At 38.8% G+C, this 144,179-nt stretch overlaps 4 protein-coding genes and 1 long non-coding RNA gene across 9 annotated transcripts in view; 2 read left to right on the forward strand and 3 right to left on the reverse strand.

Annotated features, from left to right (window-relative positions):
- LOC138891963 (uncharacterized) overlaps positions 1-7,414 on the reverse strand; it is a 7,758-nt gene extending 344 nt beyond the window's left edge. The window contains exon 1 of the mRNA XM_070175652.1: positions 7,048-7,414. Coding sequence (XP_070031753.1) covers positions 7,048-7,414 — 367 coding nt within the window. The remainder of the gene's footprint in view (positions 1-7,047) is intronic.
- A 17,447-nt stretch (positions 7,415-24,861) lies between these two features.
- On the forward strand, positions 24,862-29,050 carry LOC117273599 (uncharacterized). The gene is made up of 3 exons (XR_011408081.1): positions 24,862-25,003; positions 26,868-26,969; positions 28,978-29,050. It is a non-coding gene; the product is annotated as an uncharacterized lncRNA (long non-coding RNA).
- Positions 29,051-47,457: 18,407 nt separating this feature from the next.
- On the reverse strand, positions 47,458-47,943 carry LOC138891964 (uncharacterized). Its single transcript, XM_070175653.1, has one exon. The coding sequence runs from the start codon at positions 47,941-47,943 to the stop codon at positions 47,458-47,460; it is 486 nt and encodes a 161-aa protein (XP_070031754.1).
- Positions 47,944-71,705: 23,762 nt separating this feature from the next.
- Positions 71,706-72,191, reverse strand: LOC138891965 (uncharacterized). The gene has a single exon (XM_070175655.1). It carries the CDS (start codon positions 72,189-72,191, stop codon positions 71,706-71,708), a length of 486 nt encoding a protein of 161 aa, XP_070031756.1.
- Positions 72,192-78,471: 6,280 nt separating this feature from the next.
- LOC104117218 (dihydrofolate reductase-like) lies at positions 78,472-105,647 on the forward strand. Of its 5 annotated transcripts, none has more exons than XM_070202018.1 (5): positions 78,472-78,852; positions 79,464-79,562; positions 92,048-92,234; positions 104,860-104,961; positions 105,374-105,647. In XM_070202018.1, exons 1-5 carry the CDS (start codon positions 78,634-78,636, stop codon positions 105,457-105,459), a joined length of 693 nt encoding a protein of 230 aa, XP_070058119.1. In that variant the 5' UTR covers positions 78,472-78,633; the 3' UTR covers positions 105,460-105,647. The 5 variants fall into 5 exon arrangements, with proteins under 5 accessions (XP_070058119.1, XP_009626524.1, XP_009626526.1 ...); XM_009628229.4 differs by lacking the exons at positions 92,048-92,234; positions 104,860-104,961; positions 105,374-105,647 and adding exons at positions 79,638-79,824; positions 80,811-80,912; positions 82,536-82,792; XM_070202019.1 differs by lacking the exons at positions 78,472-78,852; positions 79,464-79,562 and adding exons at positions 91,193-91,476; positions 91,847-91,949 and having other exon boundaries at positions 92,052-92,234.
- Positions 105,648-144,179: the final 38,532 nt, after the last annotated feature.

Raw genomic sequence — 144,179 nt, forward strand, 5'->3', positions numbered from 1 at the left:
TCACCAAATAGACTAAAGCGTCCTGAAGCACTTAGCTATGAATCCTTCCGGGACCTGAACTGGTCCAACAGGTACAGTCTAAGTTGGAACCTCTGTTTCCAAATCCACTCAAGGTTCTACAATAGGTGCTGCTGCTCGAGTTCTAGACCGAGCTCTACCTCTGCCTCTACCTCGGCCTCGGCCTCTAACCCTGGTCATAGGTTCCACTGGGGGCTCTGGCTCCTGTCCGGAGGTAGATATAATGTGTGTTCTCGCCATTTGTGAGAGAACAAGAATAGAATGGTTCAATCATCGATGATAGAATAAAATCACACGACAAAATAAGAAAGAAGTGATATTGTTCCTAAACTTTATAGCCTCTGGAAGATAAGTACAGGCGTCTCTGTACCAATCCTTCAGACTCTACTAAGCTTGCTCGTGACGCGTACTCGTGAGACCTAAGTAACCTAGTGCTCTGATACCAACTTGTCATGATCCGAAATTCCCACATTCGGACCCGTGATGGCGCCTAACATTTCACTTGCGAGGCAAGCCAATGTTAGAATAATTTAAACCATTTTTAACAATCCATTTTAATTAATAGTAAAGAAACCAACAACCAGAATAATATCTAAATTTTTAAATAAACAAACCAAAATAATAACGATGTCTAAATAGCATTCCAGAACTGGAGTCACAAGTGCACGAGCTTCTAGAATAATACAAACAAGGGTCTGAATAAAAATAAAGTTGTCTGAAAGAAAGCACACGGCTAAAATAAAGTAGAAGGAGACTTTAGGGCTGCGAATGCCTTGCAACTATACCTCAAGTCTCCACTGATAGCTGAATCCGAGCAAAATCTACAGTACACCACTGGGACCAACTCTGGAATATGCACAAGAAGTGTAGAGTGTAGTATGAGTACAACCGACCTAATGTACTCTGTAAGTGCCGAGCCTAACCTCGACGAAGTAGTGGCGAGGCTAAGGAAGGTCACTTACATTAACTTGTATGCAATAATATTAATAATAATAATAATAATAACATGAATAGAAGTAAGACGGGTAAATCATATCAGTAATTGAAATTATTTCAACAGTCGCAACCAATTATTTCTTTTCTCATTCTGTTGCGGCGTGCAACTCGTTTTCCCAATATAATCCTTCAATTAATTCCGTTGCGGCGTGCAACCCGCTCCAATAATATAAACTTAAAATATAATCCGTTGCGGCATACAACCCGATCCCCCAATTTATTTATTTTCATATCCGTTGCGGCGTGCAACCCGTTCCAACAATATAATTTAACAACTCTTAAATATAATAAAAATACTCCAATAAATACCACATTCAATAAGAAACTATTAGGCAACAAAGCATACAATATTTATAAATTATTTAGGAAACAAGTAATGACAAGTAGCAATTAATTATGGAAATCAGGGAGAAAATAGGCAATTTAATATCTAATATAGTAAATGTCAAGTAGCAATTAAGTCACATAAGTCAAGTAAGCATGTAGCAATTATAACATGAATTTAGGACTTAATATTTGGTGAAGAATATGAGAGAAACAATTAATATAATAATTAACTCATGATAAAGAAAATAATTTACGATTTCCAGATAAATATGCAAACAATCAATTTGACGACGTATAGGCACTCGTCAACTTGCCTATACATCGTTACACATGAAATTCACGTAACAAATAATTCATGGGTTCTATTCCCTCAAGTCAAGGTTAACCACGACACTTACCTTGTTCCGCAATTTCAAATGATCACTCGATAACAACTTTTCCTTTGGAATTATTCTCCAAACCAATCAAACCTAGCATATTATTTACCAACAATTCAATTTGAGCTTTAGAAATTATTAACAATTCGAAAGAGACTTAATTTAAGTCATTTTCAGAAAAGTCAACCAAAGGTCAATGTGGGGCCCACTTTTTGGAACCCAACAAAAATTTATGAAATCCGTACACCCATTCCGATACGAGTTCAACCATATAAAAATTATCGAATTCTGACGTCGGATTGCCCTTCAAATCCTAAAATTATAGTTTATGAAGTTTCTATCATTTTTTCCAAATTTCCATCTCAAAATGCTAATTGAATGATGAAAACAATGATATATTCGTGTATATTAACCAAATCCAAGTAAGAATCACTTACCCCGATGAATTTCTTGAAAAAACCCATAAAATATCGCCACAAACCGAGCTCTCTAGGTCCAAAAATAAAAAATGAGATGAAACCCCCGTTTATATGGTACCGCATCCGATCTCCCAATGTGCTGTCCGCACATCTCGCGTTCTGCGGCCGCAATCCAAATTGTGCGAACGCACTTCAGCAGCTCTGCACTACCAGGTTTCAGTAAATTGACCATAACTTTCTCTACAAATGTCCAAATGATTAATGGTATACCTTTCTGAAAAACTAGACTCAAAGAGATACAACTTTCCATTTTTGAATCATCTCCTAATTCCTTATAAAGTAAAAGATAGAAGCTTCCGAATTTGGACCATCGAACCTGCAGAATCTCCTTTCTGTGGCCGCGAGAGCAATTCTGCAGACCACACAATTTCAACTGTGGTCCGCACAATTACCACTGCCTTCGCACTTTTGCGGCCGCACATCCGCACTCCAAAATGTGCCCTCCGCACTTCAACTATTCGAGAACATCATCAGATTGCCCGAAATACCCAGACTCGTTCAAAACTCACCCAGAAAGTCACCCAAGCCACTCGGGACCCCTTTCAAATATATCAACAAGTCCCGTAACATAAAGCGGACCTACTCGAGGTCTCAAATCAGGTCAAACAATATCAAAACTACAATTTTGTCACGACCCGGAATTCCCACCGTCGGGACCGTGTTGGCGCCTAACATTTCACTTGCTAAGCAAGCCAACATTAGAGAATCATTAAACCAAATCCTTATTTCCATTCAGTAAATAACAATAATTAGCTAAGATAAAATATGATAAGTGCGGAATAATATAAACACTGCCTTAATTACTACCACCCGGATCTGGAGTCACAATTCACGAGCTTTCTAGAATTCATTACAAGTAATAGTCTGAAAGAAATACAACTGTTTGGATGAAAGAAATAGTAAAACTGAAAAGATAGACGGGGACTTCAAGGTCTGTGAACGCCGACAGATCTACCTTGAGTCTCCGGATAGCGAGCCAACAGCTAAAATCTCGATCAACCCGAGCCGGTACCAAAATCTGCACGGAAAGTGCAGAGTGCAGTATCAGTACAACGACCCCATGTACTAGTAAGTGTCGAGCCTAACCTTGACAAAGTAGTGACGAGGCTAAGGCAAGGCACCTACAAATCAACTTGTGCATTTTGACAATGTATATACAAATAACAGTAATGAAGAATTAGACAGGCAATATCGGGAGGGGGAAACATGTTGGGGGAAATACGAGATAAAGAACTACAGGAGAATGATAACTGGAACAACCAATATATTATGAATCAACAGGAACACGAATACAGTAAAGGAAAAATGCTCGGCATCACCCTTCATGCTTTTACTCTCAATCTTACCATAAAATCAATCGAAACGGCACGACATCACCCTTCGTGCATTAACTCTCATATCATGGCACGGCATCACCCTTCATGTATTAACACTCACAATATGGCATGACATCACCCTTCGTTCTTTTACACTCACAATATGGCACGACATCACCCTTCGTGCATTAACACTCACAATATGGCACGACATCACCCTTCGTGCATTAACACTCACAATATGGTACGGCATCACCCTTCGTGCATTAACACGCTCCCTTACCATAATGCAATGAACAATTAACAACAAGGAGATAGAATAACACGTACACGCCTTACTTTAACATTTGGTTCCACAATATCAATCTTAACTTTGAAATAAATACTCAATTATCACCAGAAGATCCATAAACATGATAAGAATGATCAATTTGACAACACTAGTCTAAACACGTAATAATTAGGCATAGGAAATAGACAATATAAGAAAAACGGGAGGAAAACAGGGAAAACCGGTAAGTTGGCGGCTCATAAGTACTCGTCACCTCACATATACGCCGCTCACATGAATTTCACATAACAAATAGTCTGGGGTTCCTAATTCCCTCAAGTCAAAGTTAGACACAACACTTACCTTGCTCTGAAGGCCACTTAATTCTCAATCACAGCTTTTCCTCTAGAAATCACCTCCAAACCATTCGTATCTATTCAAAAATGACTCAATAATATCAAATATTGCTAAAGGAATCAATTATATTGCATAAATTAAATTTCCCAAATTTTTCTCCAAAAAGTCGAAAATGGACCCGTTTGGTCAAAACCCGAGGTTCGGACCAAAATCCATTTACCCATTCACCCCCGATCTCGGATATATAATTTGTTTTGGAATCCGACCTCAAATCGAGGTCTAAATCCCCAAATTTCCGAAATCCCTAGTTTCTACCCAAATTTTCTAATTCTACCATGAAAATTCTACATTTTAGGTTGAAAATTCATGAAATGTAATGGGTAATTGAAAGAAAATAGTTTAGAATCACTTACCAACACTTTGGGGAAGAAATTAACTCTTGAAAATTGCCTCTAGCCCGTTTGTTTTTATGAAATTCGGAAAAATGGCTTATTCCCGTTCTTGATTCTGTTTTATGCACTAGGCGACAGTGTGCATCACATTCGCGAAGAGTATCGGCTGCCAAGCCTTTGCGTTCGCGATACCTTGCTCGTGTTCGTGATGGTTACTACCCCCTGGCCTTCGCGTTCGCGAGACATGGCTCGCGTTCACGATGAAGGAATGACGACGATCGACTCTTCCCCAGGTGTGCCTAACACTACGCGTTCGCGAGGAGCTGGTCGCGTTCGCGAAGGGTAACACCCCCATCGCTTCGCGTTCGCGACAAAGACTTCGCGTTCGTGAAGAAGAAAACTTTAGCTGCCCAGTTTACTCTTAGCGTTCGTGAGAGTACCTTCGCGAACGCGAAGAAGGACATGCCAGAACACCAGAATATGCAGAAAACCAGATTTTCCCAAGTCCAAAACATCTCGTGGCCTATCCGAATATCACCCGAGCCCTCGGGGCTCCAAACCAAACATGCACATAAGTCTAAAAATATCATACAAACTTTCTCGCGTGATCCAATCGACAAAATAACACCTAGAACTACGAATTTAGCACCAAGTCTAATGAAATTCTCAAGAACACTTTAAATTTTCAATTTTCTCAACTGTACGTCCGAATCACGTCAAACTAACTCAGTTTCTCACAAATTTTATAAATAAGTCATAAATATTATATTGGACCTATACCGGGCTCCGGAACTAAAATACGGACCCGATATCAACAAGGCCAAACATCAACCAATTCTTAAAAATAATTAAATTTTTAAACTTTTAATTTTCATCAAAATTTTATAACTCCAGCTAGGGACCTCCGAATTCGATTTCGGCCATACGCCCAGGTCCCATAATTCGATACGGACCCACCGGGATCGCCAAAATATGGATCCGGGTCGTTTACTAAAAATGTTGACTGAAGACAACTAAAATAAACTTTTAAGGAAAGAATTCTTATTTTCATCAATTTTCAACATAAAAGCTTTCTGGAAACATGCCTGGATTGCGCACGCAAATCTAGGAGGGTAAAAATGAGATTTTAAAGGCTTAAGAGCGCAAAATCGAGTTCTAAAACATAAGATGACTTTTTGGATCATTACATTCTCCACCTCTAAAACAACCATTTGTCCTCGAACGGACATAGAAAAGTACCTGGGATGGTGAAAAGGTGGGGAAATCTACTCCGCATATCGGACTCGGACTCCCAAGTAGCTGCCTCAACAGGCTGACCTCTCTACTGCACTCGAACTGAAGGGTAACTCTCTGATCTCAACTGGCGAACTTGCCGATCCAGAATAGCTACCGGCTCCTCCTCATAAGTCAAATCTTTGTCCAATTGAACTGAGCTGAAATCTAACACATGGGATGGATCACCATGATATTTCCGAACCATGGATACATGAAACACCAGATGAACCGCTGATAAACTAGGTGGTAATGCAAACCTGTAGGCTACTTCCCCCACCCTGTCAAGAATTTCAAAGGGTCCTATATACCTAGGGCTCAACTTGCCCTTCTTTCCGTACCTCATTACACCTTTCATAGGTGAAACCCGAAGCAATACTATTTCTCCAACCATGAATGCAATACCACGAACTTTATGGTCGGCATAACGCTTTTGCCTAGACTGAGCTGTGCGAAGTCGATCTTGAATAACCTTGACCTTATCCAAGGCATTCTGTACCAAATCATTACCTAACAACCAAGCCTCTCCCGGTTCAAACCATCCAACTGGCGAATGGCATCGCCTTCCGTATAATGCCTCATATGGAGCCATCTGAATGATCGACTGGTACCTATTATTATAAGCAACCTCCGTAAGTGGCAAGAATTGATCCCAAGAACCTCCAAAGTCTGTAACACAAGCGCGTAGCATATCTTCCAATATCCGAATAGTGCGTTCTGACTGTCCATCTGTCTGTGGATGAAATGTTGTACTCAACTCAACCCGCGTGTCCAACTCACGTTGTACAACCCTCCAGAAGTGTGAAGTGAACTGTGTACCTCAATTAGAAATGATAGACATGGGCACACCGTGAAGGCGGACAATCTCACGAATCTAAATTTTAGCTAACCGCTCTGAAGAATAGGTAACTGCCACTGGAATGAAATGTGTTGACTTGGTCAACCTGCCCACAGTGACCCAAATTGCGTCAAATTTTCTCTGAGTCTGTGGGAGCCCAACAACAAAATCCGTAGTGATACGCTCCCACTTTCATTCAGGAATTTCTATTTTCTGAAGCAAACCATCAGGTCTCTGATGCTCGAACTTAACTTGCTGACAATTCAGGCACCGAGCTATATATGCAACTATATCCTTCTTTATTCTCCACGACCAATAATGTTGCCACAAATCTTGATAGATTTTGGCGGCACCTGGATGAATAGAATACTTGAAACTGTGTGCCTCTTCCAGAATTAATTCACGAAGCTCATCCACATTAGGCACACATATATGACCCTGCATTCGCAGAACTCCATCCTCCCCCACAGAAACCTGTTTGGCATCACTGTGCCGCACTGTGTCCTTAAGGACAAGTAAATGAGGATCATCATACTGTCGCTCTCTGATGCGCTCATATAAAGAAGACCGAGCGACTATGCAAGCTAAAACCCGACTGGGTCCTGAAACATCTAAACTCACAAATTGATTAGCCAAAGTCTGAACCTCTGCAGCTAACGTCCTCTCACCAATTGGATTATATGCAAGGCTGCCCATACTCACAATCTTTCTACTGAAAGCATCGGCCACCACATTGGCCTTTCCGGGGTGATACAAAAATGGTGGTATCATAGTCTTTCATCAACTCCAATCATATTCTCCGCCTCAAATTGAGATCTTTTGTTTGAACAGATACTGTAGGCTATGATGATCAATGAATACCTCACATGGCACGCCGTAAAGATAGTGCCTCCAAATCTTCAGCGCGTGAACAATGGCTGCCAGCTCTAGATCATGAACAGGGTATTTCTTCTCATGAACCTTCAGCTGCCGCGAAACATATGCAATAACCTTGAGACCCTGCATTAATACCTCACCCAAACCAATATGAGATGCGTCACAATATACTGTATAAGATCCTGAACCTGTGGGTACACCAATACCGGCGTCGTAGTCAAAGTTGTCTTAAGCCTCTGAAAGCTCGCCTCACACTCGTCTGACCACATGAACGGGACACCTTTCTGGGTCAGTCTGTTCAATGGGCTTGCTATAGATGAAAACCCTTCTACGAACCGACGATAATAACCTACTAAATCCAGGAAACTCCGGATCTCTGTAACTGAAGTAGGTCTATGACAATTCTGAACAGCCTCAATCTTCTTAGGATCCACCTTTATGCCTTCTGCCGATACAACATGCCCCAAAAAGGCAACTGAGTCTAACCAAAACTCACATTTTGAAAATTTGGCATATAACTGATTATTCTTCAAAGTCTGAAGCACACTTTGAAGATGCTGCCCATGCTCCACTCGGTTGCTGGAGTAAATCAAGATATCATCAATGAATATAACCACAAAAGAACTCAAATAGGGCTTGAACCCCCGATTCATCGAATCCATAAGTGTAGTTGGGGCGTTGGTAAGCCCAAATGATATTACTAGGGATTTGTAATGCCCATACCTAGTCCGAAAAGCTGTCTTAGGGACATCAGATGCACTAATCTTCAATTGATGGTAACCAGACCTCATAATTATTTACCCGAATTAACGAGTCACATTTAACACCACCTGGGCGGGCACCTATCTCGTAGGTTAAAATTCAATAATTACAACACGAATTTGGCAAGTATGCACAGAGAATTTCATACAAGAATTTTCAATTAGGCCTAAAAAGCATGACTCCCTATTATTGCTATAGTACAACTTTAATTTCACAAGGGAGAACTTAAACACAAGAATTTTGCTCACAAGGATCTCATCCTTATATAATTTTCACTGCAGCTCGTAGCCCAGTTTAAACATATCAATTTATATTAAAGTATGAGGATCTCGTCCTCAGTTCCGAATCACAAGTAATATGCACATCGTGCCAATCAAATATTTCCATTTTCTTCTTTAAAAAAATTTCGGTTACACCAAATCACAACGCATAATGAACCCCATACCGGTAGGGCATATAATTCACAATTTATAATTAATTATCCGGAAATTATATCAAAACTTACCGAAATGGGTAACAAAAAGCCACATTTAGCCTCACAGCTCTTATTAGTGACCAACATGGAATGATAGGCGTAGTTATATCCATAGAACCTCTCAACAGGAGTAAACACATAAGTAGATTATAGAATCACGAAGCTCACTCATAAGTGGAGCACAATAGGAGGACTCGTTTCGATACTCAGAACCGAATCAAGTTAAGGAAATTATTCCTTTATATTAAATCGAAGTCGTACCTGTAATGACACCATCTGATGTAGCGACCTCTACCATACCATAAAACAAATATAGCAACGGCTGGGTCTCCACCTGTAAGACGCCTTCTACCCGCCTATCCTCTACCCTTAACTGATCGTGTGGGTGGTGTAGTAACTGCAATGGGGCACGTAGCCTGAGTGCTTTGATGAAATATATCTCTCCCAAGTTTGGGACAATTTTCTCATGATGTGCCTGGTATCGCGGTATTCATAACAACCCCTTTGCAGTTTTGGCTGCTCATATTGAGTCTGTGCCAGATAACTATAATAACCATTTGTAGGAACTCATGTCGGTGGTGCATTAAAAGAACTTACTGGAGCACCCCGGGTAATCTATGTGCAAACTGGGCTGGCCGACTGCCCGAGCCCCTGCCATAATGATTTTTACCTGCAGAGTAGAATCCACTGAATCCCCCAGAACTTCGAGACATCTTGGTCTCCTTATCTTAGCAATTTTTACCACTAGCGGAAATGAAGTATTAGCCTGTAGCTCCCGAGTTGTACAAAATTTTATGATTATAATTGGGTCCTTCAATGAGTCTGTGGACTCGCTCTCTGGCTGTAGGAAGCAAAGTAGGAATATGACGGGCTAACTCATTGAACCTAATGGCATATTATGACACCGTCATGGTGACCTGACGCAACAGTTCAAACACTATACGCCACGCATTACAGAGAGTCCGAGAACAAACTTTTTTAAAAGCGTTTCTGAGAACTGAGCCAAGTGGGCGGTGTTGTATTGGCTGGTCTGCCCTCTTCATAGGCTTGCCACGGATACTTGTGCAGAATTATCTCTCCCAAGGCCAATTTCTTCTTTTGTTATGCTAACTTAATACTATTGAGCTGACCCATTTCCTAACATACTCTTTGATTCTTCTCAGAGGTAACCCTTACCCCTATTTATACACAACGATTACAAAAGTAGAGCTCCATACAGACAAATCTTGGCACGGACCACATAGTCCAGAATCTCTTCAACCACTGTACTTCCTCCGAAGCACCCCAAAATATGCAACCATGGAGTCCACACTGAGTAGACCTTCTGTAAATTTAAAGTTGTTTCTCTAACTCCTTGGGTACTGAAGTATAGAATTATTAAGTAGGCGGACATACCGCAAGTCCCAACCTTATCCTCTATAAAATCTCTGGCCTTAAACATGTGTAAATTTGTTTTGGGGGAACCTTTCAGTACCACATATATGCATTTCAGGCCACAATTGATATAACACATGACCCCGCAATCCATCCATAGATAGTGGACTCCCCCACTCGACGCGAAATCATAGTTTACCATGCCCGATGATCCATAATCTTCACAGCTCGTATAAATCAACCAGATGCCAAGGTCCGTTGTACCCCCACATGATTCACAGGGTGGTCTCTCAATGCGCCCGCATCTTCAGTTGGAACCATATGTTGAGACAATGTTTGAGCATCTATGGCTTTCTCGTAGTCTATCTGCGGCATCACGAACCGTTGACGCACCACTGATACCGAGTGCGCAATGTCATACACGAGTGGATACAAAGAAATACGAGATATATGTTTCAAGCTAAATCAATGTCGCACGATAAGGAATGAAAGAAATGATATTGTTCCTAAACTTCATAGCCTCTGAGAGATAAGTACAGGCGTCTCTGTACCGATCCTTCAGACTCTACTAAGCTTGCTCGTGACTCGTGAGACCTAGGCAACCTAGTGCTCTGATACCAACTTGTCACGACCCAGAATTCCCACCGTCGGGACCATGATGGTGCCTGACATTTCACTTGCTAGGCAAGCCAACATTAGAGAATCATAAAACCAAATCCTTATTTCTATTCAGCAAAGAACAATAATTAGCTAAGATAAAATATGATAAGTGCGGAATAATATAAAATTTTCCTTAATTACTACCACCCGGATCTGGAGTCACAATTCACGAGCTTTCTAGAATTCATTACAAGTAATAGTCTGAAAGAAATACAATGGTGTGGATGAAAGAAACAGTAAAACTGAAAAGATAGACGGGGACTTCAAGGTCTGTGAACGCCGACAGATCTACCTTGAGTCTCTGGATATTGGGTCCAACAACTAAAATCTCGATCAACCCGAGCCGGTACCAAAATTTACACGAAAAGTGTAGAGTACAGTATCAGTACAACCGACCCCATGTACTAGTAAGTGTCGAGCCTAACCTCGACGAAGTAGTGACGAGGCTCAGGCAAGGCACCTACAAATCAACCTATGCAATTTAACAATGTATATACAAATAACAGTAATGAAGAATTAGACAGGCGATATCGGGAAGGGGAAACATGCTGGGAGAAATATGAGATAAAGAACTACAGGAGAATGATAACTGGAACAACCAATATATTATGAATCAACAGGAACACGAATACAGTAAAGGAAAAATATACGGCATCATCCTTCGTGCTTTTACTCTCAATCTCACTATAAAATAAATAGAAACGGCACGGCATCACCCTTTGTGCATTAACTCTCATATCATGGCATAGCATCACCCTTCGTGCATTAACACTCACAATATGGCACGGCATCACCCTTCGTGCTTTTACACTCACAATATGTCACAACATCACCCTTCGTGTATTAACACTCACAATATGGCACGACATCACTCTTCATGCATTAACACTCACAATATGGCACGACATCACCCTTCGTGCATTAACACTCACAATAAGGCACGACATCACCCTTCGTGCATTAACACTCACAATATGGCACGACATCACCCTTCGTGCATTAACACTCACAATAAGGCACGACATCACCCTTCGTGCATTAACACTCTCCCTTACCATAATGCAATGAACAATTAACAACGGGGAGATAGAATAACATGTACAAGCCTTACTTTAATATTTGGTTCCACAATATCAATCTCAACTTTGAAATAAATACTCAATTATCACTAGAAGATCCATAAATATGATAAGAACGATCAATTTGACAACACTAGTCTAAACACGTAACAATTATGCATAGGAAAGAGACAATATAAGATAAATGGGAGGAAAACAGGGAAAATCGGTAAGTTTGTGGCGCATAAGTACTCGTCACCTCACATATACGCCACTCACATGAATTTCACATAACAAATAGTCTGGGGTTCCTAATTCCCTTAAGTCAAAGTTAGACACAACACTTACCTTGCTTCGAAGGCCACTTAATTCTCAATCACAGCTTTTCCTTTAGAATTCACCTCCAAACCACTCGTATATATTCAAAAATGACTCAATAATATCAAATATTGCTAAAGGAATCAATTATATTGCATAAAATAAATTTCCCAAATTTTCCTCCAAAAAGTCGAAAATCGACCCCGGGCCCGTTTGGTCAAAACCCGAGGTTCGACCAAAATCCATTTACCCATTCACCTCCGATCCCGGATATATAATTCGTTTTGGAATCCGACCTCAAATCGAGGTCTAAATCCCCAAATTTCTGAAATCCCTAGTTTCTACCCAAACCTCTAATTCTATTATGAAAATTCTAGATTTTAGGTTGAAAATTCATGAAATGTAATGGGTAATAGAAAGAAAATGGTTTAGAATCACTTACCAACACTTTGGGGAAGCAATTAACTCTTGAAAATCGCCTCTAGCCCGTTTGTTTTTATGAAAGCTGGAAAAATGGCTTATTCCTGTTCTTGATTCTGTTTTATGCACTGGGCCACAGTGTGCATCGCATTCGCGATGAGTATCGGCTGTCAAGCCTTCGTGTTCGCGATACCTTGCTCGTGTTCGCAATGGTTACTACCCCCTAGCCTTCGCGTTCGCGAGACATGGCTCGCATTCAGGATGAAGGAACAACCAACCCCCCCTCCCCAGGTGTGCCTAACACTATGCGTTCGTGAAGGGTAACGCCCTCATCGCTTCGCGTTTGTGACAAAGACTTCGCGTTCGTGAAGTAGAAAACTTCAGCTGCCCAGTTTACTCTTCGCGTTCGCGAGAGTACCGTCGTGAACGCAAAGAAGGACATGCCAGAACACCAGAATCTATAGAAAACCAGATTTTCCCAAGTCCAAAACATCTCGTGGCCTATCCGAAACTCACCCGCGCCCTCGGGGCTCGAAACCAAACATGCACAGCAACTGATAGTACAAATCATGAGCTTCTAAGAATAGAGTATACCACGCGAAAATGAAATAAATACATAGTCGATTTGAATAATACATAAACAGAGCTTTTATAAATCTAAGGCTACCATGAATAAGAAACAGCTACAATAGGAACGCAGGTACATCTTCAAATCCCGCAACCATCGAGCACAGCAACAACAACAACCAACATATGCACGCAATGTGTAGAAGTGTAGTATCGGTACAACTGACCCCATGTACTGAGTAAGTAACAAACCTAGCCTTAGGTTGAAAGTAGTGACGAGCTTCTACCAAGGTCGGGTCCAAAACCACTAGTCCACAACAGTCCATAACAATATAAAGCAAATAATACCAGAAGTAACTCAGAGATAAAATGCTCAGCCAAATCATGATTTAAAAAAAAATATTCTTCCTTTCAAGTACATCAGTGAAAAACCCAAATCGTTTACCGAAATTTCCAAAAATATGAATAAGTTTGAAAGCAATAATTTTCCCAAAATCCGTTCAATAATAAATGATATGTTTCATTTTCTTTCTAGATAACCCGTGTAAAACAAATTCATCACTATGCCAATCTGTCAACATGTGTGAGAAATCATGAATAATGTGATACCGTACATCGTGAGAAAAACACATCTCTATGCATATATGTCATGTGTGCATGTCAATGCAATGTATCTCAGAGATTGTACTCATGTACTCATACTCTTAGAGTACTAAATCTCACTGTCTCGCATTCTCTCTCACTATGCTCAGCACACTCAATCACTCAGCGCTAAACAATATCTGCTGCGGCGTGCAGCCCGATCCTTGTTTATAGTCGACTGTGCTCACTGGGGGTGTATACAGACTCATGAGGGGCTCCTACAGCCCAAGCGCTATAAGCACGGACAACTCATATGCTGCACGGACAACTCACGTCCAATAATATCATATCTGGATCCGCACGGACAACTCACGTACTGCACGGACAACTCACGTGCTATAATAATATCTGGATCCGCACGGCCAACTCACGTGCAATAGTATAATATATGTATCCACACGGCCAACTCACGTGCAATAGTATAATATATATATAAAGCCAACATGGCCTACTGCGGGCGGGCAGCCCCGATCCACATAAACATTCTCACAATCAGGCCCTCGGCCTCATTCAGTCATCAATCTCTCTAGTCTCTCTCTCATGGGCTCACAATATCATGAAAATAGCCCAAAAATGATGATATGATGTATCAATAAATAATAACAGAGACTCAGATATGATATGTAATGACATGAATATTACTGAGTATAATTTTCAATTTAAAACAGATAATTCACAGCAATATGACCTTTATGGGTCCCAATAATACTGGCACATAGCCTCTACATGATTTTTAATATGCTTTTCAGCTCAATTTCTTTAACACATAAAACCGTATGGAAAATGCCAAGATTATTTAACTACAAAATTCAACAGAAATAATTATGTCACAATTTTTATAGTGCACGCCCACACGCCCGTCACCTCCCAACAATTCACATAATACATATATTCAGGGTCCATACCCTCAACTCCAAGATTAGAATAGTTACTTACCTCAAAACATGAAATAATTTACTCTGCTATGCCTTTGCCTCGCAAATCGGCCTCCGAATGCCTCGAATCTAGTCACAAATAATTCGTTTCAGTCAATGAAAATTATTGGAATTAATTCCATAAGAAAATACTAATTTTCCATAAAAATCCGAAATTTAACTCAAAAATAGCCCGTGGGACCCACATCTCGGAACCCGACAAAAGTTACAAAATTCGGAAGCCCATTCAACCACGAGTCTAACCATACCAATTTTACCAAAATCCAACCTTAACTCAACCCTCAAATCTACAAATCTTATTTCCAAATTTCTAAGTTCTAATCTCCGATTTACACCTCAAAATCATGTAATCTAGTCGGATTATTCAATGATAATTAAATATTATGGAGTAGAAATGATCACAAGGGACTTACCTCAAGTTTTCCTTGAAAATCTATCAAAAATCGCCTCTCCTCAAGCTCCAATTTGTCAAAAATGGCGAATGGGATGAAGTCCCTGCTTTATAATTCTGCCTAGACTGCCTCGATCTTGGCCTTCGATCGAGGTCCTCATTCCTAGGTCTCGGTCCTGGGCCTCGCCCTCGACCCTAGCCTTCAATCATGTCTTCAACCCTGCCTTCGATCGTGGCCCTCAACCCTGGGCTCGATCGTGGCTTTGATCCTGATCCTTGACCCTGCCTTTGATCGTGATCCTCGAATCTGCCTTCGATCATGGCCCTCGACCCTGGGCTCGATCGTGGCCCTCGACTCTGGGCTCGATTTATTTGGGCTCGATTCAGGGTTCGATTTTTCGGGCTCGATTCTCGCCGAAGAAATTTCCAACATAAGGAAATTGCAGCAGCTGTTGTAGTTTAATTTTTGATCTGTTAACCATCCGAAACTCATCCGAGGCCCTCGTGACCTCAACCAAATATACCAACAAGTCCTAAGACATCATACGAACTTAGTCGAATCCTCAAATTACCTCAAACAACGCTAAAACCATGAATTACGCCCCTTGAACTTTGAAACTTTCCATTTCTACAAACAATGTCGAAACCTATCAAATCACGTCCGATTGACCTCAAATTTTGCACACAAGTCATAAATGATATAACAGACCTATTAAAATTTCAGAATCGGATTTCGACCCCGATATCAAAAAGTCAACCCCCGGTCAAACTTCCCAAAATTCAATTTTTGACATTTCAAGCCTAATTCCACTACGGACCTCCAAATAATTTTCCGTACACGCTCCTAAGTCCAAAATCACCATACCAATCTATTGGAATTATCAGAATTAAATTCTGAGGTCGTTTACATATAAGTCAATATCCGGTCAACTATTTCAACTCAAGCTTCCAACATGAAAATTCATTCTTCCAAGCTAACTCCGAAATACCTTAACCGACAATTCACACAAGTCATAATACCTCGTAGGAAGTTATTCAAGATTTCAAATAATTGAAAGGAACGTAATTTCTCAAAATGACCGGTCGGGTCGTTACAATCTCCCCCACTTAAACATACGTTCATCCTCGAACGTGCCAAGAGTTATTCTTAACCTTCAAATCTTTATTCCACCTTACCACGCACATACCCGGGGGTGATCTCATGTCACCCTATTTTATATAGGAGTGACCACACAACATAACTGAATATCATTCATTTAACATTAGCCCAAAAACCTTGGAGCCAAATTTCTAACATCTAGAATTCTTTTCAAGACCCGAATCTCACATCTACACATTGTATAAGCCTGAACAAGTTGTATCAAGCCATAGCCATAACCCCAGATATAATCACATTGAATACTACACAACACACATGCTCGCAGCACCATTCCCGATCATAATAATTATTCCAAACCAACCAAGTGCAAGTATTAAACCTCATATCAAGCCAAACCTCGTTCCAAAACCTTCGTACACTGCTGATAATAAAAGAAACATGCAAAAATCTCATGACCCCTTATCAGAGCAACAAGTCATGGAGCTCTCTCGCCCCAACTAGAACCATAATCACTTTTTCAACTGACTTTCAATATTATCCTCCCGAATATACCGTAATCAAACCTGATAGTAGCCATTCTAGGTCCAATGACCTTATATAATTAAATACAACTATCCCACAGACACGCCACATCAATATAACTCAAGCCACAACTGCGCAATCCGTGTACCCAAATATGGGAGACGTCTCAAGGAAGAGAATCATATTGCAAATTCAACAAGCACCACCACAATTGCAATGTTACACCCAACTCCTCAAACTTCGTGAAGCTGTAGGTGTATGTGCACAATTGTAGAGGAAGAAAATTAATGAATCAGATAAAGTATCATAGAAATAAAATTTCCACACACGGCATGGACGACTCACGTGCCAATAATATGAATCGCCGGGCATGGTCACGGGCCTCCAGTCCCAGCATATCATACATGAGCAATTAAACAAGTACACTTGTATATGATAATGAAATAAGATTCTCATGCTCCTGGACTAGTATAAATAACACGCCATAGTGTAAGCATGTGCAAAGTCTACTATCACACTTCAAATCGGCAATTTAACGCAGAAATAGTAACTACCCCGTTTATTCAAGGAAATTAGCTTCTTTGTAACCTCAAATGTAGCCCAGATAGTTTTCAACAAAGGTATGAACATGAGAAACATTATAACTTTATGCTTGACAGTCAACTCTAGGCATATCATAGCCTAAGCATTCTTTCGAGTATGAATACATGCCCTGATGCTCGCAGATTGGCTCAAACCTCACATATATGCACACTTATAGCGCGTAGCTATCACAAATAATTAACGCAACTAGTGCCTCCACTGAGTTTAAAGAAAATACTCATCTCAAACAGGCCGCAACCCGATAGAATATACTTCTGAGAACTCCTAATCTCCAAATTCATCAAATACATGAATCACCGTAACTGATCTCAACTCCAGCACTAGAATGACTAACACATCTTCCATTCACGATCTTCCCATAAGGAATACTTTCATAATTCTTTCGTGCCACATAGCAATAATTTGAATATCAATAGTCTATCAACCAGGTGAGTACTACAATACCAATAAACATCCGTAAGTCAAAACACAATGCACCTTTTGAAATGCGCACCCTTCTCGGGGATTACCGAATAATTATAATATTCATCTAATTATCTTAAATTGACCATTCTGTCCAAAATTCGCGATCTTCCTTTCAAGAATGAATTGCCACCTTATACATGTAAATCTTAATCCCGCGCCACATACCACATCTATCATGTCATCATGTGACAAGCACGAGAATCTCATTATCAACTTTGGGTAACCAGTAAATTACATACCCGGTCATTCAGTAACCTTCATCTTGCTTCCTTCCAGATGGAATTCATAATACACAACACATTCCCTACACCGGTAGAATATATCCGATTCAACCCATGGTAGAAACCATTAAGAACACTTTGAAATCTATTTGCACATAACCAAGCTATCAGAACTAAATCCCTATAACTCCACCAAGCAACACAAGTTGCTAAATCCGAGAGTATTGCCACAAAACACCCGTAAAGCATCACCTCATCATAAGAACTAAAAGAACCGAGCATACCATTACCATACTGATCCAGCATGTTACCCATTTGTCCTATTTTCTCCGAGTTTCTTCTGGATTATCCTCAAGTTGCCATTTCTTCTTGTCAGAACACCACTACTTTACCCAGAGCTCACTACAAGACATCCTAACATAAAACTACACCGCCTTAAGGCCCATAAGCCATTGTATTCTTCTTAAGCACCTCCATAAATACCACAACTGTAACACTCACTCTGAAAATACCTTATGCGAATTTAAAATTGTTCCTCTTTCCTTTCTTATACTGAAATGTAGAATTCATAGTCAAACAGAATTACCGCACGCCCCGATACCATCCAATGTAAGTAACCGATTCTAGTGATATACAAATTCAAAAAAAATTCAATTTTCACATATACATTTTGAATCCATTAAAACCCTCTCGAGAGTCATCCACTCTACTCAAACCTAATTTACTCCGCCCCAAACGGGTCGAAAGATATGTGCTCCTTTAGCATGATCAACACTCAAAGAAGTAACCCTGCCTTAACACGACCGATCAAATTCATACTTCGTGCGCACTACATCCTTCAAATTAACAACTTAATCATTCCACAATTTTCATATTTTCATAAAGTTCAATGCAACCCGTGTCCAGGTATTTACTTACCCAAGTCATCCTCGATCTCTACCTCTGTAAGTCATAACTAACCCACAAGTATGCCTCAAACCAAAACTAAAATTTAACATATATCCATGAAATTGAATTGTCAATAGCAAACTCCCCTACTTGGCTCAAAGCCATAGAACAAAACACTCGATAACTCATAATACCCATACTTCATTACTGCCATAATACTGCAGTTAGTTCAACGAAAATGCTTCTAAATCTTATGCAACACCCACCATAAAATACCTCAATCATCCGCTAAGTTAGCATTTATTCTCGCGACAATCAAGTCAAATTTTCTCAACCCGATTCAAATTCAAATCTCAACACATACGCCCCGTTGGTAGAAAAGAAACTCTCTATTTACATCATAAGGAACACACCTACATAGATTACTGTGCATGAGATAACCCACCTGCTTAGTCTCAAATTGGCATCTTGTTATACCCTTTCGCAGCCACAATTACTATGAAATCACTTAATCTTTCTGAGTCCAAACTCATTAACCAGATACGAGAATTTAATTTTTCCCAAAATTTAACAATCACGAAAGATCATTCAAAACATTCACACTCGAGACTGTACGTCACATCAAAACGAAAATCAACCACCCAATGGCCTTTTTTTACATTTCAAGGAAACACTTTTTGTCACATTCAAATCGTCTCAACACATCCCGCAGTTACATCAAACTCATCATAAAGCCATTTCACCGCTCATCGAGCCACAAATTCCACTGTAGGGTCATTACCGGACATATAAGTCCAATTGTATAGGTTACAACTGAAGCTACCGAGCTCAAGCTACGGTCTAACCATGGCCTCAAGTCCTCCAGACTGGCCCATCACCAAAACATAGAATACTCACCTCGAACCTCGTTCATAGAATCACAAGCCGGTGATGCACAGCTGATACCGAGCGCTCATGTGCGCATACGCATATGTGGAAGGAATTCAAAGAGTTATGTTCCAAGCTGAATCAATTCCGCACGATAAGGAAAGAAAGATGGGAAGTATATATCCTAAATGCCCTGTAGGCTCTCGAAGATAAGTATGGACATCATCATACCGATCCGCAAGACTCTACTAAATACTTGCTCATGACTTGTAGAACCTATGAACCTAGGGCTCTGATACCACCTTGTCACGACCCAAAATCCAACTAGTCGTGATGGCACCTAACCCAACCCGCTAGGTAAGCCAACTTTCAATTATCCAATTTCAAATAAAAATTATTAAAGTAATTTAAATGAATAAAGATCTTAATCTTATACACCCCCAAGAACTGGTAGTACAAATCATGAGCTTCTAAGAATAGAGTATACCGAGCGAAAATAAAATAAATACATAGTCTGTTTAAATAATACATAAACAGAGCTTTTATAAATCTAAGGCTACCATGAACAAGAGGCAGCTACAACAGGAACGCATGTACATCTTCAAATCCTGCAACCATCAAGCACAGCAACAACAACAACCAACATCTGCACGCAATGTGTAGAAGTGTAGTATCGGTACAACTGACCCCATGTACTGAGTAAGTAACAAACCTAGCCTTAGGTTGAAAGTAGTGACAAGCTTCTACCAAGGTCGGGTCCAAAACCACTAGTCCACAACAGTCCATAACAACATAAAGCAAATAATACCAGAAGTAACTCAGAGATAAAATGCTCAGTCAAATCATGATTTCAAAAATAATAGTTCTTTCTTTCAAGTACATCAGTGAAAAACCTAAATCGTTTACCGAAATTTTCAAAAATATGAATAAGTTTGAAAGTAATAATATTCCCAAAATCCGTTCAATAATAAATGATATGTTTTATTTTCTTTTCAGAAAATCCATGTAAAATAAATGCATCACTATGCCCGTCTGTCAATATATGTCAGAAATCATGAATAATGTGATACCGTATAGCATGAGAAAAACACATCTCTATGCATATATGTAATGTGTGCATGTCAATGCAATGTATCTCAGAGATTGTACTCATATACTCACACTCTCAGAGTACTCAATCTCACTGTCTCGCATTCTTTGTCACTATGCTCAGCACACTCAATCACTCAGCGCTATACAATACCTATTGCGGCATGCAACCCCATCCCTGTTTATAGTCGACTGTGCTCACTGGGGGTGTGTACAGACTCATGAGGGGCTCCTACAGCCCAAGCGCTATAAGCACGGATAACTCACGTGCTGCACGGACAACTCACGTGCTATAATATCATATCTGGATCCGCACGAATAACTCACGTGTTGCAAGGACAACTCACGTCCTATAATAATATCTGGATCCGCACGACCAACCCACGTGATGCACAGCCAACTCACGTGCAATAGTATAATATATGTATCCGCACGGCCAACTCACGTGCAATAGTATAATATATATAAAGCCAACATGACCTGCTGCGGGCGGGTAACCCCGATCCACATAATAATCCTCACAATCAGGCCCTCGGCCTCATTCAGTCATCAATCTCTCTAGTCTCTCTCTCATGGGCTCACAGTGTCATGAAAATAGCCCAAAATAATGATATGATGTATCAATAAATAATAACATAGACTCAGATATGATATGTAATGACATAAATATGACTGAGTATAATTTTCAATTTAAAATAAATAATTCACAGCAATATGACCTCTGTGGGTCCCAATAATACTGGCACATAGCCTCTACATGATTTTTAATATGCTTTTCAGTTCAATTTCTTTAACACATAAAACCGCATGAAAAATGCCAAGATTATTTAACTACAAAATTCTACAGAAACAATTATGTAATAATTTCTATAGTGCACGCCCACACGCCCGTCACCTAGCATGTGCGTCACCTCCCAACAATTAACATAATACATATATTCAGGGTTCATACCCTCAACTCCAAGATTAGAATAGGTACTTACCTCAAAACGTGAAATGCTTTACTCTGCTATGCCTTTTCCTCGCAAATCGGCCTCCTAATACCTCGAATCTAGTCATAAATAATTCGTTTCAGTCAAAAATAATTATTGGAATTAATTTCATAAGAAAATACTAATTTTCCATTAAAATCCAAAATTTAGCTCAAATATTGCCCGTGGGACCCACGTCTTGGAACCCGACAAAAGTTACAAAATCCGGAAGCCCATTCAACCACGAGTCTAACCATACCAAGTTTACCAAAATCTAACCTCAACTCAACCCTCAAATCTACAAATCTTATTTCCAAATTTCTAAGTTCCAGTCTTCGATTTACACCTCAAAATCATGTAATCTAGTCGGATTATTCAATGATAATTCAATATTATGGAGTAGAAATGATCACAAGGGACTTATCTTAAGTTTTTCTTGAAAATCTATCAAAAATCGCCTCTCTTCAAGCTCCAATTTGTCAAAAATGGCGAATGGGACGAAGTCCCTCCTTAATAATTCTGCCCAGACTGCCTCGGTTTTGCCTCGATCTTGGCCTTCGATTTTGGCCTTCGATCGAGGTCCTCGATCCTGGGTCTCGGTCCTGGCCTCGATCCTGGGCCTCGATCATGGTCCTCGACCCTGGCCTTCGATCATGTCTTCGACCCTGCCTTCGATCGTGGCCCTCGACCCTGGGCTCGATCGTGGCTTCAATCCTGATCCTCGACCCTGCCTTCGATCCTGATCCTCGACTCTGCCTTCGATCTTGATCCTCGACCCTGCCTTCGATCGTGGCCCTCAACCCTGGGTTCGATCCTGGCCCTCGGCTCTGGGCTCGATTTATTTGGGCTTGATTCTGTGGGCTCGATTCTCGTAGAAGAAATTTCCAACATAAGGAAATTGCAGCAGTTGTTGTAGTTCAATTTTTGATCCGTTAACCATCCGAAACTCACCCCAGGCCCTCGGGACCTCAATCAAATATACCAACAAGTCCTAAAATATCATACGAACTTAGTCGAATCTTCAAATCACCTCAAACAACGCTAAAACCATGAATTACGCCCCAATTCAAGTCTATTGAACTTTGAAACTTTCCATTTCTACAAACAACGCCGAAACCTATAAAATCACGTCTGATTGACCTCAAATTTTGCACACAAGTCATAAATGATATAACAGACCTATTAAAATTTTCAAAATCGGATTTCGACCCCGATATCAAAAAGTCTACCCCCGGTCAAGCTCCCCAAAATTTAATTTTCGGCATTTCAAGCCTAATTCCACTACGGACCTCCAAATAATTTTCTGGACACGCTCCTAAGTCCAAAATCACCATACGGAGCTATTAGGATCATCAAAATTAAATTCTGAGGTCGTTTACATATAAGTCAATATCCGGTCAACTATTTCAACTCAAGCTTCCAAGATGAAAATTCATTCTTCCAAGCTAACTCCGAAATACCTTAAAACCAAAACCGACAATTCACACAAGTCATAATACCTCGTAGGAAGTTATTCAAGACTTCAAATAGTTGAAAGAAACGTAATTGCTCAAAACGACCCGTCGGGTCGTTACATTCTCCTAGATGTGCTTAACACTACGCGTTCGCGAGGAGCTGGTCGCGTTCGCGAAGGGTAACGCCCCCATCGCGTTCGCGACAAAGCCTTCGCGTTCGCGAAGAAGAAAACTTCAGCTGCCCAGTTTACTCTTCGCGTTCGCGAGAGTACCTTCGCGAACGCGAAGAAGGACATGCCAGAACACCAGAATCTGCAGAAAACTAGATTTTTCCAAGTCCAAAACATCTCGTGGCCTATCCGAAACTCACCTGAGCCATCGGGGCTCCAAACCAAACATGCACACAAGTCTAAAACCATCATACGAATTTGCTCGCACGATCCAATCGCCAAAATAACACTTAGAACTACGAATTTAGCACCAAATCTAATAAAATTCTCAAGAACACTTTAAAATTTCTATTTTCTCAACTGTACGTCCGAATCACGTCAAACCAACTCCGTTTCTCACCAAATTTCACAGAAAAGTCATAAATATTATGTTGGACCTATACTGGGCTCCGGAACCAAAATACGGACCTAGTATCAATAAGGCCAAACATCAACCAATTCTTAAAAATAATTAAATTTTTAGACTTTTAATTTTCATCAAAAATTCATAACTCGAGGTAGGGACCTTCGAATTCGATTCCGGGCATATGCCTAGGTCCCATAATTCGATACGGACCCACTGGGATCGTCAAAATATGGATTCAGGCCCGTTTACCAAAAATATTGACCGAAATCAACTAAAATCAACTTTTAAGGTAAATATTCTTATTTTTATCAATTTTCAACATAAAAGCTTTTCAAAAATATGCCCGGACTGTGCACGCAAATCTAGAAGGGTAAAAATAAAAAATTTAAGGCTTAAGAGCGCAGAATCGAGTTCTAAAACATAAGTTGACCTTTTGGGTCATCACAAATTCGCACATCGATTCAGACTTATAAGTTTATGAAATTTTCAATTCTATAACTCACACCAAAACATGTCAATTCAATCCGGAATAATGTCAAATTTTGTAGGTAAGTCCCAAATGATATAACAATGCTATTTCAACTCTCGGAATCTCAATCCGAGTCGATATCGATAAAGTCAAATTCACGGTCAAACTTTGGAAATCTTTAGCCTTTAGATTTCTAGTTTCCGTTAAATGGCGATAATTTGAGCTAGGGACCTCCGAATTCGATTCCGGGCGAACGCCTAAATCTCAAATCATGATACGGACTTACCGAAACTGTCAAAATACAGATCCGGGCCCGTTTGCTCAAAACGTTGACTGAAGTCAACTCAGTTGAGTTTAAAGCTCTATTTCACATTTTAATCAATTTTTCACATAAAAACTTTGCGGAAAATTTGCAAACTGCGCACGCAAGTCGAAGAATACTGAAAGGTGCTATTTGAGATTTTAGAACATAGAAATATTTATAAATTTAAAGATGACCTATCGGGTAATCAAAGAGTGGCTCTGACCAAAGTACCAAATATAAAATTTGTGATCATAATATCAGGGGCCAAATTTGGAGGGCGTGAACTTGGGTTGCCCAAGCTTGCTACTAATGCATTTTCATCTCCAATCGAGTGCCCATCTCTGCACTTCATAGGTACTAAAATTGTTTTGCTCTTTTTTTTTTTTTTTTTTTTACTCTGCAGGCCTCTGTTGTTTGGTTCTGTTACTACTTTTGTTACACCAAAAAATAGAAAAGAACTTAGATGTGTCTGGTATTTGGACCAGACATATAAATACAAATAACTTAATCATGGTATATTTAGTTTAGTTTGCGATTGTTAAGATTAAGAAGATTAGTCTGATGCAAGCACTTGGTGTGGATGAGTATTTACCACAAAACAATGTTATCATGACATATTTCAATTTATTTTTCTTGATTAACTTGAATTGTTCTAAATTGCTACTGTGACAGTTTAATTAAAGTATTATCATTTGGTATGCGGGATAAGTTGGGATAAAGTAAGAGATTAAATTTATACCATGTATCGTCAACCAAACATGGTATAAATTCAAACCCAGATTTAATACTGGATATCCTACCTTATCCCATCAAATTTGGGATTATTTTATCCCACCTCCCAGGTGGGATAAATTAGTCCAGGGATTATAATCTTGAGATTATAATCTCGGGATAATTTAGTGCGCATACTAAATGACTAGACTCCATCTATCCCGCTAGATTCCACCTAGTTACTTGTGACAATTTGATGGAGGGCGGCTGATTAGGCTGGGTTAAGGTGAAAGACTAACAGATTTTTAGTTGCAAGCTTTTGAAGAAAGAATGCATATAACACCTTAGGCAAATCTTATATCGGAAGAGAGAAAAAAATAAAGCGCTATGTAAGATAGAGTACGAGTTCATATCATACATGTGTTCAATAGTGACATAGTCTAAGAGACATATCTGTGAGGCCTACAGGGCCTAGTCGGACAATACATCTCGTGGCCTTAGGTTGTGACAAAAATAGTACCAGAACTAGACTCCCACATTATGATGGTAGGGCAAATCTCAATGATGACGCTAAATCTCTAAATGAGTCTATATGTGACACCTTGAGGACGAGCTAATGAGGATGTGTCAGTACGAAGGACTAGCAGGCTTCTAGGCTTCCAAGCTTACTAAGAAAATGTGCATATGACACCTTAGGCACATCTCACATTGGAAAGGAGAGAAACATGAAGTGCTACATAAAATAGAGCACAGGCTCACATGGTACACACGCTCGATGATGACGTAGTCTAAGGGATAAATTTGTGAGGTTTGTCGAGCCAAAGTGAACAGTACGTATTATGAGTATGGGCTGCAGTGAAAAGTATGATATGAGATCCAGACTCCAACAATACGATGTTAGGACAAACATCAACAAAAACATTAAATTCGTAAGGGGGCATATGTGACGCCCTTGATGAAGAACGAGTTGATAGCTAGGTTAAAGGAATTGTACAGAGATTAAAACAAAGGAGCTAAGAGTAAATATCATAACTAGGGAAGTTAGTGTTCCGAAGCCAAACCTAAAGAAAGGTTTATGAATATTTTTCTATTTTATTTGTTAATTATTTACTACTTACTCTAAGATAATGTAAGAACAACCATATGATATGTAATTTTCCGTAAAGGACAAAGATTGTTTGATTGCTTAATGAATATTTCAAAAATTGTTGCAAACAAGAGTATGTTTAGGGTTTTTTTTCCTTTTTCAAAAACATAATATAGATACAGATGGGACAAGTTGATCTATTTATGTTGAAGAAAAGGTAGCTGAATAAAGAAAAGGTAGCTGCTCAAAATTGAAACAACTAGAACAAATTAAAAATAGTGTACACCACTTGGAGTAAAGAATTATGTAAATTCACGTTATCTTTTATTTTCAAAAATTTCTACTACGCAATCACTTGATTATATTCTTTCTAATTAATTTGAAGTATATATGTCCTTTATTGTGATATGTGTTGTATAGGTGAGAAGGAAACCAAAAAGCCAAACGAAGAAGAACTTGTGAAGTGCTTCGTTAATCCTGTTGTGATTCATCACCCAGAGGGGCACAAAGTACCAAATTTAGGTAATTGATAAAATTCCCAGCAACAAGAAAATATAATTTATGGATTTTATATTTTTTATGAATTTTATGCTAAGTATTGTTGGAATAGAATTACGGGTTGTCGGTCGCTCAATGTGGGCTGACCTACCCGGTTAAGAAAAATAAGGTTAAAAAGTTAAAACATACAGAATAGTTACCATATGTTTTTAACCTCTACGGTTACTAACGTGATACACTCTGTAATTGTCTTCAGGTATAAAAATGAGAAAATCGTCAAAAACCGTTTCCGAGAAAATATTAGTTTAATTAAGAGTGTTATTCAGAGGCGGATCCAGGATTCGAAGGTTGCGGGTGCCACCATATTATGCATACAATATACATGTCAGTAACTACAAACACAGATTAGGAACAATGAGTCGGTTCGGTTAGTTTTTGGTTAATTTGAATAGGTCTTTCATTAACAAAGCAAATAAGTTCGATTTTAGTTCAAATTTTTAACGCTTAATTTATACACATTCTAAATAAAAATACAAAAGAAAAATAACATTTCATGAAAGAGCGCCTCCAATATAAATATTTGCATAAAGAGTACCTTAACTACACTATATATTCTTTGTTTGACTAGATCAATTTACTTATATCGTTCTTTGTTTATTTTTCCATCTTAATTGTTGACTTATATGACAATTATTTTCAAAGAAAACCTTCAACATTCAACTTATGATATTCAACTCAAAACGACTATCAATCAAGCCATTTAATTATTTTTCAAAACCCAATAGAAGATATTGCTCAAATTATATTTCACTATATAAATTAATATCGTTTCATTAAAATAAAGAAATTATATGCTAATTAAAATCAATTCAAATTACCTATAGAAAATAATTGTTCATAAAGTAAGGAATAATGATAGAAACAAAATGAGAATTGAAAGTTTAAAAAATGAAGAAGAGAGACTTAGCAAGTAATAAAAGGAGGGAAAGAACCGAAAAAGAAGGAAAGAAGGTGAAGCCCTAGGGCTCAACTGAAAATAAAGGAAATCTTAATAAGTAGAAAAAAGGAAAAACCAAAGGAGCTGCTCCAACAGGGACCAAAGAAACTTTCAAAGAGATGGCTGAACCAATGGCACCCGCTTTCACTTTGAGACTTTTGGGTGCCACTCTATCCATTTATATATTTCTTCACAGACATATTATGTACATAGTAAGAATTTTAGCGAAGCGAGCGGGTGCCGTGGTATCCCTACCTCAGAGGGTAGATCCGCCCCTTGTGTTATTCCCTGTAAAGTTTATCTCTGTAAATATATTCTCTCCGTTCCGTTTTATTACGAAAGTTACTTTGAAACACTGATTAAGAGTATTATTGAGTATTGACTATGTTAACCTTTATCTTTTCTTAACTCATAATAGGAAGTTCAAAGTTGTAAAGATTTTTTAGAAAGTTATTTAGATCATTTATTAACTAGGGTAAATTTGAAAAGAAAAAACTAATACTTTCTTGGTTTTTGAAAAATTAATTATTTTAACAAATAAAAACTGCTTAAAAATCAAATTAAATCAAATAAAACGGAGGGAGTATCATAAGTATTGCTTTCCGACTTTTAACAACAATTTTGTTTACAAAATCATTCACTTTCTTTACGACTATTATTAATTGAAGAAAGAACCAAATTCCAAAGTTCTTGTTTCATTAACTATATTATGTTTCCTTTATATAATTACTTGTTGCGCAAAATTCGGTAATAAAATCATACAAATAAATTTTATTTGTATGAATGATTTGAACATTTGAACAGAAGTTAGAAGTCTACTAAGGAACTGCATCTCCTGGAAATGCCGGAGATGCATCTTTTGTATGCTTCTTTATGTTTTTAACTACAATATAGAGAATTTTTGCAGTATCAGTGTATTTTAATCGCCTACGGCAGTTTAATTAACAATTTACTACTATTCTTATATTACCAATTTTGATTGTAATAATTTTTAAGTAATCAGATTCTGATCCTTTTTCTGTGTTTATCAATTAGATGCTGAAAGCGTGGAAACTGTGATAGCATTCATTAACAAGGTCAAGAAAATCAAGATGCCATTGCAGGGTTCAAAGATGTAACTTTCTCGATAGAGAAAATGTACTTGTAAAATATATCACTACACTAATTTATTTAGCTTGAAGACAGTAATAAATTCCAATTTTTAATTGGTCCGTCCCTTAATTTTGATTGTAATAACTCCGTGAGACTCTAATTTTGGCTGTATTAATGTGTTCTGTAACTATGGTATATATTTCATCGGTTTATTTTTTACTTGTCCGTTATACTAAAAATATATTTTTATTTTTACTTGTTAATTTTAGCAAATCAAGAAAAAAATAAATATTTTACATGTTTTACCCTAATCATTAACTACTCATTCTCGAAATTATTTCTCAAATTCTTTTAAAATATTATCATTATTATAGGTATTATGGTAAATTATAAATATACTTCAATTATTATTTTCTAAAGAATATGCAAAGTCAATTACGAAAAACTAGAAGTGAACGAAAGGAATATTAAATTTGGGAATAGACTTAGGTTCATGACCATTTGTTTTTGAAGCATCAAGAAAGAGCAATATATTTGGATTCGGCTCCTCTCCATTCTATCCATTTCCCTTAGTTGGATATTGATTTTTTTTGCATGCGACATGTTTAAATATTAAACGGACCAGATTTGTTTTTATTTGGTAAAATAAATTCACTTAATATAGCTAAGACTCAACTCTCATCAAAATCCTAAGTTGTTCCCGAATAATTCAGCTTGAAGCAGGGCAATTTGTAAACTTGATTACACTGTGAGGAGTTTTAATTAAGCACATTCTTGGACTAGAGGCGGATCCAATGTATCTGCACCGGATTCAAGTGAACCCCGTACTTTTGACAAGAAACATAAATTTATGTGTAAACATTCACTAATATTGTAATATGTAACTATATGAACCCATTACTTTAAAAATACAATGGATTCAATGCTAAAAACCTTAAAGATTGAACTAATAAAACTTAAATCATAGATCCGCCTCTGCCTAGGACAGCAACCTTAAAGTTGGTAATGTGAAGCTAGTTTTATTATGTCACGACCCAAAATTCACCTAGTCGTGATGGCACCTAACCTAACCCGTCAGGTAAGCCCATTAATAACTATCCAATTTAAATGAGATTTATTAAGAAAAGAAATGAAAATACAACTACTTTTATACAAGAATTTTCCAAGGACTGGTAGTACAAATCATGAGTTTCTAAGATTAGAATTTACAAAGCTGGTATGAAATAATTATATCATCTGTTCGAAATGTACATAAACAGATTTTTATAAATCTAAAGCTACCATGAACAAGAGGCAGCTACAACCGGAAAGCAGGTACATCTTCAAATCTAGCTTTCATCGATCACAGCAATATCATCATCCAACATCTGCACGCAAGGTGCAAAAGTGTAGTATGAGTACAACTGACCCCATGTATGTCACGACCCAAAATACAACTAGCCGTAATGGCATCTAACCCAATCCGTTAGGTAAGTCAATTTATAATTATCCGATTCAATTAATATTTAACTAACTCTAATACACTCCCCAAGGACAAGTAGTACAAATCATGAGTTTCTAAGATTAGAATTTACAAAACTGGTGTGAAATAAAAATACGTCATCTGTTTGAAATATACATGAACAGATTAAAAATTCTAAAGCTAACATGAACAAGAGGCAGCAATGACTGCAACGCATGTACATCTTCAGTTCTAGCTCCCGTCTATCACAGTAACATCAACATCCAACATCTGCACGCAAGGTGCAGAAGTGTAGTATGAGTACAACCGACCCCATGTACTCAATAAGTAACAAACTTAACCTTAGGTTGAAAGTAATGACGAGCTGGAACACAGGTCGGGGTGCAATACCAATAGCCAACAACTAATCAAAACAATATAATGGAATTAATAAAAGAAGTATCTCAGAGATAAAATGCTCAGCTCGTTCACAGTTCCAGAAAAATATGCATGCTTTTCAAGTATATCAGTGAAAACCCAAATCCTTTACCGAAATCACCAAATTTATGAGTAAGTTGGAAAACTGTGATTTTTTCTAAAATTATTTCAACAACAGATAAGACGTTTCATTATCAAATGGCATGAGAAAAATACATCTATATGCCAACATATTAATATGGTGCACATTTTAACCACCGAAAAAAATGTCTCATGAAAATCAACACCTTCTACTTGTGTATCACCCCTTACAACTAACCTTGCTTTGTACCTCTCCACACTACTATCAGCCTTATACTTAATCTTATAGACCCATTTACACCCTATAGCTTTCTTCCCTTGAGGTAACTCAACTATTGTCCAAGTGCCATTAGCTTCTAGAGCCTGAAACTCCTTCCTCATGGCTTCCTCCTAAGCAGGACTGGAAGCATCCTGAATATAAAAATGAGGCTTAGAAGAAACTGTGTGGGCAGCATAAAGGGATGTAGTAGTGGAGCTAGAGAGGGAATAAGGAAGCTGAACAGCAAAACCATTTAAGTGTGAGGGAAAAGTGTAATTCCTAGTGCTTCTCCTAAGTTGAGAAGAATGAATTGGATCAGCATAAGGGGCAGTAGCTATAGGGTCAGGAATAGGTGATGAAACAGTATAGGATTCAGGAGGAATAGGTAGAACATTATCAGGAACAGAGGAATCAGTGATAATGGAAGTAGGTAGAGAAGAGGACAAGGTAGGAGAAAGGGCAGGAGAAGGAGAAGGAGAGGTATCATCAGAAATAAAAACCGGAAAATGACTAGGAGAAGATGATGGAAGGGAGTAAGGGAATACAGATTCATGGAAGATGATATCTCTCGAAATCAACACAGATTGTACAGCTTGTATCCTTTCTTACCAAATGGGTAACCAAGAAAAACACAAGGAACAACTCTTGGGTCAAATGTATCCCTATTACATTTAAGGACAGTGGCATAACAGAGGCAACCAAAAGGTTTAATTGGGAATAAGAGGGAGCCTTCCCATATAAGATTTCAAAAGGGGTTTTATTATGCAAAATAGTGGAAAGGAATCTATTTATTAGACGGAAAACGGTCAAAAATATCCCTTTACTATTGAAAATTATTTAAAATTATCTTCCATTATACTATTCGATAAAAAATAACCTTGTTGTCTAACTATTAAACAGATATGCACTTACTTTAATGGAAGAGCCATGTGGAGGGCTTCTAAGCCTTTTTAATCCCCAACCCAAATTAATTGAATTCGACCTATTACTCAACACCCAAAACCCGTAACCCGTAAAACTTAAGGCCCCTTGAGTTAAAAATCAGAGACCCACCCAAATATTTCAGTTCTTCATCAGTCAAGAAATGTTTTGTAGATTTTGAGGAGAGATTGTTGAAATAACAGCAGAAAGAGGGGGAAAAGGGAATGTATATGCCGGAAAAAGAAGAAAGAGAAGAAGGTTTGTTGTTGTGAAGCTTACTTTTGGATGATAGATTTGGTAAACTTGGGACTGATTTGGTTGACTTTGGTAGGGATACTATGAGACAGACTTCGGTCATACACTTGACTTTCTATCCCTTCCCTTTTCTCTCTATCCATCAGTGTTTTCTCTAACAAATTTACTTTGATGGTTACTTCGGTATTTGTATTTATACCCAGAAAGAGAAGGCTACAGAGGAGGAACCTGAAATAGACCCTGATATTACAACTATGATGGGATTTGGTGATTTCGAAACTTCAAAGAAAAGTGATCACTTGTCATGACCCGAAATTTCCCACCGACGGGACCGTGATGGCGCCTAACATTTCACTTGTTAGGCAAGCCAACGTTAGAAAAATTATTAAACCAATTCCTTATTTCCATTCAGTAAATAACAATAATTAACTAAGATGAAATATAATAAGTGCAGAATATCATAAAACTGTATAATTACTACCACCCAGATCTAGAGTCACAATTCATGAGCATTCTAGAATTTACTACAAATATTAGTCTGAAAGAAATACAACTGTCTGAATGGAAGAAAATAGTAGGACATAAAAGATAAACGGGGACTTCAAGGTCTGTGAACGCCGACAGATCTACCTTGAGTCTCCGGACAGCGGACCAGTAGCAAATCTCGATCAACCTGAACATGTATCAAAATCTGCACAGAAAGTGCAGAGTGCAGCATCAGTACAACCGACCTCATGTACTGGTAAGTGTCGAGTCTAACCTCGGCGAAGTAGTGACGAGGCTAGGACAAGACACCCACATATAACCTGAACAGTATAATCATGCTAGTGGCAACAACAGTAAATAAAATAACACAGAAATAATAGGAGGGGAACATACAGTGGGGGAATACAACATAAAGAGTGAGAATAATGAAAAGACAGAATTAAACCGAAAATCCTTAAACGAATTGAGCAATTAAGACAGCAAGAAAAACTGCACGGCATCACCCTTCGTGCTTTTACTCTCAACCTCCCCAAATAACAAATAAGACTGCACGGCATCACCCTTCGTGCTTTTACTCTCTTTCTCACAATATAAATATTTCATGCACGGCATCACCCTTCGTTCTTTACACTCTTCCTCACAATATAAATAAATCATGCACGGCATCACCCTTCGTGCTTTACACTTTTCCTCACAATATAAATAAATTATGCACGGCATCACCCTTAGTGCTTTACACTCTTCCTCACAATATAAATAATCATGCACGGCATCACCATTCGTGCCTTACACTCTTCCTCATAATTCACAGAATCAATAACAACGGATAGAGAGAAGTTTCACAAGAAATCAATATTTCATCAATGATTACTTTCACAATTTTACATCTCAACCTCGAACCAATATTCACAATTTTATCGACCTTGGTGAAACAGGATACAAGTCTCCAAACATTTCAACAACAACAATAAGCATAGATAACAAGGTTTAAGACTACAAATTTGCAAGAAATGGAATTTCACTCGCATGCTATGACTCGACCACAATGTATAGATGCTCGTCACCTCAACTATATATCGTATTCAACAACAAAACACGTAGCAAATACTCATATAATACATATTCCCTCAAGCCAAAGTTAGACACAACACTTACCTTGCTCCGAAGGCCACTTAATTCTCAATCACAGTTTTTCCTTTGGAATTCAGCTCCAAACCACTCGTATCTATTAAAAAATAACTCAATAATATCAAATATTTCTAAAGGAATCAATTATATTTCATAAATTAAATTTCCCAAATTTTCCTCCAAAAAGTCAAAAAATCGACCCCAGGCCCGCTTGGTCAAAACCCGAATTTCGGACCAAAATATTTTTACCCATTCATCCCCGAGCCCGAATATATAATTGGTATTGGAATCCGACCCCAAATTGAGGTCGAAATCTCCAAATTCCCGAAATCCCTAGTTTCTACCCTAATCCCTAATAATACCATGAAAACTCTAGATTTTTGGTTGAAAATTCAAGAAATGTAATGGGTAATTGAAAGAAAATAGTTTAGAATCACTTATCAACAATTTGGGGAAGAAATGACTCTTGAAAAATCGCCTCTCACCGTTTGATTTTTGAGAAAAAAATGAGTTTTTGGCTAAAATCCCGTTTTTGGAATCTGTTAAGTGTCGGGCGACAGTGTTCATCGCGTTCGCGAGAGTACTGTCGCGTTCGCGATGATTACACCCCCTGGCCTTCGCGTTCGCGATGAAGCAACGACCACCCCCCCTCCCAGGTCCCCACATGCTTCGCGTTCGCATTGAGCCAGTCACGTTCGCGAAGAAGAAAACTTTAGCTGCCTAGTTTACTCTTCGCGTTCGCGAGAGTACCTTCGCGAACGCGAAAAAAGAAATGCCAGAACACAGACTCTGCAGAAAAACCAGATTTTTAAAGTCCAAAACATCGCGTGGCCTATCCGAAACTCACCCGAGCCCTGGGGGATCCAAATCAAACATGCACATAGGTCTAAAAACATCATACAAACTTGCTAGCTCGATCAAATTACCAAAATAACACCTAGAACTATGAATTTAGCACCAAATCGAATGAAATCCTCAAGAAAACTTAAAAATTACTATTTTCTCAACCGAAGGTCCGAGTCACGTCAAATCAACTCCGTTTCTCACCAAATTTCTCAGACAGGTCTTAAATATCATAATGAACTTGTACCGGGCTACGGAACCAAAATACGGACCCGATACTAACAATGCCCAACATCAATCAATTCTTAAAAATAATTAATTTTCAAACTTTTAATTTTCATCAAAATTCATAATTTGAGCTAGGGACCTCCGAATTCGATTTCGGGTATACGCCCAGATCCTATAATTCGATACGAATCCACCGGGACCGTCAAAATATAGATCCAGGCCCGTTTACCAAAAATGTTGATCGAAGTCAACTAAAATCAACTTTTAAGGTAAAAAAATCTAATTTTTATTAGTTTTTAACATAAAACTTTCCGGAAACCTGTCCGGGCTATGCACGCAAATCGAGAAGGGTAAAATGAGATTTTTAAGGCCTAAGAGCGCAGATTCGAGTTCTAAAACATAAGATGATCTTTTGGGTAATCACATTCTCCACCTGTAAAACAACCATTCGTCCTCGAACGAACATAGAAAAGTACCTGGGCTGGTGAAAAGGTGGGGATATCTACTCCGCATATCGGACTAGGACTCTCAAGTAGCTGCCTCAATAGGCTGTCCTCTTCACTACACTCAAACTGAAGGGTAGCTCTTTGATCTCAACTGGCAAACTTGTCGGGCTAGAATTGCCGCCGGCTCCTCTTCGTAAGTCAAATCCTTGTCCAACTGGACAAAGCTGATTCTAACACATGGGACGGATCACCGTGATACTTTCGAAGCATGGACACATGGAATACCGGATGAACAGCTGATAAACTAGGTGGCAACGCAAGCTTGTAAGCCACCTCTCCCACTCTCTCCAGATTCTCAAAAGGTCTGATATACCTAGGGCTCAACTTGCCCTTCTTTCCGAACCTCATTACACCCTTCATGGGTGATACCCGAAGTAACACTCTCTCTCCGGCCATGAATGCAACATCACGAACTCTACGGTCGGCATAACTTTTCTACCTGGACTAAGCTGTACGAAGTCGATTCTGAATAATCTTGACCTTATCCAAGGCATCCTGTACTAAGTCTATGCCCAACAACCGAGCCTCTCCCGGCTCGAACCACCCAACTAGCGACCGACACCGCCTAGCATATAATGCCTCATAGGGAGCCATTTGAATGCTCGACTGCTAGTTGTTGTTGTAGACGAACTCTGCAAGGGGCAAGAACTGATCCCACGATCCTCCGAAGTCTATAACACAAGCGCGGAGCATATCCTCCAAGATTTGAATAGTACCCTCGGACTGCCCGTCCGTCTGAGGATGAAATGTTGTGCTCAACTCAACCCGTATACCCAACTCACGCTGAACTGCCCTCCAAAAGTGTGAGGTAAACTGCGTACCTCGATCGGAAATGATAGACACGGGCACACCGTGAAGACGGACGATCTCCCGAATATAAATCTCTGCTAATCGCTCCGAGGAATAGGTAACTGCCACAGGAATGAAATGCGCTGACTTAGTCAGCCTGTCCACATTAACCCAAACTGCATCGAACTTCCTATGAGTCTGTGGGAGTCCAACAACAAAATCCATAGTGATACGCTCCCACTTCCACTCAGGAATATCTAACATCTGAAGTAAACCACCAGGTCTCTGATGCTCACACTTTACCTGCTGGCAATTTAGGCACCGAGCTACATAGGCAACTATGTCCTTCTTCATTCGCCTCCACCAATAATGATGCCTCAAGTCCTGATACATCTTGGCGGTTCCCGAATGAATAGAATACCGGGAACTGTGGGACTCCTCAAGGATCAACTCACGAAGTCCATCCACATTAGGCATACAGAGATGACCCTGCATCCTCAAAACTCCTTCATCTCCAACAGTAACCTGCTTGGCACCACCGTACCGCATTGTATCTCTAAGAATAAGTAAATGAGGATCGTCATCCTGCCGATCTCTAATACGCTCAAACAAAGAAGACCGAGCAACTGTACAAGCTAGAACACGGCTGGGCTCAGAAACATCCAACCTCACGAACTGATTGGCCAAGGCCTGAACATCCAATGCAAGCGGTCTCTCACCCATTGGAATATATGCAAGGCTACCCATACTAGATGATTTTCTACTCAAAGCATCAGCCACCACATTGGCCTTCCCGGGATGATACAATATGGTGATATCATAGTCTTTCAATAGCTCCAACCACCTTCTCTGCCTCAAATTGAGTTCCTTCTGCTTGAACAAATACTGCAAGATTCGATGGTCAGTGAATACCTCACATGGCACGCCATAAAGATAGTGCCTCCAAATCTTCAGCGCGTGAACAATGGCTGCCAGTTTTAATCATGAACATGGTAATTCTTCTTGTGAACCTTCAGCTGCCGTGAAGCATATGAAATAACCTTGCCACCCTGCATCAATACCGCTCCCAGACCAATACGAGATACGTCATAGTATACTGTATAAGATCCTGAACCGGTGGGTAACATTAATACCGGTGCCGTAGTTAAAGCAGTCTTGAGCTTCTGAAAGCTCGCTTCACACTCGTCTGACCAACTGAACGGGGCACCCTTCTGGGTCAATCTGGTCAACGGGGCTGCTATGGACGAAAACCCCTCCCCAAATCGACGGTAATAGCCCGCCAAACCCAGGAAACTACGGATCTCTGTAGCTGATGCGGGTCTAGGCCAGTTCTGGACTGCCTCAATCTTCTTAGGATCCACCTGAATACCCTCTGCTGATACAACGTGACCCAAGAAAGCTACTAAACTCAACCAAAACTTGCATTTTGAGAACTTAACATATAATTGTCCTTTAGAGTCTGAAGAACGATCCGAAGGTGCGGCTCATGCTTCTCTCGACTGTGGGAGTAGATCAAGATATCATCAATAAACACAACCACAAAGGAATCCAAGTAGGGTTTGAACACTCGATTCATCAAATCTATGAATGCTGCTGGGGTATTTGTCAGCCCAAATGACATCACTAGAAACTTATAATGCCCATACCGAGTCCGAAAAGCTGTCTTAGGAACATCGGATGCCCTAATCCTCAACTGATGGTAGCCAAATCTCAAATCAATCTTTGAAAACACCTTGGCACCCTGAAGCTGATCAAATAAATCATGAATCCTCGGCAATGGATATTTGTTCTTGATGGTGACTTTGTTCAACTACCGATAATCTATATACATCCTCATCGATCCATCTTTCTTCTTCACAAATAACACAGGTGCACCCCAGGGCGAGACACTAGGTCTAATGAAGCCCTTATCAAGCAAATCTTGCAACTGCTCCTTCAATTCTTTCAACTCTGGCGGGGCCATGCGATATGGCGGAATGGAAATAGGCTGAGTGCCCAGAGCCAAATCAATGCAGAAATCAATATTCCTGTAGGGTGGCATCCCCGGCAGGTCTGCAGGAAACACCTCTGGAAACTCACGAACAACCGGCACCGAATCTATAGAAGGAACCTCCGCACTAGAATCGCGGACATAAGCCAAATAAGCTAGACACCCCTTCTCGACCATATGCCGAGCCTTCATATAAGAGATAACCCTGTTGGCAGAATGGCCAAGATTTCCTCTCCACTCTAATCGAGGCAACCCCTGCAAGGCTAAGGTCACTGTCTTGGCATGAAAATCTAATATAGCATGATAAGGTGATAGCCAATCCATACCCAGTATGACATCAAAGTCAACCATGTCGAGAAGTAGAAGATCTACACGAGTCTCAAGACTCCCAATAGTGACCACACACGAACGATAAATACGATCTACAACAACAGCATCTCCCACTGGTGTGGAAACATACCCAGGATCACTCAAAGAATCACAGGGCACAACCAAATAGGAAGCAAAATAGGATGACACATAGGAGTAAGTACATCCCGGATAAAATAGAACTGAAGCATCTCTACTGCAAACTGAAACAGCACCTGTGATAACAGCGTCAGATGTCTCAGCCTCAGGCCTGGCTGGGAAAGCATAACACTAGGGCTGGGCCCCACCACCCTGAACTACGTCCCTGGAATGACCTCTAGCTGGCTGGTCTCCACCTCTAATGGCCTGACCTCCACCTCTAACAGTCTGGCCTCTACCTCTGGCTGCCTGACCCCTGCCTCTGGCTGGCTGAGCAGGTGGTATAGCAACTGGTGCTGGAACTATGGCACGAGAACTCTGATACTGTGAGCTACCCGTTGCCCGAGGGCAAAATCTAGCAATATGTCTCGGATCACTACAAGTATAATATAACTTCGGCTGTTGTGACTGTTGACCCTAAAACTGACCCTGTCGACCTGAATAACCACCCTGATGACTCTGGAGTGGAGGTGCACTAATAGGATCTGGTGGTTCACCGTAGGCTAGCTGGTCGGAATAATGCATCTGAGGGCCACGACCACTTGAGGCACCGTAGGATGCCTGGAGCGCTGAATGAAACGGACTGGGAGGATGGCCTCTACCAAAAGTACTCCTGCCTCTAGATGAGGCACCGCTGAACTCACTGGAATGACGAGGTCTTTTGTCAGACCCCTGATCTCCCTGAGTAAGAATCAGTTCGACTCGTCTGGTGACATTAGCAGTCGCCTGAAAAGAAATCTCACTCCCAGTCTCCTTAGCCATCTGCAATCTGATAGGCTGAGCAAGTCCATCAATAAACCTCCTCACCCTCTCTCTCTCGGTAGGAAGCAGGAGAATAGCATGACAGGCCAAATTCACAAAACGACTCTCATACTGAGTAACAGTCATACTGCCCTGCTGGAGACGCTCGAACTGACGGCGACCCTCTTCTCTCAATGTGATAGGCAGAAACTTCTCTATAAAGAGCTGAGAGAACTGGTCCCAAGTAAGAGCAGGCGACCCAGCTGGTCTGGTCAACAAGTAATCTCTCCACCATTTCTTGGCAGAACCAGTCATTTGAAACGCAGCAAAATCGACCCCATTGGTTTTCCACTATACCCATATTCCGTAAAACCTCGTGACAGCTGTCAAGATACTCCTGGGGATCCTCTGAAGGAGCACCACTGAAGTGAATAGGAAAGAGCTTGATAAACCTGTCTAATCTCCATAAGGCCTCAGAAGACATAGCTGGACCATCTCTGACCTGTGCCGCAATAACCGGCTGAACTAATCCGACTGGCTGAGCTGCTGGAGCCTGATACCGAGGAGCTATCTGCTCTGGAGTGGGAGTGGTAGGAGTCTGGGCTCCTCCTCCATCCTGAGAGACTATTGGTGCCATGGGAAATACGCCAGTCTAGGCCACACTCTCCATAAGGCCCACCAGACGGACCAAAGCGTCTTGAAGTACTGGGGTGGTAATGAACCCCTCCGAAACCTGAGCTGGTCCAGCAGGAACAGTCTGGACTGGAACCTCCTCCTCAAGCTCTATCTGAGGCTCCACTGCTGGGGCTGCTGCTCGGGCTCTAGGCTGAGCCCTGCCCCTACCTCGACCTATGCCCCGCATAGGAGCTGCCACTAGAGGCTCTAACTGCTGCTCAGGTGAGGAAGCGGTACGTGTTCTCGCCATATGTGAGAGAATAAGAGTAGAAGAGTTCAATCAGCATTGAGAAAGCAAAATCGCACGACAGAGAAGAAAAGAAGTGAAACTTGTTCCTAAACTTCATAGCCTCTGAAAGATAAGCACAGACGTCTCCGTACCAATCCTCTAGACTCTACTAAGCTTGCTCGTGAATCGTGCGACCTAGGTAACCTAGTGCTCTGATACCAACTGTCACGACCCGAAATTCTCCACCGACGGGACCGTGATGGTGCCTAACATTTTACTTGCTAGGCAAGCCAACGTTAGAAAAATCGTTAAACCAATTCCTTATTTCCATTCAGTAAATAACAATAATTAACTAAGATAAAATATAATAAGTGCGAAATATCATAAAACTATATTAATTACTACCACCCGGATCTGGAGTCGCAATTCACGAGCATTCTAGAATTTACTACAAATATTAATCTGAAAGAAATACAACTGTCTGAATGGAAGAAAACAGTAAGACATAAAAGATAGACGGGGACTTCAAGGTGTGTGAACGCCGACAGATCTACCTTGAGTCTCCGGATAGCGGACCAGTAGCAAATCTCGATCAACTTGAGCCGGTATCAAAATCTGCACAGAAAGTGCAGAGTGCAGCATCAGTATAACTGACCCCATGTACTGTAAGTGTCGAGCCTAACCTCGACGAAGTAGTGACGAGGCTAAGATAAGTCACCCACATATAACCTAAAAAGTATAATCATGCTAGTGGCAACAACATTAAATAAAGAAATAACGCATAAATAATGGGAAAGGAACATACAGTGGGGGAATACAACATAAAGAGTGAGAATAATGAAAAGACAGAATTAAATCGGAAATCCTTAAATGAATTGAGCAATTAAGACAGCAAGGAAAACTACACGGCATTACCCTTCGTGCTTTTACTCTCAACCTCCCCAAATAACAAATAAGACTGCACGGCATCACCCTTCGTGCTTTTACTCTCTTCCTCACAATATAAATATTTTATGCACGGCATCACCCTTCATTCTTTACACTCTTCCTCACAATATAAATAAATCATGCACGGCATTACCCTTCGTGCTTTACACTCTTCCTCACAATATAAATAATCATGCATGGCATCACCCTTCGTGCTTTACACTCCTCACAATTCACAGAATCAATAACAACGGATAGAGAGAAGTTTCACAAGAAATCAATATTTCATCAATGATTACTTTCACAATTTAACATCTCAACCTCGAACCAATATTCACAATTTTATCGACCTTGGTGAAACAGGATACAAGTCTCCAAACATTTCAACAACAACAATAAGCATAGATAACAAGGTTTAAGACTACAAATTTACAAGAAATTGAATTTCACTCGCATGTTATGACTCGACCACAACGTATAGATGCTCGTCACCTCAACTATACATCTTATTCAACAACAAAACACGTAGCAAATACTCACACAATACCTATTCCCTAAAGCCAAAGTTAGACACAACACTTACCTTGCTCCGAATGCCACTTAATTCTCAATCACAACTTTTCCTTTGGAATTCACCTCCAACCCACTCGTATCTATTCAAAAATGACTCAATAATATCAAATATTGCTAATGGAATCAATTATATTTCATAAATTAAATTTTCCAAATTTTCCTCCAAAAAGTCAAAAACTCTACCCCGGGCCCGCTTGGTCAAAACTCGAGGTTCGGACCAAAATCCTTTTACCCGTTCATCCCCGAGCCCGAATATATAATTGGTATTGGAATCTGACCCCAAATTGAGGTCTAAATCCCCAAATTCCCGAAATTCCTAGTTTCTACCCTATCCCCTAATTCTACCATGAAAACTCTAGATTTTTGGTTAAAAATTCAAGAAATGTAATGGGTAATTGAAAGAAAATGGTTTAGAATCACTTACCAATAATTTGGGGAAGAAATGACTCTTGAAATATTGCCTCTCACCATTTGGTTTTTGAGAAAAATGAGTTTTTGGCTAAAATCCCATTTTTGGATTCTGTTAAGTGCTGGGCGACAGTGTTCATCGCGTTCGCGAGAGTACTGTCACGTTTGCGAAGGGTACTGGCTGCCAAGCCTTTGCGTTCGCGAGACCCAGCTCGCATTCGCGATGATTACTCCCCTCTGACCTTCGCGTTCGCGAGACATGGCTCGCATTCGCGATGAAGCAATGACCAACCTCCCCCCCAGGTCCTCACATGCTTCGGGTTCGCATTGAGCCAGTCGCGTTCGCGAACAGTAAGTCCCCCATCACTTCGTGTTCGCGAAGAGTAAGTCCCCCATCACTTCGCGTTCGCGACCAGGCCTTCGCGTTCGCGAAGAAGAAAACTTCAGCTGCCTAGTTTACTCTTCGCGTTCGCGAGAGTACCTTCACGAACGCGAAGAAGGACATGCCAGAACACAGACACTACAGAAAAAATAGATTTCCAAAGTCCAAAACATCCCGTGACCTATCCGAAACTCACCCGAGCCCTCAGGGCTCCAAACCAAACATGCACACGGGTCTAAAAATATCATACGAACTTGATCGCGTGATCAAATCACCTAAATAACATCTAGAACTACGAATTTAGCACCAAATCAAAAGAAATCCTCAAGAACACTTAAAAATTACTATTTTCTCAACCGAAGGTCCGAATCACGTCAAATCAACTCCGTTTCTCACCAAATTTCTCAGACAGGTCTTAAATATCATAATGAACATGTACCGAGCTCCGTATCCAAAATATGGACCCGATACTAACAATGCCCAACATCAATCAATTCTTTAATTTTCAGACTTTTAATTTTCATCAAAAAATCATAATTTGAGCTAGGGACCTCCGAATTTGATTCCGGGCATACGCCCAGATCTCATAATTTGATACGGACCCACCAGAATTGTCAAAATACGGATCCGAGACCGTTTACTAAAAATATTGACTGAAGTCAACTAAAATCTACTTTTAAGGCAAAAATTCTTATTTTCATTAATTTTCAACATAAAAATTTTTTTAAAACCTGCCCGGACTGCGCATGCAAATCGAGGAAGGTAAAAATGAGATTTTTAAGGCTTAAGAGCATTCAATTTCTAAAACATAAGATGACCTTTTGGGTCATCACATCACTTTGGCCATAAATCTCCCACGAGAATATAATAGCTTGGTATTGGTTTGGAGTAATCTGTCAGAGGCCTCTATTTTAGCTTGAAATGGTCTAAATGTAAGAGAAATTCCATTTTCGGTAGTATCCAGGCGATTGAGGTTTGTGAAACTAGCCTCCAAAGTTTTCTCAATGAATAATTGAAACCAGTTGTTTGGAGAATATATGTGTTCTCTCTTATTGTTCAATACTAATTGAAGTGTCCCAAAATTTTCTCCACCATTCTTATCCGTATTGCAAATGCTTTTTACATGGTTATACAATAATTTTATTTTGGGTTAAACCCAAGAATGAAGAATATGTAAGAATGTTTAGAAAATTCTCAACAAGAACATAAAATTGTGGTTCAATATTTTGAAAATAGAAATGAAATAGGGACCTTACATTTTATGTTTATGGGTTTTAGGTGTTGAGTAGTGGATCAGATTCAATTAATTTGGGTTGGGGATTAAAAAGGAATAGAAGCCCTCCATGCGGCTCTTCCGTTAAAGTTGGGGCATATTTGTTTAATAGTTAGACGGTAGGGTTATTTTTGATCGAATAGTATAACGGAAAATTTTTTTAAATAATTTTCTATAGTAGAGGGATATTTTTGACCCTTTTTTGTTTATTAGCTATGTGGAAGTTAGGATGCAATACGTGATGTTTGGCCAAAACGCTACATTTTTAGTGCATTACTCTCATTATATGTTGTTAGTTTAGTGGTAAATTGCGCGACATTTGAGCTAAATTATATTACTTATGTGTAGGAGCATCAGAATAAAGTGTTTGCACGAAAAGAGGACGAAAATGCAAGAAAAGAGCATAAAAACACGAAGTACCCAAGCCTGGCTACAGGCCAAGCATATCCAGCTCTATAGCCAGCTTGACAGCGCTACAAGCCAGTCGTAGCAAGCTCTATTTCCTGGCTGACCACGCTATAAGCCTTGCCTCGCGAGGTCTATAGCCCGGTGATCGAAAGTGCGTGAATTAAAAGACTCCGACCCAAATTTGGACTTAAGGACCTCGAACCCTAACCTATAAATACTCCCTAAACATGTCTTAGGGGGTTGAACATTATTGGAGAGGCAAGAAGGCTATGAGAACACTTGGAAGCAACGAATCATAAGAGTTTTCTCTTCCGTTCTTCCTTAATATGTATTTTAATGCTTTCAATTATTATCATGATTGTTAGTATGGTTATGAGTAGCTAAACTTTCTCATCTAGGGTTTGATGGAACCTTTTGAAGGATGATTTTTCTATTGCGTTTAATATAATTTTGCCATTGAATTTTCTCTTCTTGTTCAACTACGTGATTATCTTAGTTGATTGAAGGGCCCTCAATTGATTGTACCTATTTAGTGTGTATACTTGGAAAAGAATACATATTTAGGTAGTTGTTGAATAATATCACTCCTAACGTATTGGAGGAATCAATACGAACGGTTTAAAGGTGGGATTAGGAATAACGAAATCTTGGTGCGATTTGAGTGAGCGATAAACTAGTGCCAGCTAGCGTGGTTCGGAAGAATACGTCTAGTAAATTATGGTAGTTGCTCGAAAGAGAATTACGACACTCGAAGTACTCATGATCGGTAGAGAATACTTAGGCAAAATTATAGAAAACGTAGCGGGGAGAATTCTGACAATTGGGGATATCATAACTCTAGGCCTCCTTAATCTTGTCTCGAACTCTTATTATCTTTATTTAATAATTCTACTTTAATTAGTTAGAAATAAAATCTCAATCTTTATAACTTCAGAATTTGTTCAGACTTATCTTCTTAGTGATAGTGACAGTTGTAGCTAAGTTTTAGTTCTCTGTGGGATTTGACTCCGGACTTTTAGATCGGATTATATTTGTAGTGGCCACTTATCCTCTTTAGGATTAGAGTTGGGCATGATCTATTCCCCCCAGCATTTGGTAGGTAGTTTGGAGTAAAACCATAAAGCTCTTGCTAACAAGTATTTATGATTTCTTTCAACAATGCCATTATGTTGAGGTGTATGAGAATAAGTTATTTAGTGAATGATCCCGTTATGTGAAAAATATTGTATGGCAGAAGTAGAAAGGCCAATTTCTAAGGCATTATCACTTCTAATGGTTTTGACTGGAAGATTAAATTGGGTTCTGACCATGGAGATAAAGTCTTTTAGCAAATTGAAAGCATTACTTTTGGAGTGCATTTGATGAGTCCAGGTTGCCCTACTATGATCATCCATAATGGTTAGGAAATACCTTGCACCAAAGTATGTGTTAGTATTATAGGGTCCCTAGGTGTCAACATGAATGAGTTCAAACAAAGACTTGGAAACTGAATTACTTTGGGGAAATGGTAGCCTTGCCCGCCTTGCTAGGAGACAAATGGGACACAACAAAAGATTATTTAGAAGATAGTCGAGCAGAAATGGAAGAAATACTTTTCATTCTAGCAAAAGGAATGTGTCCCAACCTACGATACCAAAGTACATCATGTTTGTTTATACTAGGTACATCATTACTGGAAACTAAAGGAACACAATTCAATGCATATTTAGATTGTTTAGTATTGGTAAAGAACCTATCACCATTATTCATACATTGCACATCTTTATTGAAAACAAAATTAGGACAACTAGGACTAGAATTAGTCTCATTGGCATGAAGGAGCTTGTAGAGGCCTTGGTCCTGTCTACCAAGATCTAGAAGCTTCCTCATGAAATGGGCCTGTATCAAAAGTCAAGAAGAGGAAGTAAACAAGACCATGCAGTGAAATTGCTGAATCAACTTGTAAACTGAGACTAAATTGTATTGAAAACGAGGAATATATAAGACTTTATCAAGAGTTAAAGAAGGGAACAAGGTAACAGAACCAGTATAAGTAACTTTTTCTTTATAACCATTGGGAAGAGTTACCAAATAAGGAGTAGGAAGTGGAGTAAGATTAGAAAGTATGTTTTTGTTTGAGGTCATATGGTCAGTATCTCCACTATCTATAATCCAAACATTTCTAGTAGCACCAAATAACAAGCAAACATGAGAATCATCATTAATATAAATAGGCAGAGAGAAAGTACTACCAGCAAAGTTGGCAGATCCCATGAGGTTAGTTTGAGAATCAACAGCTGAAGAAACTTGATTTTGTTGCAGGAGAGACATAAGTTATGCATACTGTTGCTTGGTCAATCCAGGTACTGAAGAGGCATGTTCCTCACGATCAGAAGCAGTGTAAAGTTGAGGTGAGTTGTACTGTAGAGTGTAGGCTTTTGCAGGATACTCAGCCTCAACAGTCACATTAACAGCCATCCTTTTCCCCTTATTGAATTTGAAATTTTGTGAAAATCCAGGTAACTTGTAGCATTTGTCGATTAGGTGTCCAGGTGTTTTACAATATTTGCAAAACATATTTCCCCTGGACTGATCAAAGTCCATTTTCTGATTATATTGCTTAGGAGAGAATGTCTTATTGTTGACATTGGCATTGGCATTTGTATGGAAAGTTTTATTATTGGCATTTACATTAAAAAGAAATAGATTCTGGAACCAGTTGGGGAGTGTATTGAACTTGCCTCTGATTTTCATCATGAAGTAGAATATTGTATGCACTATCAAGTGTGGGAGGAGGTTGCATCATGTGCAAATTGCTTCTCACTCCCACATATATTTCATTTAGGCCCATAAGATATTGATGAAGCTTATCCTCCTCCTTATCCTTTTGAATACCATCTCTTGCAGCACACATGAAACGATTTCCATGGTTCTTACGCATTGTACCCAACTCATCCTAGAGCTTCTTTAGTTTATTGAAATAGGACACAATATCAAGGGAACCTTGTTGTGTGGATGCCAATTCCTTATTTATTTCAAACACCTTAGTACCATTTACAGCCCCAGACCTACGCTCCAATTGATTCCAAATACTCTTAGTTGTCTCGGAGTACTGGACACTCTTAGCTATAGTTGGTGAAAGTGAGATGGTTAGCCATGAAATTACCATATTATTGCATCTATCCCATTGACGCAACTTTGAAACATCAGTGGTAATTGGCCTAGGACATGAGCCATCCACAAATTTTATTTTACTCTTAGCAGAAAGAGACACTATCATACTTCTTCTCCATCCTCCATACCCTGACCCAGAGAATGGAGTGATCACCAAACACATCCCAGGTATATCAGACGAATGGAGAAATAAGGGACTTGCAGGGTTAGGAATGTATGTAAAGTTATCACTAAAACTAGCATTTACAGGAATTTCAGTATTCGCCATTTTAGGAAGGTACAAAACACTCAAATGCAAAAATAATATTTAAGATTTTTCTGTCACCAAAAAAACAAAATCTTCCAAACTAATTCCAAATAAAATCAGCAAAAGAGAGAAATACTCACTGAGAATCCAATTTCCAACAAAAGTATAGAAATATTATCATCGCAGACCAGTCCGAAGAACAGTCGCAAAAAAAAAAAAGGCGAACGGGCAAAACCTTCGATTCAAACGGTGAGGGTAAGATCGATCGACTCCTCTTGTCAAGATCTATCTAACGCACATGGCTCTTATACCATGTGAACATTAACAAACCAACTGCAACGTATGTGAATTTGATTAGGGTTTCAGATAAGAAGAAAGAAGAAAGCTCAGAGAAAAATCAATATTTTCATTATGAGTGTAAAAAACTGTCTAGAGACTTATATTTATACTAGGGGCAAAACTGTAAACACACTACCCTCTTTATATGGGTTGTAAACCCGAAAACTTATAAATACACGTGAGCCAAACCTTGGGCTAGATCTGGACTAAAACTAACTAATAAGACTAACTAATAAGTGAGATGTATCCAAGATCATGTCTAATAGGTCTAACCAGGTAAAGACGTCAACCTATTATCACGTGTTAAAATTTAAAAGTAATAGTATAAAAAGATTTTATATTATCTACACAAAAAAGTAAAATCTTATACTGATTAGTCCCTATATTCAGGGGTGGAGCTAGAGTGTCGAGAACATATTTGGCCGAACCTAGTAGTTTTAGTCCAAATCTTGTGTTTGCCTTAAAAAACTCATCGAGTATTTATAAATTATTAACTTAGAACCCAGTGACTTAAAAGAATTCGAATTCAAAACCCATAAACTTGAAATTTTGGCTTCGCCTCTGCCTACATTGCCACGACAACAAAGAACAAAAATATTGTAAGGCTACCGCAAAAAGAAAATAATCTTTGCTCTAGAAATATGTACTATATCATTAAGAAAAAAGAGTAAAAATTGACAAGCGGTCAAGATAGAAAAAACTCCCTTATATATTGGCAAAGTTGAGGGACGAAAGAACTTTACAATAGTAGTTTGTATATAAAAGGAGACCATAAGAGACTTGCCAATGCGGTCCAGATGTGTGTGCTTCCATATTCGATGATCATTTCGGAAAGCAATATTAATCATAGATATTTGTTAAAATATAGAGGTCGAAACAAAAACATGATGTGCCATCTCAATATCATAGGGTCCATTTAAGGGTGGCAAGTGGGTTGGTCCCGGGCCTAAACGGGCCAAGTGGGCCGGTCCAAACGGTCCCGGTCTCGGACCGGTCCCAAATTAAACGGGATAAATGGTTACGAGCTAAACAGTCTTTTTTGTAGGGACCGGTCCGGGACCGGGACCGTTTGATCTCGGGCTAAACGGTCCCGGCCCGTGAGCTAAATGGGCTAAGTGGGCCCAACAGATATTTTTAAAAAAAAAAATTAAATAGATATTAGAGACAAAAGGATGTTAAAAAAAATATCTAAAGCAATGCTTTGTAAATTTTTTTATAGAATTGTGACCTAAATTTTATTTAACATCCTAAATTTTAATATTCAATATTTAATATCGAATATAGCTTATATATATATATACACTATACTATATATACATCTTATATCGAATTTAACTTTATATATATATATATATATATATATATATATATATATATATATATATATATATATATATATATATAGCTTATATATTATACATTTAGTATATATACTATACTATACTATATATACATCTCATTTAGTATATATACTATTGTGATGACCCAAAATATTATTTTTAAATTTAATAAGTAATTCTGTGTTCTAAGACCTCGAAAAGCACCATTTATCCTTCCTCGTCTTGCGTGCGCAGTCCGTAAAATTTTCTGAAAAGTTTTTATTTGAAAAATGAATTAAAATGTAAAATAGAGTTTTAAAATTTAAGTGAGTTGACTTTAGTCAATATTTTTAGCAAACGGATCCGGATCAGTATTTTGATAGTTTCGGTAGCTTCGTATTGTGATTTGGGAGTTGGGCGTATGCCCGAAATTTAATTTGGAGGTCCCTAGCTTAAGTTATGACCATTTAACAGAACTAGCAATTTAAAGGCTAAAGATTTTCAAGTTTGACCACGGGGTTGACTTTTTGATATCGGGGTCGGAATCCGATTCGGAAAATTAGAATAGCTCCGTTATATCATTTATGACTTGTGTGCCAAATTTAAAGTCATTCCGGATTCATTTAACATGTTTTGGCACAAGATTTGTAAATTGAAAAGTTTGAAAACTCAAAAGATCGAATCGAGGTGTGAATTGTAATTCTAGCGTCATTTGACGTAATATGTGACCCCGAGTAAGTCCGTATAATATTTTAGAACTTGTTGGTATATTTGTTTGAGATCCCGAGGGTCTCGGGTGGATTTCGGGTGGTCAACAGAATTTAATTTTGGCATTTCAAGAACGTTCGACGTCGTTTCTTCAAGAATAAGTGGTATCCCATTAAGCAAATGAATTCCAAATTCAATTTTGATGGAAGCATTAGATCCGTATTGATATTTTGGAGCCATAGCAAAATGAATCGTCGAATTCGGACATCGTATGAGAGAGTTATGCCCATTTTCGTGTCGGAAAAGATTTTTCGTAGCCGCCAGCGCCCAGGGTAGCGTGGGGCGCTAACCCTGGCGCTGGGAATTATTGGTGTTCTGGAAAGTGTGCCACAGGAAGCGCCCCACGCTACCTGTGGCGCTCGAAAATGCCAAAAATCCCCCATAAAATGGGGAGTTTAGCCATTTTACTCATTTTTGAGTTTGGGGAGCTCGGTTTAGGCGATATTTGGGCGATTTTTACGGGAAAAAATTGGGATAAATGTTCCTTATCCTATATTGATTATATTTGATAATTACATACTCATTTACATCATGAATCCATGAATTTATGGAAGAAAAATCAGATTTTTACAAAACCTTCCAAAAAATATAAAACGAAGATTCGAAGGTCAATCCGATATCGGAATTTGATAATTTTTATATGGTTGGACTCGTCTCGGAATGAGTGTTCGAATTTCGTAAGTTTTTTCGAGATTTGAGATGTGAGACCCACTATCAATTTTTAAAGTTAATTTCATATTTTTATCCGAAAAATTAATAAATTCATATGAAATTAATTCCTACGATTTGTATTGAGTATATCGAATTATCTGTGAATAGATTTGAAGCTTTTGGAGACAAATTTAAAAGGAAAAGTTATGGTCGAGTAATTTATTGGAATTTGCATAGCTAGGTAAGTGTCGTGGTTAACCTTGACTTGAGGGATTAGACCCCTTAAAATATTTGTTATGTGAAATGCATGTGAATGACGTATAGGCGAGGTGACGAGTGTCTATACATCATCAAATTAATTATTTGCATAATTATTTGAAAACCATAAATTGTTCTAAGAGACGAATTAATTGTTATAATAATTATTTATTTCCTATTCCTTGACAAATATTAATCCTTGAATTCCTGCAATAATTGTTACATGCTATTTGATTTATGTGTATTAATTGCTACTTGACATTTAGCATATTAAATATTAAACTGTCTATTTTCTCCCCGATTTTCATAATAAATTGCTAATTGTCATTGCTTGTTTCATAATTAAATCATAACTATTGAATGCTTGTTTTTTTAAAATTTTATATTAATTATTACATTTATTGGGGAAATTTATTCTATAAGAATTGGTAAATGAATATATTGGAGGAGCGGGTTGCGCACCGCAACAGAGTTGATTGAAATGAATATATTGGAGGATCGGGTTGCACGCCACAACAGACTTATTTAAAAGTCCATATTGGAGGATCGGGTTGCACGCCGCAATAGACTTGATTAAAAGTCCATATTGGAGGATCGGGTTGCACGCCGCAACAGACTTGTTTAAAAGTCCATATTGGAGGATCGGGTTGCACGCCGCAACAGACTTGTTAAAAAGTTAATATTGGAGGATCGGGTTGTACGCCGCAATAGACTTATTGAAAAGTCAATATTGGAGGATCGGATTGCACGCCGCAACAGACTTATTTAAAAGTCTATATATATACTTGATTGAAATAAATATATGACATACTTGATTAAAAGAAAAATATTGGGAGAGCGGGTTGCACGCTGCAACAGAATTGAATGTGAATATATTGTGAGAGCGAATTCACGCTGCAACAGAATTTATGGAAATGATAATTGATTATAAATACTGAGTTGGCTTCAACCATTATAAATGAGTTACCTGATTTATTTCTATTATTGATGTTGTTACTAATATTGCGTACAGGTTAATGTAAGTGAACCGCCTTAGCCTCGTCACTACTTCGTCGAGGTTAGGCTCAGCACTTACCAGTATATGGGGTCGGTTGTACTGATACTACACTCTGCACTTCTTTTGCAGATTTCGGAGTTGGTCCCAGCGGCGTACCATAGACTTGCTCGGATTTCAGCTACTCAGAGGAGACTTGAGGTACAACTGCACGGCGTTCGCAGTTCTGAAGTCCCCGTCTACTGTACCTTAGCTGTGTGTTTATTTCCAGACAGCTTTATTTTATTCAGACCTTTATTTTTATTATTCTAGAAGCGCGTGCACTTGTGACACCAATTCTGGGATGGTATTTAGACGCAATTATTTTTGTGGATTATTCACTATATTTCAGACCTTACTTCCGCATTTGTTTCTTTATTATTAATAAATTTAAAAATTGTTTAAAAATGGCTAATATTATTTTAACTTTGGCTTGCCTAGCAAGTGAAATGTTAGGCGTCATCACGATCCGAAGGTGGAAATTTCGGGTCGTGACAGTTGGTATTAGAGTACTAGGTTACATAGGTCTCACGAGTCATGAGGAAGCTTAGTAGAGTCTGAAAGATCCGTACGGAGACGTTTGTACTTATATCTCAGAGGCTATGAAGTTTAGGAATAATATCACCTCTTTCATTCCTTATCGTGCGACATTGATCTTGCTTGAAAACTATATCTCACATTCCTTTGTATCTACTCGTGTATGACATTGCGCTCTCGGTATCAGTTGTTCGTCGACGGTTCGTGATGCCGCAAATGAACTATGAGGGAGCCATAGATGCTCAAATATTGCCTCAACGTGTGATTCCGACTGAAGATGCGGACGTATAAGGAGATCACCCAGTGAATAATGTGGGGGGTGCAACGTATCTTGGCATCTGGTTGATTTATGCGAGTTGTGAAGGTTAATATTGTGGACCATCGGACGAGGTGAACAATGACTTCGCGCCGAGTGGGGGAGTCCACTATCGATGAATGGATTGCGAGTCGTGTGTTAGATCAGCTTTGGCCTGAAATGTATATATGTGGTACTAAAAGTTTCTACCAAAATTTACATGTGTTTAAGGCCCGATATCTTGTAGAGAATAAGGTTGGTACTTGCGGTATGTCCGCCTCCGAAATAATCTTATACTTCAGTACTAAAGGAGTTAGAGAAACAATATTAAATTTACAGAAGGCCTACTCGGCATGGACGTCACGGTTGTGGATTTTGGGGTGCTTCGGAGGAAGTACAGTGGTTGACGAGATTCTGGACTAAGAATTGTCTGTATGGAGCTCTACTTTTGTGATCATTGTATATAAATAAGGGTAAAGTCTATCCCAAAGAAGAATTGAAGAGTATATTAAGAAATGGGCCAGCTCAACAGTGTTGAGTCAGCATAACAAAAGAAGAAATTGGCCTTGGGAGAGATAATTCTCCACAGGTGTCTGTGGCAAGCCTATGAAGAGGGCAGACCAGCCAATACAACACCGCCCACTTGGCTCGATTCTCAGGAATACTTTTGAAAGAGTTTGTTTCTCGAACTCTCTGTAATGTATGGCGCATAGGGTTTGAACGATTGCGTCAGGTCACCATGACGGTGTCATAATATGCCATCAGGTTCAATAAGTTAGCCTGTCATATTCCTACTTTGCTTCTTACAGCCAGAGAGTGAGTCCACATAATCATTAAAGGACTCAATTATGATCATAAAATTTTGTATGAATCGGGAGCTACAGGCTAATATTTCATTTCCACTAGTGGTAGAAATTGCGAAGATATTAGAACGTGTTCGGGGTGAGGAAAAAGGAAACTAAGGAGACCAAGACGTCTCAAGGTTCTGGGGGATTCAGTGGATTCTACTCTGTGAGTATAAATCATTATGGCGGGGGCTCGGGCAGTCGGCGAGCCCAGTTCGCACATAGGATTAATCGAGGTGCTCTAGTAAGTTCTTTTAATGCACCACTGACATAAGTGTCCTACAATGGTTATTCCAGTTATTTGGCACAGACTCAGTATGAGCAGCCAAACTCGCAAATGGGTTGCTATGAATGCGGTGATACTAGGCACATCATGAGAAAATTATCCCAAACTTGGGAGAGACATATTTCATCAAAGCACTCAGGCTACGTGCCCCATTGCAGTTACTACACCACCCACAGGACCAGTTAGGGGTGGAGGACAGGCAGGTAGAAGGCGTCCTAGAGGTGGAGACCCAGCCATTGTTACAATTGTTTTATGGTATGGCGGAGGTCGATACATCAGATGGTGTCGTTACAGGCGCGACCTCAATTTAATATAAAGGAATAATTTCCTTAACTTGATTTGGTTCTGAGTATCGAGACGAGTCCTCCTATTGTATCCCACTTATGAGTGGGCTTCGTAATTCTATAATCTACTTATGTGTCTACTTCTGTTGGGAGGTTTTATGGAGATAACTACACCTATCATTCCATGATGGACTCTAATAAGATCTGTGAGGATAAAGGTGCCTTTCTGGTACTTATTTCGGTATATTCTGATGTATTTTTGGATAATTAATTACAAATTATGAATTATATGCCCTACCGGTGTGGGGTTCATTATGTGTTGTGATTTTGTTTAACGAAAGTTATTTAAAAAGAGAAAATGGAAATTTTCGATTGGCACGATGTGCATATTACTTGTGATTCAAAACTGAGAACGAGATCCTCACATTTTAATATAAAATGATATGTTTAAACCGGGCTACAAGCTGTGGTGGAAGTTATATAAGGACGAGATCCTTGTGATAAAAACCCTTGTGTTTAAATCCTCCCTTGTGAAATTAAATTTGTACTATAGTACTAATAGGGAGTCATGCCTTCTAGTCTTATTTTAAAATATTTGTATGAAATTCTCTGTGCATACTTGCCAAATTCGTGTTGTAATATTGAGTTGTAACCTACGAGGTAGGTGCCCGCCCAGGTGGTGTTAAATGTGACTCGTTAATTCGGGTAAATAATTATGAGGTCTTCATGCCTCGCATCTCGTTATTAGTATTGTGAAGGTTTGAAACGAGATTTTTGTTAACATGAAGTTAATTGACGATTCTATAATTGATTATGAACAACTATTAAGACCAGATTAACCCAGAAAGGTGTCTCATTCAGATGGTCAGACGCGTGTGAGTTGAGCTTTCAGAAGCTCAAGACCGCTTTGATTACGGCTCCAGTGTCGGTATTACCCACAGGTTCAGGATCATATATGGTATGTTGTGACGCATCTCACATTGGGCTTGGTGCAGTATTAATGCAAGATGGCAAGGTAATTGCATATGCGATGCGGCAGTTGAAAGTTCATAAGAAGAATTATCCTGTCCATGACTTAGAATTGGCAGCCATTGTTCATGCGCTGAAGATTTGGAGGCATTACCTCTACGGTGTCTCATGTGAGGTATTTACTGATCATCGCAACCTTCAATGTCTGTTCAAACAAAAAGATCTTAATTTGAGGCAGAGGAGATGGTTGGAGTTGTTAAAAGACTATGATATCACCATTTTGTATCACCCCGGAAAGGCCAATGTGATGGCCGATGCTTTGAGTAGAAAGGCTGTGAGTATGGGCAGTCTTGCGTATATTCCGGTTGGTGAAGAGGCCATTAGCTGTAGATGTTTAGACTTTGGCTAATCAGTTCGTGAGGTTAGATATTTCAGAACCCAGTCGGGTTCTAGCTTGTACAGTCTCTCGGTCTTCTTTATATGAGCGCATCAGAGAGAGGCAGTATGATGATCCTCACTTACTTGTCTTTAAGGACACGGTGCGACACGGTGATGCCAAACGGGTTGCTATGGGGGAAGATGGAACTCTGCGAATGCCAGGCCATATTTGTGTGCCTAATGTGGATGGGCTTCGTGAATTAATTCTTGAAGAGGCACACAGTTCCAGGTATTCTATTCATCCAGGTGCCGGAAAAATGTATCAAGATTTGCGGCAACATTATTGGTGGAGGAGAATGAAAAAGGATATAGTTGCACATGTAACTCGGTGTCTGAATTGTCAGCAAGTTAAGTACGAGCATCAGAGACCTGGTGGTTTGTTTCAGAAGTTAGAAATTCCTGAGTGGAAGTAGGAGCGTATCACAATGGATTTTGTTGTTGGGCTCCTACAGACTCAGAGAAAGTTTGATGCAGTTTGGGTCATTGTGGACAGGTTGACCAAGTCAGCCCATTTCATTCCAGTGATAGTTACCTATTCTTCAGAGAGGTTAGCTGAAATTTACATTCGTGAGATTGTCCGCCTTCACGGTATGCCCGTGTCTATTATTTCAGATTGAGGTACGCAGTTTACCTCATATTTCTGGAGGGATGTACAACGTGAGTTAGGCACGCGGGTGGAGTTGAGTACAGCATTTCATCCACATACTGATGGACAGTCAGAGCGCACTATTCAGATATTGGAACATATGCTCTGCGCTTGTGTTATAGACTTTGGAGGTTCTTGGGATCATTTCTTGCCACTTGCGGAGTTTGCTTATAATAATAGCTACCAGTCGAGCATTCAGATGGCTCCATATGAGGCATTATACGGAAGGCGATGCCGATCGCCAGTTGGTTGATTTGAACCGGGAGAGGCTCGGTTGTTGGGTATCGATTTGGTACAGGATGCCTTGGATAAGGTCAAGATTATTCAGGATCGACTTCGCACAGCTCAGTCTAGGCAAAAGAGTTATGCCGACCGTAAAGTTCGTGATATTTCATTCATGGTTGAAGAACGAATATTGCTCCGGGATTCACCTATGAAAGGTGTAATGAGGTTCAAAAATAAGGGCAAGCTGAGCCCTAGGTATATTGGACCCTTTGAAATTCTTGAAAGGGTGGGTGAAGTAGCCTACAGGCTTGCATTACCACCTACTTTATCAGCGGTTCATCCAGTGTTCCAGGTGTCTATGCTCCGTAAATATCATGGTGATCCGTCCCATGTGTTAAATTTCAGCTCAGTCCAATTGGACAAAGATTTGACTTACGAGGAGGAGCCGGTGGCTATTCTAGCCCGGCAGGGCCGACAGTTGAGGTCTAAGAGTTATCCTTCAATTCGGGTGCAATGGAGAGGTCAGTCGTTAGAGGCATCTACCTGGGAGTCCGAGTCGGACATGCGGAGTAAATATCCACACCTTTACTCCAACTCAGGTACTTTTTTTTCTAACTCCGTTCGAGGACGAACGTTTATTTTAGAGGTGGAAAATGTGATGACCCAAAATATCATCTTTAAATTTAATAAGTAATTCTGTGTTCTAAGACCTCGAAAAGCACCATTTATCCTTCCTCGACTTGTGTGTGCAGTCCGTAAAATTTTCTGAAAAGTTTTCATGTGAAAAATGAATTAAAATGCGAAATAGATTTTTAAAATTCAAGTGAGCTGACTTTGGTCAACATTTTTAGCAAACAGACCCGGATCAGTATTTTGACAGTTTTGGTAGCTCCGTATTGTAATTTGGGACTTGGGCGTATGCCCGAAATTTAATTTGGAAGTCCCTAACTTAAGTTATGACCATTTAACGGAACTAGCAATTTAAAGGCTAAAGATTTCTAACTTTGACCACGAGGTTGACTTTTTGATATCGGGGTCAGAATCCGATTCGAAAAATTAGAATAGCTCTGTTATGTCATTTATGAGTTGTGTGCCAAATTTAAAGTCATTCCGAATTCATTTAACATGTTTTGGCACAAGATTTGTAAATTAAAAAGTTTGGAAACTCAAAAGCTCGAATCGAGGTGTGAATTATAATTTTAGCATCGTTTGACGTGATATGAGACCCCGAGTAAATCCGTATAATATTTTAGGACTTGTTGGTATATTTGGTTGAGATCCTGAGGGTCTCGGGTGGATTTCGGGTGGTCAACGAACTTTAATTTTGGCATTTCAAGAACGTTCGACGTCGCTTCTTCAAGAATAAGTGGTATCCCATTAAGCAAATGAATTTCAATATCAGTTTTTATGTAAGCATTAGATCTGTACTGAAATTTTGGAGCCATAGGAAAATGAATCGTCGAATTCGGACATCATATGAGAGAGTTATGCCCATTTTCGTGTCGGAAAAGATTTTTCGTAGCCGCCAGCGCCCAGGGTAGCGTGGGGCGCTAGCCCTGGCGCTGGGAATTATTGGTGTTCTGGAAAGTGCACCACAGACAACGCCCCACGCTACCTTTGGTGCTCGAAAGCGCCATAAACCCCATAAAATGGGGAGTTTAACCATTTTACTCATTTTTGAGTTTGGGGAGCTCGGTTTAGGCGATATTTGGGCAATTTTCACGGAAAAAAATTAGGGTAAGTGTTCCTTATCCTATATTGATTATATTTCATGATTAAATACTCATTTACATCATGAATCCATGAATTTATGGAAGAAAAATCAGATATTTACAAAACCTTCCAAAAAAAGTAAAACGAAGATTTGAAGGTCAATCCGATGTCGGAATTTGATAATTTTTATATGGTTGAACTCGTCTCGAAATGAGTGTTCGAATTTCGTAAGTTTTTTCGAGATTTGAGATGTGGGCTCCACTGTCAACTTTTAAAGTGAATTTCAGATTTTTATCTGGAAAATTAGTAAATTCATATGGAATTAATTCCTACGATTTGTATTGAGTATATCGAATTATTTGTGAATAGATTTGAAGCTTTTGGAGACAAATTTAAAAGGAAAAGTTGTGGTCGAGTAATTTATTAGAATTTGCATAGCGAGGTAAGTATCGTGGTTAACCTTGACTTGAGGGAATAGAACCCTTAATATATTTGTTATATAAAATGCATGTGAACGACGTATAGGCGAGGTGACGAGTGTTTATACGTCGTCAAATTAATTATTTGCATAATTATTTAAAAATCATAAATTGTTCTAAGAGACGAATTAATTGTTATAATAATTATTTCTTTCCTATTCCTTGACAAATATTAATCCTTGAATTCCTGCAATAATTGTTACATGCTATTTGATTTATGTGTATTAATTGCTACTTGACATTTAGCATATTAAATATTAAACTGTCTATTTTCTCCCCGATTTTTATAATAAATTGCTAATTGTCATTGCTTATTTCATAATTAAATTATAACTATTGAATGCTTGTTGTTTTAAATTTTTTTATTAATTGTTACATTTATTGGGGCAATTTATTCTATAAGAATTGGTAAATAAATATATTGGAGGAGCGGGTTGCGCGCCGCAACAGAGTTGATTGAAATGAATATGTTGGAGGAGCGGGTTGCGCGCCGCAATAGAGTTGATTGAAATGAATATATTGGAGGATCGGGTTGCACGCCGCAACAGACTTGTTTAAAATTCCATATTGGAGGATCGGGTTGCACGCCGCAACAGACTTGATTAAAAGTCCATATTGGAGGATCGGGTTGCACGCCGCATCAGACTTGTTTAAAAGTCCATATTGGAGGATCGGGTTGCACGCCGCAATAGACTTGTTTAAAAGTCCATATTGGAGGATCGGTTTGCACGCCGCAATAAACTTGTTTAAAAGTTATTATTGGAGGATCAGGTTTCACGCCGCAACAGACTTGTTAAAATGTTAATATTGGAGGATCGGGTTGTACGCCGCAATAGACTTATTGAAAAGTCAATATTGGGGGATCGGATTGCACGCCGCAACAGACTTATTTAAAAGTCTATATATATACTTGATTGAAATAAATATATAACATACTTGATTAAAAGAAAAATATTGGGAGAGCGGGTTGCACGCTGCAACAGAATTGAATGTGAATATATTGTGAGAGCGGGTTGCACGCTGCAACAGAATTTATGAATATAATAATTGATTATAACTGCTGAGTTGGCTTCAACCATTATAAATGAGTTACCTCATTTATTTCTATTATTGATGTTGTTACTAATATTGCGTACAGGTTAATGTAAGTGAACCGCCTTAGCCTCGTCACTACTTCGTCGAGGTTAGGCTCAACACTTACCAGTATATGGGGTCGGTTGTACTGATACTACACTCTGCACTTCTTGTGCAGATTTCGGAGTTGGTCCCAGCGGCGTACCATAGACTTGCTCGGATTTCAGCTACTCAGAGGAGACTTGAGGTATAACTGTACGGCATTCGCAGTCTGAAATCCCCGTCTATTGTACCTTAGCTGTGTGTTTATTTTCAGACAGCTTTATTTTATTCAGACCTTTATTTTTATTATTCTAGAAGCTCGTGCAATTGTGACAATAATTCTGGGATGGTATTTAGACGCCCTTATTTTTATGGATTATTCACTATATTATTAATAAAAGCTATATTCGATAAGCTGTATATACATCTTATATAGCTTATATAAGATGTATATATAGTATAGTATAGTATATATACTAAATGTATATATATATAAGCTATATATATATATATATATATATATATATATCGAATATATACATCGAATATAGCTTATATATTATACACTTAGTAACAATAAAGTAAGCAATAGTAGCAATTATAGAAGGAAATTAAAGAGAGATTGTGATAGATTGATGATTTTGTAAGAAAAATAAAAGAATGAATGGGTATTTATAGTTGAAAATAAGGAAAAAAATATAATTATAAAAAGTTTGGGGTTAAAACAAAGTTGGGGAGGGGGGAGAGGAGTTAAATGGCTATTTTATAAATAGCCAACGGCTATTTTTGACAGCCCAACGGCTATATTTTTTTAAAATAATAAAAATAAATTAAATAAATTAAGAAAATATAGCCGTTGGGACCGTTTGGCCCGCTAAAGGACCGGTCCCGGTCCCTGGCAAGCTAAATGGTCCCGGGCCTGACGGACCCAAAGCATAGGACCAGCCTACGAGACCGGCTCAGACCCACTAAAACCGGGCCAAACGGTCCTGGCCCGTTTAGCCCGTTTGGCCCGCGGTCTCGAGCCGATCCCGGGCCTGGACCGACCCACTTGCCACCCTTAGGTCCATTCTTCATGCTCCCATAATGATTTATATGACAATAACAATAAATCCAGTATAATGATGATATATATGAGTGTTTGTAAAAGTTACAATTATCATTAAGTCTATATTATTATTATTATTATTATTATTATTATTATTATTATTATTATTATTATTATTATTATTATTATTATTATTATTATTACAACAATAACAACAAACTCAGTATAATTTCTTATGTGGGGTCTGTGAAGGATAATATGTACGCAGACCTTATATTATAATTATTATTTTTATTATTATTATTACTATTATTATTATTATTATTATTATTATTATTATTAATGTTGCTATTGTTGTTTTTGTTATTGTTGTAAAATCACACATATTATTATTAGACTCACAATTGTTGAAAACACTCGAAATTCAAAATAATAGACTAGAAAGTAAGAGAAACCTTAGAGCCGAGAGAGAGTTTCTTGGAAAGAGAAAACAACTAAACCAACTTTAGCAACAGCAACAAAAAAAAAAAAAAAAAAAAGAAAAATATAACATACATAATCTCAGATGCCCTCTTTATATAATGCATACAACAAGAAAGTACATTAAATAGTTGTAAATGAGGAAAGTTCAGAAAGAAAAGGTGTAATAATCAATACTAGATGGTTTGATATTATTATTATTATCAAAATTATAGCATATGTAAACTTAGAAAATTCCACTTAAATAATACTCATTGTGTTTTAATTTAGTTGACACAATTTCCTTTTTAGTCTGTTTCAAAAAGAATGACACATTTCTACAATTGAAAATAATTCAATTTTAAACTCTTCATTTTACCCGTTTTACCCTTAATGAGAAACTTTTTAAACCACACAAATGTCATGGCCCCATAAAGCCTTTACCCCTTAAGCTTTTAAGACTACAAGTTTCAAAAATCTTTATTTTTTTCTTAAATACTGTATCGAGTCAAACTAGCTCATTTAAATTAAAACGGGGAGAGAAATGCGCATCCACGCATTATTCACGAAGCCCAACTCTATTTCACATTTTCTTTGTGCTATATATTCGTCCATTAACCTAAGAGAAAATGACCCTCTATTGCCCCTCAAAATTTAATAACCCATATTTTTTTCCATTAACACGAAATAGCCCTCCGGCCCAAATATATTACATCTAATAGCCCGAAATGTCTATTTTGTTTATTTATTGTATAGTGACAGTCTATTTTGTATATTTTTTGTATAGTGACAGTTTATTTTTTATATATTTTGTATAGCGACAATCTATTGTATATAAATTGTATAGTGACAATCTATTTAGTATATTTTTATATAGTGACAGTCTATTTTGTATAGTTACGGTCTATTTAGTATATTTTTTGTATCATGACGGTCTATTTTTGTATATATTTTGTACAGTGACAGTTTATTTTGTATATATTTTGTAATATACCAATATTCAAAAAATAAATGCTCTCCAATCTAATACATAGTCTAAAAATATAAGACGTGGGGTTTACCTCTATATTGGTCAAACTTTTGGGACTACTAATTGATTTGGAGTGATTTCTTTTCTTGTCTTTAAGTCGAAGTTTTCAAGAATTGAATACAAGATTTGTCAAATCTCAGTAATTGTAGTATTAATACTAATGGTGTCCAGACTCCAGCTTCGAACTCACCGCAAATTATGGAATCTAAATCAAAACCCAGTCAGTCTAACCCACTGTGCTCGACCTCGTTGGCTTTAGATCTGAACGGAAACTCAATAATCGGCGATCCTCCATTAAACCCAACAACTCTTTCTTCTTGTTTTATTTACTATTTTTGGGGCTTTTGATATTATAAACAACCTTGCATATGGATGAATCCGGTTCGTCACCGGTTTCACACATAGAACCGGATTATCCGCCTGAGGCGTCACCGTATTCTCCACCCTATAAAAATATTTCTGGGATGTTACTGGCGGCTGTTCACTCAAATGCTTCATATTGCTCTCAAATATTGTTTCAGGCAAATCAGTATCAATCTAATTATCTATTATCTAAAAACTATCTAAAAAGGAGTGAAAATAAGGAAATATAATTGATTTTTTTTAAACTGGGGTGCATCTAGTAGTTACGGAGTTGAAAAATTTGAAATTTGAAGGGGGAAGAGTGGCGGTGGTTTTGGGCTAGCCCTTGTAATTGATTTTGGGCTATTAATTGTATGGTTTATTTTATGGCTACCGATTGTCATTAGTTTGTTCTGGATGGCTATACGTGATAATTGCTCTTAAACTAATCTAAATAGCCTAATTCGCAAGGGAGAAATTCAAAAATAACCAGATTTACAAGTGGTAATTGAAAAATAGCCACAGTTTCAAAAGTAATCGAAATTTAGCCCCTTTTCATGTAAAGATAAATCTGATCGAAAACACTGTTCAAAATCCGAAAAATATTCCAGCATAATATACTGGACTGCAGTATAATATACTGAAACTCTAGTATATTATACTGGAACTCCAGCATATTATATTGGAGTTCCAGTATAATATACCGGTCCAATATAATATGCTGGAAGTTCATACACAGGTGCTCCAATCTCCAGTATATTATGCTGGAACTTTCCGCGTGTTGGAGTTCCAGCATAATATACTGGAAGATCATACACAGGTGTACTAATCTCGAGTATATTATGCTGGATTAGTCCGCATTACAGCAAAATATTAGCTATTTTTTAATGACTTTACAAACGCTGACTATTTTTGAATTACCAGTCCAAAAATTGGCTAACTCGTGCTATTTTTACAATGCGCAAGGTTGGACTTCCCAGACCAGCTATTCCCAACTCGCCCATTCAAGCAACAATTCTCATTTCCAAAAGGAAATTATTATGTGGGCGTTTAGATATCAGAATTGTGAAATTTCGAAACAAGTGAATTTTTTTTTTTCAAATGAAAATGGTATTTGAAATTAGAGTTGTATTTGGACATGAATATAATTTAGAGCTGTTTTTGAATTTTTGTGAGTGATTTGAAGTGAAAATTTAAAAAACAGTTTTTTGGCTTTTTTTTAAATTTTCAAAAATTATTGAAATTCAATTTCAAGTGAAATTTGAAATTGTCATGGCCAAACATTGATTTGGAAAAATAGGAAAAAAAAAATCGAAAAAATGTTTTTTAAAAAAAGATTTATGGCCAAACGGGCCCTATGTTACATTTACCTAAAAGAAAGGGAGCCCATTTTGACAAAGAACCCTTCGTTCCTTATTGATATAATAATGGTATGGACCAGGAAGGATAATTTTCAGTTATTATGATCAAGACCTAACTCCATTAAACTCACTGACAAAAGCACGTGGATATTTGCAAGACACAAATTAATTCAAAGAGATATGACAAACACCACTCTTTAAATTATGTGGCATAGTTTGAATGGGCCAAAATTTCAGATAGAAGAGAAAACAATTATTAATCAAAATAGTTGTCCGTCCAATCTTTTAAATTAAAAATAGTTGGTGGATGTATAATATATATATAAATATATATAATTAATATATACCGGCTAGAAAAAATAAAAATTAAATTTGACCCGCTATTTGTGTAACAAACTCAATAGAAAAGAAGATTTTTTAAAATTTGTGTCTGTAAACATGTTATAACATTTGTTTGAATATAAAAGTTTGTCACTAAGAATAAAATTAAAAGTTTAAATTAAATTATTTTCAAATTTAGAAAGTTATCATTTCTATTAGAATCAGAGGCGGACCTATGTGTTATAGTGAGATGTCATCGGACCCCGTAAGTTTCGACATAAACTTTATATATGTATATGTATATACCTTGAAAATAATTAATTTAAAACACTCGATACCCTAATCATTAAAAGCTTTTAGGGACACTGAATGAACATAATATTGTGCCCCTGTTGTGTAACGTCTTGGATCCGCCATCTTAGATCCGCCATCTGACTAGAAGGGAGGAAAAAAGAGATGTTATTACATAAATTGAAATGATGAGCAGATGACCTTTAGTACAATAAGCATTACAGACAACTTTCTTAAGGAGAAAAAGAAGAGGTAAGCCTTGTGGAAAAAAGAAATACAACTGTTTGAATGGAAAAAAACAGTAGGATATAAAAGATAGACGGGGACTTTAAGGTTTGTGAACGCCGACAGATCTACCTTGAGTCTCTAGATAACGGACCAATAGCAAATCTCGATCAACTTGAGCCAGTATCAAAATCTGCACGGAAAGTGCAGAGTGCAGCATCAGTACAACCGACCCGATGTACTGGTAAGTGTCGAGTCTAATCTCGGCGAAATAGTGACGAGGCTAGGACAAGTCACCTACATATAACCTGAAATAGCATAATCACGCTAGTGGCAACAACAGTAAATAAAGAAATAACGCAGAAATAATAGGAGGGGAACATACATTGGGGGAATACAACATAAAGAGTGAGAATAATGAAAAGACAAAATTAAACCGGAAATCCTTAAACGAACTGAGAAATTAAGACAGCAAGGAAAACTACACGGCATCACCCTTCGTGCTTTTACTCTCAACCACCCCAAATAACAAATAAGACTGCACGGCATCACCCTTCGTGCTTTTACTCTCTTCCTCACAATATAAATATTTCATGCACGGCATCACCCTTCGTGCTTTACACTCTTCCTCACAATATAAATAAATCATGCACGAAATCACCCTTCGTGCTTTACACTCTTCCTCATAATATAAATAAATTATGCACGACATCACCCTTCGTGCTTTACACTCTTCCTCACAATATAAATAATCATGCACGACATCACCCTTCGTGCTTTACACTCTTCCTCACAATTCACAGAATCAATAACAACGGATAGAGAGAAGTTTCACAAGAAATCAATATTTCATCAATGATTACTTTCACAATTTAACATCTCAACATCGAACCAATATTCACAATTTTATCGACCTTGGTGAAACCGGATACAAGTCTCCCAACATTTCAACTACAACAATAAGCATAGATAACAAGGTTTAAGACTACAAATTTGCAAGAAATGAAATTTCACTCGCATGCTATGACTCGACCATAACGTATAGATGCTCGTCACCTCAACTATACATCATATTCAACAACAAAACACGTAGCAAATACTCACACAATACCTATTCTCTCAAGCCAAAGTTAGACACAATACTTACCTTGCTCCGAAGGTCACTTAATTCTCAATCACAGCTTTTCCTTTGGAATTCACCTCCAACCCACTCGTATCTATTCAAAAATGACTCAATAATATCAAATATTGCTAAAGGAATCAATTATATTTTATAAATTAAAATTTTCAATTTTTTCTCCAAAAGGTCGAAAAATCTACCCCGGGCCCGCTTGGTCAAAATCCGAGGTTCGGATCTAAATCCTTTTACCTATTCATCCTCAAGCCCGAATATATAATTGGTATTGGAATTCGACCCCAAATTGAGGTATAAATCCCCAAATTCCCGAAATCCCTAGTTTCTACCCTATCCCCTAATTCTACCATGAAAACTTTAGATTTTTGGTTGAAAATTCAAGAAATGTAATGGGTACTTGAAAGAAAATAGTTTAGAATCACTTATCAACAATTTGGGGAAGAAATGACTCTTGAAAAATCGCCTCTCACCATTTGGTTTTTGAGAAAAATGAATTTTTGGCTAAAATCCCGTTTTTGGATTCTGTTAAGTGCTGAGAGACAGTGTTCATCGCATTCGCGAGAGTACTGTCGCATTTGCGAAGGGTACTGGCTGCCAAGCCTTCGCGTTCGCGAGACCCAGCTCGCGTTCGCGATGATTACTCCCCCCTGGCCTTCGCGTTCGCGAGACATGGCTCGCGTTCGCGATGAAGCAACGATCAACCCCCCTTCCCCCCCAGGTCCTCACATGCTTCGTGTTCGCGTTGAGCAGTCACGTTCGCGAAGGGTAAGTCCCCCACCACTTCGCGTTCGCGACCAGGCCTTCGCGTTCGCGAAGAAGAAAACTTCAGCTGCCCAGTTTACTCTTCGCGTTCGCGAGAGTACCTTCACGAATGCGAAGAAGGACATGCCAGAACACAGACTCTACAGAAAAACCAGATTTCCAAAGTCCAAAACATCTCGTGGCCTATCCGAAACTCACCCGAGCCCTCGGGGCTCCAAACCAAACATGCATACAGGTCTAAAAACATCATACGTACTTGCTCGCATGATCAAATCGCCAAAATAACACCTAGAACTATGAATTTAGCACCAAATCAAATGAAATCCTCAAGAACACTTAAAAATTACTATTTTCTCAACCGAAGGTCCGAATCACATCAAATCAACTCTGTTTCTCACCAAATTTCTCAGACAGGTCTTAAATATCATGATGAATATGTATCGGGCTCCGGAACTAAAATACGGACCAGGTACTAACAATGCCCAACATCAATCAATTCTTTAATTTTCAGACTTTTAATTTTCATAATATGAGCTAGGGACCTCCGAATTCGATTCCGGGCATACGCCCAGATCCCATAATTCGATACAGACCCACCGGGACTGTCAAAATATGGATCCGGGATCGTTTACCAAAAATATTGACCGAAGTCAACTAAAACAACTTTTAAGGCACAAATTCTTATTTTCATTAGTTTTCAACATAAAAACTTTTCGGAAACCTGCCCGGACTGCGCATACAAATCGAGGAAGGTACAAATGAAATTTTTAAGGCTTAAGAGCGCAGATTCAATTTCTAAAACATAAGATAATCTTTTGGGTCATCACATCACTTTGGCCATAAATCTCCCACGAGAATATAATAGCTTGGTATTGGTTTGGAGTAATCTGCCAGAGGCCTTTATTTTAGCTTGAAATGGTCTAAATGTAAGAGAAATTCCATTTTTGGTAGTATCTAGGCGATTGAGGTTTGTGAAACTAACCTCCAAAGTTTTCTCAATGAATAATTGAAACCAGTTGTTTGGAGAATATATGTGTTCTCTCTTATTGTTCAATACTAATTGAAGTGTTCCAAAATTTTCTCCACCATTCTTATCCGTATTGCAAATGATTTTTACATGGTTATACAATAATTTTATTTTGGGTTAAACCCCAGGATGAAGAATATGTAAGAATGTTTAGAAAATTCTCGACAAGAACGTAAAATTGTGGTTCAATTTTTTAAAAATAGAAATGAAATAGGGACCTTAAATTTTATGTTTACGAGTTTTGGGTGTTGAGTAATGGATCAGATTCAATTAATTTGGGTTGGGGATTAAAAAGGAATAGAAGCCCTCCATGCGGCTCTTCCGTTAAAATAAGGGCATATTTGTTTAATAGTTAGACGGTAGGGTTATTTTTGATCGAATAGTATAACAGAGGAAAATTTTAAATAATTTTCTATAGTAGAGGGATATTTTTGACCCTTTTCCGTTTATTAGATATGTGGCAGTTAGGATGCAATACCTGATGTTTGGCCAAAATGCTATATTTTTAGTGCATTACTCTCATTACATGTTGTTAGTTTAGTGGTTAATTGTGCGACATTTGAGCTAAATTATATTGCTTATGTGTAGGAGCATCAGAATAAAGAGTTTGCACGAAAAAAGGACGAAAATGCAAGAAAAGAGCATAAAAACACGAAGTACCCAAACCTGGCTACAGGCTAAGCATATCCAGCTCTATAACCATATTGACCGCGCTACAGGCCAGGCGTAGCAAGCTCTGTAGCCAGGCTGACCGCGCTATAAGTCTGGCCTCGCGAGGTTTATAACCCGGTGATCAAAAGTGCGTGAATTAAAAGACTTCGACCCAGTTTTGGACTTAAGAACCTCGAACCCTAGCCTATATATACTCCCTAAATATGTCTTAGGGGGTTGGACATTATTGGAGAGGCAAGAAGGCTATGAGAACACTTGGAAGCAACGAATCATAAGAGTTTTCTCTTCCGTTATTCCTTAATATGTATTTTAATACTTTCAATTATTATCATGATTGTTAGTATAGTTATGAGTAGCTAAACTTTCTCATCTAGGGTTTGATGGAACCTTTTGAAGGATGATTTTTCTATTGCGTTTAATATAATTTTGCCATTGAATTTTCTCTTCTTGTTCTACTACGTGATTATCTTAGTTGATTGAAGGGCCCTCAATTGATTGTACCTATTTAGTGTGTATACTTTGAAAAGGGTACATATTTAGGTAGTTATTGAATAACATCTCTCTTAACGTATTTGAGGAATCAGTACGAACGGTTTAAAGGTAGGATTAGGAATAACAAAATCATGGTGCGATTTTAGTGAGCGGTAAACTAGTGCCAGCTAGCGTGGTTTGAAAGAATACGTCTAGTAAATTGTGGTAGTTGCTTGAAAGAGAATTACGACACTCGAAGTACTCATGATCGGTAGAGAATACTTAGGCGAAATTATAGAAAATGCAGCGGGGAGAATTCTGACAATTGGGGAAATCATAACTCTAGGACTCCTTAATCTTGTCTCTAACTCTTATTATCTTTAGTTAATAATTCTATTTTAATTAGTTAAAAATAAAATCTCAATCTTTATAACTTCAGAATTTATTCAAACTTATCTTCTTAGTGATAGTGACAATTGTAGCTAAGTTTTAGTTCTCTGTGGGATTCAACTCCGGACTTTTAGATCGAATTATATTTGCAGTGGCCACTTATCCTCATTAGGATTAGAGTTGGGCATGATCAATTCCCCCCAGAATTTGGTAGGTAGTTTGGAGTAAAACCATAAGGCTCTTGCTAACATGTATTTATGATTTCTTTCAACAATGCCATTATGTTGAGGTGTATGAGAACAAGTTGTTTGGTGAATGATCCCATTATCTGAAAAATATTGTATGGCAGAAGTAGAAAGGCCAATTTCTAAGGCATTATCACTTCTAATGGTTTTGACTGGAAGATTAAATTGGGTTCTGACCATGGAGATAAAGGCTTTTAGCAAATTAAAAGTATTACTTTTGGAGTGCATTTGATGAGTCCAGGTTGCCCTGCTATGATCATCCATAATGGTCAGGAAATACCTTGCACCAAAGTATGTGTTAGTATTATAGGGTCCCTAGGTGTCAACATGAATGAGTTCAAACAAAGACTTGGAAACTGAATTACTTTGGGGAAATGGTAACCTTGCCCGCCTTGCTAGGGGACAAATGGGACACACAAAAGATTGTTTAGAAGATAATAGAGCAGAAATAGAAGAAATACTTTTTATTCTAGCAAAAGGAATGTGTCCCAACCTACGATGCCAAAGTACATCATGTCTGTTTATACTAGGTACGTCATTATTGAAAACTAAAGGAACATAATTCAATGCAGATTTAGATTGTTTAGTATTGGAAAAGAACCTATCACCATTATTCATACATTGCACATCTTTATTGAAAACAAAATTAGGACAACTAGGACTAGAATTAGACTCATTGGCATGAAGGAGCTTGTAGAGGCCTTGGTCCTGTCTACCAAGCTCTAGAAGCTTCCTCATGAAATGGGCCTGTATTAAAAGGCATGAAGAGGAAGTAAACAAGACCATGTAGTGAAATTGTTGAATCAACTTGTAAACTGAGACTAAATTGTATTGAAAACTAGGAATATATAAGACTTTATCAAGAGTTAAAGAAGGGAACAAGGTAACAGAACTAGTATAAGTAACTTTTTCTTTATAACCATTGTGAAGAGTTACCAAATAAGGAGTAGGGAGTGGAGTAAGATTAGAAAGTATGTTTTTGTTTGAGGTCATATGGTCAGTAGCTCCACTATCTATAATCCAGACATTTCTACTAGCACCAAACAACAAGCAAACATGAGAATCATCATTAATATAAATAGGCAGAGAGAAAGTACTACCAGCAAAGTTGACAGATCCCATGAGGTTAGTTTGAGAATCAACAGCTGAAGAAACTTGAGTTTGTTGCAGGAGAGACATAAGTTGTGCATACTGTTGCTTGGTCAATCCAGGTACTGAAGAGGCATGTTCCTCACGATCAGAAGCAGTGTAAAGTTGAGGTGAGTTGTACTGTAGAGTGTAGGCTGTTGCAGGATACTCAGCCTCAACAGTCACATTAGCAGCCATCCTTTTCCCCTTATTGAATTTGAAATTTTGTGGAAATGCAGGTAACTTGTAGCATTTGTCGATTAGGTGTCCAGGTGTTTTAAAATATTTGCAAAAAATATTTCTCCTAGACTGATCAAAGTTCATTTTCTGAGTATATTACTTAGTAGAGAATGTCTTATTGTTGACATTGGCATTGGCATTTGGATGGAAAGTTTTATTATTGGCATTCACATTGAAAGAAACAGATTCTGGAACTAGTTGGGGAGTGTATTGAACTTGCTTCTGATTTTCATCATGAAGTAGAATATTGTATGCACTATCAAGTGTGGGAGGAGGTTGCATCATGAGCAAATTGCTTCTCACTCCCATATATATTTCATTTAGGCCCATAAGATATTGATGAAGCTTATCCTCCTCCTTATCCTTTTGAATACCATCTCTTGCAGCACACATGCAACGATTTCCATGGTTCTTACGCATTGTACCCAACTCATCCTAGAGCTTCTTTAGTTTATTGAAATAGGACACAATATCAAGGGAACCTTGTTGTGTGGAGGCCAATTCTTTCTTTATTTCGAACACCTTAGTACCATTTACAGCCCCAGACCTACGCTCCAATTGATTCCAAATACTCTCAGTTGTCTCGGAGTACTGGACACTCTTAGCTATAGTTGGTGAAAGTGAGATGGTTAGCCATGAAATCACCATATTATTGCATCTATCCCATTGACGCAACTTTGAAACATCAGTGGTAATTGGCCTAGGACATGAGCCATCCATAAATTTTATTTTACTCTTAGCATAAAGAGACACTATCATACTTGTTCTCCATCCTCCATACCCTGACCCAGAGAATGGAGTGATCACCAAACACATCCCAGGTAAATCAGACGAATGGAGAAATAAGGGACTTGTAGGGTTAGGAATGTATGTAAAGTTATCACGAAAACTAGCATTTACAGGAATTTCAGTATTCACCATTTTAGGAAGGTACAAAACACTCAAATGCAAAAGATAATGTTTAAGGTTTTTCTGTCACCAAAAAAATAAAATCTTCCAAACTAATTCTAAATAAAATCAGCAAAAGAGAGAAATACTCACTGAGAATCCAATTTCTAACAAAAGAATCGAAATATTATCATCGCAGACCAGTCCGAAGAAAAGTCGCAAAAAAAAGGCGAAGAGGCAAAACCTTCGATTCAAACAGTGAGGGTAAAATCGATCGACTCCTCTTGTCAAGATCTATCTAACGCACATGGCTCTTATACCATGTGAACATTAACAAACCAACTACAATGTATGTGAATTTGATTAGGGTTTCAGATAAGAAGAAAGAAGAAAGCTTAGAGAAAAATCAATATTTTCATTATGAGTGTAAACAACTGTCTAGAGACTTATATTTATACTAGGGGCAAAATTATAAACACACTACCCTCTTTATATGGGCTGTAAACCCGAAAACTTATAAATACACGTGAGCCAAACCTTGGTCTAGATCTGGACTAAAACTAACTAATAAGACTAACTAATAAGTGAGATGTATCCAAGATCATGTCTAATAGGTCTAACCAGGTAAAGACGTCAACCTATTATCACGTGTTAAAATTTAAAAGTAATAATATAAAAAGATTTTATATTATCAACACAAAAAAGTAAAATCTTATATTGATTAGTCCCTATATTCAAGGGTGGAGCTAGAGTGTCGAGAACATATTTGGCCGAACCTAGTAGTTTTAGTCCAAATCTTGTGTTTGCCTTAAAAAACTCATTGAGTATTTATAAATTATTAACTTAGAACCCAGTGACTTAAAAGAATTAGAATTCAAAACCCATAAACTTAAAATTTTGGCTTCGCCTCTGCCTACATTGCCACGACAACAAAGAACAAAAATATTGTAAGGCTACCGCAAAAAGAAAATAATCTTTGCTCTAGAAATATGTACTATATCATTAAGAAAAAAGAGTAAAAATTGACAAGCGGTCAAGATAGAAAAAACTCCCTTATATATTGGCAAAGTTGAGGGACGAAAGGACTTTATAATAGTAGTTTGTATATAAAAAGAGACCATAAGAGACTTGCTAATGCGGTCCAGATGTGTGTGCTTTCATATTCGATGATCATGTCGGAAAGCAATATTAATCATAGATATTTGTTAAAATATAGAGGTCGAAACAAAAACATGATGTGCCATCTCAATATCATAGGGTCCATTTAAGAATGGCAAGTGGGCTGGTCCCGGGCCTAAACGGGCCAAGTGGACAGGTCCAAACGGTTTCAATTTCGGATCGGTCCCAAATTAAACGGGATAAACGGTCCCGGACTAAACGGTCTATTTTGTAGGGACCGGCCCGGGACCGGGACCGTTTGGTCCCGGGCTAAACGGTCCTGGCCCGCGAGCTAAATGGGCTAAGTGGGCCCAATGAATTTTTTTTAAAAAAAAAATTAATTAGATATTAGAGACAAAAGGATGTTAAAACAAATATCTAAAGCAATGCTTTGTAAATTTTATTATAGAATTGTGACCTAAATTTTATCTAACATCCTAAATTTTATATATTTAATATTTAATATCAAATATAGCTTTTATATATATATATATACACTATACTATATATACATCTTATATCGAATATATATATATATATATATATATATATATATATATATATATATATTATACATTAGGTATATATACTATACTATACTATATATACATCTCATTTAGTATATATATATATATATATATATATATCAAATATAGCTTATATATTATACACTTAGTAACAATAAAGTAAGCAATAGTAGTAATTATAGAAGGAAATTAGAGAGAGATTGCGATAGATTGATGATTTTGTAAGAAAAATAAAAGAATGAAGGGGTATTTATAGTTGAAAATAGGGAAAAAAATAATTATAAAAAGTTTGGGGTTAAAATAAAGTTGGGGGGAGGGGGTTAAATGGCTATTTTATAAATAGCCAACGGCTATTTTTGACAGCCCAACGGCTATAGTTTTTTAAAAAATAAAAATAAAATAAAATAAATTAAAAAAATATAGCCGTTGGGACCGTTTGGCCCGCTAAAGGACCAGTCCCGATCCCTGACAAGCTAAATGGTCCCGGGCCTTGCGGACCCAAAGCATAGGACCGGTCCACGAGACTGGCCCAGGCCCACTAAAACCGGACCAAAATGGTCCTGACCCGTTTAGCCCGTTTGGCCCGCGGTCTCGGGCTGGTCCCGGGCCTGGACCGGCCCACTTGCCACCCTTAGATCCATTCTTCATGTTCCCATAATGATTTATATGACAATAACAATAAATCCAGTATAATGATGATATATATGAGTGTTTGTAAAAGTTACAATTATCATTAAGTCTATATTATTATTATTATTATTATTATTATTATTATTATTATTATTATTATTATTATTATTATCATTATTATTATTATTATTATTACAATAATAACAACAAACTCAGTATAATTTTATATGTGGGGTCTGTGGAGGATAATATGTATGCAGACCTTACATTATTATTATTATTATTATTATTATTATTATTATTATTATTAATATTGTTATTGTTGTTGTTGTTGTTGTTGTTATTGTTGTAAAAGTCACACATATTATTATTAGACTCACAATTGTTGAAAACACTCGAAATTCAAAATAATAGACCAGAAAGTAAGAGAAACCTTAGAGCCGAGAGAGAGTTTATTGGAATGAGAAAACAACTAAACCAACTTTAGCAACAACAACCAATAAAAAAAAGAGAGAAATATACATAATCTCAGATGCCTCTTTATATAATGCATACAACAAGCAAGTACATTAAATAGTTGTAAATCAGGAAAGTTCAGAAAGAAAAAGTGTAATAATCAATACTAGATGGTTTGATATTATTATTATTATTATTATTATTATTATTATTATTATTATTATTATTATTATTATTATTATTATTATTATTATTATTATTATTATTATTATTGTTATTATTATCAACATTATAGCATATGTAAACTTAGAAAATTCCAATTAAATAATACTCATTGTGTTTTAATTTAGTTGACACAATTTCCTTTTTAGTTCGTTCCAAAAAGAATGACACATTTCTATAATTAAAAATAATTCAATTTTAAACTCTTCATTTTACCCGTTTTACTCTTAATGAGAAGCTTTTTAAACCACACAAATGTCATGGCCCCATAAAGTATTTACCCCTTAAGCTTTTAAGACTACAAGTTTTAAAAATCTTTTTTTTTTTCTTAAATACTTTGTCGAGTCAAACTAGCTCATTTAAATTAAAACGGGGGGAGAAATGCGCATCCACGCATTATTCACGAAGCCCAACTCTATTTCACATTTTCTTTGGGCTATATATTCGTCCATTAACCTAAGAGAAAATGACCCTCTATTGCCCCTCAAAATTTAATAACCCATATTTTTTTTCATTAACACGAAATGGCCCTCCGGCCCAAACATATTACATCTAATAGCCCGAAATATCTATTTTATTTATTTTTTGTATAATGACAGTCTATTTTGTATAATGACAGTCTATTTTGTATATATTTTGTATAGCGACAGTCTATTGTATATAAATTGTATAGTGACAATCTATTTAGTATATTTTTATATAGTGACAGTCTATTTTGTATAGTTACGGTCTATTTAGTATATTTTTTGTATAATGACAGTCTATTTTTGTATATATTTTGTATAGTGACAGTCTATTGCATATAGATTGTATAATGACAGTCTATTTTATATAATTTTTGTATAGTGACAGTTTATTTTGTATATATTTTGTAATATACCAATATTCAAAAAAAAATGCTCTCCAATCTAATACATAGTCTAAAAATATAAGACGTGGAGTTTACCTCTACATTGGTCAAACTTTTGGGACTACTAATTGATTTGGAGTGATTTCTTTTCTTGTCTTTAAGTTGAAGGTTTCAAGAATTGAATACAAGATTTGTCAAATCTCAGTAGTTGTAGTATTAATACTAATGGCGTCCAGGCTCCAGCTTCGAACTCACCGCAAATTGTGAAATCGAAATCAAAACCCAGTCAGTCTAACCCACTGTGCTCGACCTCGTTGGCTTTAGATCTGAACGGAAACTCAAACATCGGCGATCCTCCATTAAACCCAACAACTCTTTCGTCTTGTTTTATTTACTATTTTTGGGGCTTTTGATATTATAAACAACCTTGCATATGGATGAATCCGGTTCGTCACCGGTTTTACACATAGAACCGGATTATCCGCCTGAGGCGTCACCGTATTCTCCACCCTATAAAAATATTTCTGGGATGTTACTGGCGGCTGTTCACTCAAATGCTTCATATTGCTCTCAAATATTGTTTCAGGCAAATCAGTATCAATCTAATTATCTATTATCTAAAAACTATCTAAAAAGGAGTGGGAATAGGGAAATATAATTGATTTTTTTTAACTGGGGGTGCATATAGTGGTTACGGAGTTGAAAAGTTTGAAATTTGAAGGGGAAAGAGTGGCGGTGATTTTGGGCTAGCCCTTGTAATTGATTTTGGGCTATTAATTGTATGATTTATTTTATGGCTACCGATTGTCATTAGTTTTTTTCGGATGGCTATACGTGATAATTGCTCTTAACCTAATCCAAATGGCCTATTGCACAAGGGATAAATTCAAAAATAACCAGATTTACAAGTGATAATTGAAAAATAGCCACAGTTTCAAAAGTAATCGAAATTTAGCCCCTTTTCATGTAAAGATAAATTTGAACGAAAATACTGTTCAAAATCCGAAAAATATTCTAGCATAATATAGTGAAATTCCAGCATAATATACTGGACTGCAGTATAATATACTGGAACTCTAGTATATTATACTGAAACTCCAGCATATTATATTGGAGTTCCAGTATAATATACCGGTCCAACATAATATGCTGGAAGTTCATACACAGGTGCACTAATCTCCAGTATATTATGCTGGAACTTTTCGCGTGTTGGAGTTCAAGCATAATATGCTGGAAGATCATACACATGTGCACTAATCTCCAGTATATTATGCTGGATTGGTCCGTATTACAGCAAAATATTAGCTATTTTTCAATGACTTTACAAACGTTGACTATTTTTGAATTACCAGTTCGAAAATTAGATAACCCGTTCTATTTTTACAATGCGCAAGCTATTCCTAACTCGCCCATTCAGGCAACAATTCTCATTTCCAAAAGGAAATTATTATGTGGTCGTTTAGACATCAGAATTGTGAAATTTCGAAACAAGTGAATTTTATTTTTTAAGTGAAAATGGTATTTGAAATTAGAGTTGTATTTGGACATGAATATAATATAGAGTTGTTTTTGAATTTTTGTGAGTAATTTGAAATGAAAATTTTGAAAAACAGGTTTTTGGAGTTTTTTTAAATTTTCAAAAAATATTGAAATTCAATTTCAAGTGAAATTTGAAATTGTCATGGCTAAACATTGATTTGGAAAAATAAAAATAAAAAAATTCGAAAAAAAGTTTAAAAGAAAAAAAAAGATTTATGGCCAAACGGGCCCTACGTTACATTTACCTAAAAGAAAAGGAGCCCATTTTGACAAAGACCCCTTCGTTCCTTATTGATATAATAATGGTATGGATCTGGAAGGATAATTTTCAGTTATTATGATCAAGACCTAACTCCATTAAACTCACTGACAAAAGCACGAGGATATTTGCAAGACACAAATTAATTCAAAGAGATATGACAAACATCACTCTTTAAATTATGTGGCATAGTTTGAATGGGCCAAAATTTCAGATAGAAGAGAAAACAATTATTAATCAAAATAGTTGTCCGTCCAATCTTTTAAATTAAAAATAGTTGGTGGACGTATAACATATATATAAATGTGTATAATCAATATATACCGGCTAGAAAAAACAAACATTAAATCTGACCCACTATTTGTGCAACAAACTCAATAGAAAAGAAGTTTTTAAAAGTTTGTGTCCGTAAACATGTTATAATATTTGTTTGAATATAAAAGTTTATCGCTAAGAATAAAATTAAAAGTTTAAATTAAATTGTTTTCAAATTTAGAAAATTATCCTTTCTATTGGAACCAGAGGTGGACCTATGTGTTATAGTGAGAGGTTATCGGGCCCCGTAAGTTTTGGCATAAATTTTATATATGTATATGTATATACCTTGAAAATGATTAATTTAAAACGCTCGACACCGTAAACATTAAAAGCTTTTAGGGGCACAATGAACATAATATTGTGCAACTGTTGTGTAAAGTCTTGGATCTGCCATCTGACTAGAAGGGAGGAAAAAAGAGATGTTACTACATAAATTGAAATGATGAGCAGATGACCTTTAGTACAATAAGAATCAGAGACAACTTTCTTAAGGAGAAAAAGGAGAGGTAGAGCCATATGGAAAACAAATTAGAAAAGAAGCCTCGAGTTCTCTGCCTCCATGGCCATGGAGCCAGTGCTGAAATATTGAAGAAAGAAATGGAACTTGGTTGGCCTCAAACTGTACTTGAGAAGCTCGATTTGGTGTTCTTAAATGGACCTTTTCTACTTCAAGATAAAGTCGACTCTCATGGCATTTTTCATCCACCCTACTTTGAATGGTTCCAAAATGATAAGGTTGTACCTCTTTCTTAACCTATAGTTTTTAATATAGAACGGGTTCAATGCTAAAAATATAATATTTGTGTTTATGTATGTTAATTTTGAGCAGAGGGTTTATCAGAAATAACATCTTTATTTGCATAAAGGTAGGGGTAAGACTGCATACTCACTACCCTCCTCAGGCCCAACCGGTGAAACTATGCTGGATATGTTGTTGTTGTTGAATCCAATACTATAAATCTTAAAGGTTGAACTTATAGAGACTAATTCTTGAATCCAACTCTATTAAGGGGTTCAGTAGAATCAAGAGATTCGGCCGGGTCGAACCTTATATCTACGTACATATATGTGTCCGTTTGTGTGAGAGTTGAGCTAAATTTATATTGAAGAATCCATTCTTTTACTCAAAACATATAGCGTCTAAATTTTGGATTCACCATTGCTAAGAGAGGACCACTCTTGTTCCGAAAATAAAGCAAGAAGCTAATTAAATTGAACAAAAGCTAGGATACATTTGAATTTCTTGTATAAACATAGAAAATATAAATTTATTGAACTACTGATGGTGGATATTTTGATTTTAAATCTTTCACTAATTTGGTATAATACAATTTACTATCTTGTAGGACTACAAAGAATTTTACAATTTCGATGAATGTGTTGAATACGTAGAAGCTAACATGGAGAAGTATGGACCATTTGATGGTGTTCTAGGTTTCTCTCAGGTAAGTATTATTATTCCATTCTTGGATTCTTAGATAAATTAATGAAAATTTTCTTTTCTATTACTTCTATTTTAGGGAGCGGTTTTAACTGCATCAATGCCTGGAATGCAAAGGGTAAAAGTGGCTCTGACCAAAGTACCAAATATAAAATTTGTGATCATAATATCAGGGGCCAAATTTGGAGGGCGTGAACTTGGATTGCCCAAGCTTGCTGCTAATGCATTTTCATCTCCTATCGAGTGCCCATCTCTACACTTCATAGGTACTAATTTTTGCATTTTTTTTGCTCTGCAGCCCTATGTTGTTTGGTTCTGTTACTACTTTGTTACACCAAAAAATAGCAACAAAAAAAAAATAATAATAATAAACTTGGCTACAAAACAATGTTCTCATAACATCTCTCAATTAATTTTTCTTCATTAACTTGTGGTATTCTAAATTGCTACTATGACAGTTTAGTTAGAGTATTAGACTCCATCTATTCCGCTAGATTCGACTTAGTTACTTGTGACACTTTGATTGAGGGCGGACTGTTTAGGATGAGTCAAGGTAAAAGATTTTTAGTTGCAAGCTTCCAAAGAAGGGATGCATATGATATCTTAGGCAAATCCTACATTGGAAGGGAGAAAAAAGTGAAGTGTTGATTTATAAGATAGAGTACAAGTTCACATCATACACGTGTTCAATAGTGGCGTAGCGCAAGGGACATGTACTGTAAGGTCTATTAGGCATAATAGGACATTGCAGCCTTAGATTGTGACAAAAATAGTACCAGAACCAGACTCCCGCAACACGACAGTAGGGCAAAGCTCAACGAGGACGCTAAGTCCTTAAAAGAGTTTATATGTGACACCTTGAGGATGAAATAACGAGGGCATGTCAAGTCGAAGCACTGACAAACTTCTATACTGGCAAGCTTACGAAGAAGATGTACATATAATACCTTAGGCACATCTAGCATTGGAAAGGAGAGAGTATGAAGTGCTACATAATATAGAGCGCAAGCTCACATAGTACACATGCTCAATAATGATTTAGTGTAAGAGAAAAATCAATGAGGTTTATTGAGCCAAAGTGGACAATACGTGTTATAAATTTAGGCTGCAGTGAAAAATATGATATCAGACCCAGACTCCAGCAATACGACGGTGAGGCAAACATCAACAACGATTTCTACCATGCAATCACTTGATTATATTCTTTAAAATTAAATTGAGGTATAATATGTCCTTTATTGTGATTGAATAGGTGAGAAGGAAACCAAAAAGCCAAACGAAGAAGAACTTGTGAAGTGCTTCGTCAATCCTGTTGTGATTTATCACCCAGAGGGGCACAAAGTACCAAATCTAGGTAATTGATAAAATTCTCAGCAACAAGAAAAAATAACTGTGGGTTTTTACATTTTTGATGATATTTTATGCGAGGTCTAAAAATGAGAAAATCGTCAGAAACATTAGTTTAATTAAGTTGTCCTTCATCTTTATAAATATATTCCCTCCGTTCTGTTTTACTAGGAAAGTTACTGTGAAACATTAATTAAGAGTTTTATTGACTATATTGACCTTTATTTATTCTTAAATTTACTCATAATATGAAGTTATAAAGACTTTTTAGAAAGTTATTTAGATCATTTATTAGCCAAAATGGCTCGGTCACCTACACTTGAAGCCGTTTGTTATATAAACTTAGAACATTTCCATTTTAGCACTCTTACTTGATCAAATGAATATTATAAACCAGTCTAATTGGCCTATGTGGAGGAGGTGTAGCGCAACAATGCGTGCACATCACTGCTCTAAGGCACGTAAATATAATCCCTTCGATCCCCCTAACTCCTCCATCTTCTCCAATCCCTCACTCCTCTGCTCCCTTCTCCTCCTCCCCTCCAAATCCTCTTCCCCCACTGATTCACATATTTCCATGAGAAAATGCAAAACCCTAACGATGGAGCAACAGTAGCTGAAATAAACCTCAACCGCACATCAAATTCAAAGCCAAAAGTTGTAGTAATAATGGGAGCAACAGGTTCTGGAATTCTTTAATTTTTGTACTCGAAAGCAGAGATTAGTGGAAACCCATCTCCAACATTCTTAAACCCAATGTTCCACTTATAAATTTACAAGAAATTCAAGAGTTCGAAGCCATTAGAGCCATGGGCGAGAGTTATTCTTCGCTGCTTCTTTTCATTCTTTGCTTATTCTTGTCTCTTCTTGCTCTATTATAGATAAGTAAAGAACATTAGTTCTCACCTGTGATGGAGTTTGGCGAGCTATGGTGAGAAGAAAGAGAAAGAAATAAAAAGTAGGACTTGGAAAATTAGAGGGAGGTTGGCGCCCTCTGACGTGTAATAATTTTAGTGGTTAGATGCCCACGTCTGCATATTTGTAATACACGCGTAGTTTTTAGTTTATATATCGGTATGACAAACATGTACAAATTTAGGTGGTTCAGGAGCCATTTTGCCCATTTATTAACAAGGGCAAACTTTGGAAAGAAAATATTAACATCTTGGTTTTTGAAAAATCAATTGGAACAAATAAAATCAAATTAAATATAATGGAATGGAGGGAGTATCATAAGTATTGCTTTCCGACTTTTACCAACAATTTTGTTTGCAAAATCGTTCACTTTCTTTATGTCTATTATTAATTGAAGAAAGAACCAAATTACTTGTTACGCTATTTCGGTAATAAAATCATTCAAATAATTTTTTTGGGGTTAAACTTGAGTATTCAAAAAGTTGTAATGAATGATTTGACCATTTGAATAGTGTCAGTATCAAGTGTATTTTAATCGATTACGATAGTTTAATAATTTATTGCAATTATTATGTTATAAATTTACAATATATTAGACAATTATCTATTGTTGTAGTTTATATTAACTTGATGATGTAAAGCAACTGTTCATGACTTAGCTTAATTTTTTTTTTTAATAATCAAATTTTGATCCTTTTATGTGTTTATCATTCAGATGCTGAAAGCGTGGAGACTGTGATAGCATTTATCAACAAGGTGAAGAAAATCAAGATGCAATTGCAGGGAAACTCAAAGATGTAACTTTCTTCTCGGAAGAGAAAATGTTTTTGTGAAATATGACGACATTTATTAATTTATTTAGCTTGAAGACAGTAATAAATGCTAATTTTTAACTGGTCCGTCCCTTTTGATTGTAATAACTCCGTGAGACTCTAATTTCGGCTTATTAATATGTGTTTTGTAACTATGGTATATATGTTATCAGTTTATTTTTGCTTGTCTACTAAAACTATTTTTTTATTTTTACTTGTTCATTTTAGCAAATCAAGAGAAAAAATTAAAAAAAAAAATTCATGTTTTACCCTTATCATTAATTACTCATTCCCGAAATTATTTCTCAAATTTTTTTAAAATGCTATCATTATTATAGGTATTATGATAAAAAAAACATACTTTATTTAGGGTATGCAAAGTCAATATTGAAAAACTAAAAGGGAACGGAAGGAATACTAAATTTGGGAATAGACTTAGGTTCATGACCATTTGTTTTTGAAGCATCAAGAAAGAGCAATGTTTTTGAATTCGGACTCCTCTCCATTCTCTCCATTTCCCTAAGTGGGACATTGATTTTGTTGCATGCGACATGTTTAATTATTAAACGGACCAGATTTGTTTTAATTTGGTAAAATAGATTCACTTAATATAGGTAAGACTCAACTCTCATCAAAATCCTAAATTGTTTCACAAATAATTCTGCTTGAAGCAGGGCAATTTGTTAACTTGATTACATTGTGAGGAGTTTTAAGTAAGCACATCCTAGGACAGCAACCTTAAAGTTGGTAATGCGGAGCTATTTATATTAAAAATATTGATAAGCTTACTTGAGTAAAAACTGTAAAGGAGCTTAGTAATTGTACAACTGTCACTTAGTTAACTATAGTTAGGTGTCATTAGGTGTTAACTATAGTTAAGCTAATTAACTAGTGTAGTTGGTTGGTTAGTAGTTGATTAGTTATGTGAATGTACAGTGTATTTGGACATTAGTCGGTTAACACAGTAATAACAGAAATTCTTTTCCCTTTTTTCTCTCTCTCTTCACTTCTTCGCTGCAGCTCTTCTCCTTCTTCGAATTCTCCAGATTTGTGAGAATCAACATGGTATCAGAGCATTAATCGTGTGAATCTAGGAGTTTTCATCATCAATTCAGCTAAAAATCGAGAGATTCACCGAACATTTATTTGTAAATTTGTGCCCTAATTTCAATGGTAGGAGATACAGTCGAAGAACGTGATTTTGAAGAACAATTGACCATGCAGGAATCGACTGTGATTGATCACAACCATCCTCTATACTTGCATCCTTCTGATGGACCGAATTCGTTATCGTTTGAATTTCAGTTGATCGGAATGGAAAACTACACACTTTGGAGTCAAGCTATGAAAGTTTCGTTGCTAACACGAAACAAGCTCGGTTTTGTGGACGGTTTGATCGCCAAAGATACCTTTGGAACGAGGTTCAATCATTTGTGGGATCGTTGCAATGCGATTGTCAAATCGTGGCTGATGCACAATGTAAGTCATGATTTGCTAAGTGGTGTTCCGTTTCACTTAAGTGCTCGGTCAATAAGGAAAGATCTTCGTGAGAGGTTTGATAAAGTGAATTCTTCACGAATGTATTATCTTCATAAAGAAATTTTTACCCTAACTCAGGGAACACCATCAGTATCGGCGTATTATTCAAAGTTGAAGGATTTATGGGATGAATATGACTCAATTATTCCAGCTCCTCCTTGTGACTGTGAAAAATCAAAAAAACATCTTGCGCATCTACAGTATCAACGTCTTTGGCAGTTTTTGATAGGCTTGAATGATGGTTATAGTCAAGCTCGAAGCCAAATATTAATGAAGAGTAAAGCACCTTCTATGAATCAGGCCTATGCCATGATTTTGCAAGATAAAAGCCAAAGAATTGTTGCTGGTAGTCATACTGTTCCTATTGAGTCTATGGAACCAACAACCTTGTTCACTTCGTGGAATAACACTCAGAAGCAACGAAGAAACTATAATGTCGAATGTGATTTTTATCACATGAAGGGCCACACTAGAGAAGGTTGCTACAAACTTAGGAAGTGTGACTATTGTAACATGAAAGGTCATCTTAAGGAGAATTGCTATAAGATCATAGGTTATCCGGCTGATTTTAAATCAAAGAAGAAAGTGGCTTCCATCAGTGGTCACTTGGCTAAGACAGAAGTACAGTCAGTACAACAACCAACAATGCCACAACCTCATGTGGTTACACCTGATCAGTATAATAAGATTTTGCAAAAGATAAACAACAAGAAGTCATTTTTTTCAGACTCTAGTGCTCATATGGCAGGTACATCTTTTCTTAGTGCACATATGGCAGGTACTTCCTATTATATTCCTACAAAGGAATCTAGTTGGATAATGGATACTGGTGCTACTAATCACATGATTAGCAATAACCAATTGTTGTTAAATGGTATTGAAATAGGAAGTTCAGGACAGGTTCAAATGCCAATTGGAGAGACTGCTAGAATTACTCATGTTAGGGATTGTGATATGCCTGGAGGTAAACTACTTAAGGATGTATTATGTGTGCCCAATTTTAAATTCAATCTTCTGTCAGTTTCAAAAGTGACAAAGGATTTGAATTGTTGTGCAGTATTTTATCCAGACTTCTTTGTATTTCAGGAGCTCTTCAGTGGGAGGCTGAAGGCGATTGGTAGAGAAAATGATGGGCAATATGTGTTGAAGACAAGGTCCAGGAATGATTTTCACACTCATAGCAAATCTATGGCAGTACAAAATATTACAGACTCATAGATTTGGCATAAACGACTAGGCCATGTTCCTATGGTTGTTCTAAGGAAGATTTTTTTTTTTTTTTCCCAGAATAATCTTAGATTTACTTTGAACAATTGTAATGTGTGTCCACTAGCTAGACAAACTAGGATTGCTTTTCAAACACATACTAGCAAATCTACTGAACCTTTTCAATTGCTACATATGGATGTCTTGGGTCCTTATAACATTGCTACTTATGATGGTATGCAGTATTTTCTTACTGTTGTAGATGACTGTTCTAGATCGACTTGGACTTTTTGATGAGAGTTAAATCAGATGTTTCTTGTTTGTTAAAATCATTCATTGTCATGGTTCTGAATCAGTTTGGAAAGCATATCAAAATGGTTAGGTATGATAATGGTGCAGAGTTCTTTAACTTACTTGTGGATATCTATTCAATACCTATGGGATTATACACCAAAGGTCATGTCCATACACACCTCACCAAAATGGAGTGGTCGAACGAAAGCACAGACATATCCTTGAGACAGCTAGGGCCATCAAGTTCCAAGAAGGTGTGCCCTCAAGATTTTGGGGCTGTTGTATTGAAGCAGCAATGTATATCATCAATAGAGTTCCCTTGTCTGTCTTAGACAACAAATCTGTTTTTGAGGTTCTATATAATCGTACACCATCTCTATCACAACTGAGAGTAATAGGATGCTTAGGTTATGCCTCCACTCTATCCAAGCAAGATAAGTTCAGTCCCAGGGCTATTAAGTCAGTCCTACTTGGCTATGGTATTTTTCAAAAGGGCTATAAACTCTATGATCTTGAGACACACAAGGTATTCATTAGTAGAGATGTTATCTTCAATGAGTCCATTTTCCCATTCAAGACTACACAAAGCAATATTGAGATGTCATTTCCATAGGCAGTTGATACTTGCCAGTTATCTACAGATGATGTCACTATTCATGTCCATCCTGATCCAGTTGCTCCAAATTCACATGATGAGGCTGGTCATCCTGCTCCAGTTTCTCCAACTTCATATGATGAGGCTAGTCAGCCATCCACAGAAGCCACACAGCCTCTTCATTCCTCTAATAATGAGGCAACACTTCCTGATTCAGTTCCTACTTCACAATTATCTTCACAAGAGGTTGTACCAGCACCACCTACAGAACTTCGCAAATCTAACAGAACTTCCAAGCCTCCTATATGGATGAAAGATTTTGTTATCCCTGACAAGTCTCAGGCTGCTCAAGCTTGCTCTCATCCTATCTCTGCTGTCATTTCTTATGATTGATTTTTACTTACTTATCAGAAAAATACGGAGTAGTAGAATGTCAAGGCCAACTCTGAACTGCCTTAATCTTCTTCATATCCACCTTAATCCCCTCAGTAGACACCACGTGACCCAAGAACGCCACCCAATCTAGCCAAAAATTGCACTTGCAGAATTTGGAATATACCTTATTCTCCCTCAAAATATGGAGCACGATCCTTAAGCGCTACTCATGCTTCTCTCGGTTGCGGGAATACAAAAGTATATCATCAATAAATACAATGATTAAGGAATCGAGATACGACTGACAAACTCTTTTCATCGAGTGCATAAAAGCTGTTAGGGCATTGATCAACCCGAAAGACATCGCAAAGAACTCGTAGTGACCATAGCAGGTCTTGAAAGACGTATTCGATATATACGATGCCCGGATCCTCAACTAATGGTGCCCTGATCTCAAATCAATCTTTGCGAATACCCTAGCACTATGCAGTTGATCAAATAAATCATCAACACTTGGTGGTAGGTACTTGTTCTTAACCATAACCTTGTTCAGCCTCCTGTAGTCAATACACATCCTCATAGAGCCATCTTTCTTCTTCACAAATAGAAATGGGGCACCCCAAGGTGAGACACTCAGTTTGATGAAATCCTTATCGAGTTTTTTCTCTTCAAGATGTCCCTTCTACTCCTTCAACTCCACTGGTGCCGTTCAATAAGATGGAATACAGACGGGCTGAGTGCCCAGCACAAGGTCAATACAAAAATCTATATCCCTATCGGGTGGCATGCTCGGTAGGTCTACTAAATATACATCTGGAAAATCGCTCACTACTAGAACTGACTCAACGGTAGGAGTATCAGCACTAACATCCCTCACAAAGGCTAAGTAGTCCAAGCACCCCTTTTCAACAATCCGTTGTGCCTTTAGAAACAGATACTACACTACTAGGTACATCACCCAATGCACCTCTCCACTCTATCCTTAGCAACCTCGCAATAGCTAACGTCATGGTATTAGCGTGATAATAAATAATAGTGTGATTTGGTGACAATAAATCCATACCCAAAATTACATCAAAATCTACCATATTGAGTACCAGGAGGTCAACCCTATTCTTATAGCCTGATAGTGACCAGACAAGAGCGATATGTATGGTCTACCACAATAGAAACCACAACTGGCGTAGACACATAAATAAGGGTACTCAAAGAATCATGAGACACTAAAAATATGAAGCAAAATAGGATGACACATACAAATAAGCCGAACTCGGATCAAATAAAACTGATGGTTGACAACATCTAATGCAACAACCTCAGTCATATAAGGGAAAGCATAACAACGGACCTGACCTCCCTATCTAGTATGTCCTCTAACCATATGTTCTCTACCTTTACCCGGCTGTGCAGGTGAAGTAGCAACTAGAGCAGTAGCCATAGCCTGAATTCACTGTGAGGTCCACCTCTTCGATGTCTTAGATAGTCCCTCTCCATATGCCTTGTATAACGATACTCGAAACAACTCCTTTGCGGGCATGGCTGCAGGTATTGAGTCTGCCTCAAACGAATAAAATAACCGATGTAGGAACCCAGTGCAAAAGGTGGACTAAAGGATGGCTGTCCAAAATGATTACCTTGAGGTCCGTTACATGTAACCTGAACTGCAGACTGAACTGGTCGATTGATAAAGCCTCTTCAATAACAATTTGTAGCTTAACAATGGGAACCGCTAAATCCTCCAAAACCCCGAGGCCTCTTGGACTCTCTATCTCCGCTCTTCCACCCATTGATATTCTTCAACCTCCTACCAATCTCCAGAACCTAGTGGAATAGAGTCCTAGCCGCTAGTTTCCATTCCATCCCAAATCTGAAGCTATAACCGAGTCCCTCAATAAATATACAGACTCTCTCTCTTGCAGTGGAAACCAAAGCATGTGCATTACGAGATAACTCGGTAAACCCCATTGCATACTCGGTCATGGTCATAGTCCCTAGGTGAAAGTGCTCAAACTCGGTGCGCAACGCATAGCTGAGGATTTGTAGAATGATGTCCCTAAAAATGAGATAAATGAACTGAGCCCATGTAAATACAAGGCTACTGGGGAAGTTGAAAGATTCAAGGCTCGATTAGTAGCTAAAGGTTACAGCCTGCATGAGGGTCTTGATTATGAAGAGACATTATCCCCTGTCGTTAAAATGGTGACTGTACGAGCTGTTATTTCTATAGCTGCTATCAAGCATTGGAATATCCATTAAATGGATGTCTACAATGCTTTCTTGCAAGGGGATCTTCACGAGGATGTGTATATGAGCTTGCCACAAGGATTCAAGTCCACTGCTGGGAAACAAACTGCATGTCGACTTCTTAAACCTCTATATGGCCTTAAACAGGCTTCACGGCAATGGAATTTGAAGCTTACCATTGCCTTGCTTTCTTTTAGATTCATTCAAAGCCATTTAGATTATTCTCTTTTTACCAGGAGTTCTTGTGGGAAGACTATTGTGATTTTAGTCTATGTCAATGATCTCCTCATCACAGGTGATGATTTGAGTTTGATAGAAGAAACCAAAAAACAAGCTGCAACAGAGTTTCAAAATCAAAGATCTAGGGGAACTCAAGTACTTTCTTGGCATTTAATTTTCTCGGAGTAAAGAGGGTATCCTTATGCACCAAAGGAAATATGCCTTAGAGCTCATCTCCGATATGGGACTAGTTGGGGCAAAATGTGTGGGTGCTCCTTTAGAACTTAGTCACAAGCTCACATCATCCGAATTTGACAAACATATTGGTGATACTTCTGATGCGATCCCAGTGTCTATCAACGCTTGTTGGGTAGGCTTTTGTACCTCACCATTACTAGGCCAGACATTGCCTATGTTGTACAGAATCTTAGCCAATTCATGTATTATCCAAAGGTTTCGCATATGGAGGCTATTGTTCGTTTGGTTTGCTATATCAAATCTTCTCCTAGCATGAGCATTCTTATGTCTTCTGTTGCTTCGAATACCTTGACCGCCTTTTGCGATGCTGATTGGGCTTCCTGCTCTGTTACGAGGCAATTCTGTGACAGGCTATATGATTAAATTTGGCGCATCTCCTATGTCTTGAAAATCCAAGAAGCAAACCACTATCTCTAGAAGCTCTGCTGAAGCAGAGTATTGCAGCCTTGCTACCACTGTTGCTGAGCTTGTGTGGCTCGCTGGTCTATTCTGAGAATTAGCTATGGATATTCAATTGCCTGTTTCTCTCCACTTTGATAGTAAGTCCGCTATTCAGATTGCCGCCAATCTCGTATTTCATGAGCGCACTAAACACATCGACATTGATTGTCATTTCATGCGCGAGAAGGTGCTTCAAGGCCTAGTACATGTTCAATATCTGCCATCCTCCGAGCAAGAGGCTGACATTCTGACCAAGGCTCTCACTATTCTTCAACATCGTTATCTTTTGTCCAAGCTAGGGATGAAGAACATCTTCATCACCCCTAGTTTGAGGGGGGTGTAAAGGAGCTTAGTAATTGTACAACTGTCACTTAGTTAACTATAGTTAGATGTTATTAGGTATTAACTATAGTTAAGCTAATTAACTAGTATAGTTGGATGGTTAGTAGTTGATTAGTTATATAAATGTACAGTGTATTTGGACATTAGTCGGTTAACACAGTAATAACAAAAATTCTTTTCCCTCTTTTCTCTCTCCTCACTTCTTCGTTGCAACTCTTCTCCTTCTTCGAATTCTCCAGATTTGTGAGAATTAACAAAAACATCATATATATAGTATTTCAATGTGGCAACTTTTTAAATTTAAAACTCATAAAGTTCAAATCTAGCTCCGTCGTCTACGGAGACCATGCAGGGTATAAATGGGTAATAAAAAATGATGAAAGCAATATGGACGTCAACATCGACCTGAAAACGAAAAAAAAAAAAAAAAAGAGGAAAAGAAATAATCATCAAAGAATAAAACATTTTCCTAATTCCACCTAACATGCAAAATGTATTAAAAACATCTATCTGTATTTGGTGTACTTATAGCAGGTCCCCTTCCATGTGGTTATCCATTCTCATCCTGAAAAGGTGTATGAATATAATTCATTTTGACAAAGACGTTTTTTTGTGGTAATATAATATGTGAAAAACTTTGACTTATTAGGATACTGTTATAAAGTGTTCCGATTATAGTATGGATCAGCAAAGATAATTTTGAGATATTATGATCAAGACCTAACTATATTAAACTCACCGACAAAACCATGCACGTGGACATCTGCAAGACACATTTTAATTGAAAAAGATATGACTAAGACCACCTTTAATGTATATTCCCTCCTTTTTAAATTAAGTGGCATGGCTTGAAAGGGCACGAAAGAAAGAAATAAAAAAATTTGAAATTTGTGTTTGTAAATATATCATAATATTTCTATGAATATAAAAGCTTGTCATAAAGAAAAAAATAAAAATTTTAAATTAAATTATTTTTAAATTTAAAAAGAACAAAATGAATTGAATAACAAATAAATATAGATGAGCAGATGACCTTAAATATTGATGAGCAGATGACCTTACGTACACTAAGCTCCAGAGACAACTTTCTTAAGAAAAAAAAGGAAAGCTAGAGCCATATGGAAAACAAATCAGAAAAGAAGCCTCGAGTTCTCTGTCTCCATGGCCATGGAGCCAGTGGTGAAATATTGAAGAAAGAAATGGAACTTGGTTGGCCACAAATTGTACTTGAAAAGCTAGATCTTGTGTTCTTGAATGGGCCTTTTCTACTTCAAGGCAAAGTCGACTCTCATGACATTTTTCATCCACCTTACTATGAATGGTTCCAAAAGGTTGTCTCTCCTTCTTTTCTATATATATATATTGAATATAAGATGTTCATTTCTAATGTTACTCCTTCAACTCAGAATCCACCACATATAAATTCCGAGTTCAACCCTATAATATATGTGTGGATGGTTGTTAATCTATACTAAATAGATAACGTGCAAATCGTAAAACAAGAACTTACTCGTTTAAGATCGGATGAACTGCGACTGAAATCGGTGGTCGGCGGTGGTTATAGAGCAACTCCCAACACATTCCAAAACAAAACCAACACATGTAACACACTTAGTTTGCACATATCATATAGTAGTATTCTTTACCAACTTCTACTTCTTGTTCCGAAAATAAAACAAGAATTGCAACAATATCTTGTAGGACTCCAAAGAAATTTACCATTTTGAGGAATGTGTTCAATATGTAGAAGCTAACATGGAGAAGTATGGACCATTTGATGGTGTTTTAGGTTTCTCTCAGGCAAGTATAATTGTTCTCTCTTGGATTCTTAGATAATTAATCAAAAGTTCGTTCTATTAATAAGTAATATATTAATTTATATGATTTTTATCCTCTTTTTAGGGAGCAATTGTAACTGCAACAATGCCTGGAATGCAAAGGGAAAGAGTGGTTCTGACCAAAATACCAAATATAAAATTTGTGATCATAATATCAGGGTTCAAGTTTGGAGCGCCCGAATTTGGATGCCCTAAACTTGCTGCTAATGCATATTCATCTCCAATCGAGTGCCCATCTCTGCACTTCATAGGTACTTTCCATGACCAATACAAATAACTTAATAATGGTATATTTAGTTTAATTTCTGATTCTTAAGATTTTTTTTTCTTGGATTACCCTCCTCTTCAATTTCCCTTTGATCCCCCTTTGTTGGAGCTATTGCTTTTTTGGTAACTCGAATCCATAATTCTGGGATTGTAGGTGGGGAGGGGAGGGGGTGCTGACCATCTGAGCAACCCCTCTGGTCAATTATTAAGATTAAGAAGTTTAGTCTGATGCAAGAACTCGGTGTGAGTGAGTATTTTCCACTAAACAATGTTATCATAACATCTCTCAATTAATTTTTCTTGATTAACTTGTAGTTTTCTATAAATTACTATTATGCCAGTTTAATTAGAGTATTAGACTCCATCTATCCCGCTAGATTACACCTAGTTAATTACTTGTGACACTTTAATGGAGGGCCCAATGCTTAGGTTGGATCAGGGTGAAAGACTAACAAATTTCTAGCTGCAAGCTTTCGAAGAAGGGATGCATATAACATCTTAGGTAAATTCTACATCAAAGGGAGAAAAAAATGAAGTGTTATATAAGATAGGGAACAAGTTCGCATCGTACACGTGTTTGATAGAGGCATAGCTCAAGGGACATAACCGTGAGGTCGATAGAGCTCAATTGGACAATATATCTCATGGCCTTAGGCTGTGACAAAAATATTACTAGAACGAAACCCCACAGTAGGATGGTTGCCTCAACGACGACGCTAAGACCCTAAATGGGTCTATATATGATATACCTTGAGGACGAGTTAATGAGGGTGTGTCAAGATGAAGGACTAGCTGGCTTGCAGGCTGGCAAGCTTACGAAGAGGATGTGAATATGACACCTTAGGCACATCTCATGTTGCAAAGAAGAGAAACATGAAGTGCTACATAAAATAGAGCACACGTTCACATAATTTACACGCTCGATGATGGCATAATCTAAAGGATAAATCTATGAGGTCTGTTGAGCCAAAATGGACAATATGTGCTATGAGTGTGAGCTGTAGCAAAAAATATGATATCAAATGTAAACTCCAACAATACGATGGTGGGTCAAACATCAACAACTACATTGAGCCTCTAAGGGGGCATATGTGACGCCCTTGACGAAGGGCGAGCTGATAGCTAGGTTAAAGGAATTGTACAGTTAAAACAAGGGAGCTAAGAGAATTTAATATCATAACTAGGGAAGTTAGTGTTATGAAGCCAAACCTGAAGAGAGATTTGTGAATTTTGTTTTTTTATTTTATTTGTTAATTACTACTAATTACTCTAAGATAATGTAAGAACAACCATATGATATCTAATTTTCCATAGAGGATAGATACTCTTTAATTGCTTAAACATTATTTCAAAAATTGTTGTAAATAACAGTATTATATACCCGAAAAATTGAGTAATAATTAAACTTATATTGTGATTTTAAGGATATGTGATTTAAAAATTAAACCAGTACCAATTGATAAAGAACGAATTAAATAGAAAAATTGGACAATAAAATAAATCAAACCGGTCTGCAAACAATGCCTCGACCTCGATTCGAGATAGTTTCGGGGTTAGTTAAGAACAGTAGAGGATAGAACAAACATCGATGAACAGTAAAACAAAGAAAGCAGCGTGTGTGTATATTCTTATCAGTGAATAATTCTTGTCCCCCTACAAGTGAATGAGATTCCTCTTTATATAATAGAGGAATCCTAAATAAGGTACAACTCTAATAACGGAAGTAAATCCCATGATTGGTACTAATAACCGCTTTGATTTGATCTGTTCTGGGATTTCCGTCGTGATCTTCGACCGATTACTAATATCTCGCCATTCAGTTATTATGCCTTACTCGAAGTCAGTCATGCTTGATCTCGATTGTTGCTGGCCTCGATATCAATGAACACTTCGATCTTCAGGCTTGATGTTCTATATTCGAGCTCGAGCCCGATCTATTATGAAGTTACCCTCGAGGCAACTCCCCTGCCAACGACATCGGGTATGCCCGATTTCGACCGTATACAGATAGTTCCCTCGTTTTTTGGAGTATAACGAGAAGAAACGAATTCGAGACTTCGATTTAATACCTTGATCAATTATGACGTCAACATCATGACATAAGCGATTGAAGCGTCGCTTCTGCACAGTTTTCAAGGTCATTAATTAACACCAGTTGATGGTCGGCCACCAGTGCTTTCAAACCATCAAAGTGGCTATTATAAATAGACCACCTTCATGATCTTCTCAAACTTTACTTTCAAACTTCTTCTAATCTTCAAAAGCTCTTCTATTTTGTTCAAGTTCATCAACTTTGCCGACTTCTATTTTCCAATCTCTTATTAAAACAATAATTCTGCCTTCTTCTCCCTTTAACCTCATATAACAATGGCAAAAATATCAAAGACCGTTCCTCAAGAAGAAAAGGCCTCCTCATCGCGACCGACTGGTGACAAAACACCAGCGGAGCCATGTATCGAAGAGTGCATCCCCGGGCCATGTGAACTTACTTCCGACTTTAAAGTCAAAAAACCCTCTTCGGTTCCTGGCTGATGCAAGCCCATGTCTAGATATATCTGTTCGATATCCGAAGGCAATCTCGAGCAAGTGAAAAAATACTGCCACTGGGAGAATAAAGAGGTGGTGATTCCTAACCCCGGGGAGGACATCACTAGTCATGTAAAAGGGTTCTTAAGTGTGTATACTTACCCTTTCACACTAGGTTCTGCCGATCCTGTCATAATCGACTTCTGCCGCCAATACTGGGTAACCCTAGACCAGATCTACCCCTCTTTTTAGTGCATTGTCATTTTGCTCAGATTCTTCTCGATCAAGGTGTCGGGGATGTCTTTCACCCTCGATCATCTCATAAGGCTATACAACCCCCGTCTTTATAAGGGCGGACTGATAAGGCTTCAGCGCCAGGCCATGAAGGTGCTGTTCTCGAGCATAGACGAGGACAAGGACAGAGGATGGATGGGCCGGTTTGTCCGAGTCAGGACCTTCGACTTAATCCTCGTCGAGAAGATGCCATTCCCCCAAGAATGGAACATGAAGCGTAAGTAGAACCTCACCGATAACGTTTGATTACTTGTTATGTTTCCTTTACCTCTTCTCATCTATATTCTTCTTTATGGTGCAGCTTCCCCCTGGTTTCCTGGTGTAGCCCCGGACCTTGCAGGTTGGGTTTGACAACTGGTTTCAACCTCTTCGTATACTGAGCGCTCGTGGAGCAATTTGGCCAAGGGTCGATGGGAGGCCAAAAATCATGGTAAGTTCCCATGTCCGTGTTTGATGCTTTCCTGTGAAATACTTCTTTTTAATTTGATTTCTTCTCATACAGGTCTTGGAGATAATTTCGTCATGAGGCTACCTCCTTTCGGGGAATAGGAGGTCCCGAAGCCGACCAAAGACAAGAAAAGGAGAAGGGACTCACCTCCACATACCCCAAAGCCCAGGAAAAGCAAGGCTCGAAAGTCGAAGACTGATCCTGCCGTTCTGTCTTCCGATGTAGTCCAAACGCTAGGAGATGAAGACGAGGAGGGAGAAGATGCCGACTGCCTGCTGGTGTCTCGGAAGAGGGAATTCATCGAAGCTTCGAAAAACTGCTGAGCCGGTGACGATCGAGGAGGTTCAGCCGCAGACCGAGGTGATCTTAGAGGAAGGTCCGGACAGAGTCCCCGAGTCATCGGGTGTTGATGATGCCTCCTGCCGTGATGAGCAACCGGCGGGTGTGCCCGAAGGGTCTAGTTCTGAGGCCCTTCAAAGAGAATAGAATGCCCCAAGTGACTCGCTCGGGGCAATTAACATTGATGATTCGCCTCCCGACCCCACATACTCTGAGGGGCAGTTTCGGGATTCCCGGTCCATGGGGACCCCCGATGTGGGGATGGCCCACGAAGGGGATAATATATTTCGCGGCTGCTTCGCGGGGGTCAATGATGTTCCCGACTTGGACGCATCATTCATTTTTGACGAGGCTCAGCGACTTCTGAACCAAGTGAAGTTTAGCCCATCTTACCATGCTTGCGTTTGGACTTATTTCTCTAAGTTTGGTTTCCTTTCTTTCTGTACAGGCTATGGCACTCCATCGAGAAGCATCCTCCAAATACCGAGCTGAGCTGGCCCGATGTGAGGCTGACCTCAAAAGATTACGGAGGAGATAGACGCCCTCAAACTCCTCTATGTGCAAAAAGAAGAAGAGATCATGAGCATTCGAGACGAGCTGACAAGAGCTCATCAAGATCAAATCGAGCTCATTGAACGGGTAATGTATAAATTTGGGAGCTTGTTATGTATTAACTTGATATTGGCGACTAATACTTTGATCCTGCAGGTTCAGCAGAAGGCTGAATTGGTTGAGCAGTTTTGACCTCACGGCTGATAGTGAGAGTGTGAAGGTTTTGGAGGACGAGGCCAGAGCTTTGCTTTCTGATGATGAAGACTCTGCGGGTGGATCCGAGAGCGGAGTAGATGAAGATGAAGCTCCCGAAGATGCGGCTCCCGAGGCAGACTAGGTACTTAGGAATTCTTTTTCTTTGTGTAAGACCCTGTGTGGTCTTTGTAAATACTTTGCATATATGAAAGATTTCTTTTCTTTCCGTTTCGTCTCCAATTTCTGATTTATGATAAATTTAGTTTTGCCTTTGCCTTGTGAAAACTTTGTTGCAATCGGGTTGTTGTAGCCTCTATAATCAAGTGAGCAATAGCTCTAACTCAAAGTAGAACAAACCCTTAGGTTTTTTAGTTAAGCGAGGGCGAGTCCCCGACTTCAATAATATATTCGGGATTTTGATTTCGGATGACTTGATCGAAGTCGTAATTGTACTGTTTTTATAGCTGAGTTCGAGTAAGTTTCGAACTCACAGTAACAGACCCCTTAAGGTTTTATGTCAAATGATGATGAATCCTCGAGCTATATTCAAGTCGGTTTTATTTGAGCTTGGAATAGTGGAACCCTGAGGTCCGAATTGAGTGAGAACAAAATCTCGAACTCTAAGTGTATTGGCCCTTAGGCTCTTTAGATTGGGCCGATATGGCCTCTAAAAGATGACTATTTTTTCCCTTTTTCGGCTTAGAAGACTTAGTAAAAAATTTCTTTATGCCTTAACACGTATTCTTTACCCATTCGGTTTTTTGAGGGTTCGATGTCGATTGAAACCCCTTTGCTTTTTGTGCCTTAGCACGTTTGCGTTAAGATAATTTGATATCTCTTAAAGTTTTTCGAGGACTGATTTCATCGAAGCCCTTTTAATTACTTGCCGAGGGTAGCCTTTTTTAACTGATTTTTCAAAGAATTCGAAGGCCTATTTTTATTGCTGGATTCGAACGTCTCCAGTAGCCTTTGGGTATGCCACTTGGGCTTATTTCCCAATAACACTTCGAACTTGTTCGAAGTGTTAGTCCCCGAGAGTGATGTCCTTGGCCTATAGATCAAGGGGTGCCTCTTTGAGGTCTTATGAATTTGATTTTAGATTACTCGTATATGTCGATCGTTGACGATAATCCCCGAGTGTATGAGGTATATTTGCACTTGGCCCTTGAGCCATTTTCTCACAAAATCATAAGTATGGAGCTTGTATAGCAGAAAAGTTTCTTTGAGACACAAGATGTGATATAGAAAGAATTCTTCTTTGTATAATTTATACATGCGTACATGTTTTTCCATCGGGGCTCGACTAATCTATACGGATACGGTTCATTCGATCGTTTGGCCCATTACAAAGTTTCTCTATCGAGACCCTTTGACACGAAGTATTTTTCTCGAAAGTGTAACATCCGAGGGTGATGCCCCCCAGTATTCAATATTGATTGTAAAGAAGCCTTTGATACTGTTGAATTGTTCTCAAGTAGCACATAATTGTTGCCTCGTTAAAAACCTCGTCGGAAAAACTCACTTGGGACAAAAACCGATCTAAGGGAAAAAGAGTGCAACGCGTGCTTTAAAATGTGAGGTCTAGATGTCTTCAGTCGAACACCTGCAGTGAGTTAGTGTCGAATATATAAATGAAAAAAAAGGATAAAGTCATACCTTAGCAATAATACTGTTTGAGAAGCGATATGTTCCAATTATTTGGCAGTTGTTCACCGTCCATCGTGCCGAGCTTATAAGATCCCTTTCCGAAGATGTTGAGGACTTGGTAGGGTCACTCCCAATTTGGGCCGAGCTTCCCTTCATTAGGATATCGAGTGTTGATGGTGACTTTCCTCAGGACTAAGTCCCCGACTCTGAAGTGGCGAAGGTTGGTTCTCCTATTGTAGTATCTTTCAATTCGTTGCTTTTGTGTAGCCATTCGAATGAGTGCGGCTTCTCGTTTTTCATCTAATAATTTGAGGCTAGTATTCATAGCCTCGTGATTTGACTCTTCTGTTGTCTCTCACAACCTGGCACTGGGCTCCCCTACTTCGACTGGAATCAAGGCTTCGGAGCCATATACTAAGGGGAACGGCGTTGCCCCCATACTGGACTTTGATGTTGTTCGATATGCCCAAAGGACTTCGGGTAGAATTTCTCTCCATTTTCCCGTAGCGTTGTTCAACCTTTTCTTTAGGTTTTGAATGATAGTTTTGTTCGTCGATTCGGCCTGTCCGTTCCCACTATGGTGATACGTCATTGATAATATCCTTTTTATTTTGTGGTCTTCGAGGAATTTTGTCACTTTGCTGCTGATAAATTATTTTTCATTGTCACACACTATTTCGGCGGGTATCCCAAATCGACATACGATGTGATCCCAGATGAAGTCTATAACCTCTTTATCTCTCACTTTCTCGAACGCCTATGTTTCAACCTATTTAGAGAAATAGTCAGTCATAAATAAAATGAACTTAGCTTTACCTGGGGCCGATGGCAGAGGGCCGACGATATCCATTCCCCATTTCATGGATGGCCATGGGGATAGGACTGAATGAAGTTGTTCTCTGGGCTGATGGATCATTGGTGCAAACCTTTGACATTTATCATATTTTTGAACAAACTCCTTAGTGTCTTTTTCCATGCTATACCAGTAGTATCCTGCTTTAATGATTTTGTGAACCAGTGATTTGGCGCCGGAGTGGTTTTCACAAGTACCTTCATGGACCTCTCGTAGAACATAATCGGTGTTTCTTTGTCCTAAGCATACTACCAATGGTCCATCAAATGTCCTTATGTATAATATTCCATCTTCAGCCAATGTGAATCGAGCAGCTTTGGTTTGTAGGGCCCTCGACTCGTTAGGGCCCGATGGGAGCTTTCTGTTCTTCAAGTATTCAATATATTTATTCCTCCAATCCCAGGTTAAGCTTGTAGAGTTTATCCCGGCATGACCTTCCTCGATCACGGATCTCGAGAGCTGAACGACAGTCCCTGAGCTGATCTCATTTTTCTCGACCGATGACCCCAAATTTGCAAGTGCATCGGCCTCACTGTTTTGTTCTCGAGGTACATGATGTAAAGTCCATTCCTTCAAATGGTGCAAAGTTACCTGCAGTTTGTCCAAACACCTTTGCATTCTATCCTCTCGAACTTCGAAGGTTTTGTTTACTTGGTTCACCACCAGTAAAGAGTCACACTTGGCTTCAATGAATTTTGCTCCCAATCTTTTAGTTAGCTCGAGACCTGCAATCATGGCCTCGTACTCGGCCTCATTGTTAGTCAACCTAGAAGTTTTGATAGATTTTCTAATAGTGCTACCCGTGGGCGGCTTCAAAATGATGCCTAGCTCGGACCCCTTCATATTCGAAGCAACGTCTATGAAGAGGGTCCATACCCCCGATGATGTACCCGATTTTAACAAGAGTTCCTTTTCAACTTCCGGTACGAGGGTTGGCGTGAAATCAGCCACAAAGTCCGCTAAAAATTGAGACTTGATGGCCGTCCGGGGTTGATATTCGATATCATACCCACTGAGTTCGACAGCCCATTTGGCCAATCGGCCCGATAGTTCGGGCTTGTGCAAAATATTACAAAGTGGGTAAGTTGTTAATACGCATATGGGGTGACATTGAAAGTATGGTCTTAACTTTCTAGAGGCACTTATCAGTGCAAGTGCCAATTTTTCCAAGTGTGGATATCTAGTTTCTGCTTCTCCTAAGGTTCGACTTACATAATAAACAGTAAATTACGTATCTTTCTCTTCTCGAACTAGGATACCACTTACCACGATTTCCGATACTGCCAAGTACAAGTAAAATTTCTCATCTGCCTTTGGTGGGGTGAAGCAGTGATGGGCTTGATAGGTATCGCTTCAATTCGTCTAATGCCTGTTGGCATTCCGGGGTCCAGGCGAAATCATTCTTCTTTTTTAGTAGAGAGAAAAATATGTGGCTTTGATCCGACGACCTCAAAATGAATCGGCCTAAGGCAGCTATCCGTCCAGTTAGCCTCTGCACGGCTTTTACACTGTCCACAACGGTGATTTCTTCGATGGCTTTGATTTTATCGGGGTTGATCTCGATCCCCCGATTCGATACCATGAAGCCACGGAACTTGCCCGAACCAACCCCGAAAGCACATTTCTTGGGGTTGTTCCTTAAAATCTCGAACGTTTCCTGCAAATAAGCCAAATGGTCCTCTGGGCGCAAGGACTTAACTAGCATGTCATCAATATAAACTTTCATTGATTTACCTATTTGTTCTTCGAACATTTTATTTACTAGGCATTGGTAAGTAGCTCCTGCATTTTTTAGCCCGAAGGGTATTACATTATAACAATATGTTCCATACTTGGTAATAAATAAAGTTTTTTCTCGGTCCTCCGAGTTCATTTGGATTTGATTGTACCCGGAATAGGCATCGAGAAAAGTAAGGATCTCGTGGCCGGCTGTGGCACCGATCATGCGATCGATGTTAGGCAGTGAAAAAGAATCTTTGGGGCACGCCTTATTTAAATCCTTATAATCTACACACATTCTAAGTTTATTCCCTTTTTTATGGACTACAACTACATTGGCTAACTATTCGGGATATTTCACCTCCCGAATGGACCCTATTTTGAGAAGTTTAGTTACCCCGTCCTTTATGAGTGTGTGGGATCCCTGTCATGTCGAAATGGGACCAAGCAAAACAATCTATGTTATCAATAAGAAATTGAATAAGCTTTTTCCTGAGTTCGGGGTTTAATACTGTTCCCAGGTATATCTTTTGCTCGGGTAGGTACTTGATCAATATAACATGTTCCAGCTCTTCGACCTTTGATTTGGTGGCGTCAGAATTTTCGGGAACAATAAAAGTTTGAGGGGTCAGAAAATCCTCCTATTTTTCTTCTATCTCCTGCTTCCCCGATTTGGTTGAGGCTGGTGGCTGTGATTGCTACCTTTGATGCTCGACCTTTCCTAGGTTGATAATGTCGATATCGGTGTTACCTCATCGACCACAAACATTTCCTTTGCAGCATGCTGCTCCCCGTATACTGTTTTTACACTGTCTGACGTCGGAAATTTCATCATTTGGTGGAGAGTCGAAGGGACTGCTCTCATATTGTGGATCCAAGGCCTTCCGAGCAGGGCATTGTACCTCATGTTGTCCTCGATTACATGGAACTTGGTATCTTGAATGGTTCCAGCCACGTTCACCGGTAGAATAATCTCCCCTTTAGTTGTTTCACTGGCCATATTGAAGCCGTTTAAGACCCAAGATGCGGGCACGATTTGATTTTGTAGGCCGAGCTGCTCCACGACCCTCGATCGGATGATATTCGCCAAGCTACCTGGATCCACTAAAACACACTTAACTTGAACTTTATTTAATAAGATAGAAATTACCAAAGCTTCGTTGTGGGGCTGAGAAATGCCTTCTGCTTCTTCGTTGTTGAATGATAAAGTGTCTTCGGGAACATAATCTCGGGTTCGTTTTACCCTAGTGATTGATACCTTAGTGCATTTGAATATGGGTCCCTGTTGAATGTCGACCCCACCGACGATCATATGAATGACATGTTGGGGTTCTTCCTTTTTATTTTTCCTGTTGGCGTCCCTTTCTCTGAAATAATTCTTGGCTCGATCGCTGAGGAATTCTCGAAGGTCGCCCTCATTGAATAGATGGGATAAATCCTCCCTTAATTGCATGCAATTCTCGGTCTTGTGACCATGCGTGCCATGATACTTGCACGTCAAATTTGGGTTTTTTTGGGAAGGATTGATTTGTATGGGTCTGGGCCACCTAGTATCTCTGATCCTTCCGATTGCCGATATAATTCCCGATGCATCGATGCTAAAGTTATATTTCGATAACCGAGGTGCCTCTGTGGGATTGGCATACTTGTCAAAACCACTTTTGCTCATAAGTCCCCGAAAATTCTATCCTCGATCACTTCTTTGATCATTCCGGGTGGAATTGCATCTTGAACCATTGTTCCTTCGATATGCGGTATATGGTTGATATCGGTCTCTGTTCAACCGTAGCTCCCTATAGATGTCCCTCTTGTTTTTAACTGCTGACTTGTTTGGATGTACTGAACCGGAATGGGCTCCTAATCGGTCGCCCTCGACCCTGATCTTCGATTGATATCGATTGTGCACATCTGCTCAAGTTACAACTGGATACTCGATCAAATTTTGTTTCAACTGACGTGATGCTATCGAACTCCGCTCGTTCAACACTTGGGTGAAAGCTTGAACGGACCAATCATCTGTGACCGGTGGCAACTCCATGCGTTCTATTTGAAATCGGGACACGAACTCCCTTAACATTTTATTATTCCTCTGTCTTACCTTGAAAAGGTCCGATTTTCTCGTTGCGACCTTTATGGCCTCGACGTGTGCCTTTACGAAATAATTTGCTACTATGGCAAATGAGTCAATGAAGTTTGGTGGCAGGTTGTGATACCAAATCATTGCTCCCTTCGAAAGGGTCTCTCCGAATATTTTCAACAGCACATATTTGATTTCATCATCTTCTAAATCGTTACCCTTGATGGCGCATGTATATTAAGTAACATGCTCGTTGAGATCGGTGGTCCCATTATAATGTCTGGCATACAAAACTTCTTTGGAATAGGCTTCGGAGCCGCACTTGGAGGAAACGGCTTTTGTACAAACTTCTTCGAATCCATCCCTTTCAAGATTGGCGGTTCCTTCGGTATCTGATCAACTTGAGAGTTGTATGTCTCCATTTTTTTATCGTTGGCTTCGATTCTCTTCTCCCCTGATTCAATTATTTTGGTGAGCTCCTTGACCATTTTCATTATCACAGGATCAGTCCCCAATTCATTAGCATTCATCCTTTTCGGTACTGGCTTGGTACGACGAGTAATTTCTGGCTTGACCCTATTCGGAGCTCTATGTTGATTTTGTAATTGAGCAATAGCGGCTTGCTAAGCCTGAAGCATCTCGAATATCACTTGGAGACTGACTCTTTCGTCTCCTCTGCCCTATGTTCCTTGGCCACTAGATCAGCCTTCTCTACGTAAACTCCCATCGAGATTTGTGCCTTAGAGCAACGTGCGTATTGGCATCGACTGGGTTGGCAACCGGTTCTCCCCCGAGATTAGCCTGTGGCACCTCGACTCCTGGAGCAATCACATATTCGTTTTCACCATGGAATCCGAAGCCATTGTCACCGTGTGTGGATACGTTTTGTGAGTTTGACGTGTTTTAACCTGAAAGCAAAGATACTTGACAAGAACAAGCATAAAATAGTGTATTTTACCAGAATCGATACTGAATAATCACTATTATCCTTAGCCCCATGGTGGGCGCCAAACTGTTTAACCAAAAAATTGAGTAACAATTAAACTTATATTGTGGTTTTAAGGATATGTGATTTAAATCAGTACCAATTGATAAACAACGAATTAAATAGATAAATTGGACAATAAAATAAATCAAACATGTGTGCAAATAATGCCTCGACCTCGATTCGAGATAGTCTCTAGGTTAGTTAATAAGAATAGTAGAGGATGGAACAAACAACGATGAACAGTAAAATAAAGAAAGCATCGTGTGTGTATATTTTTATCAGTGAATAATTCTTGTCCCCCTACAAGTGAATGAGACACCTCTTTATATAATAGAGGAATCCTAAATAAGGTACAACTCTAATAACGGAAGTAAATCCCATGATTGGCACTAATAACCGCTTTGATTTGATCTGTTCCGGGATTTTCGCCGTGATATTCGACCGGTTACTGATATCTCGCCATTCCGTTATTACGCCTTACTCGATATCAGTCATACTTGATCTCGATTGTTGCTGGCCTCGATCTCAATGAACACTTCGATCTCCAGACTTGATGTTCTATCTTCGAGCTTGAGCCCGATCTATTATGAGGTTACTCTCGAGGCAACTCCCCTGCCAACGAAATCGGGTATGCCCGATTTCGACCGTATACAAGTATCTTTATCTTTTGTTTTTTCAAAAAGATATTATACATACGGATGGGGCAAGTTGATTTATTCATGTTGAAGAAAAGGTAGCTGCTCAAAATTGAAACAACTAGAACAAAACAAATAGTGGACTCCACTTGGAGTAACGAATCATGTAAATTCACCATGTATTGTACGTTACCTTTTTATTTTCAAAAGTTTCTACTAAGCAATCACTTGATTATAATCTTTCTAGTTAATTTGAAGTATATATGTCACTTGATTATATTCTTTCTAATTAATTTTGAGGTATATATGTCCTTTATTGTGATATGTGTTGTATAGGTGAGAAGGAAACCAAAAAGACAAGCGAAGAAGAACTTGTGAAGTGCTTCGTTAATCCTGTTGTGATTCATCACCCAGAGGGGCACAAAGTACCAAATCTAGGTAATTGATAAAATTCCCAGTAACAAAAAAAATAATTGTGAGATTATACATTTATGAAAAAAATAATAATAGGAGGAATTAGGTGTTACGTATTTCGGTAATAAAATCATACAAATAAATTTTTTGGGTTAAACTTGTGTATTCGAAAAGTTGTAAGGAATGATTTGACCATTTGAATAAAAGTTAAAAGTTTACTAAGGAAATTTAATTTGACCATTTGAATAAAAGTTAATAAATTATGACAGTTTAATAATTTATTACAATTCTTATGTTACCAATTTAGATTATAATAAACAATTACTTGTTGTTGTAGGTTATTTTAACCTAATGGTGTAAAGAAACTGTTCATGACTTGACTTAAGTAATTTTTTTAGTAATCAGATTTTGATCCTTTTCTGTGTTTATCATTCAGATGCTGAAAGCGTGAAAACTGTGATAGCATTTATCAACAAGGTCAAGAAAATCAAGATGGCATTGCAGGGAAACTCAAAGATGTAATTTTCTTCTCGACAGAGAAAATGTATTCGTGAAATATCACTATATGTCTATATCTATTAATATTGAAGACAGTAATAAATACCAATTTATAATTGGTCCGTCACTTTTGATTGTAATAACTCTCCGAGACACTAAGAGCCTGTTTGGCCAGCTTCTAGGAGGTCAAAGAAGAAGTACTTTTCTTGAAATTTGATTTAGCCAAGGTGAATAAGTGCTTTTGAGCAACGTAAACAGTTTTTCTGCTTTTGAGTAGAAGGTACAAATTCTAGTTTCTTTCAAAAAGAAAAAACGGAAAATTAATTATTTAAAGACAAAAGTAGTTTATATTTTCAAATTATTTTTCATTAATTTAATTTTTTTTATTTTCTATTTCTACCATCCTTTTTTATTTATTTATTTTATTTCTATTTTATCTTTTTATTCTCCTCCTCCCATTCTTCTTTGAAATAGTCTCTCCACTATAAATAGATATTTACGGGAATAAAGAAGCATATTTTTAATTTATATTGGAAGATATATTTAAATCATCATATAAATAATAAGTAATACTGGATACGTAATATTGTTGCTTTGGATAACTACTATATCTTATACTAATTAAAATTTTAATATATATATTCTTACTTTATATTTTATATTCTAATTAAATAAAAAAATTAAATTTTTATAATAAGTATTTAAATTTATTTTTCTCTTTAAATAATATATTAATTATAAACTGAACATTTACTGTCATTTATCGTAATTTGACACTCAAAAGTACTTTTTGAAAAAATTAACCAAACACAATTTGCTTATCAAATACTGCAAAAAGTACTTCTCAAATGAATTGACCAAACGCAAACTTTTCAAATGAAAAGCACTTTTAAGCAAAAATACTTCTCAAATAACCAATTGTTAGCAGCTTGGCCAAACGAGCTCTAGTTGCGGTAGTATTACTGTGTTCTATGACTATGGTATGTATACTACATTTGGGTAAATTTCTGCATTGATTTTGTTGCATGTGACATGTTTAAATATTAAATGGACCAGATTTGTTTTGTTAAAATACATTCACTTAATATAAATAAGACTAAACTCTCATCTCTCGTTGCAGCCTCAGGTTATAGATCAAAATCCTAAGTTGTTTCACTAGTGTGACATGATTCAGCTTGAAGCAGGATAATTTGTAAACTTTATTACGTTGTGAGGAGTTTTAATTAAGCACATCCTAAGAAAGCAGCCTTAAATTTGGTAAGGTGGAACTATTTATATTGAAAACATTGATAAGCATACTTTGAGTAAAAATATCATAGTATCTCAACGTGATCAGTGTTCTAAAATTTAGGACTAATGAAGTTCAAATTCTGGCATATCCTTTAATAAACCAAAAATTTATAAGAAACCTGCACATATATGGCCCAAGGTAACATAGATAATCACGTGACTCTGAAGGGATGGATCCAATCCAATGTTATATCCGAGCATAATAACTCTATAATTATTGATCAATCCGCACGTAAACGCATATCGTGCTAATATATCCCTCTCATCCTCACCATTGTAAGGACTCGGCCGGTCGTTTTGAGAGTATTAACCTCTAACCCCTATTTATTGCTCCCTTTATTTTATTATGTGGTTATGTGACTTACCGGGAGGTTTGATTTTTGGTTTCGGAGAGAAGTTTAATTCGTAGGAGTAGACCGTAGTTCGTACTGGGTGAAGACGACTCCGAAATGGAGTTTTGACGGTTCCTATAGCTCCGTAGGGCGATATTGATCTTAGGAGCGTGTCCGAATGTTGATTTGGACAGGTAGGTCCTTTCGGCGTTAATTGGCGAAAGTTGAAAAATTGGATGATTTTTGAAAAGTTTGACCGGGAGTGGACTTTTTGCTATTGGGGTCGGATTCCGATTCCGGAAGTTGGAGTAGGTCGGTAATGCCAATTGTGACTTGTGTGCAAAATTTGAGGTCAATCGAACTTTATTTGATAGGTTTCGGCATCAGATGTAGAAGTTAGAAGTTCTAAAGTTCATTAGGCTTGAATCGATGTACAATTCGTGTTTTGAACGTTGTTTGATGTGATTTAAAGGCTCGACTAAGTCCGTATGATGTTTTAAAACTTGTTGGTATATTCAGACGGGGTTCCGAAGGCCCCAGGTGTGATTCGGATTGAACCGAAACAATTTGAGACTTGTGAAATATGGTGAGTGCTAGGTTGTTCTGGTATTTTTGCATCTGCGGAGGATTTGACCGCAGGTGCGGGCTCGCATAAGCGAGCTTTGAGTCGTAAATGCGGAGCTGGCCTTGCCCAGCAGTGGTCATAGAAGCAGAATATTTTCCACATAGGCGCCTTCGCTTCTGCGATGGCAGGGGCGCAGAAGCGCCAGTGGTCGCAGGTGCGGTCGCCTTCCCGCAGAAGGGGTCTCGCAGATGCGGGCCCTTATCCGCAGAAGCGGAAGACCTGGACTTGGGTGTTTTCCGCATATGCTATGGTTTTTCCGCAGGTGCGGCATCGCAAAAGCGGTTTTTAGTCCGCGTATGCGGTTTAACGGGGCAAAAAAGGCCTAAGTTCGAGGGTTTGATTTCATTCTCCATTTTTGGACCTACAGATCTCGTATTGAGGCGAAAGTTTGAGGAATTTTCAAAGAAAATATTTGAGTAAGGATTCTAGACTCATTTTTGTTTAATCTCCACTAATCTATCATTAATTTTTCATTTAATTAAGGATTTGGGTTGAGAAATTTGGGGGGAAATGGTGAAAGTTCTTAGACCGAATTTTTGGGTTTTGAAAGGCCAAATGAGGTTGGATTTGAGTCATTCTTTTATGGTTGGACTCATTATCGATGAGTGTTCGGACTTTTTTATTTTGGTCGGGTTCTGAGACGTGGGCACGGGTCAACCTTTTGGAGTGATTTTTCAATTCATTTGCTAAAGTCGTAGCGTCATTATTTAAATTAGTTTCTTATAGTTATATTTATAGTGTAAAATTATTTTGGCTAGATTCGAGCCGATCAGAGTTGAAAAGTCAAGGGAAAGGCATTCTTATTGATTGATTGAGCGAAATTTGAGGTAAGTGACTTGTCTAACCTTGTGCGGGGGAAACTCCCCTTAGGATTTGGTACTGTTATGGTATTTTCAATACGTGAAGGTCGTGTGCTCGAGGTGACGAGTGCGTACTCGAGTTAAATATTAAAAATACAGTTCTTGCTAAGTAGTTTCCTTTTCAATTCCTTAACTGAGTTACTCTAGCACGTGTAGTCATCATGTTTAGCCTAATGTCACATGTCTACGTGTCTTAACTCATACTTGCAATTTGTGCAACATGCTTAGTTGAATTATCTGCTTCCTTGATTTTGTATTTAGTCTTTAACTGTAGGATTCCTTATTGTAATTTCGTTATTCCATTGGTTATGAGTTGTATATTTACTTTCGGGACTACGAGGCGATACATCGGGAGCGCCTCTGTTGCATATTTACTTTTGGGACTACGAGGTGGTACCTCGGGAGCGCCTCTGTTGTGTATTTACTTTTGGGACTACAAGGCGGTACCTCGGGAGCACCCCTGTTGTTTACCTCTATTAGCTGGGTTGTTATCTTTCTGTAATTTCTCATTGTTCATTCCTCAGTCATTTCATTATATTATTATATCTTCTGCATTGTTTCCTATTATTTCCAGTAGGGTTGTGACCTGACCTCGTCACTACTCTACTGAGGTTAGGCTTGGCACTTACTGGATACCGTTGTAATATACTCATACTACACTTCTGCACATTATTTTTGTACAGATCTCGGTAATGCTTACCTGACCAGGTACCAGTGAGATAGCCCGTACGTGAAGACTTCTTTTGATACCCAATTTTGCCCTCATATTTTTAAACATATATACATGCCTTCAAAATAGCATTTTATGCATCAATATTTAGTTTACAAATCTATACAAGTATTTCCTATAATTTTTCATATTTTTATAGCTCTTAAATTAATTATCTTGCATTTAAATTATATAAATATTTATTAATTTTCCCTTTAAATTATTTTTTGATGACTTAGTTACCTAAATTATTATTTTACACCTATAATATATGTCTCAAATATTTTTATTTTATTTCATATAATTACATTAGCATTTTTAAGCTATTTATTTAATTTTACAATAATGACCTATATTCATACACAATTGCTCTTTATTTTATATTATTTTTGTCAAAATAACATCTTTATATTTTTATAATACAAATTTATTATTTTGATCATTTTAGTGCATAAATAATATTTTTATTTATTTATTAAGCATTTTAATAAATTATTTTGATAAATATTGGGGTATTTAAATAATAGCCCAATTTTAACCTATTTTTCGGACCCAAATTAACCTAGCAGCTTAGCCCAATTACCCCAAGCCCAAAATCAAACTACCATTTAAATTGACCCGATCGGTACCCGTTTTAATCGACCCGCCCCATTCATTTTAAATCACAACCGTTGATCTTCCAAGATCAACGGTCCTCGTTCGTCCCCCCACATTTAATTAATTCCCCACCTAAACCCTAGAGACCCATTTCGTCTCTTTGCAACCGCCTCCATACCCTCTCTTCTTCTCTCCACATAAACCCTAGTCGCCTCCCCTTAATTCCCTCCCCTAATCCCACTAATAATGGGATTCGACCTTTGTTTGTTTACCATATATGGATCCTTTGGGTACTGATTATGCGATTTTGGTATTACTTAGGTATTTGCCTAATTTTGGCAAACACCACCTCTATATCAGACTAGAATCGACTCAATCTTGAAGATTTGGATGCTATCCCATCCATATACACGAGATGAACTAGATTCTTCATACCAGTTGGCCGATTTTGAGTTTAAAACCCTAACTAGGGTTTGGAGTTTGATACTTTTCCTTTCCTGTTACACTACTGACTTGCATGCAAAATTTTCCCCTTTTCTTCATCCATGTTTACTTGATTTCTTTCCTTATCTACGTTTAATCAGTTATTTTCCTTGTTTGTTCATCTAATTTTACTACTATATAAACCCCTACCCATTCCCCTTTGAGACAGACTTTTTATTCACCATAATCTCACTAAAATTTGAGGCTTGTTATGTTAATTCCTTCATTATCCTATTTTGTGCTTTGTGTTGGAGGGCTGAAAGCCAAGGCCACTGAGAGTCTATTGCTCGAACTTTCAATTGGTGCGAGCATTGCCTGGGGTTCTTTTGAAGCTCTTGGAAACTTTGACGCATCGATATTTCTAGGTTCTTGTGGATATTTTATTCTTTATTGTTGTCCGTTTAACTGGTAAGCTACTTGACTTTGCAATTTTATCCCTATGTGTCTTTGATTCACATATGTTCTCACCTCTGAAATGCATAGCTTAATGTATTTTCTAGATTATTTTGTGCGCGATTATGTTAAGTCTATTGTATTCTAAGTCTCTTTAGCATCCAACTTCCTCCTATTGCTGCTAGTTTTGAGATTGCCTAAGTCTAATCTGGATAATCTGATTCCCTAAAACTTACTTACTAGCCTTGTCTTTAATCTCTATAATGAATGCTTCACACTTGTGCTAGAACTTCCTGTGTTAATTATAACATGTTCCTCTGCTATTGTGCCACTCAACATGAGGCCCATACCCATTTGTGATTGACTTAGATCTTAACAGTTACCTCAACTTGTCTTCCATGCCCTGCTTGAACCATTTTATTTTATGGCATAACTTAGACCTTCTTTAGTTAATTAATTTATTGTGTCAATCCCAGAATAGCTACATGTGATATTTGGCATGAGCTTGCTATCTTGTAGTGCTCTGAATCTCTGCAATGTTTGTCCTGCATGTACAATATATTTCAATTTGTATTAAGACCATTTTTTATAGACTATGATCTTGCTTCTATGCTAGTATGTCTCCCCAGTATGCCTTTGGTTCATCTGATACCCTGTCATTTCAGTGATTGTCACAATGTGAGTCCCCCGTCATGTCTAAATACTGATTAACATAACACTAGGATGTGTACTTAACTTAATTTGAACCTTTAGGTCTCAACTGGTTTAGTATCAGGCATTTGTACATGATAACATATGTATATCCCGCAAACCTGTTTCTTTCCCCAATTCTCTCAATATGATGTTGTCTATGTGGTGCTTTGCTATGTGTAGAATTTCTGTTAAACCTACTGTCATGTTTGATTAGTTTCTCTGTATGCTCAACTTGGTGTATCACTTAATTTATGTCCCTCCATCACTATCCACTCTCCTTACCTGCCACTCATGCTATTCTAAATTCTCATTCTTACCCGGCTGAAAACCAAGGCTATCTAGGTTCTATTGTTGGCCTCCCTAGTGTGAGCACTGATCGGGGTCCCATTGAGGCCCTTGTGAACTCTGACACACTAGGGCTTGGTCCTTAGTCACTCCCTCAACCTCCAAAACTATTCCTACTATTCCACTTCCCCTGTCATGTACTGTGTATCTGAATTTGGTTGTTTCAAGTGGTGCAACACTTGGTGCTGTGGTTAAGTAAATTGGTTTGGACTCTCCTATGGACCCTTGAGTCGTGTATTGAACGTGGCTCTCTGTTGAAGGCCTGGGTACGTTGTAAGAGATGTTGAAGGCCTAGACAATGCTTGGTATTTATTTGGCCCTACTGTGGGCATGTTCACTATTATGTAACATTATTACTTTACTCATTATTGGGCCTGTAATAATCATTGTATAAACAATTAGGGTTGTTAGTAAAAGGGAATGGGGTAGATTTTAATATTTACATGCGATGGGTAGATAACATGCCTATAGGACTTAATAATGTGTTTGCTATATGTGTCGTTCACTCTCTGTGTACACTATAGAAATCATGCCATTAGGAGAAACACACACACACTGCCTGTTTACCATTAAACATGAGTACAAATACTATGTCTACTGCTACGTGTTTGTAGACAGCATGCCTATAGAAAGTGAGCACTCTTTCAATTTGCATGACTGCTTTCAACCGCATTAGAAACCTGCCTATAGGAACAAATGAATTTTCCTTCAATTCACTTCAGTTATTCACTAGAAATCATGCCTATAGGATTTTGATCACTTCATTTGCTATTGTATCACATTGTTCACTGGAAATCTTGTTTATAGTACTAAGTATAAATAAAACAAGCTCTAAAGTACTATGCGTTAGAGATCCTGCCTATAGGAAATAATTGCTCGCTATAATTGGTTAATGCTAGACCATTCAAACACTGCTTCACGTACGTCGTATGAATAATTCTGGGACTTTTTCCCTAGCAGATTCTGTTATAGCCAACTGCTTAGATCACCTAGGCATCACACATATAGGATTGGTATCTTAAAACTGTTAATAATTAGCTTATAATCCTGCATCATCCCGCCTATAAGCAATATACTACATCTGAAATTTACCTGCATACTTTGATCGCCTAGAAAACATGTCTATAGATTTATGATTCTGGATTCTGCCAATTCCTAATTGATATATGTGTTTGCGTGCACTTTCTGCCTAAGTGTGGATCATGACAAGATCACTTTTTATGGCATAACTTTCTAGAGCAGCCAATACCACATTTGAGCCAGTCGTTTCATCAAGCTGACATGATGTGGGGGTATGAAGAAGATGAAGCTCTAGCTGGCATAAGGAAGCTATTTCTGGATGACAAAGACACGGACTGAAGTGTGATAGTTGAGGAGGAGAAGGAGGAGGAAGACCTTATTATTTAGACAACGGAGAAGGGAGTTGTTCTCAAGAATTGGACTGCTGCGCCATCAAGGGCCCGTCGAGTTCTTGGGTAGTCTGGCAATTAGTATCAATTTTTTTTAAAAGAAATTTTATGAGCATCTAAAACATTTTCAATATTTTGTTCTAAACACATTTTGTTTTGAAATAATTGCTTGAGTCATCGAGCTGTACTTGTTTGACATTTTCAAGATTTATTTAATGCATTGTTATTTTTAGTATTTATTATTATTCTTTACATTTTTTCTCTATATAATCATTATCACCTATCCCGATGAACCTACGACTGTGACATATAATGAGACAACACAACATAAGGATAGTGATTTAGAGGATCTGGAAGAGGATATAATACCCGAGGAATTTGTCAGAGAAGTGAAAAATTTTGAAAACAAGCCTAAGTCCAATTTGGATGAGACTAAAACCGTTAATTTGGGAGACTACGAAACAGTCAAGGAAACTCGTGTAAGCATTCACCTATCGTCGTCAGATAAAAAAGAATACATTCGGTTCTTGAAGGAGTATGGAGATATTTTTGCATGGTCCTATGATGATATAACCGGTTTGAGCACATCCATAGTGGCTCATTAACTACCTACCAACCCTATGTGTCCGCCTGTAAAGCAGAAGCTCAGAAAGTTCAAACCAGATATGAGTCTGAAAATAGAGGAAGTTACCAAACAGATCAAAGCCAAGGTTCTCAAAGTTGTTGAATATCCGACCTGGTTGGTTAACATTGTACCGGTTCCAAAGAAAGATGGGAAGGTCAGAGTGTGTGTTGATTATCGGGATTTAAACAGAGTAAGTCCCAAAGACGATTTCCCTTTGCCCAATATACACATACTGATTGACAACTGTGCCAAGCATGAACTTCAATCCTTTGTCGATTTCTTCGCAGGATATCATCAGATCTGGATGGATGAAGAGGATGCCGAAAAGACAACCTTTATTACACCATGGAGAGTATATTGTTACAAAATGATGTCGTTTGGCCTAAAGAATGTTGGAGCCACTTATATGAGGGCCATGACAACTATTTTCCATGACATGATACATAAGGAGATAGAGGTGTAGGTAGATGACATCATCATCAAATCCAAGAAAAGCACAGATCATATAGCAGATTTGAGGAAATTCTTTGATCGACTTCGAAGGTACAACCTGAAACTGAATCCCGCAAAATGTGCCTTCGGAGTCCCTATTGGAAAGCTGTTAGGGTTCATTATCAGCCGCTGAGAAATTGAGCTAGACCCATCAAAGGTCAAGGCTATCCAAGATTTGCCACCTCCGAAGAACAAGAAAGATGTGATGAGTTTCTTAGGGCGTCTCAATTACATCAGCCATTTCATAGCACAATCAACTGTGATCTATGAACCGATTTTGAAAATGTTGAAGAAAGACACTGCAGCAAGTTGGACTAAAGAGTGCCAGAAAGCCTTTGACAAGATCAAGGAATATTTATCCAAACCACCTATTCTGGTCCCACTGGAACCTGAGAGACCTCTGCTACTCTATTTATCTGTACTACATGGGGCTTTTTGTTGTGTTCTAGGACAACACGATGAGACGGGGAAAAAGGAGCAGGCAATATATTATTTGAGTAAACAATTCACACCCTATGAAGCACTGTACTCTTTGCTGGAGCGCACCTGTTGCGCTTTGACATGGATAGCTCAAAAGTTGAGGCACTACTTTTGTGCTTATACCACATATCTCATATCAAGAATAGACCTGTTGAAATACATCTTCCAGTAACCCATGCCTACTGGAAAGTTGGCAAAATGAAAAATATTGCTGAGTGAGTTCAACATCATCTATGTAACTTAGAAGGCAGTCAAAGGGCAAGCATTGGCAGATCATTTGGCAGAAAATCCTGTAGACGAAGAATACGAACCATTGAAAACGTATTTTCCCGATGAGGAAGTATCATTTGTGGGAGAAGAAATCACTGAAGCATACGACGGTTGAAGGATGTTCTTCGATGGAGCCGCAAAATTCAAAGGAATAGGTATTGGAGCTGTCTTAGTATCAGAGACAGGTCAACACTATCCAGTATCCGCAAAGCTCAGGTTTTCATGTACCAACAATATGGCAGAATATGAGGCTTGCATCTTGGGACTCAAGTTGGCCATTAACATGAACGTTCAGGAATTGCTGGTAATTGGTGACTCGGACCTTTTGGTACATCAGGTTCTAGGAGAATGGGCTACAAATAATACCAAAATACTGTTGTGTTTGTACTATGTACAAGAATTGATGAAGAGATTCACACAAATAGAGTACAAACATGTTCCAAGAATCCAGAATGAGTTCGCAGATGCATTGGCTACTTAATCTTCCATGATACAACACCCAGACTAGAATTTCATCGATCCTATCACAGTAGGGATTCATAATCAGCCACCTTATGGTGCTCATGTTGAAGAAGAAATTATTGGAAATCCATGGTTCCATGACATCAAAGAATATTTGGCAAAAAGAGAATACCCCGAGCACGCAAATTAAGAAATGCACTCTCCAAAGATTATCTAACCACTTCTTCCAAAGCGGAGGAATTCTGTATAGACAGACTCCATATCTGGGGTTATTATGGTGTGTCGACACCAAGGAAGCATCCAAATCGCTCGAAGAGATACATGCCTGAACTTGTGGACCACACATGAATGGTTACATCTTAGCTAAGAAGATATTAAGAGCAGGATATTTTTTGATGACTATGGAAACAGACTGCATCAGGTATGTCCAAAAGTGTCATCAATGCCAAGTACATGCTGATATGATACGAGTGCTACCCAATGAACTCAACGCAACAAGTGCACCTTGGCGTTTCTCCGCTTAGGGGATGGATGTCTTCGGTCCAATCAAACCCGCCGCTTCAAATGGGCACAGGTTCATTCTAGTGGCCATAGACTATTTCGCAAAATAGGTTGAAGCCGCATCTTACAAGACTGTAACTAAGAAGGTCATCGCAGATTTTGTTAGGAATCGTATTATTTGTCGATTCGGCGTACCTAATTCAATCATCACCGACAACGCCGCCAATCTTAACGTGATTTGATGAGATCCATGTGTGAAACCTTCAAGATCAAGCATAAGAATTCCACATCGTACATACCGCAAATGAATGGAGCTGTGAAAGCTGCCAATAAGAACATCAAGAAGATATTAAGGAAGATGGTATATAATCACAAACAATGGCCCGAGAAGTTACCATTTGTCCTACTGGATATCGTACCACAGTTCGCACATCAACTGGAGCAACTCCTTATTTACTAGTCTATGGTACTGAAGCCGTCATTCCCGCTGAAGTAGAAATCCCTTCTTTGAGAATCATACAAGAGGTTGAACTCAGTGATGTAGAATGGATACGAAGTCTCTATGGACAACTGGCTCTCATTGACGGAAAAAGAATGAATGCGGTATGTCACGGTTAACTTTACCATAACAGAATGTCCGGAGCTTTCAACAAAAGGGCCAGGCCTCGACAATTCACACCGGGGCAGTTGGTGCTAAAGCAGATCTTCCCGCATCAAGATTAAGCCAAAGGGAAATTTTTACCCAATTGGCAAGGGCCCTACATGGTTCATAGAGTACTAACAGGAGGAGCGCCCATACTTGCAGAAATGGACAGAGAAATTTGGCCAAAACCTATCAACTCATACGTAGTCAAGAGATGCTTTATTTAGATTGTTTACATTTCTTCATTGGATGTAACTGATCTATGCTTGACCTGATTCCCGTTTAAGAGGGGATACGTAGGTAGCCTTGTGGGTTTGGTCACATCTCAATAAGATCTTCATTTTGCCATGGTCAGAAACTGGGGCAGATTTTGAGGATGACCCTCAAAATTCTGAAGCAAGTCCAGCCAACTTCGTCATACACAGAACGGCCAAAGAATTGCTTTTAAACTGGGACAGGATTTTGAGAAGGACCCTCAAAATTCTAAAGCAAGGAAGTCGCAATGTCTCTAAAATATGTCACAGTCATTGGTTCATCTAAATTACTTGATATTGCATACTACTGTATTTAAATAACTACATTCATCAAATGCACACATATTTTTAGAAAACTTTATTTTTATAAACAGCCAGATGCTGCCCAGGGTAACTCAAACAGGATCTCAAGACAGGAGCAAAAGCAAAGCGAGAAGACGAAAGCACGGACCAACCTTCCCCACAAACTCACAATTATTCTTTGGATGCGGGCACAATGAACATAACAGGAATATGCGCAAATACATACACACATCAGAATCACTACCTTCATAATGACAAAGTTGCCAAACGCAAACACTTCTTCAGCTAAGAAATACTCTGCTTTCTCACTATCACTCATTGTTTTCCCGCATGAGGCTAAGCATTGCCTCCCTAATTCCACAAGGCTAAGCATTGCCTCCTTAACTGCATAAGGCTAAGAGCTGCCTTTCTTTGCATGAGACAAAGCATTGTCTCCTATTTGCACGAGGCTAAGCATTGCCTCCTTAACTGCATAAGGCTAATAACTGCCTTTCTTTGCTTAAGACTAAGCATTGTCTCTTATTTTCATGAGGCTAAGTATTGCCTCCTTAACTGCATAAGGCTAAGTGCTGCTTTTCCTTGCATGAGATTAAGCATTGTCTCCTATTTGCTTGAGGCTAAGCATTGCCTCCTTAATTGCATAAGGCTAAGCACTGCATTTCTTTGCATGAGGCTAAGCATTGCCTCCTTAACTGCATAAGGCTAAGCACTGCCTTTCCTTGCATGAGACATAACATGTCTCCTATTTGCATGAGGCTAAACATTGCCTCCTTAACTGCACAAGGCTAAGCACTGCCTTTCTTTGCATGAGACTAAGCATTGTCTCCTATTTGCATGAGGCTAACCATTGCCTCCTTAACTGTATAAGGCTAAGCACTGCATTTCTTTGCATGAGGCTAAGCATTGCCTCCTTAACTACATAAGGCTAAGCACTGCCTTTCCTTGCATAAGACATAACTTGTTTCCTAATTGCATGAGGCTAAGCATTGCCTCCTTAACTACATAAGGCTAAACAGTGCCATTATTTGCATGAGACTAAGCATTGTCTCCTATTTTAATAAGGCTAAGCATTGCCTCCTTAACTGCATAAGGCTAAGCACTGCCTTTCTTTGCATGAGACTAAGCATTGTCTCCTATTTTCATGAGGCTAAGCATTGCCTCCTTAACTGCATAAGGCTAACCACTGCCTTTCTTTGCATGAGACTAAGCATTGTTTCCTATTTGCATGAGGTTAAGCATTGCCTCCCTAATTGCATAAGGCTAAGCACTGTCTCCTCTTCTTGCATCGAGACTAAGCAATGTCTCCTCTTTTTTTATGGGGCTAAGCGTTGCCTCCCTAATTGCATAAGGCTAAGTACTGCCTTTCCTTGCATCGAGACTAAGCATCGTCTCCTCTTCTTGCATGAGGCTAAGCACTTCCTCCTCAATTTCCTAACGCTAAGCATTGCCTTGTACTTGCATAAGACCAAATGCTATCTCTATTATGCTATTTAAAACCTAGCACTATCTTCTACTCGCCTGCAACTAAGCATTGCCTAAGCTCTATCTCGTTTTACTTCGCATACGATCGAGCATCATATATTTGCATCTCATGGGCTGAAATATCGCCATTTCGTCCAAAGGCGTCATAGTCCAAAGGCATCATCCTCATAGCCGGAAGACACCATTCCACGGCCTGAGGATCTCTCGAAAATGCATATCATTATTCAAAGGTGTCATGGTTCGGAGGCACCATTTTCATGGCCCGAGGACATCATTTCATGGCCTGCGAATCCCTTATCACATGGTTCATGGCCCAGGACATCATGGTCTAAGGACATCATCCTCACCGTCCAAAGATAATCTTCATGGTCCAAAGGGAATTTGCATTGTGTTTAAATTCTCGCCATAATATATATACTTGCATGCATCGTGTTTTAAGTTTTGCAGGTAATCCAGAAGGTAACCGTTCTCCTAACGGGAGCAATCCTCACTCCGATTTTCGTTCACAATATTCAGATCCTATAATTATTTCACACGTAACCAATCACCATCAGTTACCCATGTTTACTCGATAACCGTTCAGATATTCATTTTAAGATACATCCATAATGTTTCAGACTCACATTCACGATTTCGTATAAGCTGATACTGTCCTACCCTAAAAGAACCCTTTTCAAAAAATACGACTATTCCTATAACAACTCCATCGGTCTCGTTCACCTTGGATCCAGAACTACACACGACCTGATTTCCATAACACCAGAGATATGTAGGCAACTCAGGAACCAGGGTTCGGCCCCCATTATTTTCAAATCACATCATCCCTCACTCAATTCGTCCAAAATTGGTCGTCATATTCTTTACCCGACAACTTTTGCATCATTCCCTGGTAAATAGGGGCAGCTGTTGATACCCAATTTTATCTTCATATTTTTTAAAATATATACATGCCTTCAAAATAGCATTTTATGCATCATTATTTAGTTTACAAATCTATACAATCATTTCCTATAATTTTCCATAATTTTAGAGCTCTTAAATAATTTTATTGCATTTAAATTATATAAATATTTATTAATTTTTCCTTTAAATTATTTTTTGAAGACTTAGTTACCTAAATTATAATTTTGCACCTATAATATATGTCTCAAATATTTTTATTTTATTTCATATAATTATATTAGCATTTTAAGCTATTTATCTAATTTTGCAATAATGACCTATATTCATACACAATTGCTCTTTATTTTATATTATTTGTGTCAAAATAATATCTTTATATTTTTATAATATAAAGTTATTATTTTGATAATTTTAGTGCATAAATAATATTTTTATTTATTTATTAAGCATTTTTATAAATCATTTTGATAAATATTGGGGTATTTAAATAATAGCCCAATTCTAACCTATTTTTCGGACCCAAATTAACCTATAAGCTTAGCCCAATTACCCCAAGCCCAATACCAAACTACCCTTTAAATTGACCCGGTCAGTACCCATTTCAATCGACCCGCCCCGTTCATTTTAAATCCCAGTCGTTGATCTTCCAAGATCAACGGTCCTCGTTCGTCCCCCAACTTTTAATTACTTCCCCACCTAAACCCTAGAGACCATTTCGTCTCTTTGATGCCGCATTCACACCCTCTCTTCTCCTCTCCATAGAATCCCTAGCCACCTCTCCTTAATTCCCTCCCCTAATCCCACTAATAATGGGATTCAACATTTGTTTGTTTACTATATATGGATCCTTTGGGTACTGGTTAAGCGATTTTGTTATTACTTAGGTATTTGCCTAATTTCTGGAAACACCGCTTCTATATCAGATGAGAATCGACTCAATCTTGAAGATTTGGAAAATATCCCGTCCATATACACGAGATGAACTGGATTCTTTATACCAGTTGACCGATTTTGAGTTTAAAACCCTAACTAGGGTTTGGAGTTTGATACTTTTCCTTTCCTATTACTCTACTGACTTGCATGCAAGATTTTCCCCTTTTCTTTGTCCATGTTTACTTGATTTCTTTCCTTATCTACGTTTAATCAGTTATTTTCCTTGTTTGTTCATCCAATTTTACTGCTATATAAACCTCTCCCAATTCCCCTTTGAGACAAACTTTTTATTCACCATAATCTCACTAAAATTTGAGGCTTGTTTTGTTAATTCCTTCATTACCTTGTTCTGTGCTTTGTGTTGGCCAGCTGAAAGCTAAGGCCACTGAGAGTCTATTGTTAGAACTTTCTATTGGTGCGAGCATTGCTCAGGGTTCTTTTGAAGCTCTTGGGAACATTGACGCATCGATATTTATGGGATCTTGTGGATCTTTTATTTTTTATTGTTGTCCGTTTAACTGGTAAGCTACTTGAATTTGCAATTTCATCCCTATGTGTCTTTGATTCACATATGTTCTCACCTCTGAAATGCATAGCTTAATGTATTTTATAGATTATTTTGTAGTCAATTCTGTTAAGTCTACTGTATTCTAAGTCTCTTTAGCATCTAACTTCCGCCTTATGCTGCTAGTTTTCAGATTGCCTAAGCCTAATTTAGATAATCTGATTCTCTTAAGTTCGTTTAACCAGTGTATTGGTGCCTGAACATTCCCTAAAACATGCTTACTTTCCTTGTCCTTAATCTCTATAATGAATGCTTCATACTTGTTCTAGAACTTCCTGTGTTAATTATAACATGTTCCCCTGCTATTGTATCACTCAACATGAGCCCCATACCCATTAGTGATTGACTGAGATCTTAACAGTTATCTCAACTTGTCTTCCATGCCCTGCTTGAACCATTTTGTTTTATGGCATAACTTAGACCTTATTTAGTTAATTAATTTATTGTGTCAATCCCAGAATAGCTACATGTGCTATTTGGCATGAGCTTGCTATCTTGTAGTGCTCTGAATCTCTGCAATGTTTGTCCTGCATGTACAATATGTTTCAATTTGTATTAAGACCATTTTCTATCGACTATGATCTTGCTTCTATGCTAGTATGTCTCCCCAGTATGCCTTTGGTTCATCTGATACCCTATCCATTCAGTGATTGTCACAATGTGAATCGCCTATCATGTCTAAATACTGATTAACATGGAACTAGTACGTGTACTTAACTTAATTTGAACCTTTAGGTCTCAACTGGTTTAGTATCAGGCATCTGTACATGATAACATATGTATATCCCACAAACCTGTTTCTTTCCCCAATTCTCTCAATATGATGTTGTCTATGTGGTGCTTTGCTATGTGTAGAAATCCTGTTGAACCTACTGTCATGTTTGATTAGTTGCTCTGTATGCTCAACTTGGTGTATCACTTAATTTATGTCCCTCCATCACTATCCACTCTCCTTACCTGCCACTCATGCTATTCTAAATTCTCATTCTTAGCCGGCTGAAAGCAAAGGCTATCTAGGTTCTATTGTTGGCCTCCCTAGTGTGAGCATTGCTCGGGGTCCCATTGAGGCCCTTGTGAACTCTGACACACTAGGGCTTGGTCCTTAGTCACTCCCTCAACCTCTAAAATTGTTCCTATTATTCCACTTCCCCTGTCATGTACTGTGTATCTGAATTTGGTTGTTTCAAGTGGTGCAACACTTGGTGTTGTGGTTAAGTAAATTGGTTTGGACTCTACTATGGACCCTTGAGTCGTGTATTGAACGTGGCTCTCTGTTGAAGGCCAAGGTACACTGTAAGAGATGTTGAAGGCCCAGGTAATGCTGGGTATTTATTTGGGCCTACTATGGGCATGTTCACTATTATGTAACATTGTTACTTTACTCATTATTGGGCCTATAACAATCTTTGTATAAACAATTGGGGTTGTTAGTAAAAGGGAATGGGGTAGATTTTAATATTTATATGTGATGGGTAGATAACATGCCTATAGGACTTAATGATGTGTTTGCTATATGTGTCGTTCACTCTCTTTGTACACTATAGAAATCATGTCATTAGGAGAAGCGCGCACACACTGCCTGTTTACCATTAAACATGAGTTCAAATGCTATGTCTATTGCTACGTGTTTATAGACAGCATGCCTATAGGAAGTGAGCACTCTTTCAATTTGCATGACTGCTTTAAACCGCTTTAGAAACCTGCCTATAGGAACAAATGAATTTTCCTTCAATTTACTTCAGTTATACACTAGAAATCATGCCTATAGGATTTTGATCACTTCATTTTCTATTGTATCACATTGTTCACTAGAAATCTTGTTTATAGGACTAAGTATAAATAAAACAAGCTCTAAAGTACTACGTGTTAGAGATCTTGCCTATAGGAAATAATTTCTCGCTATAATTGCTTAATTCTAGACCATTCAAACACTGCTTCGCGTACGTCGTATGAATAATTCTGGGACTTTTTCCCTATCAGATTCTGTTATACCCAACTGCGTAGATCACCTAGGCATCATACATATAGGATTGGTAACTTAAAACTGTTAATAATTAGCTTATAATCCTGCATCATCCCGCCTATAAGCAATATACTGCATCTGAAATTTACCTGCATACTTTGATCGCCTAGAAAACATGTCTATAGGTTTAAGATTTTGGATTCTGCCAACTCCTAATTTATATATGTGTTTGCGTGCACTTGATGCTTATGTGAAGTCCTTAGATGTTTTGTTTGTTGCCTAGTTTTTTTACATTTTTGAGCAGCCCAGATAAGGTCTAGAACCATCCAAATAGAGGTCCAAAACCTCCTGGACTATAGGTATAGGACGGGTATTGCACGCATAGGGCACAACTTAGAATTTAATTAGAGCACTTTTAGGTAAACAACTTTAACATAGTAATCGGGTAGTAGGAGATGATAGTTTGTGCTCTCTGAATAATATGAGTAATACCCCATATCGAGGGAGTTACGAAATATTATTTATGTTGCACGGGGTGATCCTTTAGGCTAAAAAAATTAGTACCCCCCTCTTTTCTTACTTTTCTATTAATAGTTGTACCCCTCTGTTCAAAAACTTTTTAATAATTCTTAAATTGTACTTTCTTTGCTTACTTGATCACATAGATTAATCCATATAATTTAAGTTTGGCCGGAACCCACAGTTGTGGACCTTGAGGAGTGCCTAACACCTTCTCTTTGAGGTAAATTGAGCCCTTACCCGATCTTTGGTGGCATTGACTAGTTAAAAGAGAGTCATTTGCAAGATAAGTGCCCTAACGCACCTTAAAAATTATTAGGTGGTGACTCTCCTCTTTTAATACCTCCTTAAAAGAGTTGTCTCATGTCGAAGCCCACTTTTCGCAAGATAACGGGGCACGACAACTTCAAGGTATATCTGCCAGTGTCCGCAGACCTCTGAGTCCACCTCTACCTTTATTATGTTATTTTCTTTTATTTTTATTACACTCTGATGTATAGAAATATGTAGCATTTTCTCTTTAGATCTTGTGACTTATTTCTGCTGGGTTTTGGGAGTTGTAACTATTTTGGATAGCATTTCTTATTTATTTCAGATGTTGAGGTTGAGTTTCAGCTTTGTATTCAGTTGTTCCGCATAATTTTTAGGCTTACCTAGTCTTAGAGACTAGGTGTCGTCACGACATCCTATAGAGAGAAATTGGGGTCGTGGCAAGTTGGTATCAGAGTTCTAGGTTCAAAAGTGTGATGAGTCACAAGCAGGTTTAGTAGAGTCTCGCGGATCGGTACGAAGATGCCTCTACTTATCTTCGGGAGGCTATGGAACTGTTAGGAAAAGTTTCACTTCTTTGATTCCTTTCGTGCGAGATTTTGACTTCAGATTGTAAATTTATGTCTTTCTATTCACTCACAAATGGTGAGGACAGGTACAACTGGATCAGATGACTAGATACCCATGCCCTCTGCTAGAGCTGCGAGAGGCCAGGGCCGGGGCCGGGGTAGAGGCCGAGGATGTCCACGTGGTGTAGACAAAGCACCCGCACGAGCTGCTTCAGACGAGCCACCAGTAGCTCCAGTTGGAGGGCAGGCACCTCAGACGCTTGTTACTGCACCAGCCTTCCAGGAGACTCTCGCCCAGTTTCTGAGCATGTTCAGCATCTTGGCTCAGGCAGGATTGATACCACTTACTCCTGCCACATATCAGGCTGGGGGAGGAGCAGAAACTCCCGCCACACGTACCCCAAAGCAGCAGGGTCTATGTCGAACAGGTTCCTGAGGTCATACCGATGCAGCCGGTAGCTCCAATTCAGCCCGAGGTTAGGGTAACAATTTTTGAGGGCGATCAACTCAGGCTCGAGGGGTACAAGAAGTACTACCCTTTTACTTTCAGTGGCTTTGCATCAGAGGATGCCCAGGGTTTTCTTGAGGAGTTCCACTGTATCCTCCGTACTATGGGTATTGCGAAGTCTAATGGGGTTTCTTTCACTATGTTACAGCTTAGAGGAAAGGCCTATCAGTGGTGGCAAGCATATGAGTTGGGTAGCCCGGCCGAGGCAGCTTTACTCACTTGGACTCAGTTCTTAGATATGTTCTTGAGGGAGTATGCCCCCCAAAGTCTCAAAGATGCATGGTGCGTAGAGTTTGAGTAGTTGCTCCAGGGTTCTATGACCGTATCAGAATATGCGTTCTGGTTCAGTGATTTGGCCAGGCATACACCGGCCTTGGTTGCTACTGTTCGGCAGCGGGTTCGTTGATTTATTGAGGGGCTCAACCCTAGTATCAAATTTAGCATGGCCCGAGAGTTAGAGATGGATATCGCATACTAGCACATTTTGGAGATTGCTAAGAGATTGGATGGTATGTTGACTCAGGAGAGAGATGCCAAGAGGTCTCGAGAGTCTGGCACATATAGCAGTACTCGTTCCCCAGCTACAGCTTATCAGGGTAGGGGCAATGTGGGTCGCCCTATTAATTCAGCACTTCCAGCAGCCAGTGGTGCTCCGGCCACTCCTAGGCCCAAGGCTCCCTATTATGCACCGTTATTGTCTAGTGTACCTCCTACATGGGGTGCTTTCAGTAGTCAGTCCAGCTGATCAGGCCCGAGCTAGCCACATCAGCCACGTCCTCTGAGAGCTTATTTTGAGTGTAGGGACACTCGTCATGTGGTGAGGGATTGCCCCAAACTCAGGAGGGGTGCACCTCCATAGACCACTCAGGCAACGCGTGCTCCATCGGGTCCTTATGCTATGGTTACAGCACCAGCTACCACCCCACCTGCATAGCCAGCTCGAGATGGAGGTTGGACAGGTAGAGGTCGCCCTTGAGAGGGAGGCTAGGCCAAATATTATGCCATTCCTACTAGGACAGAGGCAGTTGCATCCGATTCTGTTATCACAAGTATTATTCTGGTCTGTCATAAAGATGCTCGGTCTTATTTGATCCAAGCTCCACTTATTCCTATGTGTCATCCTATTTTGCTCTGTATTTGAGTGTATCCCATGATTCTTTGAGTTCTCCTATTTATGCGTCTACATCTTTGGGAGATTCTATTATTGTTGTCCGTGTGGTTTTGAGACCAGAGCCGATTTATTATTGCTTAGTATTGTGGATTTCGATGTTACTTTGGGCATGGACTGGTTGTCGCTGTATCACGCTATCCTTGATTATCACTCCAAGACGGTGACGTTGGCTATGCTAGGTCTACCGTGGTTAGAGTGGAGAGGTATCTTAGATTATATTCCTAGCAGGGTTGTCTCATTTCTAAAGGCTCAGCAGCTGGTTCAGAAAGGGTGTGATGCATATCTGGCATATGTGAGGGATCTTAGTGTTGATACTCCTACCGTTGAGTCAGTTTCGGTAGTGAGGGATTATCCAGATGTATTTCCGGTGAATCTTTCGGGCATGCCGTCCGACAGAGATAGCGTCTTTGGCATTAATTTGTTACCGGGAACACATCCCATTTCTATTCCACCCTATCATATGTCCCCAGCAAATTTGAAGGAATTAAAGGAACAGTTGCAAGAGTTGCTCGATAAGGGCTTCATTCGGCCCAGTGTGTCGCCTTGAGGTGCTCCTGTTTTGTTTGTAAAGAAGAATGATAGTTCTATACGAATGTGTATTGATTATCGCCAGTTGAACAAGGTTACAGTGAAGAACAAATATCCATTGCCACATATTGATGACCTATTTGATCAGCTTTAGGGTGCTAAAGTGTTCTCTAAGATCAACTTGCGTTCAGGCTATCATTAGTTGAAGATTCGGGAACTAGATATCCCGAAGACTGCTTTCAAGACTCGGTATGGTCATTATGATTTCCATGTGATGTCTTTTAGGCTGACCAACGCCCAACATCCTTTCAGCCCTATCTTGACTCGTTCGTCATTGTGTTTATTGACGACATTCTGGTGTACTCCCGGAGCCGGGAGGATCTTGAGCAGCACCTGAGGACTGTGCTTCAGACTTTGAGGTAAAAGAAGTTGTATGCAAAATTTTCGAAGTGTGAATTCTGGCTAGAGTCAGTGGCATTTTTGGGTCATGTAGTATCGAGTGAGGGGATCAAGGTATATCCGAAAAAGATTGAAGCAGTGCAGAATTGTCCCATACCATCCTCAGCTACGGAGATCCGGAGTTTTCTTGGCTTGGCGGGGTATTACCGCCGATTTGTAGAGGGTTTCTCGTCTACTGCAACGCCTATGACCAGATTGACCCAGAAGGGTGCTCCGTTAAGGTTCACCAAGGAGGGTGAAAAGAGCTTTCAAAAGCTCAAGACTGATTTGACTACAGCCCCAGTGTTGGTGTTGCTTACTGGTTTGGAGTCCTATACGGTGTATTGTGATGCTTCGTGCATTGGTCTTGGCGCGATGTTGATGCAGGATGGTAGGGTGATTGCCTACGCATCTAGAAAGATGAAGGTGCATAAGAAGAGCTATCATGTCCACGACCTCGAGTTAGCAGCTATTGTTCATGCCCTGAATATCTGGCGGCACTATTTGTATGATGTCCCTTGTGAGGTCTACACCGATTACCTGAGTCTACAATATTTGTTTAAACAGAAGGATCTTAACTTGTGGCAGTGGAGGTGGTTGGAGTTGTTTAAGGATTATGATATCCCCGTTCTATATCATACCGAGAAGGCCAATGTGGTGGCCAATACCTAGAGTCACAAGGTAGAGAGTTTGGGCAGTTTGGGATATCTACCGGTAGCAGAGAGGCCTTTAGCCTAGGATGTTCAGGCCTTGGCCAACCAGTTTGTCAGATTGGATATTTCCGAGCCGAGCAGAGTTTTGGATTATGTGGTTTCTCATTCTTCGTTTTATGATCGTATCATAGAGCGTCAGTATAATGACCTCATTTTCTTGTTCTTAAGGACACGGTTCAACATGGTAATGCCAAGGAGGTCACTATTGGAAATGACGGTGTGTTATGGATGCAGGGCAAGCTATGTGTGCCCAATGTAGATGGTTTGCGTGAGTTGATTCTCTAGGAGGCTCACAGTTCGTGGTACTTCATTCACCCAGGTGTCGCGAAGATGTATCATGACCTAAGGCAGCATTATTGGTGGAGGAGAATCAAGAAGGACATAGTGGAGTATGTACCTCGGTGCCTAAATTATTAGCAGGTGAAGTATGAGCATTAGCAACCAGGTGGATTGCTTCAGAAGCTAGAGATTCCGGAGTGGAAATGGGAACGGATCACTATGGATTTCGTTGTTGGGCTCCCACGGATTCAGAGGAAGTTCGATGCAGTTTGGGTGATTATGGATAGATTGACAAGGTCAGCTCATTTCATTCCTGTGTTTAGTACTTACTCTTCGGAGCAGTTGGCTTAGGTTTACACTCACGAGATTGTCAGACTTCATAGCGTGCCGGTATCTATCATCTCTGACCCGGGTATGTAGTTTACTTAGTAGTTTTGGAGAGCCGTATAGCATGAGTTAGGTACTCAGGTGGAGTTGAGTACAACATTTCACCCTCATACGGACGGACAGTTCGAGCGCACTATTCAGATATTAGAGGATATGCTTTGTGCATGTGTGATGGATTTTGGGGGTTCTTTCGATCAGTTCTTGCCACTTGCAATGTTTTACTACAACAACAATTATTAGTAGAGCATTCAGATGGCCCTGTATGAGTCTTTATATGGTAGGTAGTGCCGGTCCCCAGTGAGTTGGTTCGAGTCGGGTGAGGCTAAACTATTGGGTACATACTTAGTTAAGGATGCTTTGGAAAAGGTTAAATTGATTCAGGATGAACTTCGTACAGCCCAATCCAGGAAGAAGAGTTATGAGGATCAAAAGGTTCGCGACATTTCATTCATGGTTGGGGAGCGGGTCTTGCTCCGGGTTTCACCCATGAAGGGCGTTGTGAGGTTCGGGAGGAAGGGAAAATTGAGACCTAGGTATATCGGGCCTTTTGAGATTCTTGAAAGGGTTGGAGAAGTGGCTTACAGACTTGCACTACCACCTAGTCTCTCTGTGGTTCATCCCGTGTTCCATATTTTCATGCTCCGAAAGTATCACGGCGATCCGTTTTATGTGTTAGACTTCAGCTCTGTCCAGTTGGACAAGGATCTATCCTATGTTGAGAAGCCGGTGGCTATTTTGGACAGGTAGGTTCGCAAGTTGAGGTCGAAGAACATCGCTTCAATGAAGGTTCAGTAGAGGGGTCATCCGATCGATGAGGCGACTTGGGAGAACAAGCATGATATGTGCATCTGTTATCCTCATCTTTTCACCACTTCAGTTATGTCTCTATAGTCGTTTGAGGACGAATGTTTGTTTTAGGAGGGGGAGGATGTAACGACCCGGCCGGTCATTTTGAGAGTATTAGCCCCGAACCCTAATTTATTGCTCCGTTTATTTCATTTTGTGGTTACGTGACTTGCCGGGAGCTTTAATTTTTGGTTTCAGAGTGAAATTGGATACATAGTCCCTAAAATGGAAGTTTAATTCGTAGTAGTTGACCGTTGTTTCAATTGGGTGAAGATGACTCCAGAATGGAGTTTTGACGATTCTTATAGCTCCGTAGGGCAATTTTGGACTTAGGATCGTGTATGAATGTTGGTTTAGAAGTCAGTGGGTTATTTCGACGTTAATTGGCAAAAGTTAGAAAATTGGATGATTTTTGAAATATTTTACCGGGAGTGGACTTTTTGATATCGGGGTCGGATTCCTATTCCGGAAGTTGGAGTAGGTCTGTAATGCCAATTGTGACTTGTGTGAAAAATTTGAGGTTAATCAGACCTGATTTGATAGGTTTTGGCATCGGATGTAGAAGATAGAAGTTCTAAAGTTTATTAGGCTTGAATCGATGTGCAATTCATGTTTTTAACGTTGTTTGATGTGATTTAAAGGCTTGATTAAGTCCGTATGATGTTTTAAGACTTGTTGGTATATTCGAACGGGGTCCTGGAGTCCCCGGGTGTGATTCATATTGAAACGAAACAATTTGAGGCTTGTGAAATATGCTGAATGCTAGGTTGCTCTGGTGTTTTCGCACCTACGGAGGATTTGACCATAGGTGCAATCTCGCATAAGCGAGCTTTGAGTCACAGATGAGAAGCTGGCCTTGCCCAGTAGTGGTCACAGAAGCGGAACATTTTCCGCAGAAGCGCCTGAACTTCTGCGATGGCAGGGGCGCAAAAGTGCCAACGGTCGAACGTTTGAGGGTTTGATTTCATTCTTCATTTTTGGACCTAGATAGCTCGGATTGAGTCGAACGTTTGAGGGATTTTCAAAGTAAACATTTGGGTAAGAATTCTTGACTCACTTTTGATTAATCTCCACTAATTTATCATTAATTTCTTCATTTAATTAAGGATTTTGGTTGAGAAATTTGGGAGGAATTGGTGAAAGTTCTTAGACTGAAGGTTTGGGTTTTGAAAGGCCAAATGAGGTCGGATTTCAGTAATTCTTGTATGGTTGGAATCGTTATCAAATAGGTGTTCGGATTTTTTGATTTTGGTCGGGTTCCAAGATGTGGGGCCGGGTCTACTTTTTGGAGCGATTTTTTAATTCTTTTGCTAAAGTCGAAGTTCCATTATGTAAATTAGTTTCTTATAGTTATATTTATAGTATGTAATTGTTTTGGCTATATTCGAGCCTATTGGAGTTGGAAAGTCGAGGGAAAGGCATTCTTATTGATTGATTGAGCGAGATTTGAGGTAAGTGACTTGTCTAACATTGTGTGGGGGAACTCCCCTTAGGATTTGGTATTGTTATGGTATTTGCAATATGTGAAGGCCGTGTACGCGAGGTGACGAGTGAGTACTCGGGTTAAATGTTAAAAATACGGTTCTATCAAATTAATTTCCTTTTCAATTCCTTAACTGAATTACTCTAGCATATGTAGTCATCATGTTTAGCCTAATGTTGCATGTCTACGTGTCTTAACTCTTACTTACATTTTGTGCAACATGCTTAGTTGAATTACATGCTTCCTTGATTTTGTATCTAGTCTTTAACTGTAGGATTCCTCGCTTTACATTCGTTGTTCCATTGGTTATGAGTTGTATATTTTCTTTTGGGACTACGAGGCGGTACCTCGGGAGCGCCTCTATTGCATATTTACTTTTGGGACTACGAGGCGGTATCTCGGGAGCGCCCTTGTTGCATATTTACTTTTGGGACTATGAGGCGGTACCTCAAGAGCGCCCCTGTTGTGTATTTACTTTTGGGACTACAAAGCGGTACCTCGGGAGCTGTAACACTCTGTAAATTAGGACTAGGTTTGGAAACGTTAAATGAGCATTAATGTTATATTTTGGACATATGAAGTCCTATCGAGGTGAGTATGGGTGGAAATAGTCGTTTGGAATCAAGACGGATAGTGAGGAGCATAAGATCCGATAAAATCGACTAAGTTTATGGAAAGTTTGTATTCCATCAAGATTTCGTGAAACTCTGTAAGGCATTTGGGAAAACACAAAACATAAAAGTTGTAGACCTTTAAAATTTCTTTCCAACGAAATATTTGGATCCCGAACGGATCTCTGTGTAAAACGTTATGTGTGTTTACTGGACAATGTGCAGTATGCGCACCCAGATGGTCCTGTGCGTGGCCGCGAACTTGTGGCATTGCTACTGCCCTGTTGCGTGCCCATGTGCACGGGAGCGCACCCGAGGGTCTTTTTTAAAGCCCTACTTCGTCTTCCACACCCCAAAACACAAAAACATGCTTTAGAAAGGGAAGCTCTCAAAAACCTAACTCTTCTAAGGTCCCTCCACCATCCAAGGTAAGTTATAATGGTGATTCTACGTTAATTGCAATTCCCCAACACCTTATTAACATGGGTAAATCCTCTAAATCGTTTTTTGTTTTTTTAAACCCCTCCAAATCATTAGATATTCGATTGGGACAACATGGTTGAGAAAAGAAATCCTAGAACTCGAATTCAAGAGGATTCAACTTCAAAAAGGCAATGTCTTCACCCTCTAATTGATTGTAGCATTGGATTAATGATTATATACTCTAGTTCATGAGATATGGGTTTGACAGAAAAATATGAACGATTATAAGTTTGGGTTGTTGAAGATTAATTATTGGTTAAGGGTGTTATTTATCTTATAGGTGATGAAGAATGATATTGATTATAACAATTTGAGATTTTAAAATTAGCTAGAAGCAACAGAATAAGTTGTTGGGTGTAGAAACACCATTAATAAAGGGGTATGAAGTTTTATGCCCACCAAGTGTTTGATAAAATGTCTATGTACCTAAAACATGAGCATTAGTGCTAATATTGGTTCCTCTTGATATATGTTGTCATAGATTACTATTGAAAGAGGTGACGAACATTGTGATACACTCAAAAGGGGAAAAGCCAAGGTATGTGAGTCTAACTCTCTATGTTTGGGAATGTTAATGATTCTCCCTACACTACATTTATTTTGCGACGTTACTACTTGCCTCAGAAATATCGTTAAGCCTAGTTCCTTGAATAGTTGCAGAACTTCTATTATCTAGCTTTAGAACTCGTACATGTCTTTCATTCTAAATGTTGTAAGCTTAGTGCGTAATAAAGATTGACTTGGCTTTGACACTATCTTATCCACGAGCCTCATTTGGGCAAGGATGGATAATGCATAAACCTCTTCCATCGTCCACCATGATACGTTTGATATCGGTATCTAAAATGCGTAAAGTAATAACGAGGACATCATTATGAGGGAAAGTCAAACCGTCAGTATACGACTCGTCGAAGATGATACTTTCTTTGAGATCGTCGTACCGTTTGCGGGTGATAGATTGCTTGAGTTTGTGAGTGGTGATGAACTTCACGCCATTGATAGAGGCATGGTCGTTCCACCGATGATCATATTGATGGTACGAGCTGGAGATGGCGGCTTCGGCAGGCCTTGATATTCACATCCTCTAGCGAAGTTGGTCCTCCCCCTATCGCTTAACAGGTCTTTGAGGTGCCCTTGCCGTAACCTGTTTACGACTTCCTGTCTGAGGGTGATGCAATCTTCTATTTTATGCCCGTATTCGTGGTGGAACTCACAGAGGGCGTTAGACTTTCTGGTGTTCGGATCTGATCTCATCTTTGGCGGCCACTTCACTTTTGTTCCAAGTCTCTCAAGAGCGTAGTCTATTTCTGTAGGCGATGATCGGGGCCAAACCTACACCAATATGTAGTAGCGAGGATGGTCGATGCAGTTTTACCCAACGAGGTCTGGATCGATTTCCACATGCAGTTAATTTGGCTTGGAGTTGGGTATCTAACTAATCTAGATGTGCGTGTTATTCCCAATTGCACTTCCAAACATTGTTTCAATTGATTCTATTCTAATTTTATACTATTGTATGCTAAGTGTAAGCTAAGTACAATATTCTTTTGTGAAAGTTTTCAAGTGTTAAAAGGCACTAGGGAAGTGACTTCTGCCTAGGTGAGTATCTAGTGGGTATCAAGAATCTAGTACAAGCTTGTTATGATTGGGGTTGTGATATAACCATCACACATAAGTGCTCACTCTATATCTCTCGGTAGTTTGAGTGACTTTGCCCAATTTGGCTTTCTCAAACCCAAATAGGTGTTCATACAATACAATCGAAATTGGCTCAAGTTGGGTATTACTATCTCTAGGTTTAACCCTTTAATTGGGGATATCAATCTCTTGAGTTCATCCCAATTCCTTGTTAGCCTAATTTTCCTAGACTTAGTCCTCTTTCTCAAGAAGAGACTAAGTCATAAAGGCATAAACCAGTGTTTGCAACCACTAATTCTACAATTTTAGCATGAATTAGGCTAAATATCACTAACCCATAAATAATTAATCCATAAAATTCAAGACCCATTAAATACCCACACTAGGGTTGGGTCTCAACCCTAGATATAGGGTCTAGCTACTCATAATAACAACAGAAATCAAAGATAAAAATGAAATAGAAGCCATTATATTAAAGTACAAGATGAAAATCTAAAGTTTGAAGGTAAATCTACTCTAAAATTGCCCAAAAAGGGAAAAACTAGTCGTTCACGTACTCTGCTAAACAAAACTCTTTCTAAAAATGTCAAAAAAGTCTATTTATACACAGCTAAATCTTTTGGACAAAAATACCCCTGCGGAGGATTCGCGGACGCGTAATTCTGACCGCGTCCGCGCTTGAGCTTTCGCGGCCGCGTAATAATGAGCGCGGTCCGCGTTTCTTAAATACTGGGCTTGGATTGGGCTTAGTTTCACGGACCGCATAATTTTGACCGCGTCTGCGTGTGCTTCCATCGCGGCCGCATAATTTGGACGCGAGCCGTGTTCTTCAGTTAAGCCCGACTTGCAAGGTCTCTGAACCTCAAGATGCGCTCGCAACGGAATTCCCTTCGCTTCCGCGTAAGATCAATTCGCGGCCACGTAATTTGGACACGGGCTGCATTCTTCATTTGAGCCCAACTGTAGAGTCTCTGAACCTCAAACCACGCTCTCAGCGAAAATCCCCTCGCGGCCGCGCCAAAGATTTCACGGCCGCGCTTTTCCAATGCGGTCAGTAGTGATTTTAGTACTCAAAGCAGCTTCTCTGAATCTACTTTCGCGGACCACGTAATAATGGTCGCCTCAGCGATGGTCCTTACGCGGCCGCGCTCTTCTGCCGGTCTCAGCGCTCTAGTCTCAGCCTTGAATTCATGCAAGTTTGACTCCTTCATGGGTTGATTATGGATTCTTTGCCTCATTTTGACCGAACCCTGCAAGCAAGAACATTAAGTTAGTTTTCGGGAATACCTTTATGCATTTTTGACCCAAATCCTAAGCAAAAAAGAGCAAATAATAGGCTAAAATCCCTAGTTATCAACTCCCCCAAACTTAAGCTTTTGCTTGTCCTCAAGCAAACAAGGTAATTTCCACCTCCACAAAAAAGAAAAAAAAGGAAAATTTCAGCTTTCCTAAGGTGACTTCATCAAGCATCAATTGGGACTAACAATTACCCTCAACACAAATGCATTATCAACAACATCATGCTATGACTTCTTGAGTTCCATAGTTCTAATGTGACACAAAAGCATCAAGAGTTGACTTAATTCATCAAGGAAGCTCACTTTCTCACGTAGGTCATTGTGGATCCCAAACTTCTCCTCCTCTACTTTCCATGAGCAAATCTCACTTTAGAGAATGTGACACTCAAAACAAGGATTGTAAAGAAGTGCGCTCATCATTCTCAAAAGAATACCACAAGTCCGGCTCTAAGTACCATAAGCTTGCCCCTCATGTAAATCACCACTAATGTAAGCTCACTCAACTTGAAATCCTATAGGGCTTTAGCGGGATGTAATGAAGGCTTTTTGGATCAAGGTAGGACATGATGAACTATGATGGTATCATCTTTCCTTAAGCACTCCATTTTCTCATTTCGGCTCATACTTTCTTGACTCTTTGAGTCATTTTCTTCTTCCTCAGGGGAGCTAGAGAGACACATTGTCACTCTTTCTTGTTCATGACAATCATTTTTCTCCTTTTCTCATCATTCCTTGCCTTTCAACATTGTTTTCTTTGAATCCCTTCAACCTTTTCTTTCTTTTTGACATATTTCTTTTTAACTCTTCATCCTTTTCTTTGCCTTTCCTTTTCATCAATTCTTTTTGTTCTTTGTACCTTTCATCACTTTGAAATTCCTCGTCTCTCCCCCATACTTATGGTTTTGCTAATTGCTCATCATGAATGCTAAGGAAAGATTGGATGTCAAGAGAGGGTCATTATAAAACGGATGAAGGCTTTGTAATGTGGCTATTGAATGAAAAAGACTCAGGCTCAAAGGGGTTGACTAGGGATATAATATTGGTAGGCTACGGAAACTTTCACAGTTCAAATGGGACCAAGTAGAGCCTATAATCACTTCTAAAGTCCATCTATACTTAGAATTTCGCCTAGACAAACATTCAGGGCAAGTTCTAGACTTATTGGAACAGGACTTGGACTTGCAATTCAATACCTTACCTCTCTCTCAAGCTAATGGATTGTTAAAGAGAACAGAGTCGAGGGCCCACAACAACCCTAGCTAAGATTGAATATCACAAATGGCTCAAAGAAACCACTTGATGATAGTTTTAGTCAACTCAAGAGTCTAAAGGTCACAACTAGAGCTTTTCTTTGTCAATCAACTTGTTTCTAACCATGAGGTCGAAGGTAAATGTGTTAGTACTAAGTGAAGCCTACTTGAGACACTTTTATTCATTACTACTATATATCAAAATAGAAAGAAAAACAGACTCAATCCCTTAAGAAGGTTGTCACGCCATCCATCGTTGGGAAGCGCCACCCGGTTCACACAACATCCACTTTTGGAAAGAACCGTAGCATTAAGAAAACCAAAGGCTTATTGATCATGCAGAAATGTAAAAAGAGGCTACAAACTTAAAACCAAGCTACTAAAGGAAATAAGAAGCTAAGCTATTAAGGAAAATTACAAAAGAAGTTATAAAGTAAAATACGGAAAGTAAAATGAATATGTACAATAAGGGAGTGAAACGAATATATATATAAAATGGGGATGAATATATACATGGAATGGTAAAGTTATATACATATCAAAAGTGAAAAATAACGAAAATGAAAATAACGATAAGTAAAAATAAAGAAAAATAGTATCATAATTATTACATGCCAGTCATCAAATCAAAGTAAGCCCCACCACCCCCCAAATAGAAGTTAGCATTGTCCTCAATGCTAAAAGTAAAAATAAGATCAGGGGAGGGATAGAGAGTAAAGTCTGAGGGTCCCGCAATGAAGTATAAGGATATGTGAAAGATGAGGGCACATATAATGGGGCTGTGACAGATGGTCCGGATGAGGGAGGTGGCATAGCAGCCGAAGAACCCTCCGTTGTGGAAGGCTCAGAACCAGTGGACACTACCATTGGCTCTTCAGACTGACCAGTGGAGGTAGTGGCTTTGCCTTTGGACTTCGGGTTGTCTGCTTCCTGAAGGCTGTACCAAGAGAAGGGTCTTTCCGGCTTCACCTTCATGTCAAAGCGTCTCCCCTCAATCCCCTGGTCCTCTAGGTACATAGTGATGAAATTGGGGTAAGGGTAGGAACTTTCCTCCTTCCCGGTTGCCTTAGATGTGTTCTGGGCCATGAGGTTCCCCACATTTATTGGGTACCCCACCATGATGGACGCTCTGAGGATCGCTCGGGAGAGTGAAATGTCACTTCCATGCTGGCATGGATCAAGCAGCTACAGATGAAGGTGGACCACCCTTTGGCTTCAAAGCTAAGGGTGTTTCTGGCAATTGAGACTCCCGGTGTAAGACAAGTCGGTGTTGTCCCAGGGATGGCTATCACCTCTACAAGCCATGGACGGGCTGCCTCATCTAATGCCACCTTCTCCAAGTACATGGATTCGTCCACATCATCGAACCCGGCATATGTGTTCAGTGTCTTGCCATCAAATCTGATCTTCCGATTCCGTACCTTAGTCACATAGGTGCCCTTTTTTATGTGGGTGACATTGGTGTAGAATTCCTTGACTAGGTACTCATTTGCTTCTAGCAACTTGATAGTGAAGAATTTCCACCCCACTCTTTCATCAAATTGTCTCTTCACGTTCGGGTTGTGAGGGAGAAGCTCTCTTTCTATGAAATGTCACTCAAGGGTGAGCGAACTTTATGGCCACCATTCGCGAAATTTGTGGTAGGCCTTCTCACTCACGAACCTATCTTGCCGCACTGCCGGTTTCCTTGATCTAATCAAACCTTCAACCCGGGTATCACCACCTCTCCCATCATCCGAGATATCCTTTTCATCATCAATATTAATTGGAACCGTTGTTGAGGCTGAAGTTGCAGCAGGTGGGGCAAGTGGTGTCAAAGTCTCACTACCTCCTCCCGAGCCATCAGACGACCCAGACAAGGAGATAGATTCATTGACGAGGTGGTAGGGCTGTGATTGAGCCTCTTGTTGGGGTTATGCAGCTTCCCCTTCAGAAATCTCCCGGGAGGGGACATATTCACTAGTCTCAGAAGAGTCGGGAGTGGGTCTTCGGAGGGTTTGCTTCTTGCCAATGAACCTTTGAGGTGCTAAGGGTGCATTATGTTTCCCTCTGCCCCGGCCTTGGGAAGATTCTCCCCTCCCTTGTGATTTCTCAGGACCGCCACAAGATCGCACCATTATCTGCATACATAATCAGTGAAAGCTCATTAGTATTGTGGTTCAATGAATCAGCAAAGAAAAATGGTGTTTCTCAAAGCAGGGGTCCACTGACAGCATAAAAAGAAGCGCGGTCGCAGAAGGGTCATCGTGGTCCGCGTAAAAAGGAGCACGGTCCGTGAAAGAGTTGGGACCAGACTACCAACTATCTGAACATTGTTTTCCGCTGACCGCAAAATAATGGGCGCGACCGCGAAACAAAAGACGCGGACCGCGTTAAAATGAATGCGGTCCGCAGAATCAATTTGTTAATTCTCTAAAGTTCATGAACGCGGTCCGCGAAATTATGGATGCGGCCGCGTAAAGTCAACCGCTGACCGCGGAAAACTCATCGCGTCCCCGAACATATAAGCCTGCCCAGTTCTCACAAAAGCATGATCGCGAACCGCGTAATTTGGACAACGGTCCGCGAAATTCAAATCATACTGGCACTGATGAATTATTTAAGACCTAGGGGTTTCACTTAGTGCAAAAATATAGGCAATTAATAGGCATAGTGGACAACCCTATCATCACCCATTAGGCATTAAACATTACCAACATGCAATTTTAGCATCAATCAAGCATCATTTTGAAATCATGACATGTGATTTACCCTAAAAAAATAAAAAGTAAAACTAGAAGGAAAAAAAATCAAAAGATGAAATTAATGCAAAGATTTGAGCATACCAGATGTGGATTTATAGTAGGAAATAGCTTCTTGATTAATGAGATATGAAACTGAAAGTGTAAGAAGGGGAAGATGAATAGTGGTCTATTGAGAGTGTGGGGTTCGAAAAGTTTAAATGTCTTAAGGACTTCCTATTTATACCAACCTCAGAGGTCCCACCGACTTACTTGAGCGCGGTTCACGGAATTCTACCACGGTCCGTGCTTTTTATCTTTCAAAGAGCCTTTTCAGAAACAGGTCCGCTGAGAGCGGATTAATGGGCGCGGCCGCATAAGATCAACGCGGACCGCAAAATTACGCACGCGGATGCGAATACAACTTCAGAGAGTTGATATTCTAGACTTGTCATGTCCGCGTCCGCTGATAATTTGTGCCTCCGCGAAAAGCTCTTGCTGACCGCGAACATTTGAGCGCGGTCCGCATAATTCCCCACACTTAGGCAAATTTTTCATTAATAATCCTGTACAGCACAAACAATTCCTATACAAAGCTCACAACCAGTTAGTTCAAAATAAAGCCTAATCTAAGAAGAAAATCAAAAAAGAAAGAAAAACACATGGGTTGCCTCCCAAGAAGCATCTGATTTAACGTCGCGGCACGACGCATGTTACCAACATCATTGGAAAATGATCAAGGCCACCACATGGCTGTCATCAAACTTGCCGAGGTAATGCTTCACTCGGTGCCTATTAACTCTGAAGATTTCACCATTTTTGTTTTCAAGTCAAGAGCACCAAACGGAGTCACGTGCACCACCTCAAAAGGGCCACTTTATTTTGACTTGAGCTTTTCGGGAAACAGTCGTAACCGAGAGTTGAATAGAAGAACCAAGTCACCCTCCTTGAATTCTTTGTTCCGGGCATATTTGTCATGTAAGTACTTTATCTTGTCCTTATACAAGGACGAGCTGGAATAGGCATGAAACCGGAATTCATCAAGGTTATTGAGTTTCTCTACCTGGAGATTGGCCGCTACATCCCATTCAAGGTTTAACTTCTTGAGCGCCCACATGGCCTTGTGCTCTAACTCAACCAGAAGATGGCATGCTTTCCCAAATACCAACCGGTATGAAGACATACCAATTGGAGTCTTGTACGCAGTTCTATAAGCCCACAAAGCATCGTCAAGTTTCCTTGACCAATCCGCCCGGTTTGCATTGACGGTTTTCAATAATATGATCTTTATCTCCCTGTTGGAGTCAACTTGTCCACTAGACTGGGGATGATAAGGGGTTGACACCTTATGATTGACACCATACTTGGAAAGTAAAGTGTCGAAGGCCTTGTTGCAGAAATGAGAACCCCATCACTAATGATCGCCCTAGGAGTGCCAAACCTTGTGAAGATATTTTTCTTTACGAATGCCACCACACTCTGTGCCTCATTGTTGGGCAAAGCTACAGCTTCAACCAACTTGGAAACATAATCAACAACAACCAGAATGTAAGTGTTACCACACGAACTCACAAAAGGCCCCATGAAGTCTATGTCCCACACGTCAAAAATATCGATCTCAAGAATAGTGGTGAGAGGCATTTCATCCTTCTTGAAAATTCCACCAACTCTTTGGCATTCATCACACCTTTTAACAAGCTCACTTGCATCTTTATATAGGATAGGCCAATAAAATCCACAACTAAGAACCTTTGAAGCAGTTCTTGCCCCACCATAATGACCACCGTAGGGCGAGGAATGGCAAGCATCAAGAATATTCATTTGCTCCTCTTCCGGGATACATCTTCGGATCACACCATCATTGCAAATCTTGAAAAGATAGGGCTCGTCCCAATAATAACCCAAGTTGTCTCGTTTGAGTTTCTTCCTTTGGTTAGAAGAGAGCTCCTCGGGACAATGCTGGTCATAAGAGAGTTAGCCACATCAGCGAACCAAGGCATACCATTCAAAGACACGGAGAAGAGTTGTTCATCCGGGAACGAATCATTAATTTCAAGGCCATCGTGGGGCCTCCCCTCCTCTTCTAATCAGGACAAGTGGTTCGCCACTTCATTATCACTTCTTTTCTATCAATGATTTCAAGGTCAAACTCTTGAAGCATAAGAACCCATCTCATCAGCCTAGCCTTCGAGTCCTTTTTAGTCATCAAGTAACGGAGTGCTGCGTGATCGGTGAGCACAATCACTTTGGCACTCATGAGATATGGCCTAAACTTTTCCATGGAGAAGACAATGGCTAATAACTCTTTCTTGGTCACCGTATAATTAACTTGGGCGTCATTTATCGTTTTGCTTGCATAATAGTCCAGGTGAAATATCCTGTTGACCCTTTGCCCCAAAACCGCTCCTACCACAATGTCACTAGCATCGCACATGAGCTCAAATGGTAAGCTCCAATTAGGTGCGGTAATGATGGGAGTGGTTGTCAATTTATACTTGAGAAGCTCAAAAGCTTTCATGCAATCTTCATTGAACACAAACTTTGCATCTTTTTCTAGCAGCTTGCACAAGGGGTTCACCACTTTTGAGAAATCCTTGATGAACCTTCAGTAGAACCCTGTGTGCCCAAGAAAGCTCCTAACTCCCTTGACGGAAGTAGGAGGAGGGAGTTTTGAAATAACTCCAATCTTCGCTTTGTCCACTTCAATACCGTTCTTTGAGATTTTATGGCCGAGGACAATGCCCTCCTCGACCATAAAGTTGCATTTTTCCTAATTAAGCACTAGATTGGTCTCTTCACATCGGGCCAACACTTCGTCAAGATTATCCAAGCATTCTTCAAATGAGTCCCCCACAATACTAAAATCATCCATGAACACTTCGAGGAAGTCCTCCACCATATCCGTAAATATTGCCATCATACTCCGCTGAAAGGTAGCCGGTGCATTACACAAACCAAACGGCATCCGTGAGAATGCAGATATGCCATACGAACATATGAAGGTGGTTTTCTCTTGGTCTTCCGGTGCAATAAGAATCTGGTTGTACCCTGAGTACCCATTCAAAAAGCAATAGTAGGCACGCCCGGCAAGTCTGTCCAACATTTGATTAAGAAAGGGTAATGGAAAGTGGTCTTTGCGGGTCACTTTGTTCAACTTTCTGTAGTCCATACATACCCTTCATCCGGTGACAGTACGAGTGGGGATTAACTCATTTTTCTCATTTGTGACCACAGTCATACCCCTCCTTATTCGGCACACATTATACCGGTAAAGTCTATAAGCTATCCGAAATAGGGTACATAACCCCTGCAACAAGCCACTTGATAATTTCCTTCCTGACGAACTCTTGCATAGCCTCGTTCAACCTCCTTTGATGTTCCACGGAAGGTTTGGCATTATCCTCTAGTATAATTTTGTGCATGCCAAAGGCGGGGCTTATACCCCGAATGTCAGCCAAAGTCCATCCAATTGCCTTTTTCCTTCTTTGAAGCACCGCAAGGGTGGAGTCTACATGCACGTTAGTTAGGCAAGCAGAAAGAATAACAGGTAATGTGAAAAAAGGGCCTAAGAATTCATACCTGAGGTGTGAAGGCAAAAGCTTCAACTCCAATATTTGTGGCTCCTTGATTGAGGGCTTTGTTGGTGGAGTCTTCCAGTTTTCCAAGTCCAAGGAAAGTTTACGGGGGCTATATGAGTAGGATCCCATTCCTTGCAACGCATTTGCACATTCAACCAAGCCTTCCTTTTCATCATCCTCATGGTTTAACAACACAGCTTCCAAAGGGTCTTCCACATTGATCATGGCACTCGTGTCATCAACTATCACCTTTATCACAAGATCCACTAAAGAGCAAACTCCATTGCTATTTGGTTGCGTCATTAATTTGCAGACGTGGAATACAACTTTTTCATCGCCCACTCGGAAGGTGAGATCCTCTGCTTCCACATCAACCAATGCCTTCCCGGTTGCTAGGAAAGGTCTCCACAATATTATAGGCACCTCATAGTTGACTTCGCAGTCGAGAATCATCAATAATACCAAGCGGCCTTTTCATTGTCCGATCCGCCATTTGTAATCTCATGGAAGTAGCTCTTGGTTGCCCAATATCTAGTGTCTTGAACACGGAATATGACATCAAATTAATACTTGCTTCCAAATCTCACACAAGGCTTTTTCAAAATCGGCGCTACCAATGGTGCATGGAATTATAAAGGCACCGGGATCTTCAAGCTTTGGAGCCATCGTGTGCACAATGGCACTCACTTGATGAGTCATTTTGATGGTCTCACAATTCATAGATCTCTTCTTAGTTACCAAGTCCTTCATGAACTTGGCATATCCCGGCATTTGTTCGAGAGATTCCACCAAGGGCACATTGATTGACAAACTTTTCATCATCTCAATAAACTTCTTGAATTGGTTTTCATTATTTGCTTTGCAAGCCTTTGAGGATACGGTGGAGGAGGCCTTGGAAAAGGGGCCTTGGCTTTAGGCACTACCGTTTCCGGTATGTCTATCACGTGTTCCCTAGACGGGTTCACATTATTTTGAGTCTCCTCCATGTTGTCATCAATATCGATCCTCACTTCATCATTCACATGCTCATTATTGGCTTGAATCTCATCATCTTCTTGCAACACAACAACATCACTCACAATCTTCTTTGGATTAGAGGTACTTGCATCTCCACCTCTAGCGCTTCTTGTGGTCACCGCCATAGCATGACATGTATTGTTTCCACCCTTTGGGTTTACTACCGTATCACTTGGTAGTGCCCTCTTAGGGCGAGTATTCAATGCTTGAGAAATTTGACCCATTTGTACTACCAAGTTGCGAATAGAGGTAGTATGGGAGGCTATTTGGGCATCGGAGTCAACATTCATTTCCATCATTTGTTTGAACATACTCTCTATCCGCCCCATCTCATTGTTTGAAGAACTTTGCCCTTGTGACAAATATGGAGGCAGATTGTTGGGTTGTTGATACATCGGGGGCCTTTGAAAGCCCGACCCCCGGTTTCCTTGATTATTATTATTCTAACCCCCTTGGATTCCATTTTTGCCCCAATTCTGATTGTTGTTCCCCCAATTGTTCGAGTTGTTGTTGTTGCCATTATTCCAGTTCCCTTGGCCTTGGTTGCCCCAATTTTGATTGTTCCCTTGCGATTTCCATTGTTGATTTGGAGCATTGCTTCGTTGACCTTGGTAGTTATTGGCATATAACACTTCCTCACTTTGATCATCAAAAAGTCGTCTTGATTGTCACCACAACCACTTTGCTCATATTGATCTTGATTGGTTTGCACTTGTTGACCACACTGTCTCCTCTTGTTGACCATGACATTTATCCCTTCCATGGCATTTACTTGCTTTGTCCCTTGAACTTGCTAAAGCTAGGCCTTTGCTAACTGATACATAGT

Source organism: Nicotiana tomentosiformis, chromosome 5 (assembly GCF_000390325.3).
Source record: "Nicotiana tomentosiformis chromosome 5, ASM39032v3, whole genome shotgun sequence".
Classification (NCBI taxonomy): domain Eukaryota; kingdom Viridiplantae; phylum Streptophyta; class Magnoliopsida; order Solanales; family Solanaceae; genus Nicotiana; species Nicotiana tomentosiformis.

Excerpts from the sequence above, each read along its gene's own strand:
- LOC138891964 (XM_070175653.1), bottom strand. The coding sequence starts at position 47,943 with ATGGCGAATACTGAAATTCCTGTAAATGCTAGTTTTAGTGATAACTTT.
- LOC138891965 (XM_070175655.1), bottom strand. The coding sequence starts at position 72,191 with ATGGTGAATACTGAAATTCCTGTAAATGCTAGTTTTCGTGATAACTTT.
- LOC104117218 (XM_070202018.1), top strand. The coding sequence starts at position 78,634 with ATGGAAAACAAATTAGAAAAGAAGCCTCGAGTTCTCTGCCTCCATGGC. Across the intron at positions 79,563-92,047 it reads GTGTTCTAGGTTTCTCTCAG|GGAGCAATTGTAACTGCAAC; the intron begins GTAAGTATTATT and ends TCCTCTTTTTAG. Across the intron at positions 92,235-104,859 it reads CCCATCTCTGCACTTCATAG|GTGAGAAGGAAACCAAAAAG; the intron begins GTACTTTCCATG and ends TGTGTTGTATAG.